The following is a 144,179-nucleotide window of genomic DNA, read 5'->3' as shown; positions in this document are numbered from 1 at the left end:
GGGTGTTTGGGGTTGGAGGTTCACTCAATAAAATCACCCCCAGATTGTGGAGGGGGGTAGGGGTTAAGGGGGTGGAAGGGGAGAGGCGTAGCAGATCAGATTACAGTGACAGGAGTGAAATTTGGGGGTCACCCTTGCACCCCTGCTACTGGCGTCAATCACCCCCCAGAGTGAAGAAGACATGGGGATAGTTATTTTGGGGGTCCCCGTGTTGCTTCAATTCACCCGATCCCCCTTTTACCTATTTTGTCCTCATGTTGTCCTCTATGCTTATCCTACAGAATCCTTCACAACTGATCCACTAGGCCTATGTTTTCATAATTTAGGTCCTAAACATCCTAACATAACAACATAGAGAACACCCTAAGGAACCTCTTAACAAAGGAAAGGCAATATTAAATGTCCCAAATGTTGCCAAAATTGCATCCCATTTGTCTTGTCACCATGGGCCCTCCTATTCCTGACTAGTCAATGATAATCTGCTGTGCCATAAAACCTCCATAAAGCTTCATAATGGGACAATAGAGGAGGATCATTCATTACTTTGATTGAAGGGTAATGGAGAGCAGAAACACAGACAAAACACTGGACACATTAATGTTCTTTAGCATGGCAAGCAACCCAGCTGCACACACACACACACACACACACACACACACACACACATACATACACACAATGCATGTAAATTACTGTGGGGTTTCTTTCCATTCTCACAAACAAGCTGTGATAGAAATAATGCCTAATGATCGCATGGCACACAGACAGTTAATGACCCCTCAGATAGTTCAATAAGACAAAGTGATCCCTCAGTGAAGGTCGGGAGAGATTTATTTTTATATTTAGACCCCCCCCCCGGCTGCAGTGTTAGCTAGTGAACTTTTAGCAAAAACGCCAAGGTACTTGGGCATAATTTTGTATATGTATTTACATCATATCACCACAAGATGGCAGTATAATACCTGTGTGCTACTAGCCGATACCTAGAGTGTAATGTACATTTTTCTGCAACGTATCAAATCATCCAGAAATGGACATCATTTCAAGTATAATGAGCATTGTTTGGTCAGTCAGTTACTCTAATGTCTCAGACTGACCTATAGTGCCAACCTAGTCTGATGGGTCTACTGGTGCTTTTAGCTGTAAGAGGTCTAGGAGAATGGCCTGTGTGGTCCAGTGGTTACAGACGCTTGGTCCAGTGGTTACAGGTCTTCTAAACAGCTTCTACCCCCAAGCCATAAGACTCCTAATCAAAGGGCTACCCAGACTACTTGCATTGCCCCCCCCCCCCCCCCTTTTACACTGCTGCTGCTCTCTGTTATAGTCTATGCATAAGTCACTTTAATAATAAAGGATATTTTGAAGATCAGTATGCTTAACTACAAAAACATTCCCAGTAGCAGTTACAGAAACGTTATACTTGCTATGACTTTGATACGTGTTTTTTTAATCAAACTTAGACACTGACTAAGTCGTTCTGGACAAGAGCGTCTGCTAAATTACCAAAACGTAAATGTTAACCGGCCATAGCCGGGAGTCTCATAGGACAGCTCACAATTGGCCTAGTGTCGTCCGGGTAAGGGGAGGATTTGGCAGGCGAGGCTTTACTTGGCTCATCGTGCTCTAGCAACTCCTTGCGGCAGACCGGGTGCCTGCAGGCTGACCCCGGTCGCCGGTTGAACTGTGTTTCCTCAGACACATTGCTGCGGCTGGCTTCCAGGTTAAGGAAAGCGGTTAGGCGGGTCATGTTTCGGAGGACACATTACGTTCCATCACCCGAGCCCATTGCAGCGACGAAACAACATCGAAAACTGGGGAGAAAAAGGGGGGTAAAATTCAATTACCATTTTTTTCTCTATATTTTGTTAAATTACAGCTTTAATCTAAAATGGATTAAATTTTTTTTTTTTTCAATCATCAATCTATACACAATACCCCATAATAATAATAAAGCAAAACCAGGTTTTTATGTGTTTGATAATTTATTAAACATGCAAAACTGAAATATCACAGTTACATTAGTATTCAGACACTTTAGTACTCAGTACTTTGTTGAAGCACCTTTTGCAGCGATTACAGCAACGAGTCTTCTTGGGTATGACATTACAAGCTTGGCACGCCTGTATTTGGGGAGTTGCTCCCATTCTTCTCTGCAGAACCTCTCAAGCTCTGTCAGGTTGGACAGGGAGCGTTGCTGCATAGCTATTTAAGGTCTCTCCAGAGATATTCGATTGGGTTCAAGTCCGGGCTCTGGCCAGGCCACTCAAGGACATTCAGAGACCCGTCCCAAAGCCACTCCTGCATTGTCTTGGCTGTGTGCTTAGGGTCAATGTCCTGTGGGAAGGTGAACCTTTTCCCCGGTCTGAAGTCCTGAGCACTCTGGAGCAGGTTTTCATAATCTCTGTACTTTGCTCCATTCATCTTTGCCTCGAATCTGACTAGTCTCCCAGTCCTTGCCACTGAAAAACATCCCCACAGCATGATGCTGAAACCACTGTGCTTCACTGTAGGGATGGTACCAGGTTTCCTCCAGACGTGACGATTGGCATTCAGGCCAAAGAGTTCCATCTTGGTTTCATCAGAACAGAGAATCTTGTTTCTCATGGTTTGAGAGTCTTTAGGTGCCATTTGACAACTCCAAGTGGGCTGTCATGTGTCTTTTACTGAGGAGTGGCTTCCATCTGGCCACTCTACCATAAAGGCCTGATTGGTGGAGTGCTGCAAAGATGGTTGTCCTTCTAGAAGGTTCTCCCATCTCCACAGAAGAACTCTGGAGCTCTGTCAGAGTGACCATCGGGTTCTTGGCCAGCTCTAAGAGTCTCGGTGGTTCTTAACTTCTTCCATTTAAGAATGATGGAGGCCACTGTGTTCTTGGTGACCTTCAACGCTGCAGAAATTTTTTGGTACCCTTCTCCAGATCTGTGCCTCGACACAATCATGTCTCGGTGCTCTACGGACAATTAATTCAACCTCATGGCTTGGTTTTTGCTCTGACATGCACTGTCAACTGTGGGACCTTATATACACAGGTGTGTGCCTTTCCAAATCATGTCCAATCAATTGAATTCACCACAGGTGGACTCCAATTAAGTTGTAGAAACATTTCAAGGATGATCAATGGAAACAGAATGCACCTGAGCTCAATTTCGAGTCTCCTATACAAAATATGTATTTCTGTTTTTTATTCTTTATAAATTTGCTAAAATTTCTAGAAACCTGTTTTCGCATTGTCATTATGGTGTCTTGTGTGTAGACTGATGAGGAACTTTTTTTATTTAATCCATTTTAGAGTAAGGCTGTAAAGTAACAAAATGTTGAAAAAGTCAAGGAGTCTGAATACTTTCCGAATGCACTGTATATAAAATTATCCTATTTGGCATACCTCTTATGATGCGGTTTACAGCAGCACTGACAGGCGTGTTGAATTGACAACTGCGTTGGAGTTTTGAACAACCCTTACTCCCATATTTGTTCCATGTTGGCTGAAGACCTAGCAAGCCAGTAACTAGCTAACACCAGACAAAATGAAAGGGGAAACATAAGTATCTTTGCCATAGATTAATAGGGTAAACTTTTAATTATATTTCCGGACACCCTACAGTCAAATTTTGGCACCAGTAGAGTAGCTGTCTGTAATGAACACGATGGGAGACGGAGAGCTGGTTTCAAGCGCAGGGCGCAGCAGGTGTTTATGGGTAAAGGACCAACAGCACTTCAAATAGAAGTGTGTCACAAAACAAACAATAGCTCACAATGATGGGGTGCAAAAAACTGAACTAAATAGTGTGTGATAATGACATAGTATGTGATAATGGTGAATGAACAGGTGATCAGAATTCAGGTGATTGGGATCTGGAGAGTGAGCTGCCTTCAGGGGATCTATGTGTTTGAGAGTGTGAGCTGGAAGCAGACGTTACACTATCTAGCTATATAAACCACCCCCCTCTGTAAACACGCCTTCTCCATTGTTGTTTACAAGGCAGTACTTATTTAGTTACCATTGGTTTATTTAAATGAGTGTTAAGGAGACGTCACCTTGTTCCCTTAATAATGAATCCAAGTGTTTGATATGGGGGACCAGTAATATTAAACTATTTGTATTTTTTTAACACATTTGGTCTTGTTTGGGAGCCATTAGAATAATACCCAGCAGTGTGCTTTGCAAGTGTTCATTTTTACATTTACGTTTTGGTCATTTAGCAGATGCTCTTATCCAGAGCGACATATGTCAGTGTATTAAACTAAGGTAAACAAGAATATACCACAGTCATAGCAAGTAAAACAATTATGTTACCGTTACCGAGAATGTTGTAGTTAAGCAAGCTACTTGCAAGTATGTACGTATCAGAAAATACAAAATACATGTATTCTAATTAAACTATTACAAAATAGGCTACATGAATTGTAGTTAAGGCCAGTGAAATACTAATGACAAAATAGGTATTGAAATACCTATATCAAATACATGTAACAGAAATATTGCCTGTCAGCGGAGTCAATCACCACCTTCCGGAGACACCTGAAACCCCACCTCTTTAAGGAATACCTGGGATAGGATAAAGTAATCCTTCTAACCCCCCCTTAAAAGATTTAGATGCACTATTGTAAAGTGGTTGTTCCACTGGATATTATAAGGTGAATGCACCAATTTGTAAGTCGCTCTGGATAAGAGCGTCTGCTAAATGACTTAAATGTAAATGACTTAAATGATTGGCACTAGCTACTTGCACTGTAAATCTGACCACTGTGCTTCCAGTAATGCACTGTACATTCCTACAGTATGTTACTGTAGTCAGGTGTTCCAGTAATATGCTGTAGATTTGTGTTACAGTAAAGGTCCTGTAAATCTACAGTAATTTACTGGCTTCTGTGCTGACGGTAATTTACAGTACATTTACAGTAACCTACTGGCTACTGTGCTGCCAGTAATCTATTGTACAGGAAATGTTTTACGGTGTGTTGTTAGAAACCAAGTTGTTAATCAACACAACAGAGATACCGTGTGGACAGAATATGACATGGTTGTTTTGAGGAAAGCAGCGAGCACTGAGCCCCTGGCATGTCCAAGCATCCGGTACAACACTCTTAACATTACAAATCCTGTCAGTTGCCATGGAGAAGCAGACACACCATTGCCTTCATTTGACCTCCCTGGCTTTCCTGCTGTCAGTGGATGGGTTCAGTCCGGGTGCAAGGCACCCTCTCCTCACCCCACCCCCCTAAAGGATTTGGCCCCAGCAGGGTTGAGGGGGTTAGCTTCCTTCCCTGTTTAGGGAGCAATGGCAGGATGGAAGGAGGGAGGGAGGGAAAGGGTACATGGCTGTTTCTAGGAGCTATCGCAGTCTGGGGAGGGTGGTGGTGGTGGTGTTGTAGTAGGGACCACACATTTTTTTACAGAAAACAAAGGCGTGTCCACTGGCTCGGACCTGGCCTGCACATTCCGTCCTTCTGAGAGGAGAGGTGGGGTGGAGAACACAGAGCAAGAGGAGGAAATGGACAGATACCTTGCCACTCCATCATCTGCTCCTCCCTTTCCTCTAGTGTGTGTGTGTGTGTGTGTGTGTGTGTGTGTGTGTGTGTGTGTGTGTGTGTGTGTGTGTGTGTGTGTGTGTGTGTGTGTGTAACTTTCTTAAGTAAGGGCCATGGCTTTGGCTGAGGCTTCAGGCCACAAAGACTGGGGACCTTTAGTTCTCTCCCCAGGCCAGCAGAGGCAGTTAGATCCCATTCAATCAATCAGTCTAGCCTGCTCTATAGTCCACATCCCATTTTACCAATACTGGAAAATTATACCATAAGACAGACAGGCATACACACACGGACACCCACACAAGCACAAACACACACACACCCCGATGCCTTAGCCTTCCTGGTTAATCGAGCACGTGTGGCCTGCCTCCAACTTTCCAGAATGCAGCCTGGGCTTCGGGTCCTCATCTCTCCGCATACAGAGTTTCCACGAGATGCAGCGTTCTAGAGGGGCTGTAGTGTTAGCTCCAACAGTCATTCCATCTAAGGGGTGGATTGTCATCAAGTGTGGTTGACAAGGTTTCATTTCATGTGTTTTTTTTCTTCTCCCCACCAATTCGATATGCGTTAACTTTTTCAGTATGTCTGCGTTGGAGAAGTGATTGTGTCAGCTTTACTTCAATATGAGGAGTACAGAGTACAACACCACATAGTGAATCAATCAATCTATCAAATGTATTTATAAAGCCCTTTTTACATCAGCTGATGTCACAAAGTGCTGTACAGAAACCCAGCCTAAAACCCGAACAGCAAGCAATGCAGGTGTAGAAGTACGGTGGCTAGGAAAACCTCCCTAGAAAGGCCAAAACCTAGGAAGAAACCTAGAGAGGAACCAGGCTATGAGGGGTGGCCAGTCCTCTTCTGATTGTGCTGGGTGGAGATTATAACAGAACATGGCCAAGATGTTCAAATGTTCATAGATGACCAGCAGGGTGGTTGTTGAGGGCTAGTTGAGAACAAGTTCTCATTTGCAAGATAAAGCCAAGATAAAGCAAAGCAGTTCGACACATAGAACAACACAGAGTTACACATGGAATAAACAAACATACAATCAATAATACAGTAGGAAAATCTATATACAGCATGTGCAAATGAGGTAGGATAAGAGAGGTAAGTCAATAAATAGGCCATGGTGGCAAAGTAATTACAATATAGCAATTAAACACTGGAATGGTAGGATGTGCAGAGGATGAATGTGCAAGTTGAGATACTGGGGTGCAAAGGAGCAAGATAAATAAATAAATACAGCATGGGGATGAGGTAGATTGGATGGGCTATTTACAGATGAGCTATGTACATGTGCAGTGATCTGTGAGCTGCTCTGACAGCTGGTGCTTAAAGCTAGTGAGGGAGGTAAGAGTCTTCAGCTTCAGAGATTTTTGCAGTTCGTTCCAGTCATTGGCAGCAGAGAACTGGAAGGAGAGGCGGCCAAAAGAAGAATTGGCTTTGGGGGTGACCATTGAGATATACCTGCTGGAGCGCGTGCTACGGGTGGGTGCTGCTATGGTGACCAGTGAGCTGAGATAAGGTGGGGCTTTACCTAGCAGAGACTTGTAGATGACCTGGAGCCAGTGGGTTTGGCGATGAGTATGAAGCGAGGGCCAGCCAACGAGAGCATACAGTTCGCAATGGTGGGTAGTATATGGGGCTTTGGTGACAAAACGGATGGCACTGTGATGACTGCATCCAATTTGCTGAGTAGAGTGTTGGAGGCTATTTTGTAAATGACATCGCCGAAGTCGAGGATTGGTAGGATGGTCAGTTTTACGAGGTTATGTTTGGCAGCATGAGTGAAGGACGCTTTGTTGTGAAATAGGAAGCCGATTCTAGATTTAATTTTGGATTGGAGATGTTTAATGTGAGTCTGGAAGGAGAGTTTACAGTCTAACCGGACACCTAGGTATTTGTAGTTGTCCACATATTCTAAGTCAGAACCGTCCAGAGTAATGATGCTGGACGGGTGGGCAGGTGCAGGCAGCGATCGGTTGAAGAGCATGCATTTAGTTTTACTTGCATTTAAGAGCAGTTGGAGGCCACGGAAGGAGAGTTGTATGGCATTGAAGCTCATCTGGAGGTTAGTTAACACAGTGTCCAATGAAGGGCCAGAGGTATACAGAATGGTGTCGTCTGCGTAGAGGTGGATCAAAGAATCACTAGCAGCGAGAGCGACATCATTGATGTATACAGAGAAGAGAGTCGGCCCGAGAATTGAACCCTGTGGCACCCCAATAGAGACTGCCAGAGGTCCGGGCAACAGGCCCTCTGATTTGACATACTGAAGTAGTTGGTGAACCAAGCGAGGCAATCATTTGAGAAACCAAAGCTGTTGAGTCTGCCAATAAGAATGTTGTGATTGACAGAGTCGAAAGCCTTAGCCAGGTCGATGAATTTGGCTGCACAGTAATGTCTCTTATCGATGGCGGTTATGATATCGTTTAGGACCTTGAGCGTGGCTGAGGTGCACCCAGGACCAGCTCTGAAACCAGATTGCATAGTGGAGAAGGTACGGTGAGAATCAGAATGGTCGGTAATCTGTTTGTTAACTTGGCTTTCAAAGACCTTAGAAAGGCAGGGTAGAATAGATATAGGTCTGTAGCAGTTTGGGTCTAGAGTGTCTCCCCCTTTGAAAAGGGGGATGACCGCAGCAGCTATCCAATCTATGGGAATCTCAGACGATACAAAAGAGAAGTTGAACAGGCTAGTAATAGGGGTTGCAACAATTTTGGCAGATAATTTTAGAAAGAGAGGGTCCAGATTGTCTAGCCCGGCTGATTTGTAGGGGTCCAGATTTTGCAGCTCTTTCAGAATATCAGCTATCTGGATTTGGGTGAAGGAGAAGTGGGGGAGGTTTGGGCGAGTTGCTGTGGTGAGCGCAGAGCTGTTGACCGGGGTAGGGGTAGCCAGGTGGAAAGCATGGCCAGCCGTAGAAAAATGCTTATTGAAATTCTCAATTATTGTTGATTTATCGGTAGTGACAGTGTTTCCTAGCCTCAGTGCAGTGGGCAGCTGGGAGGAGTTGCTCTTATTCTCCATGGACTTTACAGTGTCCCAGAACTTTTTTGAGTTTGTACTACAGGATGAAAATTTCTGTTAGGGAAGCTAAGGCTAGCTTTTTCAAACTGCCTGTGTATATTGGTTCCTAACTTCCCTGAAAAGTTGCATATCACGGGGGCTATTCGATGCTAATGCAGAACGCCACAGGATGTTTTTGTGCTGGTCAAGGGCAGACAGGTCTGGAGTGAACCAAGGGCTATCTCTATTCCTGGTTCAAAATTTTTTGAATGGAGCATGCTTGACGGGATGAGGTCAATGTCATTCCAGGATACCCCGGCCAGGTTGATTAGAAAGGCCTGTTTGCGGAAGTGTTTTAGGGAGCGTTTGACAGAGATGAGGGGTGGTCGTTTGACCGCAGACCCATTACGGATGCAGGCAATGAGGCAGTGATTGCTGAGATCTTGGTTGAAAACAGCAGAGGTGTATTTGGAGTGATATGGAGGATTTGGAGGATATAAAACAGAAGGATGTGTTCTAGACAAGTATGCCCATACAATATATTGGCTGATTTGGCAATCTGGAGTGCAGGTCATTAAAACCATTATGAAATGTGATAGTGTGTTATCCCTACCTCCAGTGACGAGAATGATGTAGCTATGACGCATTCCTTCATGATTTCCTAATTTTCACAGACAAACCACTTAGAAGTTAAATCATGGGGAAATGTTTTATTTTACCCACTGACAGAACATGATTGTTTTTCTGGCACTGGATTATCTCTTTAAGTAATGAACAATTTGAAGTGGGTAAGTGGGATTTGTAAGTGGGATTTAAGTATATTATCTCATTATTATGTATTTCTAAAGACAGAGGGGAAGAGGAAGTAGCCTATTCTGTAAAACAAACCGTTTCCCTGATCCAATCAGTCCCTACAGAGCAAATTACCCAGTGTTTAATTAACGCTGAAAGTGTGGAACTGTATATATACAGTATTTATATATATATTTTTTTATTTAATCTTTATTTAACTAGGCAGGTCAGTTGTAAATTCTTATTTACAATGACGGCCTACCCCGGCCAAACCCGGACGACGCTGGGCCAATTGTGCACCGCCCTATGGGACTCCCAATCCTGGCCGGTTGTGATACAACCTGGATACAGTATAGACACTGAACAGTGTTGAATTAACAAACTACTTATTTGCATATTTCCCCGAATGCCTTACCTTTCGACTGAATTGTAGAGTTACCACTAATTACTGAATTTGTTAGTAAACAGCGACATAAGTATTGCGTATATTCATTTTTAGTCCTATAAACTTCACCGAGTGAGATCCTAAGTGAATATGTTATTGTTGAAATTATATTATTTAAAGGTTATGATCAGCCAAAATCATGTTTTTCCTGACATTTTTGGATATTTGAACCAGATTAAAGTATGATGACCAAAGTATGAAAAATGAATGTTGCTTTTACATTGATAAAGTTTGATCATAAAATACCTGGTCCACTCCCCCATGTCAAACAATTGGATTCATTACTAAGGGGACAAGGCGACGTCACCTTAACTATCATTTTAATACACCAATGGTAACACGATATTCTCTCATCTAATTTAAATAAGTATTGCCTTGTAAACAACATCAGAGAAAGCGTGTTGGCAGAGGAGTGGTTTATATATCAAGATAGCAGTGGAGGCTGCTGAGGGGAGGAAGGCTCATAGTAAATGGCTGGAACTTAGTGAATGGAATGGCAACAAAACCATGTGTTTGATGTATTTGATACCATTCGACTTATTCCGCTCCAGCCATTACCACAACACTTCTTCCCCAATGAAGGTGCCACCAACCTCCTGTGCTAAATAGCTACTCTACTGGTGCCAAAATGTGACTGTAAGGTGTCAGTAAATATACATAATTAAAAGGTTACCCTATTCATCTTTGGCAAAGATACTTGCTAGGTCTTCAGCCAGTAGCTATCTAGCTATATAAACCACGCCCCTCTGCAAACACGCTTTCTCCAATGTTGTTTACAAGGTAAGAGAATATCATGTTACCATTGTCCCCTTACAAACCTATTAAGGAACCACCCCTTTTTTTCAATTTTCACCTAAAATGACATACCCAAATCTAACTGCCTGTAGCTCAAAACCTGAAGCAAGGATATGCATATTCTTGGTACCATTTGAAAGAAAACACTTTGAAGTTTGTGAAAATGTGAAATGTATGTAGGAGAATATAACACATTAGATCTGGTAAAAGATAATACAAAGAAAAAACATGTGGTTTTTTTTTGTACCATCTTTGAAATGCAAGAGAAAGGCCATAATGTATTATTCCAGCCAAGGCGTAATTTAGACTTTGGCCACTAGATGGCAGCAGTGTATGTGCAAAGCTTTAGACTAATCCAATGAACCATTGTATTTCTGTTCAAAATGTTGTATCAAGACTGCCCAAATGTGTCTAATTGGTTTATTTTCAAGTTCATAACTGTGCACTCTCCTCAAACAATAGCATGGTATTATTTCACTGTAATAGCTAATGTAAGTTGGACAGTGCAGTTAGATTAACAAGATTTTAAGCTTTCTGCCAATATCAGATATGTCTATGACCTGGGATTTTTTTTTTGTTTCTTGCAACCTCAGGCTAATGTCATTAGCATATGTTTGCATCAACCTTCCCGTGGGAAAACACCGATCCTGTTGAGATTAATAATGAATCCATGTGTTTGACATGGGGTAGCAACAGTCTTCACACTCTCAGTGTTAATTTAGTACTCTCAGTGTTGATTTAACTTTCTGTGTAGTAAGTTACAGTATGTTTACCTGCAAGAAAACCAGGTCAAAGTATGATGACCAAAGTATGAAAAATGACAGCGTTGGTTCATTAGCTTTTGTAACCATTTGTTGGTTTAATCCTTAACCACTAACATTTACTCTGCCAAGCAGCAGGCCCCAGGCGACTGACAGCGGTCACAGCCACTGGGGGATTAATGAGCCGTTTAGCCAGCCATTCACAAACACTGGAACACAAGGCTGACCAAAGTGGTGCTGAGACGAGGTGGGACTATTTGTTTGGTACAATCACCATGGTAACAGAGAATTGAACAGGGGAGCTTAATGAAATCGAAGGCTTGCGCTTGGCTAGAAGTTTGACCCGGAGAAGAGACATTGGCAGGACATGGATGTCTGTCTGTATGGAGAGAAGAATTTGAATTAATAAACTTTATTGACATTTCATGTGAAGGGTATGAAGCCTTTCCTGAAGGAGCTGCTGGACCCAACAAAACGCCATGTCTTTGACAGTCTAACCAGATCAGAGGCGGAGCTAACCCAGACCCATACACACTGTCTCAGGAAAGGTGAGGGCTTAACTGTTGCCTCAGTTTGGGTCTGTGAGAGATACATTCCTAGAAAAATCTGTTGCATGTTCCATTGACAAACCTTTGTAATATTTATGTTATTGTTGCTGTTATGAAGGTATTGGTAGCACAGGAGATTGGTGGCATCTTAATTTGCGAGGACGGGCTCTTGGTATTGGCTGGAGCGTAATTATTATGAGACGTCCTCCCCTCAGCAGCCTCTACTGATTGGTAGCAACATTACTCCAGGCTATCCCTTGCTGACAATCTTGTAACAGTGCAGTAATCTCTCTCTCTCTCTCAAAATTCAATTCAAGGGCTTTATTGGCATGGGAAACATATGTTAACATTGCCAAAGCAAGTGAAGTATTTAATAAACAATACACATTTACAGTAAACATTACACTCACAGAAGTTCCAAAAGAATAAAGACATTTCACATGTCATATTATATCTCTAGAATGAGAGAGAGAGAGACATTTAGAGAGGGAGAGAGGAGTGTTGCAGGACGACCACACACAGACCAACCTCACACCTCCACTTTATGATGAGGGGTTTATTTATGCAGCTGGGAAATTTTGGTATTATACCCTTCAATACGACACGGAATGTTTCTGAAAACCATTATTTTAATGTTCCAGTTGATGGCTCTAGTTTCAAGAGTCATGTTTTCATAGTTGTTACAAAGTTGGAATGTTTCTAATTATGCGTTAATACTTCTACTACTTCAAGAGCTGCATTGCTAGAGGAAAGTGAAAAACAAACCCTTAATGATGAAACTGCAGCAAGGGCCAAATGAAGGTCCTTTACTAAGGGGACTGACAGCTGTTGACTCTCAAAACCGTTGGAAAATATTTCCCAAAATATTTCCCCTTGCTTCTAACTAACAAGGACAGACTTCATTCCAGAGCTGTCAGGCATGAGGAGGGTGAAGACCGCAGAGAAAAACCTGAGTCTGCCCATTCTTCACCCTGTCTGCACCTCACTTCACCCGTTCAATCACAAGAGTGCACGAAAGCACACATAAACATACACGAACGCATCCACACACACGCACGCACACACACAAACACTCCCACTCTTTACATGAAGCCGCCATCACACCTAAGGAAACATCACTTGAGAAATGTGATTAAAATGTTATAGCCTAGCCTGGAATATGAAACTGATCTTTTTCCATTAAACACATGTAAAAAATATATATAATAATAATAGTTTCCTGATGTTTCTTATATCCTCTCAGTTAAAAGGAAAGACACTTCAGAACAAACTTTGTATTTTTTATTATCTGTTGTTCCATGTAGTGAATCTGTTAATCAGTTAATCAATGTGTTTGTATGGGATAATATTAGTATTATTTTTTTAATATAGTATTTTTAAGGGGTCTTAAAACCTGTTGGGGCTAGGGGGCAGTATTGAGAATTTTGAAAAAAATATGTGCCCATTTTTAACTGCCTCCTACACCAACTCAGAAGCTAGGATATGCATATTATTACCAGATTTGGATAGAAAACACTCTGAATTTTCTAAAACTATTTGAATGGTATCTGTAAGTATAACAGAACTCATATGGCAGTCAAAACCCTGAGACAATTTCTAACAGGAAGTGTGTATCTGATGTGTTGAATTACTTTTAAGCCTATGCCATTGAAACACACAGGGACGTATTAATCATTGAGCACTTCCTACGCCATCCACTAGATGACAACAGTCTTTACAAAGTGGTTTGAGTCTTCTACTGTGAAAACTGACCGAACAAGAGACTTGGAACGTTGGTCATAAGCGGATGGCCAATACTACTCTGGCGCGTGAGTGCATGTTTGGGTACTCTCGTTCCAATACGTTTTAAAAGAGAATGCAATCGTCCGCCTTGAATATTATTGAAGTTCTGATTGAAAAAGGCCCTAATGATTTATGCTATACAACGTTTGACATGTTTGAACGAACGTAAATATTTTTTTCCCCCTCTTTGATGAAGACAAGTCCGGCGGGCATCGTTCATGTTTTTGAGTAGCCTACAGGACGCGCTAACAACATGGAGCTTTTTGGACATAAATTATGAGCTTTTTCAAACAAAACTACATTTGTTATGGACCTGGGATTCCTGGAAGTGCCTTCTGATGAAGATAATCAAAGGTAAGGGATTATTTACATAGTATTTTTGATTTTAGATGACTCCAAGATGGCGCCTAGTCTGTATCGCAAAGCCTATTTTTCTGGGCGCAGTACTCAGATTATTGCAAAGTGTGATTTCCCAGTAAAGTTATTTTTAAATCTGGCAATGCGGTTGCGTTCACGAGATGTTAATCTATAATTCTTTGAATGACAATATAATATTTTACCAATGTTTTCGAATAGTAATTATTTAATTTCTTGTGCTGATTGACTGGCGGTATTGGAGGGAAAATATTTCCTCAACATCAACGCCATAGTAAAACGCTGTTTTTGGATATAAATATGAACTTGATAGAACAAAAAATGCATGAATTGTCTAACATAATGTCCTAGGAGTGTCATCTGATGAAGATTGTCAAAGGTTAGTGCATAATTTTTGCTGGTTTTCTGCTTTTGGTGACGCCTGTCTTTGCATTGACAAAACATTACACACAGCTATTTTCAATGTACTGTCCTAACATAATCTAACTTTATGCTTTCGCCGTAAAGCATTTTTGAAATCGGACAACGTGGTTAGATTAAGGAGATGTTTATCTTTCAAAGGGTGTAAGATAGTTGTATGTTTGAGAAATTTGAATTATGACATTTAATTGTTTTCAAATTTGGCGCCCTTGATATTTCACCTGCTGTTGATAGGGTGTACCAGGGGTGGGACGCTTGCGTCCCACTAGCCCATAGAGGTTAATTAAAATTCAAAATGAAATAGCTATATGACCCTAAATGACCCCCCGCTGATGGAACTACAGTATTGTACAGTATTGTGTGTAGTAGTAGTGTGTTTTGGTAGTCGTGTGTGTGGTAGTAGTGTGTTTGGTTAGTAGTGTGTATGGTGGGTAGTAGTAGTGTATTTGGGTAGTCGTGTGTGTGAGTTTGGCAAACGGACTCATACTCTGCCACCCATGTACAGTACCAGTTAAAAGTTTGGACACACTTACTCGTTCAAGGGTTTTTCTTTATTTTTACTATTTTCTACATTGTAGAATAATAGTGAAGACATCAAAACTATGAAATAACATATATGGAATCATGTAGTAACCAGAAAATTGTTAAACATCCAAATAAATGTTATATTTGAGATTCTTCAAAGTAGCCACCCTTTGCCTTGATGACAGCTTTGCACACTCTTGGCATTTTCTCAACCAGCTTCATGAGGTAGTCACCTGGAATGTATTTAAAATAACAGGTGTGCCTTGTTAAAAGTTAATTTGTGGAATTTCTTTCCTTCTTAATGCGTTTGAACCAATCAGTTGTGATGTGACAAGGTAGGGGTGGTTTGCAGAAGATAGCCCTATTTGGTAAAAGACCATGTCCATATTATGGCAAGAACAGCTCAAATAAGCACAGAGAAACAATAGCCCATCATTACTTTAAGACATGAAGGTCAGTCAATCCGGAACATTTCAAGAGCTTTTAAAGTTTCCTCAAGTGCAGTCGTAAAAACCATCAAGCGCTATGATGAAACTGGCTCTCATGAGGACCACCACAGGAAAGGAAGACCCAGAGTTACCTCTGCCGCAGAGGATAAGTTCATTAGAGATTCCAGCCTCAGAAATTGACGTGCAAATAAATGCTTCACAGAGTTCAAGTAGCAGACACATTTCAACATCAACTGTTCAGAGGAGACTGCATGAATCAGGCCTTCATGGTCAAATTGCTGCAAAGAAACCCCTACTAAAGGACACCAATAATAAAAAGAGACGCGCTTGGGCCAAGAAACACAAGCAATGGATGTTAGACTGGTGGAAATCTGTCCTTTGGTCTGTTGAGTCCAAACCAAGAAGTAGAGTGATGGATTGCTACATCAGATGACCTGGCCTCCACAATTACCTGACCTCAACCCAATTGAGATGGTTTGGGATGAGTTGGACCGCAGAGTGAATGAAAAGCAGCCAACAAGTTCTCAGCATATGTGTGAAATCCTTCATGACTGTTGAAAAAGCATACCAGGTGAAGCTGGTTGAGAGAATGCCAAGAGTGTGCAAAGTTGTCATCAAGGCAAAGTGTGGATACTTTGAAGAATCTCAAATATAAAATACATTTTGATTTGTTTAACAATTTTTTGGTTACTATGTGATTCTATATGTGTTTTTTGATGTCTTCACAATTATTCTACAATGTAGAAAATAGTCAAAATAAAGAAAAACCCTTGAATAAGTAGGTGTGTCCTAACTTTTGACTGGTACTGTACATGATACTGACATGTTCTACTCTACACTGCGGTTTGAATGTTCATCCTAATCTTTGTCTGGGATGGAGGGGTTGTGTAAAACACCAGGCCTGTTAGAAGGGGGTGTCCCATGACCACCTGCAGAGCTCAGAATTGGTCCCCCATTATACCAATGACCTTGGCACTGAAATGGGTTGCAGCTGCGGCTCCCAGGTCCCATGTATCTGCTGCTAATGCACTCCCCCCTACCAGCTCCACCCTGCCTGCTGGCCTGCCTGCAACCCTCTATCCCCCCAACTCTCATTTCACCCAACCTCAAATTCCTTACAGATGTCTACCTGGGAGTAATCTGCTGTCACAGTCAGACAAAGGGATGTCCCATGCCTGGCTCAAAGTACAAGAAAATGTTATGCAGATCTTTCAATACACAGACTTGACAAAAATAAAGTCTATGAACTGTGTAAGACGTATATGAAAAGGACGACAGCTCCTGCTTTGACTGCCATGATTGAGTTCTGCTTACTAAGTTGTGTGTATCACATACATATAAGATGGAGGGAGATGAAGAGATGTGTCTACTTGTGTTGTGAAACATATTAGCCTCTCATGTCAGTTTAAGCTGTATGACGTCCATGCTAGGGGTAGCGTTCCTCACTGGCCATAAATACACATGCATGGAGCGCCACAGATCACGATGGCACATACTCTAGTTGTGACCCGTCAGATATTTTACACAGATATCTTGTTGACTGCTTACACACATACAGATGTAGCATCTAAATTTGAGCCAGTTTGCTACAGCAGGGGAAAAAATCCTGCAGCAACAGGAAATGTGAATTATTATGTGGATTATAATTAATGGATAGTTGTGCATGGGTTGATACATTTTTCATAAGGGAAAATCAGGTCTGAAATTTCAAACTGGAAATTACAATATTCAGATGCCTTTTTAAACCTCAAATAAACTACACGTTTAATATGTCCTGCATTGCCCACGTACCCTCTTGGCACGGGGTGATCAAATGAAAATCCTACATCTGTACACACACACGCCTAGTACCACTTATTACTCTGCGCTCGTTAAAACAAGCCTCAGTGAATTTCTCTCATGTCTAGAGGGGTGTATTTATAAGTGGCTAGTCTGCCTAGCCTAGCATGCCACAGATTACTGGGCTGTTACCAGATCTGCCACCAAAGGCCAAACTACATTCCTGAAACCCTCTATTAGATGCATGGTTATAACATAACATAGAGAAGCACGGTTAGCTCCTCTCCCATCCACATCGCTATACATTAGTCCTCATCTTGTTGATGTCCATGTGGTATATCTTCATCTGAAATAACAAGTCGTAGTGATATTCCTTCCAAAAAGATGCCACGGCTATGTTAATAAGGTTTATTTTGGAGGCTGGGTTCCTAGCATGCAAAGTGATGGGTGTGTCTGCTATGGTATTTTCATTTAACCTTTTATTTAACTAGGCAAGTCAGTTAAGAACAAATGCTTATTTTAGAATAACGGCCTACCCCAGCCAAACCCTCCCCTAACCCGGATGACACTGTGCCAATTGTGCGCCACCCTATGGGACTCCCAGTCACCGCCGGATGTGATGCAGCCTGGATTGAACCATGAACTGCAGTGACACCTCTTGCACTGAGATGCAGTGCCTTGGACTGCTGCGCCACTCAGGAGCCCCCCCCACCCCCCATCTTTAGGCGGGCAACAGTAAGGGACTGGACTCAACTCCTTCTCAAAATACATGGTTAAAACCTGCATCTTCTCTCCCTTTCCCACTCTGTCTCGCTCTTACTGAAGGATATTAAACCTATTTGGATGCAGCCCGCCTCATGTTCAGTTTCCATTCCACCATTCCTCCATCCTCTGTTTAAAATAAAACCAACAATCCAGCCTGCTTATTTTTAGCCTCAGAATCTGCACTATAATATCAGTCTAATGGCATGGTTCTGGAGATACTGAAACGAGTTCTCAAACTGTAAAAGGCAAAAAAGTGTGATGAATTGGGATTTGACCCAAGGTTTCCTGCAGGCCACAAGACTGTGTTAGCCCGTTGAGCTAAAGACTAGTCATAAACACAAGTCTCCAGGTGTCTGGCAAGGCTCCTAGTCATGCGAGGGTGGTTAAGAAGCAAGTTCAAACCAGGACCATCATGTTCTCCTGCTCTTCAGTGAACCACATTTCCTGGCCAGACAGTCCAAATCATGCCAGTACTGAAGAGACCAGGAATACCACCACGTTCCTAGTCTCTGAATCCCAGCTCCCAGCCTTTCCTGCTTGTCAGTAGAGGAATGAGAAGCAAATCTTTGGCAGGGGCTTGGATGGGGATGGTGTAGTGGGGAAGTGGGAGTTGGGTTGCCAACTAAGGGATGCACATGCTGCGATTAATGGCCAATTTGAAGGCTACCAGATGCCTGCTTTTAATGGACCTGGTCCCTCATAAAGATACTATAGGCTTACAGCTGAACTGAGGGGAATAATGACCAAAAGATGAAATGCTGGTTTAAAAATCAACCCAATTTTGATTATTTGGTAAATATTGGACAGAACACACCCTGGGTTATTTGGATGTTTACATACTGCAAATTAAATTTAGCCTTAAAATGTTTAACATTTTGCACATTCTGCTAGACCAGGGTTTCCCAAACACGGTCCTGCCCCCCTACATAGCTTGATGATAAGTTGGTTATTTGAATCAGCTGTGTAGTGCTAGGGCAAAAACCAAATGGGGGCAGGAACGAGCTTGGGAAACCCTGTTCTAGACAAATAAGATTGTTATTGCATATTATAATAAGGTGGTATCCATCCCAACATTGGGATTAGCATAGTCTCTTAGCAAAATCATACACTTCTGTAAGCCTCATTGAAGCCACAAGAAATGTCAATATTCAACCTGTACGCACAATAACTATACAACAGAATAGATGAACAGGAATGATATTTACTCTCACGGGTGGCTAAAAAGAACAATCTGAAAGCCATGCCCCAACAAACTATGCCTCTAGTCTTCTGATCAATAACCCAGCACCAATAACACACAGCATCAACAACCCAAACTTGCTCTTTTAAAGAAAACAACCCAACTACGTGACCCAACACCTTCAACCCGGCATTTGCGTCAACCACACAACCCAGCATTTTTTTGAGTGTAGGTGATTGTTTCAGGGGTCTATGGGGTCTGTGTAGGAGTGGACTGAATGCTAGAGAAAGAGATGCTAAACAAAAACAAGCCCTGGCTGTTTCCAATTAGTTTGGTAAAAAAAAACACCCTGCCAAAGCAACCTCTACCAAATCAAAAGACGACACCTGTACTCTTTTCTTTGTAATTTTGATGCAGCAAGTAAGAATAGATGATTGACAGATACAGAGGGGTTAAAATCCCCTCCTCAGGCTCTGTCCCTTTGCAGATGCAGTGGCCTCCAGTCTCATTCACTGGAGCACATCCCTACAGCCAGCAGATCTTTTACAAGTGGACTGTGTGACCAGGCAAGAAGTAATTCCAGATAAAAGGCCCAGGGGACATCCACCATGCCAAGAGAGAGAAACAGAAGAACAGTCCTCCCCTCCCCTTCCTGTTCTCATCTAAAGCAGACCACAGAGACTCATAACAAGAGACAGTACTGTAGAGGACGAGAGAGAAAGTGCAGGACAGAGAAGGGACATCATGGATAGAAACAAGGGGCAGGAAGTCAACATAATGAATAACACATTAATAGTGTAGGCCTATTTGTCGCTTTGCCATAACTCTGACTTAGATTTTCCGTTGGCTCTGCTACCAGCCTAACAAGGCAGACGGGTGTGTGTGTTAATGCAGGCCAGGGGTGTGAGAGAGAGTCCTACTTCTGGGCCAGTTGTCAAGCTCACACTGTGGGCACTGGACAGCAGCAGGACTTCCCCCAATAAACAAGGTGTTGTCCTCAAACTCAGGGAAGGCAGAGTGAAAACACGCTGGAACCAGCCTGGTGTTCAATAGGCAACAAATTGTAGAAAAACCCTCAGAAATGGAGTAAACCGGATACTATCTGAATTTGTTTTCGTTTTATGTTGCACAACATTTTGCTACAGTGTGTCCTAATGAACATGACCTTGGAATCTCAGTTTCACCAACCAAATGGGGAGGAAATAGTTCCTAAGGGTTGAAGTGCTGTTTATGATCAAAACGTTCCTTGGCCGAAAGCCTGAGTATCCATGTGTGGAGATGTATGTTTTGGGGTATTTTTTAAGTGGTATAGGTTTTGTGTGTGTGTGTGTGTGTGTGTGTAGTTCAGGATGTCCATTGACTTCCTCTATCTGACAGAATGCTTTATGAGCACAGTTGAAGAATTTGTTGGAATGGGCCTTGGAGTCAGGAAATGAGAAAACACAAAAAAATAAAAGTGGCCCTTTAGGCCCATTAGAACTCTTTTGGTTGATACAGGAAGAAAGGAGCCTCTTGTGAAAACCAAAATACAAGCAACTTTACAGTACTCTGCTGCATAGCTAGAGTACTAAAAATCAAGGATAAGGAATGTACAGTAACTATGTCATACAATCTGAGATATGTGATAAGCACTTATTTGATTGCCTTGCTCTACCTGCTGTAGTACACTGATCAACAGCATTCAGTCTCAGCACCTTTACTGTACAGTACACGTCATACTGATCTGATTATATGTGCTACTCCACACTTACATACTGCATACAGTTCAATGTGTTTTTAAAATGTAAACAGTGAAAAACGAACACTAAATCCCAAAGCAACTCTTCCCTCTTTCTGTAACTGCAGTCCAGGAGCAGGATGGCCAGGCTTGTAATAGGGTTAATAATGACCATGAGGTTGTGTTTAAAATGTAAAGGTCACCTCCAGACAGTCCCTGATTAGTCAGCAATTGTGAACAGCCAACCACGTCCCTGGAACCCTCTCCTTTAACCAGAATTGAAAGACACTAACGAGCAGAACACATTCAGCTCTTAACTCTTGCCCTCCACTCATGGTAAAACATGATGAATAAAAGCTGTTGTTAAAAAAAAAATCCTAGCTCTGATTACTGACTACTGCTGAGTTTATTGCCAGACCCAGATTACTCACATACACTAATACCACTCAGTGCACTGCAAGTGCCAACAGGTTGATAAGCATTATGCACAAATGTTACATACTCTGATAGAAAATGAAATTCATATGTTGCATAGCATACACACAGTATTTATAGATGACTTTAGAGAGAGTTGCTGGATTATCTGTGAGGTGAAAACCACCACTTATTACATCTTCCATGTGGTGACTCTGACCCTGCTCTGTCTCCCAGGGTCTTGCAGCACCGGTCTAGGTCTGCACCCTGGCTGTCTGCCTGTTCTCCAGAGCTGGCCTGCCTACATCACCTACGTGTCTGACATAGTCCGAGACCTGCAGGAGAGTGAGAAGAGGAGGGGAGAGAACTCTACCTGTGTCACTCAGACCGCATGGGCGTCACCCCACCGCCAACAAGTCACAGGAGTGGCAGATCAAGGCACCCTGACAACCCATAGGTTGTTTCCATGGCAACTAGACCAACAGGTCATCTCCAGTCTCAGTGGATGAATAACTCATCCTCTCCAGCGTCCTGCACAAAGTTTGACATATACAGCAACACACAATCCCTTTCTTCTCCTCCTTCCAGTCTGCTGTCCATCCCTCTCTCTCTTAGTTCCTGGTCCCCTCCCCTGACCTCTCCTTCTTCTGCCCCTCCGCCTCCTCTTTCTGATAGTTCAGCCCCTTAGCGCCCTTCTTCTCCTCCAGCCTCCCTTCTTCCTTCTCTGTTTGGTAGGACAACCCCTTCCCTCCCTTCTCTAGCCTCCTCTCCTCTCTTTTCCCTTCCTTCTTCTCCTCCAGCCTCTCATCCATTCTCTTTCAGCACAGCCCTTTCTTTCCCTCCTTGTCTTTCTTCCCCTCCTCTCTTAGCAACCTCTCTCCTACCTTCTCAGTCCACCCAGGCTGTCCATGGCCATTCCTTTAGGATGCTGTTCTGCAGGCAGGGGACAGAGAGAAGAGGGGAGAGCAAAGTATGAGTTCATGTTGTAGGTACAACCTTTAGTTAACTAAGCAAGTCAGTTAAGAACAAATTCTTATTTACAATGACGGCCTACCTCAACCAGGACGACGCTGGGCCAATTGTGCGCCACCCTATGGGACTCACAATGATGGCCGGATGTGATACAGGCTGGTTTCGAACAAGGGACTTTAGTGACGCTTCTTGTACTGAGATACAGTGCCTTATACCGCTGCGCCACTCGGGAGCCCCTAAAAATAAATAAATACATAATATATTGTCTAATCAAAAACACATCTTTTGATCAATGGGTAAAATAATTGTTTATATATTGTTTGTGTGTGAATACTCCTCTAAGAAAACCAACAGTCCAAACCTCATGTCTCTTATCACAATCCGTTCAAAAGTTATTGCCATTCTTACCCTTGTAGGATGGCCAAAATTAGGGTGACTAAATCAATGGAGGCCAGAGAAAGAAAGTAGTCAAAAATCTGGAAAATAGCATTGCAACAGCGAGAATTAACTAACTGACAGGCTCACCGTTGAATCATCTTTCTTCTGGAATCCGGAGGACATAGAACAATATAAAAGGTAAGATAGATATCAATTTTGAGACATGACGTGGTATTTTCATATTTTAGTATATGCTTTTCATAATAAAGTTCCTTTCCTTTTTTCAGATTTTTCTCAAAAACAAGCGTATCTCTGTGAAATGTCAACGGGGCACTGAGCATACCGCAAGCTTTTAATTTGCAAAGCCTTTTACATTTAATTCAGTTCGTGTCATATTAATTTGGATTTTTGCAACCCACGGAAACAACTTTGCGGACAACCACCACAAAAGTATTTATGAAAAAACTCTCAACAGAGCTTGGGGCTTATTGCCAGATGTTTATTGTTACAAAATTTGACTTTTTGGAAATAATGTTAATACGTTTGAGAAAGACCCCACCGAATAATTCAGAACATGAAGAATCATATTTGACTTGGTAAAATGTATTTTATAACATAAGGAAGTGAAATTTCATCACCAAAGTTCGTTTTCACTCAGTCTGGGCAGAGTAGAGTGGATGGACACCCGACAAAATAGCTTTGCGGTGGACCTGTCCCACAGTCTTTTTTGTGTCTCTCTCTCACACACACACACACACACACACACACACACACACACACACACACACACACACACACACACACACACACACACACACACACCTTACTGACAACTGTGGGACACTGGTATGATGTCAATGCTGGAGGTGGGAGGACGGCGGGCAGGATAATAATACAGCACAAACAAAGAGATGGGGGCGTTGAAGAGACTGTTGATTTGTGTGTGTCACAGAGCAGCTCTTTTTCCATCTCTACAGACAGGGGGCATTGGTCTCCCATCCTCACTCCTCCTCTGCCCTGCCCCAGACACACAGCCAAGGATTGGAGGAGAGAAAAGGGCTGTGCGGCTTTTCGAGAAAACACCCAGAAGATATGCGTGAGAAACTCCCTGAGTGACACTTAATATGCCATCGTACAGTAATCATGTAGATTCTATGCATGAGGTGGAGTTCTCACACTAATCTTCTGCATTCGTCCTCGTCTGGAGCTAAGTAGCTGATAGCGTGCGAGTGAGCGATAGAGAGAAGGTTTGAGCATGGTAATCTCAGCAATGTGCCATACAGGCTAACAACCCTCTTCTCTGACATACAGGAACATCTGTTTCTTCAATGTCCAATCAGAGTGGCCCAGGCAGCAACATTTCTCTATGACCTCACCCATGGGACATGCAGAGAACACCATATATGGAGAATGGTTCGTAAAGAACCTTTCTAAATCTCAAAGGTTCTTTGTAGAACCATACAAGGTTTTTTATATTCTGGTTCAAAAGCCATATTACATTGTTAAAATTCCATAGGTTTTATTATTGTGTTTATTAAAGGTCAGGAACAATGAAAATGATATTTTTCTTGAAATGTGATGATATTTGGATGAAACCAGATCAAAGTATGAAAAATGACTGTTGCTTCTACATTGATGAAGTTTGATCATAAAGTTACTGGTCCCCTCCCCATGTCAAACACTTGGATTCAGGAGGCAGAATTATTTAAGGGGATAAGGTGACATCACCTTAACTCTCATTTTAATACACCAATGGTAACATAATATTTTATTACCTAATTTAAATAAGTACCGCCTTGTAACCAACATCGGAGAAGGCATGTTTGCGGAGGGGCGCAGTCTATAAGTAAGGGATAAAACTGACAATCTGTACATTACTTTGTCAATTAGCCTATCAGAAGCTTCTAAAGCCATGACATTATTTTCTGGAATTTTCCAAGCTGTTTAAAGGCACAGTCAACTTAGTGTATGTAAACTTCTGACCCACTGGAATTGTGATACAGTGAATTATAAGTGAAATAATCTGTCTGTAAACAATTGTTGGAACAATTACTTGTGTCATGCACAAAGTAGATGTCCTAACCGACTTGCAAAACTATAGTTTGTCACAGTTTTTTCCAATTGCTAAGACACTAAAATGACATGCACAGCACAATTATTTAAACTGACACACAGAGAGCAAAACCTCTTCTCAAGTCTCCAAAAGTCTAAACACATGTTCTGCTTTACACACATTTTGCAATTCAAAATTACACTTTTTAATGCACTGCACACGGTTATCTGCATAAGACACAACAATCTGACATAAAGTCACATGTTTGCCATTTCAAAACACTGCCATTCAAAATGACACTACATGAGCTAATTGGCCAATACATGTGCCACCTGGCCAAACACCTCAATGGTTAATTGTTACCACTTCAATCAGGAAGTAAGCACTATGAAAAGACCACAGGTGAGCACCTTTTGTTTTACAACAACAATGGAAGCCGTTGCAGAGAGAGGAAGAGGAAGAGGGAGGGTGAGAATGAGAGGGGGAGGAAGAGTGAGAGGTAGGGGTAGAGCTGGTAGAGGAGTTCATGGCCAAAGAAGACAACAACTTTCAAATGAAATCAGAGCAACCTTAGTTGATCATGTCATCAACCATCGGCTGACAATGCGAGAGGCTGGACAGAGAGTGCAGCCCAACTTGAGCCGTTTTACTGTCGCCTGTGTCATCCGGACATTTAGACTGGAGTACAGGTATGTATCCAAAATTTATTTCACACTATGTAGTACACCCCATGTCATAGTGTATCAGCTGGGTGACACCTGTTTACTTCATGAATAGCTGATGTCATACACTAACTGCACAGATTTCCTGTAGAATTTACTGTACTGTGGGGGAAATATCTTTAGGCTGCATTGTCCAAGCCCTATATTTTTGTTTTTTTGTTTTACTAAAGGACTGAGAGACGCAACCATGGTGGAGGAAGGGGCCAAATGTTCACCGCGGTACAGGAAGCTGCCATTGTAAACTTGGTTTTGGAAATTAATGAAATCAGATAACGAGAAATTCAAAGCCACATCATCCAAGACAACACCATATTCAACAACATTCAATGAGTCAGTCTGTCCACGTTGGCTCGCATTCTCAAGCGAAACCAAATCAGAATGAAACAACTTTATAAGGTGCCGTTTGAGAGAAACTCTCAAAGAAACAGAGGTCAGACGAGCATATGTGGATGTAAGTACAATATTGACTGCAGTACACTACACGCAACATTGTTTCCCAGTGTACTGAATAACGCCATATTAACTGCTTTTGTTCTTTGTTTTCAGGGAGTACTGGAAATGGATGCTCATGCAATCCCACATGAGTTCATCTTTATAGATGAGGCTGGGTTCAACCTAGAAAAGACCAGAAGAAGGGGGAGAAACGTCATTGGCCACAGAGCCATTATAGATGTTCCTGGCCAACGTGGTGGGAACATCACAATGTGCGCTGCCATCTCCAATACGCATGGTGTCCTCCACCGTCATGCCAACCTTGGACCATACATACAGCCCATATTCTCACATTTCTGGACAGACTCCACAACATTCTCATACCACCAGAGCGTATGAATGATGCAGACCATCAAAGAACCCGGTACGTTGTAGTATGGGCCAACGTGAGCTTTCATCGTGCAGCCCCAGTCCAAAACTGGTTTGCTGACCACCCACCATTTCTCGTGCAATATCTCCCACCATACTCACCGTTTCTGAACCCCATAGAAGAGTTATTTTCGGCATGGCGGTGGAAGGTATACGAGCCTTTTATGCGCATGCCTCTTGTGCAGGCTATGGAAGAGGCATGTGATGAGATTGATGTGGGTGCGATTCAGGGATGGATAAGGCACTCAAGGCGCTTCTTCCCTCGATGTCTGGCAAGGGAAGATATTGCCTGTGATGTGGACGAGGCGTTGTGGCCAGACCCAGCTGTGCGACAAGATGCTGCCTAATTATTTTTCTTGCTTCGATTTATTTTCTATATTTTTTTTCTGCACATTTTTTCTGCAATTTTCTTTTTCAGTTTACTGTTTTTTTGTGAGCATATTTTTGTTCAGTCCAATGTAAATATATCTGCTGTGCATATGTTGCACTGACTTGTTTGGTAAAAAATAACATGTTTCAACAGCATGTGTGTGTGTATCTGCAAATGTTTCTGTGCATCTGAAGAATGTTCTACAATTTGAACTACTTTAGTATAATGGCAATGCTTATGCTTTTCATTATGCCCAACAGTGTGTAGTTGGTTAGACAAAAATCTGGTAAGATGAATGAAGTGTGTGCCATTTCGTGCAAACGTTTGATTTTGATAATGCTATATGTCGTTTTGGTTGCAGTGATTCATTTTGCAGCATATATGAGGTATTTTGCAGTTTGGGTGTGTGGTTTTATGAATTGTGTTAACTATTTTGATAAAACCAGCCTAGTTTGCAAAATTGTGTTTTAGCAATTGGGAAAAACTGTAACAATAACTTTGTGGAGTGGTTGAAAAACGAGTTTTAGTGACTCCAACCTAAGTGTATGTAAACTTCTGACTTCAACTTTACATCTATTGGTTACACATACATGTCAATACATACACACAACAAGTAGGACACGTGGGGGAGAGGCGTTGTGTCGTGAGGTGTTGCTTTTTTTGTTTGCTTACTCTCATGGGAGGCCAACAATAACTCCTTGAAGCGTCACCCCTACTAAGCCAAGCCTCCAGTCTTCTGATCTGACCTGTTGGATCATAAATCAATAACCCAGCATCAACAAACCAACCTTGCAATTTTTTTAAACAATCCAATTAAGTGACCTAATACCTGCAACCCAGCAGTTGGGTCACTCAAACAACCCAGTATTCTTTGGAGCGTAATCCCTCAAAATAAGGCTTTATGAAATACATATTTTATTGTTAAATAATCAAGTTTGAACAAGAACATTTTCACTTAGGATCTCACTTGGTGAAGTCCTTAGGAATGAAAATGAATGTTTGCAAAAAGCATGTATCTAACCAATACAGTCATGGGTGGTAACTCTACAATTTACTCGTAAAACAAAGCATTCTGGGAAATATGCAAATAAAGCTTTACACTAAGCAGTGTGTGAATTCATCACCGGTTGTCTTTACGGGTCCACACTTTCAGTGTTAATTTAACACTGGTGAATTTGCTGTGCATGCCAGTGGAATATCATGTGTTCGGCAAATTTCAAACACACCATTCATAACTTTGTGAGCAATTTTGCAGAGAACGTCCAAAATAAGCAAAGGGAGATTTTTACTGTGATAAAGTTAAGGCGAATAATCATAAATCAAGTGTATGTCATCTTGCATCTGTTCAGATAATAGAGAAATGGGAGAAAATGAGGCGTGCTTTTTGCATTGCCAACTATTACAAAGGCCATGTGGCCTTGGTTCAGCAGCTCTAACCCTGTATGAGTTACTGTACAGTAGCAACATCACTCTTCTACTCATAAATGTCACTTTCTATGAACAGATGTCTGTATATGGTGAAATGCCACAGTAGACCAATATAAGCAGAAATTGAACTGATTTCATTGGTGTTCTTGCAGTCAGAAATCTACCATGCATGTTGTGAGGGAAAAGGTGCTAACTGGCAGATGTTTCATATTATTATAGATGTGGATGGACATGGATCTGACAGTAAATCTTGCAGCGCACCACTGTCTAAGACCAAACTCACCATGCCCATGTCATACTTAACCATACAGAAAGCACCCAGCACAGCAGCATCTTAACCCAACAATGGAGTGGAACGCCTTACATTGATATCCCTAGGCTATAGGAAGAGGGTGCTGCAGCTGTCCTGTGTAGGCTGGGATATGAGAGGTAAACGGTTGGTTCTTTAGTTCCAAAGTCATGAGTCAGAAAAGTGAAACCCAGTCTGAGGTGCAGCTGCACCCTGCTCTCCCTGGCAGCTGTGGCACGCTGTACTGTGGGCACACGTAATGCCCGGGGTGCTGCCTGCACTGGGAGAGAGGTGGGAAGGGAAGGGCCTCCTCAGGTTCCCATGTGTTGCCTGTACTCAGAGAGCGAGTGAGAGAGAGGGAGAGAGGCAGAGAGAAAAAGGTTAGAAAAGGCCAGCTCTCTGGTTCCCGCTCTGTCTGCTAGGAAGCAGCCATGCTGTGGGGTGTGGTGCGGTGGAAGGCCCTGGGTGGTCGGTTGGTCCTGCCCTGCCCTATCCGAGCACTGCACGGAAAAAGCTACATTCAACAACTGGAGGCTCTGCAGTGAAGCCAGAGAAAGAAAGTCAGCAGCATACACCCACACATACACAGAGAGAGAGGAGACATAAATAGTGAAGGGTGTTTAGTGAAAGAGGGGGACTATACATTGCAGTATGCTTGCTCACTTATTATGAACAATATGCAGTGAATTCCTTCCACAAAACAGAACCAAAGAACAAAATGAACAGCTTTTTTGTATTTTGCCGTTTTGGGATCTTTGCTCCCAGTTTTTACATTATAGTGACTGGCTACCCTCACAATAACCCACATCATGCTTCTGTGAAAAATGTGTCTACCCCTGGTAGTGCCACCACCCCTGGGCAGCGTGATCAACACGTTGGCCTCCCTGTATGGCTGTCTGTCTCCTAAGTAGTGACCTTGCCTCCTCCTATGGAGGTCAGTCAGTTTTAGGGTGCATTCCCAGCTGCTGCAGCCCATCTTGTCCACACACAACGGGGCCTTGCCATGGGGCCACCAGGGGACCCCAGGGGCCATTAACTAACACACAAAGGTATGTCATTACTACTCACGTGGCCCAGGCACTTGACATACAGTGGATTTAAAAAGTCTACACACCCCTGTTAAAATGCCAGGTTTTTGTGATGTAAAATAATGAGACAAAGAAATAATGTCCGAACTTTTTCCACCTTTAATGTGACCTATAACGTGAACAATTCAATTGAAAAACAACCTGAAATCTTTGAGGGGGAAAATAAACTCACAATAACCTGGTTGCATAAGTGTGCACACCCTTAAACTAATACTTTGTTGAAGCACCTTTAGATTTTATTACAGCACTCAGTCTTTTTGGGTCGGAGTCTATAAGCATGGCACATCTTGATGTGGCTATATTTGCTCATTCTTCTTTGCAAAAGCGCTCCAAATCTGTCAGATTGCGAGGACATCTCCTGTGCACAGCTCTCTTCAGATCACCCCAGAGATGTTCAATTGGATTCAGGTCTGGGCTCTGGCTGGGCCATTCCAAAACGTTAATCTTCTTCTGGTGAAGCCATGCTTTCGTGGATTTGGATGTGTGCTTTGGGTCGTTGTCGTGCTAAAAAGTGAACTTCCTCTTCAGCTTTCTAGCAGACACCTGAAGGTTTTGTGCCGAAATTGCCTGGTATTTGGAACTGTTCATAATTCCCTCCACCCTGACTAAGGCCCCGGTTCCAGCTGAAGAAAAACAGCCCAAAAGCATGATGCTGCCACCACCATGCTTCACTGTGGGTATGGTGTTCTTTGGGTGATGTGCAGTGTTGTTTTTGCGCCAAACATACATTTTGGAATTATGGCCAAAAAGTTCAACCTTGGTTTCATCAGACCATAGCACATTTTCCCACGTACTTTTGGGGGACTTGATGTTTGTTTTTGCAAACTTCAGCCGGGCTTGGATGTTTTTCATTGTAAGAAAAGGCTTCCGTCTTGTCACATGTAGCGCACAGCCAGTACTTGCCAGAAATTCCTGCAGTTCCTTTAATGTTGTTGTAGGCCTCTTGGAAGCCTCCCTGACCAGTTTTCTTCTTGTCTTTTCATACATTTTGGAGGGACATGAGTTCTTGGTAATGTCTCTGGGGTGCCATATTTTCTCCACTTGATGATGACTGTCTTCACTGTGTTCCATGGTATATGTAATGCTTTGGAAATTATTTTGTACCCTTCTCCTGACTGATATCTTTCAACAATGAGATCCTCTCTGATGCTTTGGAAGCTCTCTGCGGACCATGGCTTTTGCTCTGAGATGCAACTAAGAAAATGTCAGGAAAATCCTACTAGAACAGCTGAACTTTATTTGTGATTAATCAGAGTCACTTTAAATGATGGCAGGTGTGTAATGACTTCTATTTAACATGAGTTTGAATGTGATTGGTTAATTCTGAACACAGCCACATCCCCAGTTATAAGAGGGTGTGCACACTTATGCAACCAGGTTATTGTAAGGTTTTTATTTTTCATTTTTCCCCCTCAAAGATTTCAGTTGGTTTTTCAATTGAATTGTTCACATTATAGGTCACATTAACAGTAGAAAAAGTTCTGACATGATTTATCTTTGTCTCATTCTTTTACATCACAAAAAACAGGCATTTTAACAGGGGTGTGTAGACTTTTTATATCCACTGTATGTATATACACAGCACAGGAGGGAGAGAGAGGCAGAGAGTGGCACCTTAATTGGGGAGAAAGGGCTCTTGGTAATGGCTGGAGCGGAATAAGTAGAATGGTATCAAATACCTCAAACACATGGTTTCCATATGTTTGATGCCATTACATTTGCTTCGTTCCAGCCATTATTATGAGCCATCCTCCCCTCAGCAGCCTCCACTGATATACACACCATCACTTTGATCAGCAATACTATCTTAGGGAGGGAGGGAAAAATAAAGTTGGTATTATGGCTTATCACTTGGGATTCCAACTATCCGCTCAATGTCCAAATAAGGGGCCACATACCTCCGCCCTTACATCCTGGCACCTCTGATCGGCATACCAATGATACCAACGATCAGCTCAACCTACAATGTCAGTTAGCATCCAAAAGAAGGAGGGACGGTCATTCAAATGATGGCATTCGCAAAATGGCTGACCATCCTACTCTATGTCACTCTGTTGGGTGTGAGGCTGTGCAGTTGACAACTTTTCAGTGCCACTATGGCCTTCCTTCATTATAGGGAAGAATTGCCCTATTCTACTTCAGTCAAATTTGGGTGAGTTGCGGAGAACAATTTAAAAGCTTGTGAGGAGCTTTCCCCAACCAGACACCATCGGCATTTGGGACAGAGATAGAGGGGGCAGGGGTCGGAAAATGTCAGCAAACAAAAAAGGAATGCTTTTGCATTCCTCTTTTTCCGCCTCATTGTTTATAACTGGATATTGGGTTGGCATTTGGTTTGGGTACAGAGTGAGCTATGAGAGAGGGATGCAGAGAGGAAAAGTCCCAAATGTTATACGCTTCACACAGAACAGACTTTTTACAGACAATTACACACTGTATACTGATACTTGAAAAGTACAATGTTAAATTGAACTATACCCCCTATTGACGCAATGAGGTGTCAATCTAAGTAACACAATAAAGAAATGCCAATCAAGATCCCTCAGTTTAAGCTAAAGATGTCTGTTTTTTTTTACATGGGATGCATCTCAATACACAGTATATGCCGATTTCGCACTTCCGCATCGATGGTGAAAGGTGGCAGAGCTAGAGCAGTGTTTGTCAGAGAATGAGACGTCCTGAAAATCGGTCTTTGCACGAAAAGTCTGTAGCATCCGGCCTACAAACTATGATGATCATTCTATGCAAAGGGGAGACTCTTACAAACACGATCGTCATCTCCGTTTTGCTCTACAACAAGTGTCACAGGACTCGTCTGAAGGTAACCGGTACCCATTTAAAAGAAATGATGGAAACATAAAAGTTTGCTGAACAAAAATATAAACGCAACATGCAACAATTTCTAAGATTTTACTGAGTTACAGTTCATATAAGGAAATCAGTCAATAGAAATGAATTCATTAGGCTCTAATCTATGGATTTCACATGACTGGGAATATAGATATGCATCTGTTTGTCACAGATACCTTAAAAAAAGGTAGGGGCGTGGATTAGAAAACCAGTCAGTGTGTGACCATCATTTGCCTCATGCAATGCGACACATCTCCTTCGCATAGAGTTGATAAGGCTGTTGGTTGTGGCCTGTGGAATGTTGTCCCACACCTCTTCAATGGCTGTGCGAAGTTGCTGGATATTGGCGGGACCTGGAACACGCTGTTGTACACGTCGATCCAGAGCATCCCAAACATGCTCAATGGGTGATATGTCTGGTGAGTATGCAGGCATTGGAAGAACTGGGACATTTTCAGCTTATTGGAATTGTGTACAGATCCCTGCAACATGAGGCCGTGAATGATCATGCTGAAACATGAGGTGATGGCGGTGAATGAATGGCACGACAATTGGCCTCGGGAACTCGTCAAGGTATCTCTGTGCATTCAAAGTGCCATCAATAAAATGCAATTGTGTTCGTTGTCCATAACTTATGCCTGCCCATACCATAACCACACTGCCACCATGTGGCACTTGGTTCACAACTTTGACATCAGCAAAGCGCTCGCCCACACGACGGCATACTTGTGGTCTACGGTTTTGAGGCCGGTTGGACGTACTGCCAAATTCTCTAAAACAACGTTGGAGGCGGCTTATGGTAGAGAAATTAACATAGAATTATCTGGCAACGGCTCTGGTGAACATTACTGCAGTCAGCATGCCAATTTTACACTAACTCAAAACTTGAGACATCTGTGGCATTGTGTTGTGTGACAAAACTTCACATTTTAGAGAGGCCTTTTAATTGTCCTCAGCACAAGGTACACCTGTGTAATGATCATGCTGTTCAATCAGCTTCTTGAAATGCTACACCTGTCAGGTGGATGGATTATCTTGGCAAAGCCACTTTGGGTCCTTGAAAAGCACTATATGAGTCCCATGTATCGTTATTATTATTAAAGGAGAAATACTCACTAACAGGGATGTTAACATGTTTGAGAGACATTTTATGGGATCTTTTATTTTCTGGGATCTTTACATATTGCGTTTATATTTTTGTTCAGTGTAGATTTGTGCCTACCCAAAAAAGGGATTAAATATGTGTAATACATACACTACTGTCAGAACTACTCATTCAAGGGTTTGTCTTTATATGTATTATTTTCTACGTTGTAGAATAATAGTGAAGACATCGAAACTATGAAATAACACATTCGGAATCATGTAGTAACCAAAAAAGTGTTCAACAAATCAAAATATTTTAAATTGTTGATTCTTCAAAGTAGCCACCCTTTGCCTTGATGACAGCTTTGCACACTCTTGGCATTTTCTCAACCAGCTTCACCTGGAATGCTTTTACAGCAGTCTTGAAGGAGTTCCCAAATATGCTGAGCACTTGTTGGCTGCTTTTCCTTCACTCTGCGGTCCAAGTCATCCCAAACCATCTCAATTGGGTTTAGGGAGGGGGATTGTAAAGGCCAGGTCGTCTGATGCAGATCATTGTCCTGTTGAAAAACCAATGATAGGTGTCCTTAAGTAGTGGTTTCTTTGCAGCAATTCGACCATGAAGGCCTGATTCACGCAGTCTCCTCTGAACAGTTGATGTTGAGATGTGTCTGTTACTTGAACTCTGTGAAGCATTTATTTATACTGCAATTCCTGATGCTGGAAACGCTAATGAATTTATCCTCTGCAGCAGAGGTAACTCTGAGTCTTCCTTTCCTGTGGCGGTACTCATGAGAACTAGTTTCATCATAGCGCTTGATGGTTTTTGCGACTGCACCTTCATGTCTTAAAGTAATGATGGACTGTCATTTCTCTTTGCTAATTTGAGCTGTTCTTGCCATAATATGGACTTGGTCTTTTACCATATAGGGTTATCTTCTGTATACCACCCCTACCTTGTCACAACACAACTGATTGGCTCAAAAGCATTAAGGAAAGAAATTCCACAAATTACCTTTTAACAAGGCACACCTGTTAAGTGAAATGCATTCCAGGTGACTACCTCGTGAAGCTGGTTGAGAGATAATATTTTATTTATTTATTTACAATATTTTATCAAATCATTTTGTTAATATAGACTTTTTTTTATACCTAAAGGGGTCCTAAAATTCAAAATCAAATAGCTGAATTATCCATAGTATGACCATATTAAAATAATTTCATATGTCAGCTTAGACACAACCTCACAACCTCAAACTACACAGATGAAAGATATCAAGTCACAGAAATATAAAACAGCTCTCATTTAATGGGTGTTCTCACTCTAGCCCATTTCTCCCCCTAGTATTTTTTTCAGCAGCGGTGGCAAAGGTAGCGGGAGGAAGGTGGAGGGTCTGAATGAAAATACAATTATGTAGACACCATCCGAAATGAAATGTTCACTTTAAAACAGTGGTATTCAAACTTTTCCAGCAGGGACACAATGTTTTTCGCCAGAATTTCTCTAACCTTTAATTCAAGTGTGCAGGCCAATTAAAACTATTGTTTGATAAGCAGTGTTTCTGTAGCACATGAGATGGAGTTTGCAAAAGACATGGCCTCTGGATTGACGCAAATAATCATAATATTCTGACAGGTAGACATAGGCTACTTTGTAGCTAGTTAACATTTAATAGAGAAGGTTTTTGACAAAAACCTTCTCCCAGAAGACAGTTAGGCCTATCATTATCATTTTTTTATTTTACTGTTTCTTAATTGTTTGAAACCTGGATGTTTGACTTCATATTATGAGGCATGTCTCACCTTGCTTCAAAGTAGCCTATAGCCAAAATCCCAGCATAAAAAACATGGAGGTAATTATTTTTATAAAGACTTACTCATTATGTTTTCCTGTTTTTTCCCCAACTTTATTTCATTGTCTAGCAGCCAAAGACATTATCCTATTCATATTAGCAACCCATGATAGTTGTTGCATCTTTGAATCACCCCTCTTTCTAACGGATATTTTAATCTCTGTCCATGAAACTGCTTGCATGTGTGGAGCACATATTAGAACTGCGTTTTCCCCACAAATTGCATTTTCAAACATTCACGCATAGGCCTACTGCCGTGTGTACATTGCTGCACCTAAAATGTGAAATAATAGTTTATCATAATTTGAAGCTAAACATTCCAATCTGTTCCATCATCCCTATTAATTGATACGGTGTATACCTCCACTACACTACTTTGATACGTATCAGTGGGGATTAAGAAGTTAGTATACACAATGCCCAGTAACATACATGTATTTGTATTGAGTTTTTGTATTTATAACTTGAGCCTGATGATTACCTGATAATACTTGTGGAATATAAAAATACTTGATATATATTTCTTCCAGTTTCTTGAAATACTATCGGTCCCCTAACACCAGTAAAGGCCCAGTGCACTACTCTTTATTAATATATTATTTTAATTCGGATTTTTCAGCCCCTACTTCCCACGGCTATGTGCGTATGCCTTCCACTACACCACTGATCCACAGCCATGGGCAAGGAAACACACTGAGTGTAGTGATGTGGCACCACACTTCATAAAGCCAGGCAAAGAGCAGGGTGATGAAGGTGACACAATGCCATAGTGCTAACCCACAGTGCTAATGCCACAGTGCCCTCAAGGCACCTGCTTCACTACTCACACTCCTCATTGGCTATGTCACCGTGGAACATTGTTGAATATATCGCTAGGGCCAGGGGTTGTTCTTGGTCAGGTCACATGGTCCAGAAAAGCATATGTCCCTAATTATATCTAATGAATGAGTCAATCAATAATTCAATCAACCAATCAACAATCAATCAAGCAATCAATCAATGTATTTGTAAAGCCATGTTACAGTAGTCACAAAGCTTACAGAAACCTAACAAGGCAGACAGACATACAGTACAAGCCAAGGAGGAGAACAGAGGAACTATTTTCCATTGAGGTCTATGGCAGCAAGCCCTGTCCTCTTGAGTGTTGACTGAAGACCGTGTGGCAATGTGTGCAGAGTGAAGGAGTCTTGTTAAATACTGACTGCCACTCTAACTGAGTCCATCTGGACAGAGAGATCCAGCAGCAGCCCATGTTTCAGTCCAGTCCAGCCCAGCCCCAGTTAAACATTGTGAGGACACTGTCTGTCACTCTGGCTGAGTCCCTCAGGCGTCGACACAGAGCCTCAGCCCCAGTAGCCATAAAGCCCCAGCCTCAGCCCAACCCCGACAGCAGCAGCCTCAGCCCAGCTGTGCAGTCTTCTATTAACTTCTAACAGACACCTCGTTGTGTCGACGGACATGGGCTGACTCTCTCTGACTTAACAAGCGATTGAAAAGCGGGAGAGGAAGGAGAGCGAGATAGAGACACACACACAGAGAGAGAGAGAGGAGAGAGAGCAACAAAGTGAGAGAAAGAGAGAGAGAAAGCAAAAGTGAGGTGGAAGAGACAACGACAGAGGGAGAAAGAGATAGACACAGACTTTCTTCATTACTTCCTCTCTTTATTTGTCTTTTTGTGCAGAGACTGTGCCTGCGGTCCACACATCAGACCAACACGTTAAACCGGCCCCTCGCCCTTCCAGTGAGAAAAAAAAGTGTGTAAGATGGAAACTGTGTAGTCGTTCCTCGTGACGAAGTCTCGTGACGAAGTCTAAAGATATTCTTCTGACTGACAATGACTTCGTTATTATGAGTCACAAAATAAACAAACCAGATCAGGGGATTCTCTAGCCCTGACTCATTGTTTATTCCCTATTTAGTGCACTACTTTTGACCAGGGCCCATAGTTTTCTCAGTACCTTAAGACCTCAAAAAAGGGAGTGGGGTGGGGGGGTTCAAAGGGAAGGTTTCTGAATGGGGTAAGACCAATGTGTGGGTTTCCATGTGGCTCCTACTTTTTGTTTCATATCCATGGGCATTTTAACACTAACAAAAAGTTATTCATGATTATTATTAATAATACGTTGTTTTTGTACAATGGCAAAGCTAGCTATTCTCTCTTGGAATTTGAAAGGCCTAAACTGTCCTATTAAACGTTCCAGCTGTCTTGATGTCCTAGCAAGAAACCATGTTGATATAGCAATGCTTCCAAAGGACTCCAATAGAATAGAGAACCATTTGTACAAACTGGCTGCTTATTTCCTAAGCCCCAAACAAAATTAAAGCCACGTGGTCCCGTGTGGCTCAGTTGGTAGAGCATGGTGTTTGCAACGCCAGGGTTGTGCGTTCGATTCCCACGGGGGACCAGTACGGGAAAAAGTTTTATGAAATGTATGCATTCACTACTGTAAGTCGCTCTGGATAAGAGCGTCTGCTAAATGACTACAATTAAAAAATGTAAAGGTATAATCATAATGATGCATAAGAAACTCAAAATTACCATCTTGGGGTAAAGGTGAAGACCAAGAAGGCGGAATCACTTTCCTTAAATGTATCCATATTGGAAAGAAAATTGCCTTTATTAATGTATATGCTCTAAAAACTATATAAAATCCCCCCAAAAATATTCTCTGAATAGCATATTGTTAGAATTAACTGAATTCCATCTGGTTATTGGGACAGACATGAATGCTATTTTGAACATGCGGGACAAATCTAATAAGACCAACTACAATCCCCACGTAATCAAGGCTCTCCAGCATATACTCTCTGATTGCAACCTCATTGATACCTGGCGAGCACATAATCCTTAAGTAAAAGAGTACACTTTCTACTCAAACAGGCATAAATCATTCTCACAAATCGATTTCGTACTATTATCTACACCTCTATTTACTTTAAGAAAATAGAAATTCGACATATTAGCTTGTCTGACCACCACGCTTACTACTGCCAACTTTATTTTTTTTAAATAAAGCAACCGCATTTGCATCTTGGTTGTATAAATCACAATTAAAGAAGATATAAGATTTGGAAATGTTGTTAACTGTGTTAGAGTATTCTCAACAAACACTCTTCAGAGCAGGCAGCTATTCCTCTTTCCAAAGTCAAAACAGAATTACATTTTTTGATAAGACAGAGCAGAATTTGCCATCCATTGAGTAAGACTCAACCATGACTCAACCACTACTTCCATTTTAATCATCCTAGTTAGTTACTGGCCAACAAGCTATGCAGTAATGATCAATTACCTGATAGCAACTATTGAATCTGAAACAGGGGAATTACTATCAGAACCCAAATTATTTAATTAAAGATTTTTCAGCTTCTACAGTACCAGTCAAAAGTTTGGACAGACCTACTCATTCAAGGGTTTTTCTTTATTTTTACTAGTTTCTACAATGTAGAATAATAGTGAAGACATCAATACTATGAAATAACAAATACGGAATCACGTAGTAACCAAAAAGTGTTTAACAAATCAAAATATATTTCATATTTGAGATTCTTCAAAGTAGCTACCCTTTGCCTTTGTCAGCTTTGCACACTCTTGGCATTCTCTCAACCAGCTTCATGAGCTAAGCACCTGGAATTCCTTTCCATTAACAGGTGTGCCTTGTTGAAAGGCAATTTTTGTAGTTTCTTTCCTTCTTAATGTGTTTGAGCCAATCAGTTGTGTTGTGACAAGGTAGGGGTGGTATACAGAAAATAGCCCTTTTTGGTAAAAGACCATGTCCATACAGCTCAAAAAGCAAAGAGAAACGACAGTCCATCATTACTTTAAGACATGAAGGTCAGTCAATTCAGACAATTTCAAGAACTTTCTTCAAGTGCAGCTGCAAAAACCATCAATCACTATGATGAAACTGGCTCTGATGAGGACCGCCACAGGAAAGGAAGACCCAGAGTTACCTCTGCTGCAAAGGACAAGTTCATTAGAGATTCCAGCCTCAGAAATTGCAGAACACTGCGCCACTCGGGAGGCCTGATTTTAGTGTTCTGGTAAGGCTCTGGAAATGGTTTTTATCTAAGGAAGGAACTATATCTACTCCCAAATATTTAAAATGGGGAAAGAATTGGATTCCGTAAATTGGCACTTCATTACTCCACGCCGTATCCCACCACACCACACATAATTCAGCAGCACCACGATGTACTACCACAGACTGTCTTATGGGGGCACTGTCCTATACTGAATCACATTCACTGTGAGCTCTTCAGATCCAAGGAGGTAAGCAGGGTTTAGGTTTCTCCCCTGGCTTGCTGTAAATACCAACAGTAATGCATTAGGACATTTAACTCCAATATAGCTGAAACTGAGTGTGGCTAAAACTTTGCCAAAGTGCAAAATATACTGCTGGTTTGAGTGAAATCTTTCATAACCAAGAGATGTTTCCAAACCAGACATTGTCAGCTATGACATTGCTATCCTGTCGCTCCTGTATGTGTATTGGGGACAGTGGTATCCTACGTGGCTTTCCCCCTATCCCTGGTGCTACATTGTGGCTCTGTGCTCAGCTGGCTAGCCAGTCCTCCATCAGCCCTCTCTTCTCCCCCGCTCTGCTGTGCTCTGAGTCCACACACACAGTGGCTCCAGTGGAATGTGATGACTATGTGCTGGACAAAGCCCTGCATTCATGTCCTCGCGTCCCACTCCACTTTGGGAGCCTGGTTACTGCCGGGCAGACAGCTAGGCAAGGGGGACACAGTCACAGTCCACCATGTGCCTGGTCCTTGACCCTGCTGGTTTGCATATATCCTACACACCCGTGCACCAGATCCAGGTCCAGGCACTCTGCTTCCCTACCTCCCCTCTCATAGAGCCCCACAGTGGAGGTGTCATAATACCCATAAAACCAGGAACAAGGAAATGGTTCCTATAATTTTTTTCACTATCATTTTTTTCATAGAGGATTTTAGAAACATTTCAAATAAGGGCTGTGTTTCATGTAGGCTTACCCTGGTGTGACGTTTTGATAAGCATGTAAATCTCTCTAGGACAAGGTGACTTGTATCAATATATTCGGCTCTATTTACTCTCAGATTCGAAAATGCTAATTAGCATAAAAGTAGACATCATGCAAAACTAAAAATCCCTGCAAGCTCCTGCATGTCATATCTGGTTGACACTTTGCTAACAAGTATTGGGTCAGTTTAAAACTTGCACAAGACAGTTCACAGAATTGTCCATTTAAAGAAATGTAGGTAATTTATTAATTACTACATTTAGCTAACATTAAATAGTTAATCCAGAGATTCTTACCTTACCAGATCCTGTGTGGCTCAGTTGGTAGAGCATCGTGTTTGCAACGCCAGGGTTGTGGGTTTGATTCCCATGGGGGACCAGTATGGAGAAAAAAATGTATGCATTCACTACTGTTAGTTGCTCTGGATAAGAGTGTCTGCTAAATGACGTAAATGTAAAAATGTTTGTCTTGATTCAGCAGTCTTGTCCAGATCCTCATTGCACTTGAAGTTCTTTATCCTCTACAGGATTGGTTATCCCCCGTGGGACAGTTGAGCTAAAGTAGGCTAATGTGATTAGCATGAGGTTGTAAGTAACAAGAACATTTCCCAGGACACAGACATATCTGATATGGGCAGAAAGCTTTAATTCTTGTTCATCTAACTGCACTGTCCAATTTATAGTAGCTATTACAGTGAAAGAATACCATGCTATTGTTTGGGGAGAGTGCACAGTTACGAACTTGAAAATGTATTAATAAACCAATAAGGCACATTTGGGCAGTCTTGATACAACATTTTGTAAAGAAATGCAATGGTTCATTGCATCAGTCTGAAACGGTGCACATAAACTGCTACCATCTAGTGGCCCAAATCTAAATTGCGCCTAGATTCCTAAGTCATATATTGGCCTTTCTCTTGCATTTCAAAGATGACGGGAGAAAAAAATGTATATATGCACGTTTTTTTATGAATTATCTTTTACCAGATCTAATGTGTAGGGGGAGGGAAGGGGAGGAATAGAGTACCACAGTGTGACTCATAATACCCATAAAACCTAGCTGATCCAATCATTTTTCCACCATTCATTTTTCCCATTGGGGATTTTAGAAACACTTAAAGTAAGGGCTGTTTTGTTTAGGCTAACCCTGGCATGAAGTTTTGATAACTGTCTAAATCTCTCTAGGACCATGTGACTTTAACCAATATATTCACATGCATTTACCCTCAAAAATGAAATTCTAATTAGCTGCTAATGTGGCTATCTTAAAAAAGTTGAGGTGCAATGATATAACATTGTGCCCCTTATTTTAATTTGCTCCATAGCTCAGGCGGCCAAATGGACACAAATCTGTTTGGCTCATGAAACGTAGGCTGAAAAGAAATTGTATGTAATATAGGAAAAGACACCACATTCACACAGATTTGCACGAAGTGGGAGTTCGGGTTTGTCACTCAAGCCAAAATAAACTCAGCAAAAAAAGACACGTTCTCTCACTGTCAACTGCGTTTATTTTCAGCAAACTTAACGTGTAAATATTTGTATGAACATAACAAGATTCAACAACTGAAACTAAACTGAACAAGTTCCATAGACATGTGACTAACAGAAATGGAATCATGTGTCTCTGAACAAAGGGGGGGGGGGTCAAAATCAAAAGTAACAGTCAGTATCTGGTGTGGCCACCAGCTGCATTAAGTACTGCACTGCATCTCCTCCTCATGGATTGCACCAGATTTGCCAGTTCTTGCTGTGAGATGTTACCCCACTCTTCCACCAAGGCACCTGCAAGTTCCCGGACATTTCTGGGGGGAATGGCCCTAGCCCTCATCCTCCGATCCAACAGGTCCCAGAGTTGCTCAATGGAATTGAGATCCGGGCTCATCGCTGGCCATGGCAGAACACTGACATTCCTGCTGGAGGGTCATGTCAGGATGAGCCTGCAGGAAGGGTACCACATGAGGGAGGAGGATGTCTTCCCTGTAATGCACAGCGTTGAGATTGCCTGCAATGACAACAAGCTCAGTCCGATGATGCTGTGACACAACGCCCCAGACCATGACGGACCCTCCACCTCCAAATCGATCCCGCTCCAGAGTACAAGCCTCGGTGTAATGCTCATTCCTTCGATGATAAACGCGCGAATCCGACCATCACCCCTGGTGAGACAAAACTGCGACTCGTCAGTGAAGAGCACTTTTTTCCAGTCCTGTCTTGTCCAGCGATGGTGGGTTTGTGCCCATAGGCAACGTTGTTGCCAATGATGTCTGGTGAGGACTTGCCTTACAACAGGCCTACAAGCCCTCAGTCCAGCCTCTTTCAGCCTATTGCGGAGAGTCTGAGCACTGATGGAGGGATTGTGCATTCCTGGTGTAACTCAGACAGTTGTTGTTGCCATCCTGTACCTGTCCCGCAGGTGTGATGTTTGGATGTACCGATCCTGTGCAGGCGTTGTTACACGTGGTCTGCCACTGCGAGGATGACCAGCTGTCCGTCCTGTCTCTCTGTAGCACTGTCTCACAGTACGGACATTGCATTTTATTGCCCTGGCCACATGTGCAGTCCTCATGCCTCCTTGCAGCATGCTTAAGGCACGTTCACGCAGATGAGCAGGGACCCTGGGCATCTTTTGGTGTTTTTCAGAGTCAGTAGAAAGGCCTCTTTAGTGTCCTAAGTTTTCCTAACTGTGACCTTAATTGCCTACAGTCTGTAAGCTGTCAGTGTCTTAACGATCATTCCACAGGTGCATGTTCATTAATTGTTTATGGTTCATTGAACAAGCATGGGAAACAGTGTTTAATCCCTTTACAATGAAGATCTGTGAAGTTATTTGGAATTTACTAATTATCTTTGAAAGACAGGGTGCTGAAAAAGGGATGTTTCTTAAAATCATACTTTCTTTATATCATACTTTGACTTAAACGATGACTTATTGACTTAAATTGTTGTGCCACATCATGGGTAAGCTCTGGCCATCGTCAGATATTTGTCAACAGTACTACTCCTAGAAGGAGTGGGAACTATGGACGGGATTCTTCAATTAAGTGTTTGTCATTTAATGAGAGGCGACTAGTTTTCATGCAAATTTTCACTTGAGAAACACTGCACCAAACATCTTTTAGATGTAAACATTTCGATTGTAAGACCTCCTCTGCAAAAATTTCTAAATTACAGATTCCTTGATTCATCTTATACTAACTCTGATTATTTTGAGGAAGTTCATACTGCCTGTTGTTGCTATGGCATCGCAATAGGGACTAACAGTAAAATTGCCTTTTTTTACAGAAAATTATATTTTATTCATCACTTATTTGAGCTAGTCTGTATAAAAAAAATATCTGACCATTTTATAAAATGGTATAATTGCGTGACATATCATTTTGCAAACCTGCTCCCCCCGTCACCCCAAGATGAATGGTTTTAAACACTAAAGTTTTGCTTCACTACACACTCCACTGTTTTGATTGGTGTTAAAGTTAGCTAGAAAGAAAATTAAATGGCAACCCTGAAAGAAAATTCAAGGTACTATATATATATACACATGTCATTCAGGCCCGTAACTAAGGTTTGAGTTTTAGTGAGGATAATTGATTTTCTTTGTGTACAAAATAAAAAAAATCGAATTAGAAAACATTTACGAGGGCCAGACCTTGTCCTCATACGTAGTTAACGGCCTTGACATTTGCGGCGTAAATGATCATGAGCAAAATAATTGTAGCCCATCATTTCATTTCCCCTGTGAAACTCATGAGCTGGGCTGACATGGCTTTGCTGTCCTGCAGCTGAAGCCAGCCAGGAGCCTACCTACCAAAGGTTGCACCATGTCCATTGCAATGTAGAAAAGCTCGTGTCTCGTTTCAGAAAACTAGGCGTATGGCGCACGTCACCACTTCACAGGAGAGGCATTTGAACATGAACAATTTTTTTTATCAAAATGCATTTTTGGACAGAAATTCCTTCTGGAACATGTGAATTTAAGTGCCTTAATAACAAACTTGTATTCCATCCATAAATACGCTTAAAATTGTTACCCATTTTATTAGCGGCCATCACTGTTTTCTCCTGCAATTCTATAGCCTATGGACATGTTGCACAACATGAGCTCATGAAGTGTTTGATTTAATTTTCAAATACATTTGCATTGATAAGTGATTAGAGGGACAATGGAGTGCTGAGTACCAGGCAGTTAGCAAGTATGGTATGCTACTAATGACCAGCAGCATCAGAGCTTGGAGAAGCTTAATTACCATGACTAAACGGTCATGTGGAATTGTGGTGGTAATATGGGTACCACAACAGCCCTATGCGTGCATCACCAGATCTCAATCCAATGGAACATTTATAGGAGATTCTGGAGAAAGCGTTGTCCACCACCAACAAAACACCAAATGATGGAATTTCTCATGGAAGAATGGTGTCGCATCTTTCCAATAGAGTTAGACACTTTTAGAATCTGTGCCAAGGTGCATTGAAGCTGTTCTTGTGGATCATGGTGGCCCAACACCCTTAAGACACTTTGTTGGTTGTTACGCACACCTCTCGGAAGAGGGAACGCTACAACTCAACTCTCCGTGGTGTGAAAGAGGTATGGACTGCAGGTGTGATTAAGGATGACAAAGAAGACCATTTACAGGGAATTTATTCCGACACAAGGTAAGTTTCTGGAAAAGGGGCTGGACGGAACCAAAGCAAAGAAAGTCAATCTCAAAGCCCCCTCCTACCTTACCTGCCTACCCACTACTTACCTAACTAGCACCACCTGGTGCACTAACCAAAATACAGGGGATGGTCCGCCCAGGTCTTTCCTAGTGTGCATAGACAACAAACTACTACGGGTAATGTATGCCCGCGGGCCTCTTGCCTAACCTGTTAAGGCTAGGGGGCAGTATTGACACGGCTGGATAAAAAAACATACCCGATTTAATCTGGTTACCACTCCTACCCAGTAACTAGAATATGCATATACTTATTACATATGGATAGAAAACACCCTAAATTTTCTAAAACTGTTTGAATGGTGTCTGTGAGTATAACAGAACTCAAATGGCAGGTCAAAACCTGAGAGATTCCTTTACAGGAAGTGGCCTGTCTGACCATTTCTTGAACTTCTTTTCCATCTCTATCATTTACTAAGGATCTCTGCTCTAACGTGACACTTCCCACGTCGTCCATAGGCGCTCAGAGCCCGGGAAAAAACAGAATGTCGTCATTCCAGCCCCAGGCTGAAACACATTATCGCCTTTCTCAAGTGGCCGATCAAGGGACACAGGCTTATGCGCGTGACCCCGACCGCCCCCGCCTTTGGGATTTTTTCCTCTGTTTGCCGAAAAGGAGATTCCCTGTCGGAATATTATCGCTTTTCTACGAGAAAAGTGTCGTAAAAATTGATTTTAAACAGCGGTTGACATGCTTCGAAGTACGGTAATGGAATATTTAGAATTTTATTGTCACGAATTGCGCGTGACACTTCTTTACTATTTCGGATAGTGTCTGGAACGCACGAACAAAACGCCGCTATTCGGATATAACGATGGATTATTTTGGACCAAACCAACATTTGTTATTGAAGTAGCAGTTCTGGGTGTGCATTCTGACGAAGACAACAAAAGGTAATCAAACTTTTATAATAGTAAATATGATTATGGTGAGTGCTAAACTTGCCGGGTGTCTAAATAGCGAGCCCGTGATGGCTGGGCTATGTACTTAGAATATTGCAAAATGTGCTTTCACCAAAAAGCTATTTTAAAATCGGACATATCGAGTGCATAGAGGAGGTCTGTATCTATAATTCTTAAAATAATTGTTATGCTTTTTGTGAACGTTTATCGTGAGTAATTTAGTAAAATGTTAGCGAATTCCCCGGAAGTTTGCGGGGGGTATGCTAGTTCTGAACGTCACATGCTAATGTAAAAAGCTGGTTTTTGATATAAATATGAACTTGATTGAACAAAACATGCATGTATTGTATAACATAATGTCCTAGGGTTGTCATCTGATGAAGATCATCAAAGGTGAGTGCTGCATTTAGCTGTCTTCTGGGTTTTGGTGACATTATATGCTGGCTTGAAAAATGGGTGTCTGATTATTTCTTGCTTGGTACTCTGCTGACATAATCTAATGTTTTGCTTTCGTTGTAAAGCCTTTTTGAAATCGGACAGTGTGGTTAGCTTAACGAGAGTCTTGTCTTTAAATGGCTGTAAAATAGTCATATGTTTGAGAAATTGAAGTAATAGGATTTTTAAGGTTTTGAAAATCGCGCCACAGGCTGGCAGTGGCTGACGCAAGCGTCCCACCTAGCCCATAGAGGATAAGCACTCCCTAGGTGCCTTCCCCTTCGGTAACAAATGAAACTGAATAACAAATTTAAGTAAGCAATTCCAATAATCAAAACCACAGTTCTATTGGCGCACACACACATACCTCAAATCAGCAGCTACACAATACTTAAGAAAACTCTGAACACAGCATTAGCCATTAGCCATCAGCCTTCTCTCTCAGCAATCATCTCTCTTCTGAGGAACAGAACACTGGCTTATAAAGCTTCAGAAGGAGTTGTTAATGGGAGACAGCTGCGTCCTGACGAGGGGGCAGGGTCAGCTCTCCAATCAGCAATGGGGCCGACCAATCAGCTGCTTGGGGAATTTCAGGAAGCCATTTCCTGAAATACATACATGAAAATACACAAACCACAACACAGAAAATAGGGGAATGTAACATTGGTGCATCCTTTATTTTGGCAGTTACCTGTATCTCAGTGTCTGGTTGTCTGACTCCAGGGATGGATCTGGGAAAGTTAGGGTGTGAGTGATGTCATCTTCCTGAGAAGGAAGGAAGTAGGAGGATAATGATTTGCACACCCGAGAGACCAGGCAGGTAACAAGACCTGTAGTTGATTAACTTAGATTTTCCTCAGGCCGGGCCACCACCAACTAACACTTACCATTACTGTCATATTAAAGAGGTAATGAAAGATTTAACAGTGGTTAGGGAGAGGTCTACTAAGGCCAGCACCAAACACACAATACATGGAAGTAAGGACATCTTTAAAGTAGTTATAGAATCAAATGTATCACTTCAGTCTAACATCTTAAGTCATAATACTATTACTCTCTCTAGTAAGACGTGAACAATGGTGTGACTGATATGAAGCTGGAGTGCTGACTCGGGACCTTACAGTATAAACAAAGCACTAGAGAATGTCTTTCTGCTCTGCTCTGTACTTCCTCTGATCTGATGTAGAACTGAGCGCCCATTTGGTTCCGCTCTTTATATAATAGAACCACATACTTTGAGCCTCCAAGGCTTTTTCCCTCAGACAACAACCTCACAGGGAGACAGACACACTAACATAACATGCAACCACACATTAAACACCATAAAGTCACGCAGACACACACCTACCATAGTGTCTCACACAATACTCATGTCTCTATTTTGTGTTAAAAAAATGTTTTAATCAAAGTGTATTAGTCTAGTACACAGATTTGCAGATGATAGATAGATACACATACATACATACATACATACATACATACATACATACATACATACATACATACATACATATACACTACCGTTCAAAAGTTTGGGGTCCCTTAGAAATGTCCTTGTTTTTAAAGAAAAGCAAATATTTTTTGCCCATTAAAATAACATAAAATTGATCAGAAATACAGTGTAGACATTGTTAATAATATAAATGACTATTGTAGCTGTAAACGGCACATTTTTTATGGATAATCTACATAGGCGTACAGAGGCCCACTATCAGCAACCATCGCTCCTGTGTTCCAATGGCACGTTGTGTTAGCTAATCCAATTTTATCATTTCATAAGGCTAATTGATCATTAGAAAACCATTTTGCAATTACTGTATGTTAGCACAGCTGAAAACTGTTGTTCTGATTAAAGAAGCAATAAAACTGGCCTTCTTTAGACTAGTTGAGTATCTGGAGCATCAGCATTTGTGGGTTCGATTACAGGCTCAGCTACAATAGTCAGCTACAAGACATCAAAATGATGAAATAACACGTAAGGAAACATGTAGTAACCAAAAAAGTGTTAAATAAATCAAAAGATGTCATCAAGGCAAAGGGTGGCTACTTTGAAGAATCTCAAATATAAAATATATTTTGATTTATTAAACACTATTTTGGTTAATACATGATTCCATGTGTTATTTCATCATTTTGATGACTTCGCTATTATTCAACAATGTAGAAAATAATAAAAATAAAGAAAAACCTTGGAATGAGTAAGTGTGTCCAAACTTTTGACTCGAACTGTAGGTATTCCTCTTGTCCAGGTGGGATAGGGAGGTGTACAGTGCAGTGGTTATTGCATCATCTGTGGATCTGTTGGGGCTGTATGCAAATTGTAGTTGCTCGAGGGAGTCTGGTAAGGTGGAGCTGATATGGTCCTTGATTAGCCTCTCAAAGCACTTCATTGTAACAGAAGTGAATGCTATCGGGCGATAGTCATTTAGCTCACTTACCTTCGCTTGCTTGGGTTCTGGAACAATGGTGGATATCTTGAAGCAAGTGGAGACAACAGACTGGTTTAATGATAGATTAAATATGTCCAATAACACTTCCAGGCAGCTGGTCTGTGCATGCTCTGAGGACATGGCTTGGAATGTCGTCTGGGGCACCATCCTTCCGAGGGTTGACTCGCATGAAAGTCTTACTCACATCGGCCATGGAGATTGAGAACCCACAGTCCTCGTGAGAAGTGGGGGATGCGTCAGTGGCTCGGTGTCATTCTCCTCAAAGTGGGCAAAGAAGGTGTTCAGCTTAGCTGAGCATGACATGGCTGGTTTTCCCTTCATAATCTATGATTGACTGAAGTCCCTGCCACATTGCGTCCCGTGTTGAAGTGTGACTCCACTTTATCCCTGTACTGTTGTTTAGCCTCTTTGAATGCCTTACAGAAGTCATAGCTGGTCTGTTTAGCATCATGAAGAAACATAGGACTTATGGATACTGTACTTATATGTAACCGACCTGACTTAGGAGACCACTTAACAATAACTTAACTGTTAGGGACAGACGTTCCGCTAGCGGAACGCCTCACCAATATCCAATGGTATAGAGTGGCGCGAATTACAAATACCTCAAAAATGCAAAAACTTCAATTTTTTAAACATATGACTATTTTACACCATTTTAAAGACAAGACTCTCCTTTATCTAACCACATTGTCCGATTTCAAAAAGGCTTTACAACGAAAGCAAAACATTAGATTATGTCAGGAGAGTACCATCCCAAAAATAATCACACAGCCATTTTCAAAGCAAGCATATGTCACAAAAACCAAAACCACAGCTAAATGCAGCACGAACCTTTGATGATCTTCATCAGATGACACTCCTAGGACATTATGTTATACAATACATGCATGTTTTGTTCAATCAAGTTCATATTTATATCAAAAAACAGCTTTTTACATTAGCACGTGATGTTCAGAACTAGCATACCCACCGCAAACTTCTGGTGAATTTACTAAATTACTCACGATAAACGTTCACAAAAAACATAAAAATTATTTTAAGAATTATAGATACAGAACTCCTTTATGCAATCGCGGTGTCAGATTTTAAAATAGCTTTTCGGTGAAAGCACATTTTGCAATATTCTGAGTACATAGCCCGGCCATCACGGCTAGCTATTTAGACACCCACCAAGTTTGGCCCTCACCAAACTCAGATTTACTATAAGAAAAATTGGATTACCTTTGCTGTTCTTCGTCAGAATGCACTCCCAGGACTTCTACTTCAACAACAAATGTTGTTTTGGTTCGAAATAATCCATAGTTATATCCAAATAGCTCCGTTTTGTTCGTGCGTTCAAGTCACTATCCGAAGGGTGACGCGCCGGTGCATTTCGTGACAAAAAAATTCAAAATATTCCATTACCGTACTTCGAAGCATGTCAAACGCTGTTTAAAATAAATGTTTATGCTATTTTTATCGTAAAATAGCGATAATATTCCAACCGGGCGACGTTGAGTTCATTCAAACACTGAAAGAAAAAAATGGAGTCGTCTCATGCACGCGCGCCTCAGTGTCATTGTTCTCAGAAGGACCACTCACAAAAACCCCTGCTGTTTTTTTCCCAGAGACTGGAGAGCTCTCATTCCACTTTCTGGCGCCTTCCTAGAGCCAAAGGAAGCCTTAGAAAATGTCACGTTACAGCAGAGATGCTGTATTTTTGATAGAGATGCCCTAGTAGGAGATCAAATTGTCAGACAGGGCACATCCTGTATAGAATCTTCTCAGGTTTTGGCCTGCCATATGAGTTCTGTTATACTCACAGACACCATTCAAACAGTTTAGAAACTTTAGAGTGTGTTCTATCCAAATCTACTAATTATATGCATATTCTAGTTTCTGGGCAGGAGTAGTAACCAGATTAAATCGGGTACGTTTTTTATCCGGCCGTGAAAATACTGCCCCCTATCCCAAACAGGTTAACAATTGGGACCACAGAAATCCGGGGACAAGATTTAGAACATTCCTCATATGTCTCTCAATAAGGGTTCTCACAAAACCTTGCAGTAGAACAGCAGATAAAAACACCACACAACTGTGCCAGAGGAGTGTGGTCATCAAATAACATCACCCACTTATCCAATCAAAGTCATTTCACAATGTAGCCGAGCTGTTGCTAACGGGCAGACCAACCACTGATAGTTACAGCTTAATGAGAAAACAAACCACAGGGAAATGTTGGTCTCTATGTTTACAGAACAAAGTCAAGCTCTTATAGTATCTTACTTCATATGAGTGAGTTGTTTCTGATGCCAATATGTAAGTGCTGTTACATGGATAATACTGATGCAAGACACAACCTGTCAAGTTTAATGTAAAACAATTCGCTTATCAAGGCAAATACTGTATATAAAAATGTGTAAACTGTCTCTCAGTGTAGACTACTAAACATAATCCTAAATGACCACCTACCGGGTCAAAATTAGTGCACTACATAGGGAATAGGGTGCCATTTGGGATGCACCCTATGACATCAGAAGAGCCTGGAGCGATCCTCTGATTTCCCCTGCAGGGCCACGCCATCTGCTCGGCAGGGGAGCTCTGATAGTGTCATCAGTTTTACCAGCTCACTTCCTCTCCTGTTCTCCCTCCAGGTGTGACAGCCCTCCTCAATGGCAGACCCATGCACAATTCATGAGAGTAGATCGAGTTCCTTACAATGGGTGTGTGTGTGTGTGTGTGTGTGTGTGTGTGTGTGTGCGTGTGTGTGTGTGTAGTAGGCAAGCAAGCGGGGGGGGTAGTTTGATAGTCAGTCTGTCATATAGCCAAGCAGGAAACACTCGTCTGAAGCTACAGCACGGAGATAGAGGAATAAAAACATAGCAGCCGGAGAGGCAACAGACATGAGTGTGTTTTCACTGGAGCTTAACAGTGTTTAGAGAACAAATCGGACATCTTGGTTCTGCCCCTGTCTATTCTTACCTGAGAAGCATGTGACATGTTTTGGGGTGGAGGGGTGAAGGGTTTGGCAAGGCTTAGTCAAAGGCGGTGTGTATTTGTGTGTATGCATGTGTGTGCATGTGTGCGTGCATGTGAGACTGTCCAACTCCTTTCCCCAATGTGTGTGTGTAGTCCCAGTCACCCCAGGTTGCTGTCACACTGTCACACACACTGACTGACGAATGGAACGCTGAAATCCAAGCCCCTGCGTGCCGTGACTGCCGTCACCCGAGAGCACTGGTTTTAGGTTCTGTGCCGGCGTCCATCTCTCCTCTCTCTCTCCAAATGTCACGCGGTATCAGGTCTCAGGTTTCAGACCCACCCAGGTACTGGCAGGCCCCAATCAAACAAATCCAGTAAGGCCTCAAATGCCTCCCTGGTTCTCTCCACAGCACCCTGCTCAGGGCTGGCAACACTGACTCAATATCAGACCACATGACACAGCTTACAGGTTAGACGATGCTTTGATACCTGCCCCGCCCTGTCCTGCACGGCTCACTTTTCATCAGGGATGTCAACTGGGTTGGGCAGCATCTCTCTAAACTGAGTGATGTCACTGTTTCAAGATACCCTCAGATATAAATGCATTTGGATGGAATTTCACGGTAACATACTGTAGTTCTGGTTGTGTTATGATTAAATGTCGGGATTCATCTGAATACCAAATCATTTACATGTCTAGTTTAATTCTTATAATCCCAGTACTGCATAAACCGGCTGTCAATCAAAGAGAGAGAGACTATTTCTAATATGGTCCCCATGTGATTACAGTGTGTTGATGTTGAGCACAACAATGTGAATTCATTTTTAATTTGGACTAATGGACTTGTCCTGTATGACCTCATCTGTTCCCACTGGAAGACCAGTAAAAAAAATGTAATCCTCTAAGTGATTGGGATAGTGAGTCTGTTTGCTCCCTCAGACATATACAGTGCCTTGCGAAAGTATTCGGCCCCCTTGAACTTTTCAACCTTTTGCCACATTTCAGGCTTCAAACATAAAGATATAAAACCGTATTTTTTTGTGAAGAATCAACAACAAGTGGGACATAATTATGAAGTGAAATGAAATTTATTGGATATTTCAAACTTTTTTAAGAAATAAAAAACGGAAAAATTGGCTGTGCAAAATTATTCAGCCCCCTTAAGTTAATACTTTGTAGCGCCACCTTTTGCTGCGATTACAGCTGTAAGTCGCTTGGGGTATGTCTCTATCAGTTTTGCACATCGAGAGACTGAAATTTTTGCCCATTCCTCCTTGCAAAACAGCTCGAGCTCAGTGAGGTTGGATGGAGAGCGTTTGTGAACAGCAGTTTTCAGTTCTTTCCACAGATTCTCGATTGGAATCAGGTCTGGACTTTGACTTGGCCATTCTAACACCTGGATATGTTTATTTGTGAACCATTCCATTGTAGATTTTGCTTTATGTTTTGGATCATTGTCTTGTTGGAAGACAAATCTCCGTCCCAGTCTCAGGTCTTTTGCAGACTCCATCAGGTTTTCTTCCAGAATGGTCCTGTATTTGGCTCCATCCATCTTCCCATCAATTTTAACCATCTTCCCTGCCCCTGCTGAAGAAAAGCAGGCCCAAACCATGATGCTGCCACCACCATGTTTGACAGTGGGGATGATGTGTTCAGGGTGATGAGCTGTGTTGCTTTTACGCCAAACATAACGTTTTGCATTGTTGCCAAAAAGTTTGATTTTGGTTTCATCTGACCAGAGCACCTTCTTCCACATGTTTGGTGTGTCTCCCAGGTGGCTAGTGGCAAACTTTAAACGACACTTTTTATGGATATCTTTAAGAAATGGCTTTCTTCTTGCCACTCTTCCATAAAGGCCAGATTTGTGCAGTATACGACTGATTGCTGTCCTATGGACAGAGTCTCCCACCTCAGCTGTAGATCTCTGCAGTTCATCCAGAGTGATCATGGGCCTCTTGGCTGCATCTCTGATCAGTCTTCTCCTTGTATGAGCTGAAAGTTTAGAGGGACGGCCGGGTCTTCGTAGATTTGCAGTGGTCTGATACTCCTTCCATTTCAATATTATCGCTTGCACAGTGCTCCTTGGGATGTTTAAAGCTTGGGAAATCTTTTTGTATCCAAATCCGGCTTTAAACTTCTCCACAACAGTATCTCGGACCTGCCTGGTGTGTTCCTTGTTCTTCATGATGCTCTCTGCGCTTTAAACGGACCTCTGAGACTATCACAGAGCAGGTGCATTTATACGGAGACTTGATTACACACAGGTGGATTCTATTTATCATCATTAGTCATTTAGGTCAACATTGGATCATTCAGAGATCCTCACTGAACTTCTGGAGAGAGTTTGCGGCACTGAAAGTAAAGGGGCTGAATAATTTTGCACTGCCAATTTTTCAGTTTTTTATTTGTTAAAAAAGTTTGAAATATCCAATAAATTTCGTTCCACTTCATGATTGTGTCCCACTTGTTGTTGATTCTTCACAAAAAATTACAGTTTTATATCTTTATGTTTGAAGCCTGAAATGTGGCAAAAGGTCGAAAAGTTCAAGGGGGCCGAATACTTTCGCAAGGCACTGTAGTATGTAGTGGTTCATAACAGACCCTTGTGATGTGGTGCACAGGGCTGGAGTATAAATAGAGGCCCCTATAACGTTCCACTCACGTTCTAGGCTGAGGCCTAAAGGGAGTGCTCAGAGGGGCGGCAAGGTAGCACTTTTCCAAAGGACGTTTAGAACAGAACTATTCTCGGGAGGACTTTCATATGGGGGGCTGATTGGCTGAAACCTGTTCGTGTTTTTCTGGGTTTGTATATATAGAGTGTGAGATCAGGGCGTCAGCGCAGGAGGCTGAACCATACGGATGGCCTTTTTAAACATAGCTGCATGTTAAGTGATGCTGTTGAGGAAAGCAACAAGCTCTCACAGTCTCACTGCAGAATTAGACGTTTATCCACTTTTTCCCAACGTCAAATATCAAAGTTGTTCCAAATGTTCAATTTAAAGTGGTTTTGACACCCTGGGTTGACTCCTGGCTCAGTATTGTTCTGTTTCTCCAAACGTCAACTGTATAAGGTAAAGGCTTGAGGTTTTGGATAGGGTTAAAACATCAAGTTTAGGCACTCATTCCAAATAGTTAAGGCAAGGGTTAAGGTTTGGGATAGGGTTTAAAAAAATAAATAAAAAAAGCAGCTGTCCACCACTGGGCTCAAACATGGAACCTTCAGATCCAGAGTCATGGGATTATACTCATCTGCCATCCCAGTCCAGAAAGCGCTTGCAAAACCCAAGCTTACTTGATGGGAATAGCACTTACTATTGCCCTTAGTGGCCGGTTTTGAAGGCATTTCCCGACATCCTCAGGATAGACATCCATTTTTAAAGACCCTCTTGAGCGATCTGCCTGGAAGGGAGGCCACCAATGGGTCAGTGGTGGGGGTGGAGCAATGATATGACATTCATTCCATTCTAAATCTGAACCTCGCTGGGATAATAGTAACCCTAGCTTGGTTGCACCAAATTGAATGCATCGCTCACCAGTATGATGAGGCCGGGCAGCATTCAGTCCCAGTATACCCAGGGCTGTGTTCAGTATTTTTTTACATTCTGGAATGTTCAATTGAACAGAAACGGTGCTGAAATGAACATGGACCGTGTGGACCATAAGGCCCCGCCTCCCTAGAACCACTGGAGTTAAACTACAGTAGATAGTGAGAAACATAAGCCTGCAGCCCGTTGGACATTAAGTGTAGCCAAGAGCAGGTCAGGAAAGAGTATAAGAGACGCACAGTAGCAGACTACCTTGATCCTAGAAACGTATGGTATAATCTCTATGATGCACACTCTGGACCCGATATGTCTATGAGGTTAGCGTGTCTATTGCAAATGTCTAATGCAAATGCCTAGTATCTCTGATGCAAATTGTGAGATTCACAGGTAGGGCAGCATGATTTAGCTGGTAATTCCAGTCACAACAGACCTGTGAAACACTGCCTCTTTTATAACGAACACCCACACTTTCTTACTTACTATACAGTTCAAGTCTCCCAATGAATGCTGTGCCAAACAATGGTATAGGAACACACCTTCGTGGAAATACACTGCCAAAATCTCTGGCTTTAAAAGCCCCATTAGTTCAGCATTACTGGGGAGTGTGACTCAGTGGGAATAGCTTTTAACTTTCTGTTTGAGAGCAGCAGACCTGGGTTCAAATACTATTTGAAATCATAAAAAAATGTTTAGTTTGCCTGTTGCAATATAACCAATAGACAGTGCCACAAGTGCAAACCCTACCCACCTGACACTCCAGGTGGGCTAAAGAAAATGCTCAAAGTATTTGAATGATTTCAAATAGTGTTTGAATCCAGGTCTGGAGGGAGTCAGTCAGTCCAGTCATCCTGTTAAATCAGGCTGGTGGAAAAACAAAGCAGTAATGCAGTGTTATTGTAGTGAAAGCACAGAACCCCAGGGGAGACAATCACAGTAGAGTAATACTGACAGGCTCATGCCATGGAAAACAAAACAATGAGGAGTCCTATCACTAAGACAACAGTCCAGCATGAGGCACTGTCTATATTAGGCAGAGGAGGGGAGCTGTATTGGGCTGACTGTTGGGTGAGAATATTTACATCACTGTTAGGCTACAATAGCTCAACTACGTGAGTGTATCTACTACGGAAGGACCTAAATCATTCACAACCACCGCCTTTCATTGTGTAACTACATTCAAAAGGAAAAGAAATAGGAAGTGATCCTCAGTCATTTGCTGTCAGGATCATATTCATGTGATCAAGCAGAGACAGTAGCACTTATATAGTTCCTGCTGTTGTGTACATGTTCCTCCTTGTGACACCCATTCCACAAACAATCCAAAAAACTCTACTGGGTAACTGCAGCTATGAGATGACATTGATGACAACCAGGGATGACGATACATCACAAGTTACTCTTACAAAATACCCTGAAGATAAATGTATCGCAATACAATATAAGATACTATTGCAAAGAATTGTAATTAATTAAAATACATATATTTTGTATTTAAAACACCAAAATAAATGTGCAAGTAGGTGGCCAAACAGCAACAACATTCTCAGTAAAGGTTACAGAAACCTCTTCCTTGCGATAACTGTGATATGTTGTTGTTTATCTACATTAGTTGAAATCACTGTCACTCTGAATTAGAGCGTCTGCTAAATTACCAAGATATAAATGTTTTTGTGAAAATGAACAACTGCAAGGCATTGTCATCGGTCTTGTTTCGGAACGGTGCCTATCAGAGCAATACTCAGCATGCTATGTAATTGTTCATTTTTAAAAGACCGTGCCTATAGAAAGTCTACATCCCCTTAAACTTTTTTTCAAATTTTTCTGCCTTAAAATTACATTTTAAATTACAGATCTAAACAGATCTGCAGATCTTAACAACTTACTCCATTTCAAAGCGAAAGAAAGTCACTCAAATTTTTCCAAATGAATGGTGCAATATGCAGAAATCGCTCCACAATTTCCTGGTTGCTGAAGTCTAATAGTTTGCCTAAGTTCAGTTTATGTGACAAGACAGCATCATGTTATGGGTGTTTGTCACCGGCAGGACTGGGGAGTTTGTTAGGATCAAAATAAATATGAAAGGAGCAAAGACCAGCTAAAACGTTAGAGGAAAACTCACCCCAGTCTTCTGAAAACCTAACCCTGGGATAGAGTTTAATTTTTCAGTGGGACAGTTACACACATTTTTATGCAAAACACACAAAATTGGCTATTCAAGAGGTGTTGGGTGTTCCTGAGTGGTCTAGTCTCAGTCCTGACTTAAATCTGTTAAAAAGAAATCTGAGACAATGCTTGAATATTGCTGTCCATCAATGATTCCCAACCAAATTTAATGAGCTTATGCAATTTTGACAAAAAATGTGGATGCCTTCAGAAAGTATTATTTTCCACATTGTTTTGTGTTACAGCCTGAATTGAAAATGAATTAAATTGAGATTTGTTTTTTCACTGGCCTACACGAAATACCCCATAATGTCAAAGTAGAATTATGTTTTTAGAAATTCTTACAAATTAATAAAAAAAGAAAATCTGAAATGTCTTGAGTCAATAGGTATTCAACTCCTTTGTTATGGCAAGCCTAAATAAATTCAGGAGGAAAAATGTGCTTAACATGTCATATAATCAGTTGCATGGACTCACTCTGTGTACAATAATAGTGTTGAACATACTTTTTTTATGACTACCTCATCTCTGTAACCCCCACATACATATGCAAGGTCCCTCAGTCGAGTAGTGAACTTCAAACACAGATTTAACCACAAAGACTAGGGAGGTTTTTCTAATGCTTCGCATTTTTCGTTGTAATTTCTTCAAATGTAACCTTTATTTAATTAGGCAAGTCAGTTAAGAACAAATTCTTATTTGAAATGACAACCTACCCCGGCGACACTGGGCCAATTGTGCGCCACCGTATGGGACTCCTAATCACAGCCAGATGTGATACAGCCTGGATTCGAACCAGGTACTGTAGTGATGCAGTGCCTTAGACCGCTGTGCCACTCTGGAGCCCTAAAGAAGCAAAGAAGGGCACATACTGGTGGTAAAGTAACACAAAAAAAGCAGATATTCAATATCCCATTCAGCATGATGATTTTATTAATTACACTTTGGATGGTGTATCAATACTCCCAGTCACTACAAAGATACAGGCATCCTTCCTAACTCGGGCTCATGACCAATTGTGCAATTTTTGTGCAGTGTTTCACTTTTTTTGTACATAATGTTTCTGCCATCGTTTCCTATGACTGAATAGAGCTTCTGGACATCAGAACAGCAATTACTCACATCGAACCGGACAAGGATTTTTTTCTTTAATGAGTCGGACGCGAAGGATATACTGCACTTCCCGGACCAGGCCCAAAACCCCGTCATTGGTAAGAAGAGGAGAGGCCACTACAGAGGACGATGAGCCGGATGCCTGGAGAGACTGCGTTGGGGAGTGTATAATCCGCCTTCCCCTCCGTTCTACTGGAGAACATGCAAGGACATGGATGATAGACAGTTACAGTGACTTCGGAAAGTATTCACACCCCTTGACTTTTTCCACATTTTGTTACGTTACAGCCTTATTCTAAAATGTATTAAATAAAATAAAAACCTCATCAATCTACACACAATACCCCATAAACAGGTTTCTAGAAATGTTTGCAAATTTATAAAAAAAAACGAAAACAGAAAAACCTAATTTACGTAACTATTCAGACCCTTTGCTATGAGACTCTAAATTGAGCTCAGGTGCATCCTGTTTACATTGATCATCCTTGAGATGTTTCTACAACTTGATTGGAGTCCACCTCTGGTCAATTCAATTGATTATTTGGAAAGGCACCTGTCTATATAAGGTCCCACAGTTGACAGCGCATGTCAGAGCAAAAACCAAGGCATGAGGTCGAAAGAATTGTCCTTAGAGCTCCAAGACAGGATTGTCAAAGCACAGAGCTGGGGAAGGGTTCCAAAAATGTCTGCAACATTAAAAGACCCCAAGAACACAGTGGCCTCTATCATTCTTAAATGGAAGAAGTTTTGAACCACCAAGACTCTTCCTACAGATGGCCAGCCCGGCCAAACAGAGCAATCAGGGGAGAAGGGCCTTGGTCTGGGAGGTGACTTGAACCCGATGGTCGCTCTGACAGAGCTCCAGAGTTCTTCGCTGGAGATGGGAGGACCTTCCAGAAGGACAACTGTCTCTGCAGCACTCCACCAATAAGGCCTTTATGGTAGAGTGGCCAGACGGAAGCCACTCATCAGTAAAAGACACATGACAGCCCGCTTGGAGTTTGCCAAAAGGCACTTAAAGACTCTCAGATTATGAGGAACAAGATTCTCTGGTCTGATGAAACCAAGATGGAACTCTTTGGCTTGAATGCCAAGCGTCATGTCTGAAGGAAACCTGGCACCATCCCTACGGTGAAGCATGGTGTTGGCAGCATCATGCTGTGGGAATATTTGTCAGCGGCAGGGACTGGGAGACTAGTCAGGGTCGAGGGAAAGATGAATGGAGCAAAGTACAGAGACATCAGGACCTCAGACTGGGGCGAAGGTTCACCTTCCAACGGGATAACAACCCTAAGCACACAGCCAAGACAACGCAGGAGTGGCTTCAGGACAAGTCTCTGAATGTCCTTTAATAGCCCAGCCAGAGCTCGGACTTGAACCCAACCGAACATCTCTGGAGAGACCTGAAAATAGCTGTGCAGTAACACTCTCCATCCAACCTGACAGCTTGAAAGGATCTACAGAGAAGAATGGGAGGAACTCCCCAAATACAGGTGTGTGTCACGACTTCTACCGAAGTTGATGCCCCTCCTTGTTCGGCGATCGACGTCACCGGCCTTCTAGCCACCATTGATCAGTTTTTCATTTTCCATTGGTTTTGTCTGGTCTCTTTACACACCTGTTTCATATCCCAGTAATTATATGTTGTGTATTTAACCCTCTGCTTTCCCTCATTTCTCTGTGGATGATTGTTTGTTTGTTATGTTCGTGTTGTTTCTGTATCGGTGTGCGACAGGTTATTGTTTTACCCGGATAATTTTTCTACGTTGGTTTTGGAAATAAATACTCCATTTTTAACCACTCTGTTTTCTCCTGCGCCTGACTTCCCTGCCACCTACATACACGGACTATGACAGTGTGCCAAGCTTATAGCGTCATAGCCAACAAGACTTGAGGCTGTAATCGCTGCCAAAAGTGCTTCAGCAAAGGAATGTATAGGGTCTGAATGGTTATGTAAATTTGATACTTCAGTTTTTTATTTGTAATACATTTGCAGAAATGTCTAAAAACCTGTTTTTGCTTTGTCATTATGGGGTATTGTGTGTAGATTGATGAGGGGAAAAAATGATTTAAATTAATTTTATAATAAGGCTGTAACAACAAGTCAAGGGGTCTGAATACTTTCCGAATGTACTGAAGCTGGGTTTTCATGCATCGGCAATAAATAGGCCCTAGAGGCGAAATAATACCAATTTAGCATTAATACTGGAGTGATAGATGTGCAGATGATGATGCAAGCAGAGATACTAGGGTGCAAAAGAGCAAGAGGGTAAGTAATAATATGGAGATGAGGTAGTCGGGTGTGCTACAGCTGAAGTCGGAAGTTTACATACACCTTAGACAAATACATTTAAACTCAGTTTTTCACAATTCCTGACGTTTAATTCAAGTAAAAATGTCTTAGCTCTGTTAGGATCACCACTTTATTTTAAGAATGTGAAATGTCAGAATAATAGTAGAGAGAATGATTTATTTCAACTTTTATTTCTTTGATCACATTCCCTGTGGGTCAGAAGTTTACATACACTCAATTAGTATTCGGTAGCATTGCCTTTAAATTGTTTAACTTGGGTCAAACATTTTGTGTAGCCTTCCACAAGCTTCCTACAATAAGTTGGGTGAATTTTAGCCCATTCCTCCTGACAGAGCTGGTGTAACTGAGTCAGGTTTGTAGGCCTCCTTGCTCGCACACGCTTTTTCAGTTCTGACCACACATTTTCTATCGGATTGAGGTCAGGGCCTATTTATTGCCTACCTCCCTACTCTTCTACATTTGCACACACTGTACATAGATTTTTCTATTTGTCTTTTCTTTGTGTTATTGACTGTACATTTGTTTATGTGTAACTCTGTGTTGTTGTTTTTGTCGCACTGCTTTGCTTTATCTTAGCCAGTTTGCAGTTGTAAATGAAAATTTGTTCTCAACTGGCCTACCTGGTTAACCTGCCTAAATGATTACCGCCCCGTAGCACTCACATCTGTAGCCATGAAATGCTTTGAAAGTGTCATGTCTACTTCCGCTTCTCCCCGACGGAGTTTGACGTTGCCGGTATGCTAACTACCAGTCCTGGGATCCATCATTACGCACACCTGGCATCAATGATTACGCGCACTTACACATCATCATGAGGCATACCTGGACTCCATTACCACAAACATTACCTCCCCTATATCTGGCACTCCCTTAGGTTCCTTCCCCAGTCAGTATTGATCCTGTGTTAGGCTAAGATGCTACAGTTATGTTGTCTTGTTCCATGTTTGTTGTTTTATTAAACGTTTCACCTGCACCTGCTTCTCGACTCACAGCTTCTTCACTACAGAAAGGCTGGTAATGGCTCACATTAACACCATCATCCCAGAAACTCTGGATCCACTCCAATTCGCAAACCTCCCCAACAGATCAACAGATGACGCAATCTCTATTGCACTCCACACTGCCCTTTCCCCACCTGGACAAAAGGAACACCTATGTGAGAATGCTGTTAATTGACTACAGCTCAGCGTTCAACACCATAGTGCCCTCCAAGCTCATCACTAAGCTAAGGATACTGGGACTGAACACGTCCATCTGCAACTGGATCCTGGACTTCCTGATGGGCTGCCCCAAGGTGGTGAGGGTAGGCAACAACACATCCACCACTCTGACCCTCAACACTGGGGCCTCTCAGGGCCACGACTGCATGTCCTCGCATGACTCCAATACCATCATTAAGTTAGCCGATGACACGTTGTGGTAGGCCTGATCACTAATGGCGATGAGACAGCCTATAGGGAGGAGGTCGGAGACCAGGCAGTGTGATGCCAAGACAACAATCTCTCCCTCAACGTGAGGAAGACAAAGGAGCTGATTATGGACTACAGGAAAATGAGTGCCGAGCACGCCCCCATTCACATTGACAGGGCTGTAATGGAGCGGGTTGAGAGCTTCAAGTTCCTTTGTGTCCACATCACTAAGAAACGATCATGGTCCAATCACACCAGCACAGTCGTGAAGAGGGCATGACAACGCTTATTCCCCCTAAGAAAGCTGAAAAGATTTGGCATGGTTCCTCAGATCCTCAAAAAGTTATACAGCTGCACCATTGAGAGTATCCTGACTGGTTGCATCACTGCTTGGTATGGCAACTGCTCGGCATCCAACCGCAAGGTGCTACAGAAGGAAGTGCGCTACAGAGGATAGTGCGTACGGCCCAGTACATCACTGGAGCCAAGCTTCCTGCCATCCAGGACCTCTATACCAGGCGGTGTCAGAGGAAGACCCTAAAAATTGGCAAAGACTCCTGCCACCCAAGTTATTGACTGTTCTATCACACGGCAAGCGATACCGGAGTGCCAAGTCTGGGACCAAAAGGCTCCTTAACAGCTTCTACCCCCACACAATAAGACTGCTGAACAGTTAATCAAATATATGCATTGACCTCTTATTGTATTCTTTATTTTTTCTTATTTCTTGCACTGACTCTCTTACATAGGCTTGATGTACACTCACTGGAGTCTAACCACACACTCACACATACTACACTGACACTCCAACACAAACACTTACACACATGCAAATTGACACACACACACACACACACACACACACACACACACACACACACACACACACACACACACACACACACACACACACACACACACACACACACTCTTCACATGCGCTGCTGCTACTCTCTGTTTATTATCTATGCATATTCACTTTACCCCTGCTTACATGTACATTACCTTGACAACCCCGTACCCCTGCACATTGACTCGATACTGCTACCCTTTGTATATAGCCTCATTATTGTTATTTTATTGTGTTAGTATTTTTCCTTCTTACTTACTTTTTTTTCTCTGCCTTGTTGGTTAAGGGTTCGTAAATAAGAATTTCAAGGTAAGGTCTACACCTGTTGTATTCGGCACATGACAAATACAATTTGATTTTAAATCCCTCAGGGATTTCACCATGAGGCCAATGGTGACTATAAAACAGTTAGAGTTTAAGGGCGTGGATGAGGATGAGGCTGGATCAACAACATTGTAGATACTATGCAATACTACCTATTTGACAGTGTGAAAAGAAGGAAGCCTGTACAGAATACAAATATTCCAAAACCTGCATCCTATTTGCAACAAGGCTAAAATAAGTCTGTAAATAATTTGGCAAAGCAATTACCTTTTTGTCCTCGATACAAAGTGTTATGTTTGGGGAAAATCCAGTACAACACAGTACCACTCTCCAAAATTTCAAGCATAGTGGTGGCTGCATCATGTTATGGGTATGCTTGTAATCATTAAGGACTGGGGAGTTTTTCAGGATAAAAAAGAAAAAGAATGGAGCTAAGCACAGGCAAACATTTTGAGGAAAACTTGATTCAGTCTGCTTTCCACCAGTCACCTTGCAGCAGGACAATAACCTAAAACACAAAGCCAAATCTACACTGGAAATGCTTACCAAGAATGTGAATGTTCCTGAGTGGCCGATTTACTAATTCAAAATCTATGGCAAGACCTGAAAATGGTTGTCTAGCAATTATCAAAAACCAATTTGACAGAGTTTGAAGAATTTTAGAGACGTACCCAGAAAGACTCACAGCTGTAATCGATGCCAAAGGCACTTCTACAAAGTATTAATTTAGGGGTGTGAATACTTATGTAAATTAGATACTTTTGTAAATATAGTGTATGTGGACACCCTTTCAAATTAGTGGATTTGGCTATTTCAGCCACACCTGTTGCTGACAGGTGTATAAAATCGAGCACACAGTCATGTAATCTCCATAAACAAACATTGGCAGTAGAAAGGCCTTTCTGAAGAGCTCAGTGACTTTTAACGTGGCACCGTCATACAGTAGGATGCCTCCTATCCAACAAGTCAGTTCGTCAAATATCTGCCCTGCTAGAGATTCCCCAGTCAACTGTATGTGTTATTATTTTGAAGTGGAAACGTCTAGGAGCAACAATGGCTCAGCTGCGAAGTGGTAGGCTACACAAGCTCACAGAACGGGACTGCCGAGTGCTGAAGCGCGTAGAGCATAAAAATGTTCGTCCTCAGTTTGAACAGTTCCAAAAGCAACATCAGCACAAGCACTGCTCATCGGGAGCTTCAAGAAATGGGTTTCCATGGCCGAGCAGCCGCACACAAGCCATAAATCACCATGCGCAACGTGTCAGCTGGAGTAATGTAAAGCTCGTCACCATTGGACTCTGGAGCAGTGGAAACACATTCTCTGGAGTGATGAATCAAGCTTCACCATCTGGCAGTCCGACGGAAGAATCTGGGTTTGGTGGATGCCAGGAGAACGCTACCTGCCCCAATGCCTGGCCTGCACAGAGCCCAGACCTCAACTCCATCAAACACCTTTGGGATGAATTGGAAATGCCGACTGCGATGCAGGCGTAATAGCCCAACATCAGTGCCCGACCTCACTAATGCTCTTATGGCTGAATGGAAGCAAGTCCCTGCGGCAATGTTCGAACATCTAATGGAAACTCTTCCCAGAAGAGTGGAGGTTGTTATAGCATTAAAGGGGGGACCAACTCCATATTAATGCCCATAATTTTGGAATGAGATGTTCGGCGAGCAGGTGACCACATACTCTTGTTTATGTAGTGTATTTTCGTATTTCATTATCAATACATTTGCTAAGAATTCTAAAAACATGTTTTCACTTTGTGATTATGGGGTATGGGTGAGAATTGTTTTTGATTTAATCAATTTTGAATCAGGCTGTAACACAACAAAATGTGGAATAAGTCAAGGGGTATGAATATTTTCTGAAAGCACTGTATGTTGCCCAAAGATGTTATGCAAAGTTGGTAGAATCTTTTTCCAAATGATTCACAGCTGTAATGGCTGCCAAACTGGCTTCCACCAAGTATTAACTCAGGGGGTGGAGACTTATCCAATGTTCTATAACTTTCTTTCACTTTGAACATTTGGAGTATGTGTGAAAAATTTGAAAAAAATGTAAAGGGGGTATAGACCTTCTATAGGCACTCTATACATATACATTTAGCAGACACTCTTATCACACCATAGTGCCATCAGACTTTTGATACCAATGTAGGGTAAAAGAGGGCCAACATTTTTTTAACCGTTATAAAGGAATGGTATAGAAAATGATTTTGTATTTTGAAAATACAAATTACAGCTTTCCAAAGTGTCTTATTACAAATACATTGGAGTGCAGTTCAGCTCAGAAGTAATTAAAATCCATATTTCAAATACATGCAACAGAAATAAAGCCCATCTCTGATGACAACCAATGCCAATAGTTGCCGGCCACCATCACTCTGCCATACAAAATGTTTTGCTTTTGTATCTGTGCCCAATTTGCATATAATACAGTACATCTCATCACCTGTCTCACACTGACAATAACTGGAGACAAGCCCTGGGAGTGGAGGGCTACTGTCATTGTCAGTCCAAACCCAAAATCCTGATTACCCAGATTAGTGTAAAAGATTCTGGTAACATGACACACATATTGTTATTGTGTGCTACATTAGCTTACTGTGTGGACTCTTCCTGTGCTATGAATTATTAACCAGGAGACTGTAACCTATAGGCCCCAGGGTAGTTACCTCAGAGTGGGGTTAGGTTGTATGTTGTTGTGTCCAAAATGGCACCGTATTCCCCATGCGGTGCGTTACTTATTGGGCTCTGGTCAAAAGCAGTGCACTATGAAGTGAATAGGGTGCCATTTGGGACACAGCTCTGATGCTGCTGGAAGTGAAGACTGACTGAACTCATCTGCTTCAAACACTACCCATACAGAAATACAGAAAAAAATACATTTAAAATATACTTTTACATACATTTTTTAGGATACATTTGAAAAACGTCAAATTGGAGAAATAACCCCCCTCCGTTTGTTTTGTACACTGTTGCTACTCACTGTTTACTATCTGTGCATACTTCACCCCCACCTACATGTACAAATTACCTCGAGTAACCTGTACCCCCGCATACTGACACGGTACCCCCTGTATATAGCCTCATTATTGTTATTTTATTGTGTTACTTTTTATTAATATTTTTTTTTTTACTTTAGTTTATTTGGTAAATATTTTCTTAACTCTTCTTGAACTGCACTGTTGGTTAAGGGCTTGTAAGTAAGCATTTCACGGTAAGGTCTACACTTGTTGTATTCGGTGCATGTGACAAATAAAGTTTGATTTGATGTACTTTGTAACAAAATACTTTTGAGAGCTGAAATTAGTATTTTCAAAACACAAAATACTGTTCTATACTTTTTCTTTTTTTGTGATTCACAATTTTATGGCCCCCCTTTCACCCTGCAGTGGTATTAGAAGACTGATAGCACTTTGGTGTGATAGAACTAAATATCCTTTGCCTTAAGAAAGTTTTCATACCCCTTGACTTTTTCCACATTTTGTCATGTTCATCAACATAAAACACTCCATAATGACTAAGTGAAACATGTTTTTAGAAACACATTTATTGAACATGAAATACAGAAACAAACCATTTACATAAGTATTCACACCCCTGAGTAAACACATGTTAGCATCACCTTTGGAAGTGAGTACCGCTGTGAGTCTTTCTAGGTCCCTAAGGGGCTTTGTACACCTGGATTGTACTATATTTGCACATTATTCTTTTTAAATTATTTAAGCCCTGTCAAGCTGGTTGTTGATCATTGCTTGACAATCAGTTTCAAGTCTTGCCATATATTTTCAAGCCAATTTAAGTCAAAACTGTAACTAGGTCACTCAAAAACATTCAACGTCGTCTTGGTAAGCAACTCCAGTGTATATTTGACCTTGTGTTTTAGGTTATTGCCCTGCTGAAAGGTGAATTTGTCTCCCAGGGTCTGTTGGAAAGAAGAATGAACCTGGTCTTTGTGGCTGAATGTGTTTGAAATTCACTGCTCGACTGAGGAACTTTAAAGATTGGATTGGATGTGTAGGGTACAGATAAACACTGTTATTACACACAGATTGAGTCGATGCATTTTATTCAGTGCATTTCTACACTGAATTTATTTAGGCTTACCATAACAAAGGGGTTGAATACTTATTGACTCAAGACATTTCAGCTTTTCATTTTTAATTAATTTGTAAAGATGTCTAGAAACAGAATTCCACTTTGACATTGTAGGGTATTGTGTGTAGGCTAGTGACACACAATTTCAATTTAATCCATTTTTAATTCAGGCTGTAACACAACAACATTTGGAAAAAGTCAAGGGGAGTGAATACTTTCTGAAGGCACTGTATGTACAGTACATGCATCTCTAGCCATATAGAAATCGGTGGTGGTAGTTAAAGTTGTTTTTAAGTGTGATGCAGTTGAATAGTGACAATGTCATGAACATGTATTGCAGTTGACATCCATTCAAGCATTATACTCCAATTTGTACCCCAATGTGTGAAATATATACAGAACCTGTCAAAAGTTTGGACACACCTACTCATTCAAGGGTTTTTCTTAATTTTTTAAAACTATTTTATACATTGTAGAGTAATAGCGAAGACATCAAAACTATGAAATAACACATATGGAATCATGTAGTAACCAAAAAAGTGTTAAACAAATCAAAATATATTTTATATTTGAGATTCTTCAAAGTAGCCACCCTTTGCCTTGATGACAGCTTTGCACACTCTTGGCATTCTCTCAACCAGCTTCATGAGGTAGTCACCTGAAATGCATTTAAATTAACAGGTGTGCCTTGTTAAAAGTCGATTTGTGGAATTTCTGTCTTTCTTAATGCGTTTGAGTCAATCAGTTGTGTTGTGACAAGGTAGGGGTGGAATACAGAAGATAGCCCTATTTGGTAAAATACCAAGTATTATGGCAAAAACAGCTCATATAAGCGAAGAGAAACGACAACCCATCATTACTTTAAGACATGAAGGTCAGTCAATCGGTCAGTCAAATTTAAAGAACTTTGTGCTATGATGAAACTGGTTGCCACAGGAAAGGAAGACCCAGAGTTACCTCTGCTTCAGAGGATAAGTTCATTAGAGTTAACCAGCCTCAGAAATTGCAGCCTAAATGCTACAGAGTTCAAGTAACAGACACATCTCAACATAAATTGTTCAGAGGAGACTGCGTGAATCAGGCCTTCATGGTCAAATTGCTGCATAGAAACCACTAAAGGACAACAATTATAAGAAGAGACTTGCTTGGTCCAAGAAACACGGGCAATGGACATTAGACCGTTGGAAATCTGATGAGTCCAAATTTGAGATTTTTGGTTCCAACCGCCGTGTCTTTGTGAGATGCAGAGTAGATGAACGGATGATCTCCGCATGAGTAGTTCCCACCGTGAAGCATGGAGGGGGAGGTGTGATGGTGTGGGGGTGCCTTGCTGGTGACACTGTCAGTGATTTATTTTTTAATTCAAGGCACACTTAACCAGCATGGCTACCATAGCATTTTGTAGCGATACGCCATCCCATCTGGTTTGCGCTTAGTGGGACTATCATTTGTCCTAGAAAACGCAAAATAGTACAAATAAACAAAAGCCCTTAAATGAGTAGGTGTGTCCAAACTTTTGACTGGTACTGTATATAAACAATAACCTAAAAGTAGGCTAATTTTGATTAGTGTCAATGAGGAGATTCTGAATCTTTCCCCCACAGAGGGATGCGTGAATGGCATTTCCATTGCATTTCCATCATCTTGGTTGAATACCGTTTATATTGTAACGAGTGCGATGAGATTCGGGAAGCAAGTTCAGGGAGTGAGTGTTTTAATGAATGAATGAATGAATACGAACAATGAACATAAACCACAAACAACGCACCGACTTGAAAACAGAGTCAATAACACCTGAGGAAAGAACCAAGGGGAGTGACAGATATAGGGAAGATAATCAAGGAGGTGATGGAGTCCAGGTGAGTGTCATGAGGCGCTGGTACGCGAGACGATGGTGACAGGTGTGCGGGATAATCAGCAGCCTGGTGACCTAGAGGCCGGAGAGGGAGTATACCTGACAGATATTTTTATCACATCTATAAGTCAGGGGGGAGCAGAAAAGTTGCCATGTAACTCCTGAAATGCAAAGAAGCAGTAAATAATCATAAGGATAGTTAATAATAGAAATACAATTTTACGGTGAAAAAAATATAGCAGCCTACCACTTCTGATGTGATATTGCACCCCAAAATGAGGAGATCCTACCAGAAATTCCAAAGTGACAGCAAATTTACGTTGCTATTTTCCATCCATCAACCATTTTCAGGTTGTTATAATGCAAACACTTATCCATATGACTCACAGATGTCCACTCTAAAGTAATGTTTCCCCTATCACATTCCTTCATGGCTATGCAGAAGGTTTTCAGCTCTGATGGTGTTTGAGTTCCTCCTATTCTGATTTGACTAAAAGGTATCCTGGGAGGGTGGTGGTGGAGAAGTCCAGTTGTGTGTTCTAATGTGAGTTATTATACACAGCTGTAGTGCGAGGGAGGCCCATACTCCCTCTCCTGCCAAGATTTACAACCACTGTCCAAATGCACCCGCCAGATGTGTCTGCCACTCCTAGGCCTAACCAACAGGAGCCAATGTCCAAAATCACACCATGGAGATATTATCTCTCTCACACACACACACCCCCACACACACACATGGTCCATTTCATCTGCACATGGATCTAGGCCTAGATCCAACAGAGCCATAGATGATTTAGCTGAGGGGCTTAACGCCCAGACAGACTGCACATATTACAGACACGTTTACTGTCCAGATGTTCAACATTCACATTTCATCGGGTCATAACCAGGCAGGAAGCCTGATTTTAAAAACCATAAAGTTGATATTCACATTTAGAGGCCTTGAAATGCGACCTTCAAGGCATTTAGCATTAATTTAATATTTTCATCAGCAAAGGATCTCCTCATTTTGGGGTGCAATATCACATCAGAAGTGGTAGGCTGCTGTATTTTCTTCACCATAAAATTGTATTTCTATTATTAACTATCCTTATGAGTATTTACTGCTTCTTTGCGTTTCATGGTGCAGCAGGTAGCCTAGTGGTTAGAGCATTGGACTAGTAACTGAAAGGTTGCAAGATCAAATCCCTAATCTGACAAGGTCAAAATCTGTTGTTCTGCCCCTGAACAAGGCAGTTAGCCCACTGTTCCTAGGCTGCCATTGAAAATAAGAATTTGTTCTTTACTTACTTGCCTAGTTAAATATATATTAGCATTTCAGGAGTTACATGGCAACCTTGCTGCTCCCCCCTGGCTTATAGATGTGATAAAATATGCTTGAGGCTCAAACAGGTGAGCATGTGTTGAACCTTTTGAAATGTATTGCTTGGCAAATTAATTCAGAATGTCTCCAACTGTTACAGCTACTGCAATGGCTGTGGATGGCTGCTGTTCAAATGGAATAGGCTATACTGTGACTATGTCCAAGGAGAATAGTAGATTTGGGGGTTAACTCTAAACTCCAACTGTCCTCTAAGTCACAGCAAATCCCATAATCAAAATGAATAATTATTTTGCTGTCAAGAGACACAATGCATGCAGTTGTGTGGGGACTCTCTCTGTACCCATTGATGTTGAAAGTATAACATCTGCAGTATGTCCATCAAGCACATTTTTTGATGGATTCAATCTATAAGGAATAGCCCTGAGCAGTATGCAGAAGGAAAAGGTTCTGTGTAACCGCATACTCGTATGCAGTGGCCTAGCCTACCTTGAAATATTAACCCCCCCCAAAATGCTTCTCACTGCTTCTCATAGCAACCCATAGCAACTACCTCTGTGGCAACCGAAATGTAGGACAACTCACCTCCCAACTGAAGCAACCAGCCTTTCGGATGGTCCAAGATGCCATTGGCTTGTTTGAGCCCACAGCAGGAGTGGCCTGCGAACTTGTCCATCAATAATGTATCTTGGATTACCTTTCTAAATTCTTCAGCTCATTCTTAGGTGAGGACCAGTCGAGGTGAGCCTGTGTGCCGTTAGCGCTGGATGTCGGGGAACCCTTTGTCTATTCACGTGTAAGTGTATTTTATTTCAATTCAGCCTACTGTTATTTACAAAAGATGCTCACATACCTGTGACTAAATGGCTATTTTTGCAGGCAATTGGCCACGTGATATTTCTTTCAATTTACGTTTTTTCCGGTGGACATTTAATTTTCTCATATTATTTGCAATTACTCTATATATCAATGATATGTTAATGATGCCAAAAATGTGCGACATTCATGCAAATGTGGAATATTTAAATATTCAAAAATATTTAAAAAATCTTAAAATGTATTATAGGTGCGTGCACAAGTCAACATCTGGCAGCAGAAAGTAGCCTAACTAGAATTTTCCAAATCGCATCCCAGAAACTGAAATGGGAGTAGCTGCAGCCCAATATGGCGACTGGAGTATGGGTGAGTGGGTGTGTGGAAGGGAGTGGGTAAGTGGAACTGAAAGTAGTGGACATGTGGAAGGGAGTGGGTGAGTGGAAAGGAAAGTAGTGGGCGTGTGGAAGGGATTGGGTGAGTGGAAAGGAAAGTAGTGGGCATGTGGAAGGGAGTGGGTGAGTGGAAAGAAAAGTAGTGGGCGTGTGGAAGGGAGTGGGTGAGTGGAAAGGAAAGTAGTGGGCGTGTGGAAGGGAGTGGGTGAGTGGAAAGGAAAGTAGTGGGCGTGTGGAAGGGAGTGGGTGAGTGGAAAGGAAAGTAATGGGCGTGTGTGTGGAAGGGAGTGGGTGAGTGGAAAGGAAAGTAATGGGCGTGTGTGTGGAAGGGAGTGGGTGAGTGGAAAGGAAAGTAGTGGGCGTGTGGAAGGGAGTGGGTGAGTGGAAAGGAAAGTAATGGGCGTGTGGAAGGGAGTGGGTGAGTGGAAAGGAAAGTAGTGGGCGTGTGGAAGGGAGTGGGTGAGTGGAAAGGAAACTGATGGGCGTGTGGAAGGGAGTGGGTGAGTGGAAAGGAAAGTAGTGGGCGTGTGGAAGGGAGTGGGTGAGTGGAAAGGAAAGTAGTGGGCGTGTGGGAGGGAGTGGGTGAGTGGAAAGGAAAGTAGTGGGCGTGTGGAAGGGAGTGGGTGAGTGGAAAGGAAAGTGATGGGCGTGTGGAAGGGAGTGGGTGAGTGGAAAGGAAAGTAGTGGGCGTGTGGAAGGGAGTGGGTGAGTGGAAAGGAAAGTAGTGGGCGTGTGGGAGTGGGTGAGTGGAAAGGAAAATAGTGGGCGTGTGGAAGGGAGTGGGTGAGTGGAAAGGAAAGTGATGGGCGTGTGGAAGGGAGTGGGTGAGTGGAAAGGAAAGTAGTGGGCATGTGGAAGGGAGTGGGTGAGTGGAAAGGAAAGTAGTGGGCGTGTGGGAGTGGGTGAGTGGAAAGGAAAGTAGTGGGCGTGTGGAAGGGAGTGGGTGAGCGGAAAGGAAAGTAGTGGGCATGTGGAAGGGAGTGGGTGAGTGGAAAGGAAAGTAGTGGGCGTGTGGAAGGGAGTGGGTGAGTGGAAAGCTCTCTGCTATATGTTAGAAGGTTTTGATTGAGCAGTGTTTTATTTCAAGATTGAGTGGTAAGAAATTGAGCTACGATTTGTGTTTTGAAGCCAGAGGATTTATTTATTTTATTTAACCTGGAAGGGCTCATTGAGATTTGAAATCTGTTTTTCAAGAGCGTCTTAACCAAGATAGGCAGCACCAAGTCATTACACAATTACAGGCAGACAACATGAAAAACTACAGGTAGTCTAGTAAAAAAATAGAATTCACAAGAGTATAAAAAATCATAAAACAGCAAATTAAAAACATTGACAGGTCAGGGAATCAGCCTCAAAATCCTTCATCAATGATTTAAAAACACCAATCGGGACAAGTTCTTCCAGTTTAAAAGTATTTTGTAAGGCGTTCCAAGCCGATGGCGCAGAGTACATAAAAGCCCTTTTACCAAATTCAGTTCGGACCTTTGGAACAGTTAGCAGGATTAAGTGCTGCGAACGAAGAGTATACCAACCACGTTTCTGAACAATAAAAATGTCTAAATAAAATGGTTTTAAACCCAAAAGGGCTTTGTAAATAAAAGTATACCAGTGACTGAGCCTACGATTGACTAGAGAAGGCTAGCAAACACTTGTATATAATGTTCAATGGTGCGTAAGGGTTTTGCTGTTTAAAATAAATCTGAGTCGTAATTTCACTGTTAGTTTTACACAAAGAATTGTACATTGTCGGTTATTAAACTGGCAATTGTTTATTTTTTATTAAAAGTACTGACGATTGGTGTACTGTTTCCTTATGTGTTGTACAGTATGTGTGTGCTTACTGTGACTGTCAGCCTGACTACTCCAGTAGGTAGCTACTTCCCATGCTGTTGCCGGTCAGTGGTGCTTGTTAAGCGGGAGCGAAGGGCACTGTGTCCCAGTGTTGTTACCATTCTTGCCCTCCCCATTGAGTAGTAGACTGTATGTATCTATCAAGATGACATCTAGATGATTATCAACCTTAGTTATTTATTGTGTTGGCTGCTATCCTATTTGAAATAAAATCATAGGAGGGAAAGAAATTGGCCACTTCAGCAACAGATAGCGACACAATGGTGATACCAAAGCTATTTATAAGTAACCCAAGATTGTTCATCTGTGTCGTTATCAATGGGAGCAAATTAAGCATAGTGGACAGAACAAGCAAGGAGGTGGTCAGAGCCAAGCATGAGCTAGCGAGATCCTATTGGCGGGTTATAGGATGTTTTTGCATATTTCCATTGGGGAACACCTTCTCTGTAAAGTGAGTGAAAACAATAACTCAGTTCACCCTTGCACTCCTTGTAAACAACGCAAAGGGTCACGTCTACAAAACTTAATGCACTCTTTTCGTAACAGATTGTAGTTTTGGCAACAGAAAACTGTATTGAGATCAGGCTTTTATTTGATGAGAAAATCAGCAGAATGTTGACCAGTTCCATATCGCTGCATACTCTCTCACTGATGGCCACTGGGCTTCCTCTCCTCACCGTATTGGTGGGGAGTGGAAATTCCAACCAGATGCTTCAGAATTATACATCCAGTGAAACATCTGGCCCGTTGTTCTATCTGTGGTGATAACCAGTAGGAAGCAGGGACGTCAATACAACACCGGTGATCTGGTCGCCGGCTTATCGGCTCCTTGTGTAGCCGAATCAGTCACGCAAAACGGTCTTGTGCCAACAAATCTGCCCAATTTCCTGATTCGCTTTCCATACACCCACTCCTTTCGACATACCCACTTGCCTATACTCCCATTGCCAAATTGGGCTGCTTCTACCCGTACTTGTGGAAACTGCCGAGCAAGTATAGCATCATCACTTCAGATTTTTGTATCTTACTGCCTTCAAAGATTGTCAATTAAATCAGTAGTCATGACATGTTCAGTGAAACATTTGTTGACTGTAAACGGCGGTAGAATGACTCAACTGTTTGACAGATAATCATCAATTTATTGACAAAATGGCTAAATCACGACTCTTTTTCAATCCTAGAAGACATTAGAATGTGTTGGGCTTGTGAAAATATAAGAGACAGATACCAATCTTTCTCAGTCTTATAAAGACTTATTGATAACATGTGATATGCAAATACACTAATACACAGATCCAATATTGCATGTTTTCAGGAGAAAAGAAGAGCCCTGAGAAGAAGAGCGACAGATGGAGCTAATGGGATCCACCCTGACGGCGGAGTACACCCGACCCAAAACCAACCAATTCTTCCCAGCCATCTCCAACATGGTGTCCTCCTACCGGAGCAACCAGCCTGTGCTGGCCATGAACCCCAGTGCCAACCAACCCTGGAGGACTAACGCCTATTACCGCACAGGCAGCGCTACCACCATCCCCTCCCTCTCCTCCATCCAGAGGGAGAACCTAGGCTTCGACCTGGTCCGGGCCAAGACCATGTTCTACCCGTCAAACCGGTCAGCCATGATCACCCGCTACACCCCAGATGACTGGTACAAGTCCAACCAGAGCAACTACCGTGAGTCGGAGTCATCCAGGAACAGTGCGGAGCGGCTGAGGAGGGATACCATCAGGTTGATGCAGGATAAAGAGCAGCTGACCAGGAGGACCCAGGAGACCACCAGTAAAAACATCGGGGAACGCCTCAACGACATCAGCTTCTGGAGGTCAGAGTTGAACCATGAGATAGACAACATGGTGAGCGAGATCATGGCCCTCACTGAGGTGAAGAGAAGGCTGGAGAGAGCCCTGCAGGAGACCGAGGGGCCTCTGCAGGTAATGGTGTGTGTGTGCGTGCGTGCGTGCATGCGCGCTTGCACGTGTGCATGCTAAGCTCTACGTAAGAGTGTCCTGTAACTCCAACAGTACACAATGCATTCACACAGAAATGCAAATTGTACAGTATAAAGCACAACAAACTCCATCTCCAGTGCACCTATTTAATCATCCATGCATGTCACTTACTCAACACAGGGTCTTACTGTGTCTGATGGTGGTGGATAAAGTGACAGTAGAGTTATTGGTTCTTCACACCACTTCAAGGCAGATGGGTTGAGCATTCACAATACTCTAAATTAGGTCACATGTGTCCTGTTAAGGTTGCTGGGCAACCAGACAACCTTCCACAGAACAGCACCAGTGGTGGTCATTTGTCCTAACCCAAAGTGCTTTGGGGTGTATAGTAGCGTCAACTTGATCTGGCTGGAGATCTGGTGACATGAAGGACCCACACAGGGTAGTGGAGATCAGGTAGCAACAGATAGTTTTCCGAGAGGACCTCTAATAAGTAATTGGAACCTATGAATAGAATGTATACTCACTGTATAGAGAGACATACAAATCAAATCATTTTTGTATATACAGTACCAGTCAAAAGTTTGGACACACCTACTCAAATCAAGTGGAGAAGATGCAGGTCTCCCTCTACAGTATTCACCCAAGGAATGCTCTTTGTTTCAAAATACTTTTTCCCGTCAAAACTAACACGTTCAGAAGTGAATACTAGAGCAATATTTCTAACATAGAATGTTGGGAATGGTCAGAGGCGATCTATAGAACACTAATGTAAATTGTATTTGTTATTTTGTGATGTCATTAAAAATGTTATAAAGGAAATACTGTAACTTGGAAAGTATACCCACTACATGTGCGAAGTTTCCATGCTATGCATTGTGCATGTAATTTGAAAAATGATTAAAGTGTTTTTGTTAACAGGGATGTGATCAAATAAAATCAAACTTTTTGTCACATGCGCCGAATACAACAAGTATAGACCTTTCCGTGAAATGCTTACTTACAAGCCCTTAACCAACAGTGCAGTTCAAGAAGAGTTTTAAGAAAATATTTACCAAATAAACTAAAGTAAAAAATAATAAAAAGTAACACAATAAAATAACAATAATGAGGCTATATACAGGGGGTACCGGTACCGAGTCAGTGTGCGGAGGTACAGATTAGATGAGGTAAATTGTACATGTAGGTAGGGGTGAAGTGACTATGCATAGATAATAAACAGCAAGTAGCTGTCAATGTAAATAGTCCAGTGGCCATTTGATTAATTGTTCAGCAGTCCTATAGATTCGGAGTAGAAGCTATTAAGGAGCCTATTGGTCCTAGACTTGGCACTCCGGTACCACTTGCCGTGATTTGAGAAACTATAAGAGATAATTGTTTTACATTACTTTGTACAAGTGACAAGTCACGCCCACGAGTGAGGTCAGAGAGCGTGTCAGCCTGACGGAACCGTCCCTTTTGAACAAACTGTGTAAATCACTGGTACGACTGATTAGCTGTCCTAAGTAAAGTATCTTCGAAAGCGAATTTAAGTAGGACCATCCTATTACTCTGCTCAAACCATCGTATTACGCTACTCTCATCACTGGGAACCATCGACCTGGCTGGCTAGCCTATCTTCATGTTCGAATGGAAGGAAAATAAACTCTGTTGTTCTGTTCAGGATTACACAACAAGTCACGGGATACCGGACAACTACAGAAGAGAACAACCCTTTTGGACAATCAGAGCCTTACAAGCATGCCAGGAAAAGGCCCAACCCCCTTTCCAAGGAGGCCTGGTTCAGAGAGAGATACACGGCGAACCCAGACATTTCACATATAAACATTCATGAATACTGGCTCAAAGAGGGCGGCGGTTTGTGCGTAAAGTATATGATTACTGTAAGTTAAAGTAACAAGCAGCCATGTTGTGTCATTCCACTAGGGACCTGTTTTTAACATGTTAACTGTGTATGTTTATCCTGTGTTACCATTTAATTAGCTAGTAAATAAATAATTAAACTTATATGTGTAATACTGAATCATAAGTAAGGCTCGGGTTTTTGCAGATGCAAGGAGGTTACAACTGTTCAGAAGGATGATATGATACAAGTTTATGATTTAGAAGTTGACTGTTTATAGATGTGATAGGTAAAGACCTTTTAGAGTTGAATTCGGGAGATGGTAACTCTTAAAAGAACCGCTCTCAAGGTGCCCCAGATCCTAATGAGTTAATTGTTGCATGATTAATTTAAAATCGGGTAACAATTAAACATAGTTAGTTGATAAGATAAATAACAGTCCTCAAATGAACGTTAAAGTCAAGTCACACATAAGTATTCAGACCCTTTGCTATGAGGCTCGGTATTGAGCTCAGGTGCATCCTGTTTTCATTGATCATCCTTGAGATGTTTCTACAACTTGGAGTCCACCTATGGTAAATTCAAATTATCGGATATGATTTGGTAGGTTTACAGCCTTATTCTAAAATTAATGGAATAGTTTTTTTCCTAATCAATCTACACACAATACCCCATAATGACGAAGCAAAACTGTTTTTTCGATTTTTTTGCTAATTTATTAAAGATGAAAATATCACATTTACATAAGTATTCAGACCCTTTACTCAGTACTTTGTTGAAGCACCTTTGGCAGCGATTACAGCCTCGAGTCTTTTTGGGTATGACACTACAAGCTTGGCACACCTGTACTTGGGGAGTTTCTCCCATTCTTCTTTGCAGATCCTCTCAAGCTCTGTCAGGTTGGATGGGGAGTGTCGCTGCACAGCTATTATCAGATCTCTCCAGAGATGTTTGATCGGGTTCAAGTCCAGGCTCTGGCTGGGCCACTCAAGAACATTCAGAGACTTGTCCCGAAGCCACTCTTGTGTTGTCTTGGCTGTGTGCTTAGGGTCATTGTTCTGTTGGAAGGTGAACCATTGTCCCTGTCTGAGGTCCTGAGCACTTTGGAGCAAGTTTTCATCAAGGATCTCTCTGTACTTTGCTCCATTTTTCTTTCCCTCAAGCCTGACTAGTCTCCCAGTCCCTGCCGCTAACAAACATCCCCACAGCATGATGCTGCAACCACAATTTTTCACCGTAGGAATGGTGCCAGGTTTCCTCCAGACATGACGCTTGGCATTCAAAGAATCTTGTTTCTCATGGTCTGAGAGTTTTTTAGATGCCTTTTGGCAAATTCCAAGCAGGCTGTCATGCCTTTTACTGAAGTGTGGCTTCCGTCTGGCCACTCTACCATTAAGGCCTGTTTGGTAGAGTGCTGCAGAGATGGTTGTCCTTCTGGAAAGTTCTCCCATCTCCAGAGAAGAACTCTGGAGCTCTGTCAGAGTGACCATCAAGTTCATGGTCACCTCCCTGACCAATGCCTTTCTCCCCCAATTGCTCAGTTTGGCCGGGCAGCCAGCTCTAGGAAGAGTCTTGGTGGTTCCAAACGTCTTCCATTTAAGAATGATGGAGGCCACTGTGTTCTTGGGGACCTTCAATGCTGCAGACATTCTTTTGTCTCGGAGCTCTAAGGACAATTCCTTCGACCTCATGGCTTGGTTTTTGCTCTGACATGCACTGTGAACTGTGGGACCTTATATAGACAGGCGTATGCCTTTCCAAATCATGTCCAATCAATTGAATTTACCACAGATGGACTCCAATCAAGTTGTAGAAACATCAAGGATGACCAATGGAAACAGGATGCATCTGAGCTCAATTTTGAGACTCATAACAAAGGGTCTGAATACTTATGTAAATAAGGTACTTCGGGTTTTTTATTTTTATAAATTCGCAAAAAAATCGAAACAGTTTTTCGCTTTTTCATTATGGGGTATTGTGTGTAGATTGATGAGGAAAAATATTTATTTAATCAATTTTAGAATAAGGCTATAACATAACAAAATGTGGAAAAAGTCCAGGGGGCCTGTAAGGGCTGTCGTCGGAAGAAGACCAAGGTGCAGCGGAGTTAGTGTTCATCATTGAATATTTAATCACAGAAAGAACACTATACAAACAAAACAAGAAAACTGACAGCCAAACAGTCCTGTCAGGTGCAAACACTAACAGAAACAATTACCCACAAAACCCAAAGGAAAAACATGCTCCTTATGTGTGACTCCCAATCAGCAACAACGAGCTTCAGCTGTGCCTGATTGGGAGCCACACACACGGCCCAAAACAAAGAAATACAAAAACATAGAAAAAGGAACATAGAACGCCCACCCAATGTAACACCCTGGCCTAACCAAAATAAAGAACAAAAACCCCTCCCCTCTCCGAATACTTTCCGAATGCACTGTAAATCAGGAATGCAGACAGGCTAGCTCATTATATCTATATGAGTGACTGTGTCCAACACAATACCCCCTGTTGTTATGTTGGACACATAATGACAAAAAAAAGGATGTTATTTTTCTCAATGACATGTAAAAAATAAAGGTTTAAGGAAATACATTACTACACATCAAAACTGCTAACTAAATCAAGCCTGATGGTCTTGTAAGTATAAAAGCAAAGCTTGCTTTCATGTAATAAAAAAAACTGAAAAGATAGTGGAATGGGATGATGTCTTCGTGTGTGAAGTGTGTGTGTGAAGAATCAAATACTTGCCTTGTATGCAGTTCAATCACATTATTGTGGGAGCACCTCCTGTAAGAGTATAAATTAGGCTGTTTGAGAAGGTTTAAATTCGAAGAAACCTGCCTACACATTGTTTGAAGTACAACAGACCAACATAGCTACTTTAGTAGGTCAGAGCTGTGTGCTGGAAAATCTGGGTAGAGAACAGGTGAAGTAGGCATTGTGGTGCGCATGTGAATTTACATTATTTTTCAGCTTCAGACCAATGCCTAATTTTCAGCTAAAACATTGTTTTTTGTTTTTAATATTAGATCATGTAGAGTAATTTGGTAATTAGATTGGAAGATGATCCTTCTACCAGACCAGACTCTGTCTGTGCTTTACACTACTGCACAAATATATTTCCTATATAGTGCCTACTTTGGGCCAGAGCCCATAGGGCTCTAATCAAAAGTAGTGCACGATGGGCTCTGGTCAAAAGTAGTTCACCATGTAGGGGAATAGGGTGCCATTCGGGACACTGAATTAATATTGTGTGACCATCAACAGGTGTCCCAAGAATGCCTGTATCACAGAGAGAAGCGAATGTCCATTGATCTGGTTCACGACAACGTGGAGAAAGATCTCATAAGGGTACAAACAAAGACATGTCAATACAATCATGGCATGACTTATGACTATTTATCCTAATGATCAGAAACGTATTAACTGAACTGATACCTGTTTTGCTCATTATGTAACCAGGAAGTGGAGACCATTAAGTCATGCCAGGAGAGGATGAGGAGACATCTAGACAAAGCCATCGATCAACTAGCGTGAGTCTACACTCCTAGAGTATGACACAAGCCTACAGTAAAATAGGCCTTCACTGTTTGATAACTACATATCAAATTCTCCAATGTAAAAAAAATATAAATTAACACAGAATGAAGGTGAATAAAAACTATTGGAATCTGAACTCTGGCTAGTTTCCAGTAGGAATCACCCAAAACTTTGTAGGACAGCACTATGTGACCTGCGGGTAGGGTTGCAAAAAAAACTGGCAGCTTCATTAAATAGTACCTGCAAAACACCAGTCTCAACATCTACGGTGAAGAGGCAACTCTGGGATGCTGGCCTTCTAGGAAGAGTTCCTCTCTTCAGTGTCTGTGTTCTTTTGCCCATCTAAAATCTTTTCTTTTATGGGCCAGTCTGAGATATGGCTTTTTCTTTGCAACTCTGCCTAGAAGGCCAGCATCCCGGAGTCGCCTCTTCACTATTGACATTGAGATTGGTGTTTTGCGGGTACTATTAATGAAGCTGCCAGTTGAGGACTTGTGAGGCGTCTGTTTCTCAAACTAGACACTCTAATGTACGTGTCTTCTTGCTCAGTTGTGCACCGGGGCCTCCCACTCCTCCTTCTATTCTGGTTAGAGACAGTTTGCACTGTTCTGTGAAGGGAGTAGTATGCAGCGTTGTACGAGATCTTCAGTTTCTTGGTAATTTCTTGCATGGAATAGCTTTCATTTCTCAGAACAAGAATAGACTGACACGTTTCAGAAGAAAGGTCTTTGTTTCTGGTCATTTTGAGCCTGTAATCGAACCCACAAACGCTGATGCTTCAGATACTCAACTAGTCTAAGGAAGGCCAGTTTTATTGCTTCTTTAATCAGCACAACAGTTTTCAGTTGTGCTAACATAATTGCAAAAGGGTTTTCTAATGATCAATTAGCCTTTTAAAGTGATAAACATGGATTAGCTAACACAACATGCCATTGGAACACAGGAGTGATGGTTGCTGATAATGGGCCTCTGTACGCCTATGTAGATATTCCATAAAAAACCTGCCGTTTCCAGCTACAATAGTCGTTTACAACATTAACTATGTCTACACTGTATTTCTGATCAATTTGATGTTATTTTAATGGACATATTTTTTTTTTTAACTCTTGTCCTTCCTCTACCCTCAACCTCTCCCATATATTATTTTTCTATTTGCCATATCTTTCAAACTGTGCTCTTTCAAAAAAGTTCTTAACCTATATACGTTTTACGGGCACAGTATGTTTTACATAAGTTATCTTGTTGTTATTAGTCCCAACCTTCAGCTCCATTCAACCCCTCCCATCTATCTCTTAACACCATCCTAATTGGATTTCTATTTGCCATATATTTTTCAACTGAGCTGGGATGTTTAACAAAAGTTCTGAACCTTTCTATTCTCATTGTTTCTACAGATTGTAAATTGAAAATAAAATGTTTTGCTAAAAGTATTATTATATTATTGATTAATTGACTATAACTTTTCAGATTGCCCAGTAGTGCTATCTGCAAGGTTAGCTCCAGGTAAATATTGCAATTCTTCAGCCATTCCTGGACTTGTGACCAAACACATAAGATTAATTAATGAATCAATCAATCAATGTACATCCACAAACATACATTGCATTCGGAAAGTATTCAGACCCTTTGACTTTTTCCACATTTTGTTACGTTACAGCCTTATTCTAAAATTGATGAAATGTCAGGTCCCGAATGCACTGTAGATATTGAAACAAACAATTCCAAAAAACAACCTGTAATAGAGCATGCTTGGAAATATGATAATGATGGGCATATTTTTGGTTCAAAGTGTATGTGTATTAGTTTCAGGCCCCTGTATTAGGGTAGAACTAGCCCCTTAATAAAATAAGGCCTTATGAAATATGTATGCTAGGCAGCGTTTATACTGGTAGCTCAATTCGTTTTTCCACTTATTGGTCTTTTGTCCAATCACATTAGATCTTTTCACATCAGCTATTTTTCAGTGCTGATATGATTGGTCAAAAACCAATTTGTGAAAAAAATATCAGAATTGGGCTGCCTGTCTAAAACAGGCCATATTTTGTTAAATAATATATTTAAATAATATATTTATTTAATGATAACATTTTCGCTTAGGATCTCACTTGGTGAAGTACATTGGACTGAAAATTGATAAAGCAACATTGATGTCTCTGTCACTAACAAACCACAGTCATGGGTGGTAACTGTACAATTTACTCGAAAGGCAAGGCACTCTGGGATATTTTTGAATAATGCTTTACACTAAGCAGTGTGTTAATGTAACACTGTTCCAGCATCTATATGGGTCCACAGAGTGTTGATTTAACACATAAAACATTACACCTGTCGGCGCAACGTCAAGTGTTAAAGTGTTACTATGCCTCTGTGTGTGTTACTTCCATCAGGTCAAACCGAGCAGCTCAGCATGAGCTGGAGAGAGACCTCAGTGACAAGGTGACAGCCCAGAGAATAGATAATAGGTGTCACCATCTCAGGAATGCGTCAGACGGGATCAACTACTACAGAGGGATCGAGAGACTGGACCCATCGTAAGTCATACCTACCCACTACTTTAGATGTGGATGCTATACAGCTTTGTGATTGAAATGGGAGATACTGTATATGCTGTGAAAGGGACTGCCCCCTCAGCCATGAACTTTGTAAAAAAAAATCATGATCTTCAAGCGCGAAAACTTTCAAAAATGAAAACAATAAAAAATCTGGTAGAAGTAAATGAATCCACAAACACAAATACAATTGTAGATACAGTCGAAGTCGGAGGTTTACACTTAGGTTGGAGTCATTAAAACTCATTTTAGAACAACTCCATAAATTTCTTGTTAACAAATTATGGAATGGCAAGTTGGTTAGGACATCTACTTTGTTCATGACACAAGTCATTTTTACGACAATCGTTTACAGACAGATTATTTAACTTATAATTCACTGTGTCACAATTCCAGTGGGTCAGAAGTTTACATACACTAAGTTGACTGTGCCTTTAAACAGCTTGGAAAATTCCAGAAAATTATGTCATGGCTTTAGAAGCTTCTGATAGGCTAATTGACATAATTTGAGTCAATTGGAGGTGTACCTGTGGATGTATTTCAAGGCCTACCTTCAAACTCAGTGCCTCTTTGCTTGACATCATGGGAAAATCTAAAGAAATCAGCCAAGACCTCCACAAGTCTGGTTCATCCTTGAAGTCGGAAGTTTACATACACCGTAGCCAAATACATTTAAACTAAGTTTTTCACAATTCCTGACATTTAATCCTAGTAAAAATTCCCTGTCTTAGGTCTGTTAGGATCACCACTTTATTTTAAAAATGTGAAATGTCAAAATACTTGTAGAGAGAAGGATTTATTTCAGCTTGTATTTCTTTCATCACATTCCCAGTGGGGCAGAAGTTTACATACACTCAATTAGTATTTGGTGGCATGTTTTTACCACCCCCGTGTTTCACGGTTGGGATGGTGTTCTTCGACTTGCAAGCCTCCCCCTTTTTCCTCCGAACACAACAATGGTCATTATGGCCAAGCAGTTCTATTTTTGTTTCATCAGACCAGAGGACATTTCTCCAAAAAGTACTATCCTTGTCCCCATGTGCAGTTGCAAACCATAGTCTGGCTTTGTTATGGCGGTTTTGGAGGAGTGGCTTCTTCCTTGCTGAGCGGCCTTTCAGGTTATGTCGATATAGGACTCGTTTCACGGAGGATATAAATACTTTTGAACCTGTTTTCTCCAGCATCTTCACAAGGTCCTTTGCTGTTGTTCTGGGGTTGATTTGCACTTTTCGCACCAAAGTACGTTGATCTCCAGGAGACAGAACGCATCTCCTTCCTGAGTGGTATGACGGCTGCGTGGTCCAATGGTGTTTATACTTGCGTACTATTGTTTGTACAGATGAACTTGGTAACTTCAGGCATTTGGAAATTGCTCCCAAGGATGAACCAGTTTTATTTATTTTTTCTGAGGTCTTGGCTGATTTCTTTTGATTTTCCCATGATGTCAAGCAAAGAGGCACTGGGTTTGAAGGTAGGCCTTGAAATACATCCACTGGTACACCTCCAATTGACTCAAATTATGTCAATTAGCCTATCAGAAGCTTCTAAAGCCATTACATATTTTTCTGGAAATTCCCAAACTGTTTAAAGGCACAGTCAACTTAATGTATGTAAACTGGAATTGTGTTACAGTGAATTATAAGTGAAATAATCTGTCTGTAAACAATTGTTGGAAAAATTACTTGTGTTTGTTAACAAGAAATTTGTGGAGTGGTTGAAAAACAAGTTTTAATTACTCCAACCTAAGTGTATGTAAACTTCTGACTTCAACTGTATAATCTGTAGATTTATTGTATAGCAGATGTAACAGATATACCAGCCACCCCTATCTTTATCAAAGCTGTGAGGACGTGATGTGACAAATAAACAGACGCCCTTGCTGTAACTTTAACGAAACTGTGGGAAAGCTCGGCAGGCGGAGGCAAAAGACACGGTTTACCGGTGTCCTAGCTAGCTAACTACTGGTGTCGTCCCCACCTGTGTACTGGAATCTAGTGATGGAGAAACAAAGCTTCCTGAAGTATTGTGGTTTTCCAGCCAATCGTGTCAAAAATAGGTTCATTACGAGGCTTTGATCAACACAGTGTACAATAGTGGCACCTGCTGGTCAAAATAATTTAGAGCAGCCAAATTATTATAGATGACATCCCACACTCCGTAGCGCATGCGGAGCATAGCCTTTTTGTCTTCTACCAAACCAATACCAAACCAATCAGGTGGTTGTTCGATGAAACTAAGCTTTGGACATCACTGATCATGTGTGTCTGATAAAGTAATACAGGCATCGGCACACTGCTTCAAAGTACACTGCTTAGTAATTTCAACACATGCCTCAGAGCTTCTGTATCAAACATAACATCACTACCGGAGGCCCAACTAACTAGCAAGTACCCAGTGGCCTTCGCCCCCGCCTGCCGAGCACCTGCCCTTGCCGTAACATTAACAGACCTGCCTTGAAAGCAGTGCTTGGTAGACGGGGCCGAAGGATACTGTCTACTGGTGTCGTAGAGTGCTAGCTACCTACATCTGCCCTGCCTCCCGCCTGTGTAACGTCCTAGCTTAAAAATGGACCGGTAGAAGTATAAAGAGGGGTTCCTACAGATGCAGGAATGCCCACATGCAGGAACGCCCCGAGTTGCGGGCGGCAATCACACCCTTCTCTGCACATGTGCAGAAACTGTGTGTGACTATGGGAGAGCGAAGTCTTGCATCTCGCTCATCTCAAAATCTGCGGTGCTGCTCATGGCAACCTCATTTTGCTACCTTTAGTCTACCTTTAAATGACTGCATTTCCACAAATTGGATGATATTATCTTTAATCCCATTCAAACTAGTACGGGACTGGATATGGAAGTAAAGCAGAAGGGGACATCACATTCAGATTGTATTGACACAGGTGCTTCACATTTTCTCTGAATATAAAGCACCAATCCCAAATTCAACTCTAGCTACATCCACCCCAGTGTATCTCCTGCATGCCTTCCAAAGGCATCCCAATCCATTGACCATTGTGTCCATTGTCATTTCTCACCCACTTGACCAGGCTCTCCCTGCCCGACTCGTGGTCTAAGTTCACGGATGACAACATCCTTCACTCCCAGAGCGAGCGGGCGGCTTCCCACAAGCTGCGTGATGTTATTGAGATCCTGCTGAATGCTACGTCCAACGAGATGTGGAAACATTTCAACACGGTCAACGTGGCCTTCACCAACCGCATGTCAGAGACCGCCGACGCCAAGAACAGCCTGCAGACACACCTGGCTAAGGTGACTGACCATTACCTGACCAATGACCATGAAGCTCGTCTTTCATGTTTAATTCCTTTTTTGTTTAGTTCCATTCAACTCAGTGAAATGCAGTTTGGTTGTATCTTGTTAAACATCATTGTACTTCAACATCAGGTCCAGGGGACAGTAAGGAAGGCGTTGTAAACTGCCTGCATACCATAGTTGATGATTGCTGAAATTTTACTGCTGTCTTTAATTGCTTTTCCTGCTGAAAAAGCAGCATAGACCAGCATAAATTTCAAGCTGGTCCATGCTAGTTCTTGCTGGACTATGCTGGTCAGCGCTGGTCAGATGCATGGCAGGGTTGTAGTACTCGAGACCCATCAAATTATTGTATTTTTTTGGGAGTGTGATTTTGAGAGTGAAAATTGGAAAAGTCTAGGAAAACTCATTTAAAAAAAATAGGATTTTGTATTCAGACAGGGTGCCTTTCCATCACTGGGCGGGCTATTTGAGAACTTTAAGCAAAATTAGAGTATACCCACTTCTCAAGGCACCACTCACGACACCACTGCATAGGGCCAATGGAAAGCAGTCACACACAGCATGATGTTAAAGGATAAGCGATCCATAAACTCGGCCATAATAGGCCAGTAGGTTCCAATCATAAGAATACAAAAACACAACCATTAAGCATTTACCAATCGAAATGTACAACTATTACTTCCCATTGCAAAAAAACATTTAAAATTAAGCACACAAAGTAACTGGTGATCTAAAGTTTGAAGTGGAAATGACAGCGTTTTAACAACTTTGCAGATATGAACAAACAGACAATTAGAATATCAGTCAAAAATATCAAATTCCCAGTTTATGCTACAAAACCAACTTTATAAGAGGTTTAAAAAATAGGCTATATTTAACTCAACATTCCATGATGTACACTAAGACATTGTTGGCAGAATAGATGGATGCAGTTCAATGCATGATTAATATAATTCACCAAAATATAATCCCCAAAATATTGCTATCAGGTTGTAAATCATAGCTGGCCTAGTACATTGTTTACTGCCTCCATTTGGGATGCAATGTTTCAGTTTCAATGACTCAATATTCTGGACAAAAACTGACAAATGTAACTAAGGCTGGGAATGTCAATACAATCAAACTAGCAAGGGCAATGATCACAAGTCAGTCATAACGTGGCTAATATGCTAGAGTATTTATGTAGCAAGCTAAAAACACGGAGCCTAACATTAGCTTGATAGCTAGCTGCTAGGAGAAGGTCATGTCATGCCATTCGAGGAGTGGGTGAATGATTGATTTTTTTTACCCTCATATTGTTTTCCGGTGGCTACACACAGCTAGAGATGCAGGTGTCATTTGGTTAGCTTGCAAGAACTTGAAAGACTGCTATACAGATAGCATATTTGCATTGCATATTCACTTTGGCTATCTACTCCGATTACAGAGTACTCTTGTTTGAGTGTGCCAGAGCACAGAACAAATTATGAATTTACAAACATGCAACACCTGCTGAATATGACCGGTGTCAGTAAATGTAGGGGGGAAAGTGAATTTGCAATGCAAATATGCTATCTGTATAACAGTCTTTCAAGTTCTTGCTAGCTAACCAAATAACAAGCCACAAAATAGACCTGAATGGATATCAGCAAATATGTAAACACCACAGGAGTCTGATCAAACAGTCCTATTGATCAAACAACCATGAAAAGTTAGGCTCTCCCTCCCTCAGTTATGCACATCAATAACAACAAGATCAACAACTATTGTTAGTCAAGAACCATACCATGTAAACAACCTAATCAGCTTTGCATCAGAGAGTAAAATGGCAGAGTGAGGTGTTCTCTCATTTGTGTCTGGAAGTAGCTAGCTAACAAGCTTGCCAACTTTAGCCAGTCAGCTTTGGTGCTTGGTTGGGACAAGTATGCATTGGCAGGCAAGCTGTAGAAGGATGAGGAGGCTACAGTTCCCCATCGTTTATCAGTACAATTTTGATAGGCAACTAGCTGAAAAAGTTTGAGAGGGTTTATCTAATGTTCCCTCGTTAGATTTTTGCTCATCTTGCTCTGGCTAGCAATAGTTGTTGATCTTGTTGTTATTGATGTGCATAACTGAGGGAGGGAGAGCCTACCTTTTCATGGTTGTTTGATCAATAGGACTGTTTGATCAGACTCCTGTGGTGTTTACATATTTGCTGATATCCATTCAGGTCTATTTTGTGGCTTTGGCGAATGTGTTCGCCAAAAGAAAGTTGTACGAATTTTTTTTTTTTTTAAGTGTCATATTCTTCCTGGGGGTGTATATGAACAAATTTTAATAAGATTTCATGTTGCTAAAGTGCTGTCGCTTCCACTTTAAACGCAACAATGTTTCACACACACGTTATTTTCAAAGAGATGACTAACAACAGCAACAGCTTCTGATGGCCTTGCCCATTGCTGACTTAGCTAGCTAGATTTATCTCCCCAGAGACCAGCAAGGAAAAATCCTAATTGAATATTTTTTTCTCTTCTGTGTTAACCCTTTCCTTTCCAACAAAACTGAAGGGATTAAATCAGGAAATCATTGAAAATAATAATGTAATTATCATTATTATAATCAATATTTTATAAATCCTTAGCCCTTCTCTGAAGGTGTAGAAGGCTCATTGTGCTCCACTGTGTTTGGGTTAGTAATAATTTGTATAGTGGCTCTATGTTCCCTCAGCGTGCATTTATTCACTGTTCTGAATGTCTAAAGAATCCATATGCTGTTCTGAAATATGAACACAGAAATACTGGACATTTTGAACTCTTGTTATGGTGGGGATTTGACAAAATTACAATCATGGTCTTTAATTGGACTCGGTCTCGATACAGTCTCGGACCTCTTGTCCCCCTCCCAGTCTCGGTTATGACTCGGTCTCGCCCCCAACCGGCCTTGGTCTTGACACAGATTCGATTTGCTCCGATCTTGGCCTTGAATCGGTCTCGCTTTAGGTGGTCTCGAACACAATACTGCACCATGGTCTAGCTTGTCTGACCAGCATGGTCTAGCTGGTTCTGCTGGCCGACCAGCATGGTCTAGCTGATCAAGCTGGCAGACCAGCCTTCGGTGTGTTTTCACTGGTAACTAGCCTTCGTTGTGGTTTTGCTGGTGACCAGCCTTCATTGTGTTTTCACTGATGACCATCATTCACTGTGTTTTGGACACTGGTGACCAGCATAAGCTAAAGTAAAACCAGCATGAAGTCACATTATGCTGGCTTGCAAAGTAATGCTTTTAAAGGTCATGAACAGTAAAAATCATGTTTTTCAAGAAATTGGATGATATTTGAAGGAAACCAGATCAAAGTATGATGACGAAAGTATAAAAAATGACTGTTGCTTCAACATTGATACAGTTTAAACATAAAGTTACTCGTCCCCTCCCCATGTGAAACACTTGGATTCATTATTAAGGGAACAATGAGAAATCGCCTGAACTCTTATTTTAATACAACGATAGTAACATGATATTCTCTTACCTAATTTAAATAAGTACTGTCTCGTAAACAACATCGGAACAGGCGTTTTTGCAGAGGATTGTGGTTTATATAGATTAGATACAGTGCCTTCAGAAAGTATTCATACCCCTTGACTTATTCCACATTTTGTGGTGTTACAGCCTAAATTCAAAATGGAATCAATATAGATTTTTTTACATATCTACACACAATACCCCATTATCACAAAGTGAAAACATGTTTTTAGACATTCTTGCTATTTTATTGAAAATCAAATTCAGAAATATCTAATTTACATACAGTACCATTCAAAAGTTTGGACAAACCTACTCATTCAAGGGTTTTTCTTTATTTTTACTATTTTCTGCATTGTAGAATAATAGTGAAGACATCAAAACTATGAAATAACACATTTGGAATCATGTAGTAACCAAAAAAGTGTTAAATAAATCAAAATTGTCACGAATCCCACCGAAGGTGGCTCCCCTGCCTGCTCGGGCGGCGCTCGGCGGTCGTCGTCACCGACCTACTAGCCGCCGCTGATCCTTTTTTCCTTTTCGTTTGGTTTGTCTTATTGGTTGCACCTGTTCCTCATTTGTCTTTTGATTTTGGTTATTTAAGCCTGGTTAGCCCGCCCAGTGTTGTGCGGGATTATTTAGCGTCAGGTTGTGTTTTGTATTTGGATGTGCTGGCGATCTACTACTGTTCTATTTTCATGCATGCTGTGCACCTGTTGTTTGGGCACTTTGCATTTTTCACGCCCGTTGTGTTGGCGTCGATCGTGATGTGTTTTTATTGAATAAACACACAGTTCCTTACCTCTGCTCTCTGCGCCTGACTCCTACCACCACTCCTAGCAACGACTGACAGAATCCCGCACCAGCTATGGAGTCAGCAGGAGCAGCCTCCCCTCCTCTCCCATCGATGGAGGAACGGGTCCTTCACCATACCACCATCCTCCACCGAATCGGCTCAGCGATGGAGCAGATGATGGAGAGGATGGACCGATGGGAGAGGAGTGGCCTCCCTACCGCATCCCCAGCACCAACTCCTCCTCCACCATCTACCCCTCCACCGACGTCCGGACCCGGAGCCCTACGCCTGGCTCTCCCCAGGGAGTACGATGGAGCGGCGGCGGGGTGCCAGGGGTTCCTGCTACAGTTGGATTTGTACCTGGCTACCGTTCATCCAGCTCCCTCCGGAGAGGAGAGCGTAAGCGTCCTCGTCTCCTGCTTAACGGGACGTGCCCTGGAGTGGGCCAACGCAGTGTGGTACGGCCCAGACTCGGCAAGGGATCACTACCCTGAGTTCACCCGCCGGTTCCGGGCCGTGTTCGACCACCCAGCAGAAGGCCGGGCGGCGGGTGAACGGCTGTTCCACCTGCGTCAGGAGACGAGGAGCGCACAGGACTTTGCTCTGGAGTTCCGGACCTTGGCTGCTGGAGCGGGGTGGAACGACAGGGCCCTGATGGACCACTATCGGTGTAGCCTCCGGGAGGACGTCCGCCGTGAGCTAGCCTGTCGGGACACTACCCTGTCGCTAGACGAACTAATCGACATGTCCATTCGTCTTGACAATCTGCTGGCTGCGCGGGCGTCCAGACGGGGCCCTGTTGGTTCCACCTCCAGGTCCTCCAGCTCCCATTCCTATGGAGCTAGGGGGGGCCGCGTCCAGGGGAACCGGAGGAGGAGGCTCCCCTTGTATCCAGTGTGGTCGGAGAGGACACACTACCGACAGGTGCTGGGGGAGCTCCTCTGGGAATCGGGATGGCAGGCGGAGCACTCCTCGTCCATCTCAGGTGAGTAAGCACCAACCTCACCCAGAGCTCCCTGTTGGTCACATGTTCGTTTTAGTAACTTTCCCCTTGTTTTCTCCCTCTTTCCAGCATAAGGCGCTAGTCGATTCAGGCGCAGCTGGAAACTTTATGGATCGTGGGCTCGCATTAAGGCTAGGGATTCCCCTGGTGTCATTGGACCAACCTTTCCCCGTGCACTCCTTAGATAGCAGACCATTAGGATCAGGACTGGTCAGGGAGGCCACGGTGCCACTGGACATGGTAACGCAGGGGGATCATGGGGAACGGATTAGTCTCTTCCTCATTGATTCTCCTGCGTTTCCGGTGGTGCTGGGGATTCCCTGGCTGGCCAATCACAATCCCAATATTTCGTGGAGACAGGGGGCTCTCAGAGGGTGGTCAGAGGAGTGCTCAGGCAGGTGTAAGGGAGTTTCCATCGGTGCGACGACGGTGGAGAGTCCAGACCAGGTTTCCACTGTGCGCATTCCCTCAGAATATGCCGATTTGGCTATCGCCTTCTGTAAAAAGAGGGCGACCCGATTACCACCTCATCGACGAGGGGATTGCGTGATAAATCTCCAGGTAAACGCTGCACTTCCCAGGAGTCACGTGTACCCATTGTCACAGGAGGAGACGTTGGCTATGGAAACATATGTCACGGAATCTCTGAGACAGGGGTATATTCGGCCCTCCATGTCACCCGTCTCCTCGAGTTTCTTTTTGTGAAGAAAAAGGATGGAGGGTTGCGTCCGTGCATTGATTATCGAGGTCTAAATTCCATCACAGTAGGGTTCAGTTACCCACTACCTCTCATCGCTACGGCGGTGGAATCATTTCACGGCGCGCGTTTTTCACGAAACTGGACCTCAGGAGCGCGTACAATCTGGTGCGTATCCGGGGAGGAGACGAGTGGAAAACAGCATTTAGTACCACATCGGGCCACTATGAGTACCTCGTCATGCCGTACGGGTTAAAGAATGCTCCAGCCGTCTTTCAATCCTTTGTTGACGAGATTCTCAGGGACCTGCACGGACAGGGGGTGGTGGTGTATATTGACGACATCTTGATTTATTCCGCCACCCGCGCCGCGCATGTCTCCCTGGTGCGCAAGGTGCTTGAGCGACTGCTGGAGAATGACCTGTACGTCAAGGCTGAGAAATGTGAGTTTTTCAAACGAGCCGTTTCCTTCCTGGGGTATCGCATTTCCACCTCGGGGGTGGTGATGGAGGATGACCGCGTTAAAGCCGTGCGTAATTGGCCGACTCCGACCACGGTAAAGGAGGTGCAGCGGTTTTTAGGGTTTGCCAATTACTACCGGAGGTTTATCCGGGGCTTTGGTCAAGTTGCTGCTCCCATTACCTCACTGCTGAAGGGGGGTCCGGCGCGCTTGCGCTGGTCAGCAGAGGCGAACAGAGCGTTCAGTCGCCGGAAGGAGCTGTTTACCGTCGCTCCAGTGCTGGCTCATCCGGATCCCTCTTTGGCATTCATAGTGGAGGTGGACGCGTCCGAGACTGGGGTGGGGGCCGTGCTATCACAGCGCTCGGGCACGCCACCCAAACTCCGCCCGTGCGCTTTCTTCTCTAGGAAGCTAGGGCCGGCGGAGCAGAACTATGATGTGGGGGACAGGGAGTTGTTAGCTGTGGTCAAGGCTCTGAAGGTGTGGAGACATTGGCTTGAGGGGCAAAGCACCCTTTCCTCATCTGGACTGACCACCGTAACCTCGAGTACATCCGGGCAGCTAGGAGACTGAATCCGCGTCAGGCCAGGTGGGCCATGTTCTTTACCCGTTTCCGGTTCACCATCTCTTATCGGCCAGGTTCACTGAACACGAAGGCCGACGCACTGTCCCGCCTATATGACACCGAGGAGAGGGCCATCGATCCGGCTCCCATTCTTCCGACTTCGTGTTTGGTAGCTCCGGTGGTATGGGAGTTGGACGCGGAGATCGAGCGGGCGTTAAGGTCGGAACCTGCACCATCGCAGTGTCCGACAGGTGTTCAGTACGTACCGCTTGGTCTCCGTGATCGATTGATTCGATGGGCCCATAATCTCGCCTCTTCGGGTCACCCTGGGATCGAGAGGACAGTGCGGAACCTGAGGGGGAAGTACTGGTGGCCCACCTTGGGTAAGGACGTGCGGTTTTATGTTTCCTCCTGCTCGGTGTGTGCTCAGAGCAAGGCTCCTCGACACCTGCCTAGAGGGAAATTACACCCCCTTCCCGTTCCACAGCGGCCGTGGTCACACTTATCAGTGGACTTCCTCACTGACCTTCCCGTATCACAGGGGAACACCACTATCCTGGTCGTTGTGGATCGGTTCTCGAAGTCCTGTCGTCTCATCCCGTTGCCCGGTCTCCCTACGGCTCTACAGACTACGGAGGCCCTGTTTACCCATGTCTTCCGGCACTATGGGGTGCCCGAGGACATCGTTTCTGATCGGGGTCCCCAGTTCACATCCAGAGTTTGGAGGGCGTTCATGGAACGTTTGGGGGTCTCGGTCAGCCTGACCTCGGGTTTCCACCCCGAGAGTAATGGGCAGGTGGAGAGGGTGAACCAAGAAGTGGGTAGGTTTCTAAGGACGTATTGCCAGGACCCGGCCCAGAGAATGGGCGAGATACGTGCCATGGGCAGAAATAGCCCAGAATTCTCTACGGCACTCATCAACCAACATGTCACCGTTCCAGTGCGTGTTGGGCTACCAGCCGGTCCTGGCTCCATGGCACCAGAGCCAGACCGAGGCTCCTGCGGTGGAGGATTGGGTGCAGCGCTCGAAGGACACCTGGAGAGCCGTCAAAGACGCACTTACAAAGGCGAGTGGACGGCAGAAGAAGAGCGCTGACCAGCACCGCAGTGAGACCCCTGTGTTTGCACCAGGGGATCGAGTCTGGCTCTCGGCTAGAAACCTGCCCCTCCGCTTGCCCTGCCGGAAGCTGGGCCCGCAGTGTGTAGGGCCGTTTAAAGTCCTGAGGAGGATAAACGAGGTGTGTTACCGGTCACAACTTCCATCTTACTACCGTATTAACCCCTCGTTTCATGTGTCTCTCCTCAGGCCGGTGGTGGCTGGTCCCATGCAGGAAGGTGAGGTGCCGGAGGTTCCTCCCCCCGCTGGACATTGGGGGTCCCCGGCGTATAAAATACGCGCCATTCTGGACTCCAGACTTCGGGGGCGGGGCCTACAGTACCTCGTCGACTGGGAGTGGTACGGCGCGGAGGAGAGGTGCTGGGTACCCAGGAGGGACATTTTGGACCCTCCACTACTGAGGGAGTTCCACCGCCTTCATGGGGATCGCCCTGCGCCTCGTCCTCCGGGTCGCCCTCGAGGTCGGTGGCGGCGCGCTGCGGGAGCCACGCGTCAGGAGGGGGGTACTTTCATGAATCCCACCGAAGGTAGCTCCCCTGCCTGCTCGGGCGGCGCTCGGCGGTCGTCGTCACCGACCTACTAGCCGCCGCTGATCCTTTTTTCCTTTTCGTTTGGTTTGTCTTATTGGTTGCACCTGTTCCTCATTTGTCTTTTGATTTTGGTTATTTAAGCCTGGTTAGCCCGCCCAGTGTTGTGCGGGATTATTTAGCGTCAGGTTGTGTTTTGTATTTGGATGTGCTGGCGATCTACTACTGTTCTATTTTCATGCATGCTGTGAACCTGTTGTTTGGGCACTTTGCATTTTTCACGCCCGTTGTGTTGGCGTCGATCGTGTTGTGTTTTTATTGAATAAACACACAGTTCCTTACCTCTGCTCTCTGCGCCTGACTCCTACCACCACTCCTAGCAACGACTGACAAAAATATATTTGAGATTCTTCAAAGTAGCCACCCTTTGCCTTGATGACAGCTTTGCACACTCTTGGCAATCTCATAACCAGCTTCAACTGGAATGCTTTTACAACAGTCTTGAAGGAGTTCCCACATATGCTGAGAACTTGTTGGATGCTTTTCCTTCACTCTGCGGTCCAACTCATCCCAAACCAGTTCAAATGGGTTGAGGTTGGGTGATTGTGGAGGCCAGGTCATCTGATGCACCACTCCATCACTCTCCTTCTTGGTCAAATAGCCCTTACACAGCATGGAGGTGTGTTGGGTCATTATCCTGTTGAAAAACAAATTATATTGTTGCAGAATGCTGTGGTAGCCATGCTGGTTAAGTGTTCCTTGAATTCTAAATAAATCACTTACAGTGTCACCAGCAAAGCACCCCCACACCATCACAACTCCTCCTCCATGCTTCACGGTGGGAACCACACATACGGAGAGCATCCGTTCACCTACTCTGCGTCACACAAAGACACAGTGGTTGGAACCAAAAATCTCAAATTTGGACTCATCAAATCAGACCAAAGGACAGATTTCCACCGGTCTAATGTCCATTGCTCGTGTTTCTTGGACCAAGCAAGTCTCTTCTTATTATTGGTGTCCTTTAGTAGTGGTTTCTTTGCAGCATTTCGAACATGAAGGCCTGATTTACTCAGTCTCCTCAGAACAGTTGATATTGAAATTTGTCTGTTACTTGAACTCCATGAAGAATTTATTTGGTCTGCAATTTCTGAGGCTGGAATCTCTAATGAACTTATTCTCTGCAGCAGAGGTAACTCTGGGTCTTCCTATCCTGTGGCGGTCCTCATGAGAGCCAGTTTCATCATAGCGCTTGATGGTTTTTGCGACTGCACTTGAAGAAACTTTAAAAGTTCTTGAAATTTTCCGGATTGACTGACCTTCATGTCTTAAAGTAATGATGGACTGTCGTTTCTCTGTGCTTATTTGAGCTGTTCTTGACATAATATGGACTTGGTGTTTTATCAAATAGGGCTATCTTCTGTATACCACCCCTACCTTGTCACAACACAACTGATTGCTCAAATATATTAAAAAGGAACGACATTTCTCAAATTAACTTTTAACAAGGCACACCTGTTAATTGAAAAGCATTCCAGGTGACTACCTACTGAAGCTGGGTTAGAGAATGCCAAGAGTGTGCAAAACTCTCATCAAGGCAAAGTGTGGCTACTTTCAAGGATCTCAAATATAAAATATAAATATTTTAATTTGTTTTACACTTTTTTGGTTACTACATGATTCCATATGTGTTATTTCATAGTTTTATGGCTTTTCAACCTCTGCCATATTGTGGATTCCTAGCTTTCTATCTAATCGAACTCAGTTTTTTTATGGAAGCTTCTCTCATGTCAAACATGTAGGGTATGGTGTACCACTGGGCAGCTCTCTAGGTCCTCTACTATTCTATTTTTACCAATGACCTGCCACTTGCATTAAACAAAGCGTGTGTGTCCTTGTATGCTGATGATTCAACCATATACATGTCAGCAACCACAGCTAATGAAGTCATTAAATCCCTTTACAAGCGGTTACAGTCAGTTTTGGAATGGGTGGCCAGTAATAAACTCTAAAACTAAGACCATTATATTTGGTGCAAATCATTCCCTAAGCTCTAGACCTCAGCTGATCTTGATAATGTTGAACAAGTTATGGAGACTAAATTATTTGGTTTTACCTTGGATTGTAAACTGTCATGGTAAAAACATATACTGTAGATTCAATGGTTGTAAAGATGGGGAAGAGGTCTGTCCATAATAAAGAGATGCTCTGGTTTTTTGAGTCATACTGTCCTCTAGTTTTGTCTTATCTTGACTATTGTCCAGTCATGTAGTCAAGTGCTGCAAAGAAAGACCTAGTAAAGCTGCAGCTGGCCCAGAACAGAGCAACACGTCTTACATTGTAATCAAAGGGCTAATATAAATACTATGCATGCCAGTCTCTCTTGGCTAAGAGTTGAGGAGAGACTGACTGCATCACTTCTTTTTATAAGACATGTGAATGTGTTTCAAATTCCAAATTGTTTGCATAGCCAACTTACACACAGCTCTGACACACACATATACCCCACCAGACAGTCCCCAAATCCAGAACAAATTCAAGAAAGCGTACAGTATTATATAGAGCCATTATCGCGTAAAACTCCCATACATCTCATATTGCTCAAATGAACAGCAAACCTGGTTTAAAAAATATATATAAAGCAACACCTCACGGCACAATGCCTCTCCCCTAATTTACCTATATATTTTGTGTGTATGTGAGACTTTTTAAAATGTATGTAGTTCTGTCCTTGAGCTGTTCTTGTCTCTTAATATTTCATGTTTTGTGTGGACCCCAGAAAAAGTAGCTGCTGCTTTCGCAACAGCTAATGGGGATCCTAATAAAATACAAAAAACCTGATGTAAAACTGTGCAAATGTGAAGGTGCATTATAACTCTGCCAGAATTGTCACCTTTTATGGTGACAATAACACCCTTATTTGCTGTCTACCTTGTAAGTATTGGAATTAGGCCAAGACAGTATATCTAAGGGAAATACAAATGGTAAACTTGATCAAATGTCTTTAGCGGTGTTAACAGAATGTTTTTTTCAATGACATTTGCTGTATCTGACCGTTTCTGAAACACAAAAACAATAACAAATTGCTATGGACCTGTAAACAGATCATTTGAATTCAATAATGTTTTGCAATTACTTTCTCCCGAACATAAATATGCTTGCACTGCCCATGAATTGATGTCACTTGTTAAATCCACTTCAATCAGCGTAGATCAGGTATTCCCCTCAGGGGTACACGCAATGCCGTTGGAGTACGCCAAATAAAAAGGTGATTCACATTTAAAAAAATAAAACGTATTTTGTATCACATTTTCAAACAGTCCATTTATATTTTCCAAAGGGGCTATACATTTGGGGGAGTTTTTTTCTCACTTAAGTAGCCTCGTTTCACTGCCAAAAATACAATTAAACCATCTAGTGTTCAGTGAAATAACAACACAATGTCAAATACAGGTAGCCTAGTCAAATAATTAACATCCAATCACATTAACCATTACCATCTCGCGGGAATTCCACTAATGGTCAGTATGTAGCCAAACATAGCTGCTGCTCATTCCATTTGCGCGAAAATTGATAAATGGTTAAAATAAAGTAAGGCCCACGTCCATAGAGACACATACCAGCAGTACTACACCTGCACCTGGACGTTGGACCATCGAAGAGGCGCAAATATGATGAGAACTACATTGATTTGGGGTTCACTTATATTGGGAGTAGTGCCTTTCCTCAGCCACAGTGAGTTATATTTGCAAAAGTACTATCTCACAACTCGATGAAACCTTCACTCTTGCAGAGACATTTAGAAACAAAACATGCCAATTTGAAAAATAAGAGAATTCAGACGACTTTTGAGTAGTAAGTCATGTATAAAAGCAACAGATACCATTAATAAGAAGGAGCTAGAAGCGTCTTATATGGTGAGCTACTGAGTGACTAGGACAGGCAATCCCCATACTATTGAGGAGGACTTAATTCTTCAATTATTTTTAAAGTACTGGACAGCTTTGTGACATCAAATGGATTTGATGGGAATGCCATCAATGGGAATGCCAAGGGAATGCCTTGATGGGAATGCCAAGGGAATGCCTGACAGCTTGAAAGACGTTTTGGACACTACAGTGAAAATGGTTAACTTTGTTAATAAAGCAAGGCCCCTGAACTCTCGTGTATATTCTGCACTATGCAATGATATGGGCAGCGACCATGTAATGCCTTTACAACATACAGAAGTGCATTGGTTGTCAAGGGGCAAAGTATTGACATGTTTTTTTTAATAGAGAGACAAGCTTAAAGTTTTCTTTTACTGACCATAATTTTCACTTGTCTGACCGCTTGCATGATGACGAGTTTCTCACACGACTGGCCTATCTGGGGGATGTTTTTTCTCGCCTGAATGATCTGAATCTAGGATTACAGGGACTCTCCACAACTGTATTCAATGTGCGGGACAAAACTGACGCTATGATTAAGAAATTGAAGTTCTTCTCTGTCTGCATTAACAAGGACAACACACAGGTCTTTCCATCATTGTATTTTTGTGTGCAAATGAACTCAATCTTACAGGCAATGTCAAATGTGATGTAGTGAAGCACCTGAGTGAGTTGGGTGCGCAATTATGCAGGTACTTTCCCGAAACGGATGACTCAAACAAATGGATTCATTATCCATTTCATGTCCTGCATCCAGTTCACTTACCGATATCTGAACAAGAGAGCCTCATCGAAATTGCTGCAAGCATTCTGTGAAAATTGAATTTAATCAGAAGCCACTGCCATATTTCTGGATTGGGCTGCGCTCAGAGTATCCTGCCTTGGCAAATCGCGCTGTTAAGACACTGATGCCCTTTGCAACTACGTACCTATGTGAGAGTGGATTCTCGGCCCTCACTAGCATGAAAACTAAATACAGGCACAGACTGTGTGTGGAAAATTATTTAAGACTGAGACTCTCTCCAATACAACCCAACATTGCAGAGTTATGTGCATCCTTTCAAGCACACCCTTCTCATTAACCTGTGGTGAGTTATTCACAATAGTCGATGAACAAATAAGGTTTTCTATGTAAGATAGCTAAATAAAGAGCAAAATGATTGATTATTATATTATTATTTGTGCCCTGGTCCTATAAGAGCTCTTTGTCACTTCCCACGAGCCGGGTTGTGACAAAATTTCACACACATTCTTATGTTTAATAAATGTATTGTATAGTGTGTGTGTGGCAGGCTTACAATGATGGCAAAAAACTAAATTTCAGAGTGCAGTGACCCTGGTGCTAGAGGGGGTACGCAGCTGGAGGTTGAATGTTTGAAGGGGTACGGAACTATAAAAAGTTTGGGATTTTGTACAGAAAGTTTCATCCGACTGGTACAGTAGCTTAGCAGGTCGACAATGGATTACTCAGAAGAATGAGTGTATGATGTCGAATCCTGTTGAAGGCACACTATTTTGAAAATTGTTTTATGTGAAACCACACTGTTAAAATCATTTGTTTTATTTAGTATAGTATACGCTTCTGTGTTAAGCATCCTAAATATTGCCATAAACTCTGTTTTTGAAAAATAGTAAAGTTCAAGGCAAAAAAGTTAAGCATGATGTATGCAAACCTGGTATTCCAACTGATTATAGGTTACGAAAGTCAACAACTTACCGCTGCGCCACGGAATTTTGATGAAAACAGTGGAGAAAAAAAAATGTCTATCTGATAATCACAGGCTGCTATTTATTGTTGAATGGCAAATGTCACTCATGTGCATTGTGAACAGATAATGAAGCTCTGAGTAATGAACTGTTTTTCGGAACAATTTGGTGAAAGCCTCGATGTCTTCAGACAGCCTCGGTTTCCCATCACTAGCAAAAACACAACGAAGGCTGGTCACCAGTCTATGCTTGTCTATGCAATTTTTTTTCTCCAGGGTTGTCTCAAACTATTCAAGGGTCTGTTGCATTTTCACGTGACATCTTTCATGATAATGGAAAACAAAGGTTTATTCCTATCACATTGCTTTTACTGTTTAATGAGGAGAAAAATACAACTCCTTTCAGCCCCTTTTACTTGTGTGTCACAAGATCAGTGTTTAATGGGCAAAGACGTGAGTATTGTGGAGTGATCACCCTCTTCACTGGTCTAGGCCTTATTTTTACTGTAATCGTGTTATGGAACCCAGGCATGCAAACTAATTCACCAAACTCTGTTACTGCTAGGCTAAATAGTCTTGTCAAAAGAAGGACACCAAAAATAGATTTATCTTGCATTGCCTGTGTTCAACATTTTCCACTGATACATATCCTTGGTAGTGGAGTAGTAGACACTGGAGCCCATTGTTGTCGAAGGGTTAATTGGATGTTGCAGGGCTCTATCCACCTCGGCTGTTCTCTGGGCTTATCCATTGACAGCAGCTATGATGTGAGGCACACAGTCTTTAATAACGCCAGTCAGCCAGCCAGTCAGTCAGCCAGGGATGGTTCTGAGGAGTTGTTGAGTGATTCAGGGGAATGAGATTACATGATAATGTGATGGTGGGATGAGAAGGAGGAAAGTACTGTACAGTACAGTGTTAATCTGATTTGATCTACAGTTACATTTGGTGTTAGTTTTGCTTTTACAGACACCTGCATCTGTACTATACATTTCACATCACCTAACTGTGTGGTGTAAATAAACAAGTTCTTTGAGTTTCCTAGAACTCTTTACCTCAAACCCTTACACAGTAGGCAAAACTGGTTGCAATGACGTCCATAGCATTATAGCCATTTCCGGTTGTAAACTGGTTGTAACAGCGCCATTTCAACCACTAGAACTGCTCCATTCCTGACCACTTAAATTAATCTGTTTCCTTACTCCCTGGATCGTCTCACCATCCCTCTCGCCTGTTTCTACTGACAGACCCTCCAGGAAATCTTCCAGACAGAGATGCTGATAGAGAGCCTAAAGAAGGCTCTGAGGGACAAGGAATGCCCCCTGAAGGTGGCCCAGACCAGGCTGGATGAGAGGACACGCAGGCCCAATGTGGAGCTCTGCAGGGACAACCCACACCACAGGTAGGGCTCGAACGTGTGGTGGGTATTTTATAGCCTGTAAAATGAGGACGTTCAACACGTACATTCCCTTCCTCACTCCTCCATTTACTTGTCCCTATCCTTATCGCTATTTCCAGACTGGTGGGAGAAGTGAGGGAGATAGAGGACACCATCCACAAGCTGCGTGAGAGACTGATGGAGGCAGAGAACACCCTGCAGAAGCTGGTGAAGACCAAGGCTGCCCTGGAGCATGACCTGTCTATCAAGGCTAACTCCTTGTTCCTGGATCAGGAGAAGTGCATGGGCATAAGGAAGAGCTTCCCCAGCACCCCACGCCTGGTGGGATATACCTAAAGCCATCACATACAGTGCATTCGGCTTTTACAGCCTTATTCTAAAATTGATTAAATGGTTTTTCACTCATCAATCTACACACAATATCCCATAATGACAAAGCAGATTTGTAGTTTTTTTTCTTCTAATTTATCAAAAATAAAAACTGAAATATCACATTTACAAAACTATTCAGGCCCTTTACTTAGTACTTTGTTGAAGTGCCTATGACGCTACAAGCTTGGCACAGCTGTATTTGGGGAGTTTCTCACATTCTTCTCTGAAGATCATCTCAAGCTCTGTCAGATTGGATGGGGAGCATCGCTGCACAGCTATTTTCAGGTCTCTCCAGAGATGTTAGATCAGGCTCAAGTCCCTGCTCTTGCTGGGTCACTCAAGAACATTCAGAGACTTGTCCTGAAGCCACTACTGCATTGTCTTGGCTGTGTGCGTAGGGTTGTTGTCCTGTTGGAAGGTGAATCTTCGCCCCATTCTGAGGTCCTTAGGACTGGAGCAGGTTTTCATCAATGCTCTCTCTGTACTTTTCTCAGTTCATCTTTCCCTCTATCTTTACTAGTCTCCCAGTCCCTGCCACTGAAAAAACATCCCCACTGCATGATGCTGCCACCACCATGTTTCACCGTAGGGACGGCGGCAGGTTTACTTCAGATGTGACTCTTGGCATTCAGGTCAAAGAGTTCAATCTTGGTTTCATCAGACTAGAGAATCTTGTTTCTCATAGTCTGAGAGTACTTTAGGTGCCTTTTGGCAAATTCCAAGCGGGGTGTCGTGCCTTTTAATGAGTAGTGGCTTCCCGTCTGGCCACTCTACCATAAAGTCCTGATGGTTGCTGCAGAGATGGTTGTCCTTCTGAAAGGTTCTCCCATCCCCACAGAGGAACTCTGGAGCTCTGTTAGAGTGACCATCGAGTTCTTGGTCACCTCCCTGACAAAGGCCCTTCTCCCCCAATTGCTCAGTTTGGCCAGGCAGCCAGCTTTAGGAAGAGTCCTGGTGGTTCCAAACTTCTTCCATTTAAGAATGATGGAGGCCAGTGTGTTCTTGGGGACCTTCAATGCTGCAGAAATGTTTTGGTACCCTTCCCTAGATCTGTGCCTCGACACAATCCTGTCTCGGAGCTCCATGGACATTTCCTTCGACCTTATGGCTTGGTTTTTGCTCTGACATGCACTGTCAACTGTGGGACCTCATATAGACAGGTGTGTGCCTTTGCAAATCATGTCCAATCAATTGAATTTACCACAGGTGGACTCCAATCAAGTTGTAGAAACATCTCAAGGATAATCAATGTAAACAGGATGCACCTGAGCTCAATGTCGAGTCTCTTAGCAAATAGTCTGAATATTTATGTAAATAAGGAATTTCTGAAAACCTGTTTTCACTTTGTCATTATGGGGTATTGTGTGTAGATTGATGAGGAAAACATTTAATACATTTTAGAATAAGGCTGTAACGTAACAATGTGGAAAAAGGGAAGGGGTCTGAATACCTCCTGAATGCACTATAGTACTGTACATGTATACCACAGGAGGTTGGTGGTACCTTAATTGGGGAGGACAGGCTTGTGGTAATGGCTGGAGCGGAATGAGTGGAATGGTATCAAATACACCAAACACATGGTTTCCATGTGCTACACTTGGGCGATGACAAAGTACTGTATACACTAACTAAGGCCCAGAATTTTTCCTGGTCAAGAGCTTTGCACAAGGGAAAACTCCTGGATCCTATAGCAATGAGCACCACATAGGGATAGGGAAATGCATATCCTTTCCATGCTATTGTACCGACCTGACCTGTACTGTTCTGGCTCCGCTTTTCACATTTTCCTTTCTAGCATGGTTCCAGCCAAGCCCATCTGAGGTACACTGCTCTGGCCTGGTTCTTCCTACGCTGAGGAACCAGGCCAGAGCAGTAATACTCAGATGGGCTTGGCTTGGCCATATAGAACGATAGACGACTCTAGTGCACAAAAGCTTGTTTTAGCATGAGCACCGCCATTGAGGGCTTTTACCATTTTGGAGTAGTCAGCTGGGTGTGACTTCCTTTAGGTTAAGGAATGATTAAATAATTTCGTCCAGGTCATCAGGAGGGATCAGCCAATTAATTTTACTTGTGAGTAAACATTCCATAACTGCAGGTGGCAGTAAATCGCTAACTTTGGCTTTATACCTTTTCAAACAACACACTACAGGTGGCAGTATATACCATTTCAGTTTGTTTGCCAACTCATATAAGTAGTAGAAGAAAACAATTGACTACTTCCAAAATGTAGATAGCCTCAATGGCACTGTCCATGCTCTAACATATGCCATAATGGGACAGATACAATGATGTGATTTCTATCTAAGTCTATGGTGGAACATTATCACGACAATATATTATACAGGTTTGGGACTCAGGTTAGGTGACAGACCTATTGGTCTGACAGTCCATGGAAACCAAACAGTGGTTCTGGGCGAGCAGCAGATGTGGCAGTAATCTCCAAACAAACATACAGGATTAGCTCCTGTAGCAGAGAGGCTAGAACAAATATATAGGCCTCTGGAGGGTTACTTAGTCAACCTCTGATCTGTCAGAGTCAATAACTAGCCTGGATGATACCTTTGTGAGCCATTGACACTCACTGGTGGTGGTTTTACTACTGATTGAAGGAAAGCTCAGGCCCTGGAAAGACACTAAAAGTTCAAGGGAAACTGACACAGGTGGCCATCTTTTTATTACTTCCAGGCTGCTTAGTATACCATTATTTTTAAACCATTCAGTGAGTGAGATTCATTGTATTGTCAACTTCATTTAGTATTTGATTGCCTTTACTGGTGGTATATAAATAATATGACACAATGGTGGAGCTGTGTATATAGTACAACCTCCACCCATCTTCTTCTTCTCCCTGTATAGATTATAACTATCACCCTCTTCTCCCCCTTTCCTTCTCCTCCTCTTCCTAATGTCTTTATAGTCCAGCATTGGGCGGTGATGGTGATGGATTGTTGTAATATTTTTCCAGACACATACGATAATACACAGAGAAAGGCATCACCCTGTAGCACTCACTTCTGTCATCATGAAGGCTAGTTAAGGATCATATCACCTCTACTCTACCTGACATCCTAGACCCACTTCAATTTGCTTACCGCCCCAATAGATCCACAGACGATGCAATCGCCATCGCACTGCACACTGCCCTATCCCTTCTGGACAATAGGAATACCTATGTAAGAATGCTGTTCATTGACTATAGCTCAGCATTCAACACCATAGTACCATCCAAGCTCATCACTAAGCTCGGAGCCCTTGGTCTGAACCCCGCCCTGTGTAATTGGGTCCTGGACTTCCTGATGGACCGCCCCCTGGTGGTGAAGGGTGTGTACTCCCTGTTCACCCATGACTGCGTGGCCACGCACGCCTCTAACTCAATCATCACGTTTGGAGACAACACAACAGTAGTAGGCCTGATTCCCAACAATGACAAGACAGCCTACAGAGAGAAGGTGAGGTCCCTGGGAGTGTGGTGGCAGAAAAATAACCTCTCACTCAATGTCGATAAAACAAAGGAGCTGATCGTGGACTTCAGGAAACAGCAGAGGGAGCATGACCCTATCCACATCGACAGGACCACAGTGGAGCAGGTGGAAAGCTTCAAGTTCCTCGGCGTACACATCACTGACAATCTGAAATGGTCCACCCACACAGATAGTGTGGTGAAGAAGGCGCAACCTCAGGAGACTGAAGAAATTTAGCTTGGCACATAAAACCCTCACAAACTTTTACAGATGCACAATTGAGAGCATCCTGTTAGGCTGTATCACTGCTTGATATGGCAACTGCACCGCCCGCAACCACAGGGCTCTCCAGAGGGTGGTGCGGTCTGCCCAATGCATCACCGGGGGCAAACTACCTGCCCTCCAGGACACCTACAATGTCACAGGAAGGCCAAAAGATCATCAAGGACAACAACCACCAGAGCCACTGCCTGTTCACCCCGCTATCATCCAGAAGGCAAGGTTGGTACAGGAGCATCAAAGCTAGGACCGAGAGACTGAAAACCCGCTTCTATCTCAAGGCCATCAGACTGTTAAACAGCCATCACTAGGCGGCTTCCGGTTTACGTAACCCTGCACCTAAGAGGCTGCTGCCCCATATACATAGACTTGAAATCCCTGTCCACTTTAATAATAGAACACTAGTCACTTTAATAATGTTTACATATTTTTGCTTTACTCATCTCATATGAACAGTGGTTCTTCCTTTAAATGTTTTGAGCTTATGCAGCGACCGTTTGTGGAAGAGTGTGGCAGACTGTGGGAAATTGCATAATTCTGGCAACAATGGCTGACACTTAAATAACGTGCCATAGAATTCTGTGGTACCCTACAAGCTGTGCTGCAGTACACCTCAACTTTTAATGAAAGAACCACTGTACATGCTGTATTCTATTCTACTGTATTTAGTCTATGCCACTCCGATATTTCTCATCCTAATATTTACGTATATATTCCTTAATTCCATTCTTTTACTTTTAGGTTGTGTGTATTGTTGTGAAGTGTTAGATATGACTGCACTGTTGGAGCTAGAATCAAAAGCATTTCGCTACACACGCAATAACATCCGCTAAACATGTGTATGTGACAAATAAAATTAGATTTGATGAACAATATTGATTTCCATTTAACTCCTTTGAGCACCTGTACTAACCATTAACCTGATATGGATATGGGGCAGTATTTTCACGGCCGGATGAAAAAACGTACCCGATTTAAACTGGTTACAACTCTTGCCCAGAAACGAGAATATGCATATTATTAGTAGATTTCGATAGAAAACACTCTGAAGTTTCTGAAACTGTTTGAATGGTGTCTGTGAGTATAACAGAACTCATATGGCAGGCAAAAACCTGAGAAAAAGTCAACCAGGAAGTGTAGGATCTGAGAAATGTAGTTCTTCTTTCTAGTCCCTTTCGAAACTACAGTATCTGTGCTGTTACGTTGCACTTTCTAAGGCTTCCATTGGCTGTCTAAAGCCTTCAGAAAGTGGATTGAGCCTTCTCCTGTCTCTGGGCAGAGTATAGGAGCTCAGTTACTGAGTGGTCTGACAGAGGACAAAGGGATTGGAGATGCGCGTTCCCGCGAGCACGCTGTTTTTTATTTTTCTCCTTGAATGAATACACTATGGTCCGGTTGGAATATTATCGCAATTTTATGTTAAAAATACCATAAAAAATTGATTTTAAACAGCGTTTGACATGCTTCTAAGTACGGTAATGGAACATTTTGACTTTTTGTGTCTCGAATTGCGCTCGCGTGTTACCCTTTGGATAGTGACCTGAACGCACGAACAAAACGGAGGTATTTGGACATAACTATGGATTATTTTGAATAAAAACAACATTTCTTGTGGAAGTAGCAGTCCTGGGAGTGCATTCTGATGAAGATCAGCAAAGGTAATACAATATTTCTAATACTAATTCTGAGTTTAGGTTGCCCCGAACTTGGCGGGTGTCTGAACTCGCCGTGATGGCGAATTGTGGGAGGTTGTTCTTTGCATAGCTGTGTGTTGCCTGCATATTCTAGTTTCTGGGCCAGAGTAGTAACCTGGGTACGTTTTTCATCCGGCCGTGAAAATACTGCCCCCTAGCCCAGACAGGTTAAATTGCAAATATACCAACTCTGGTCTTGGCACATGCCTTCTAGCCAACAGCTTGCAGATACAGTGCCGGTAGGCTGGTTTACATGATGAGATTATTATTGATAAGAGCATTCAAGCATCATGTCACCAGAATAAGACCCTCAATATGTATTGGAAAGGAGCATCAAGCTCATAGTGTGCACTTTCAACACCCTGTGAAGTTCATTGTAATTTATTTAATCTGTAGCCTAATAATCTGAATGGTTTCCCAAGTCATAGTGGGAGGACCACACACCATATCTATCAGGAATCAAGGTAAGACCCAGATGCAGACTGTCGAAGTAACAATGTTTATTATAGCAACAGGGGCAGGCAACAACAAGTCAAGGCAGGCAGGGGTCAATAATCCAGAGTATAGGGGCAAAGGTACAGGATGGCAGGTGGGTTCAGGGTCAGGACAGGCAGAGTAGTTGGGCAGGCGGGCTCAGAGACAGAACCAGCAAGGGTCAAACCAGGGGGGGGGGGGGTGAGAAAAAGAGAGACTGGGGAAAAAGCAGGAGCTGAGAAAAATGCTGGTTGACTCGACAAACAAGACAAACTGGCAACGGACAAACAGAGAACACAGGTATAAATACACAGGGGATAATGGGTAGATGGGCGACACCTGGAGGGGGGTGGAGACAATAACAAGGACAGGTGTAACAGATCAGGGTGTGACAATATCATCTGTGTCTCCAGGTTTGCTTTGATATGATGCTTATTAGATCAGTATTTGTGCATAAAGCTGTTTCCACCGCCATTTCTCGCATAATTCCTTTTCCGAACACAAAAAGATCCCACCATGTCGAATTCACACATTATTTGTCTGCATTTATAAAATTCTACCGATAATTTCTGTTTCCATCACAGCTGTCATCATTTTTTTAAATAAATGGTATGACTGCAAAAAAAACTGATTGGCCCTCTGATTGGATCAATTAACACAGGTTGGGTGAGCTAGCGCAGTGAGAAGGTTTTTAGGGTTGCCAGTCTGAAACTGAATGGGGAAAATATATATATTCATACATATTTTAATAGGCTACATATAGCCTACCATTTGTATTTTATATGTATCTTTGCTTATTTGATCTGGTCACTAACATAGGCCTACAGCATTGCACCAAAATCTTGTTTCAAAAACAAGAACCAAAAAATTGCGCTTCTTGACTGTTGACCAATGACCAGTCATCAGCATTGGGGCACAAAGGCAGGCGCACATGTCCAGATTAGTGACCAGAAAACATTGTTCAATTTTCTCTGGTTTTGCATAACTCTGCCTACCTACATTAATATTATCCAAAAAATACTATTTAGCGATCTGCTTTAGATATCTTTGCCACAACAATAGGCTACCTGGTGATGATTGAATTTATCATTTTCATATTTGTGCACGGGGTTCGCAAGCTTTGAACCACTTCTTATTGGTGGTCATGGGTCAAAGCATCTGATTTGCTGTACAGCTATAGGATTGGGTGCAGCGCAAACATCAAAACATCAAAATATCATATCAAAATATCATATCATAAATGAATATGCATCTGCAGCTCCAAAAATTGTTTGGTGATCAAGAATATGAACCGTTTGCTTTGCATGCTCACCAGCAATGGGGCATCAAGCAACAATTACTAGCATTGGCATAATGGTCTTTTGGTGTGTCAAAATTGCTTGAAATTGATCATTTGCTTATCAAACAAGTCATTGCCTATAAGGCCAGAGGGGAAGCCATCCTTATCAGAAAAGGCACCCCGTTTGTCTCCTTCAAAGTAATTTCAGATACTAATGGCAGTGATGGAGAAATTGTTTAGCACAAAGGTTGTTCTGGCTAATCTCTATGGTCCTAATTGGGATGATGCTACATTTTTCTCTGACCTCATTGCAACACTTCCTGACCTTAAACCAAGTCTAGACATATCCAGACTGATGCCCAACAATGTAATTTCAAAATCAGGCTCGGTAATCAACTCATTTTTAGAATCCTATAATTTGTCTGTTCCATGGAGGAGGAGCAATCCCACTGCTAAACAGTACTCCTTTTTTTCTCCAGTCCACCAATCATACTCTAGAATTGACTTTTTCCTGCCGGACAATAGAATTCTTCCTTTTGTAACTAATAGCCAATATCACAGCATCTTTATCTCAGACCATAGCCCTGTCCGGCTAGATATCCGTTTTCCGGACAGTACTGTGTCACAACACCGGTGGCAACTTGACCCCCTACTACTATCCTGTAGTGCCTTTAAAAAATACATATCAACTTACATTGATGTCTTTTTACAGATCAACTGCACACCTGACGTGTCTCATTCTACTGTGTGGGAGTCGTTAACAGCATATCTAAGGGACAAATGATTTAATACACAGCGTATGACAACAAACAGTGCACTAAACGCTTATCGGCGCTATCTCAACTCATTCTAGATATGTATGTGTGTGTGTGTGTGTGTGTGTGTGTGTGTGTGTGTGTGTGTGTGTGTGTGTGTGTGTGTGTGTGTGTGTGTGTGTGTGTGTGTGTGTGTGTGTGTGTGTGTGTGGCAGACAGGGAGGCCTTGGACCACCCCATGTAAGACGTGTATGTACTTGTTTTGAGTACCAGCAAGCTTGTTTTTGTGTTAGAGGTTAAACTTGCACTTTTATTCAGGGGTGCCATGTTTTATGACTGCACTGTATGTTATCTATTGTTTGCACAGAGCTTCCCATTTGACACACACACACACACACACACACACACACACACACACACACACACACACACACACACACACACACACACACACACACACACACACACACACACACACACACACACATCACTGCCCTCCCCCCTGCTGTACAAACAGTATTGCGCTTGACTGTGACCTACAGCAGTAAGTACATTGTGGATCCACAGTGCTCTCTAGCATTCCCACCCTCCAGTGTTTGTTTGCAGGCCCCCCCACCTCTCCTTTACATCACAAGACTTGCGCCTCTCATCGCTCAGTGATTAGACTTACTGACGGACAGAGAACAGAGCTGAGGCTGTCCCTCCTCATCTCCCTCTCTTTGTCTCTCAGTTTCTAAGTGTGTTTCTCTTTCTGTCTTTTTCTCTCCCCCTCTCTGTATCTCCCTCTCTCCCTCTCTCTCTTTTTATAGTCCCCCTTTTGACCTCCTCTCCCTCCTCAATTCCAGGGAATGTCCTCTGGAATTGTCCCCACAGTCCAAGCATCTTGGCAGTTTATAACTTTGGTTATAGATGACCCTCAGTTCATAAACTCAGCACAAAAAGAAACGTCCTTTTTTCAGGACCCTGTCTTTCAAAGATAATTTGTAAAAATCGAAATAACTTCACAGATCTTCATTGTAAAAGGATTAAACACTGTTTCCCATGCTTGTTCAATGAACCATAAACAATTAATGAACATGCACCTGTGGAACAGTCGTTAAGACACTGACAGCTTACAGACGGTAGGCAATTAAGGTCACAGTTATGAAAACTTAGGACACTAAAGAGGCCTTTCTACTGACTCGGAAATACACCAAAAGAAAGATGCCCAGGGTCCCTGCTCATCTGTGTGAACGTGACTTAGGCATGCTGCAAGGAAGCATGAGGACTGCAGATGTGGCCAGGGCAATAAATTGCAATGTCCGTACTGTGAGACGCCTAAGACAGCACTACAGGGAGACAGGATGGACAGCTGATCGTCCTCACAGTGGCAGACCACGTGTAACAACACCTGCACAGGATCGGTACATACGAACATCACACCTGCGGGACAGGTACAGGATGGCAACAACAACTGCCTGAGTTACACCAGAAACGTACAATCCCTCCATCAGTGCTCAGACTGTCCGCTATAGGCTGAGAGAGGCTGGACTGAGGGCTTGTAGGCCTGTTGTAAGGCAGGTCCTCACCAGACATCACCGGCAACAATGTCGCCTATGGGCACAAACCCACCGTCGCTGGACCAGATAGGACTGGAAAAAAGTGCTCTTCACTGACGGGTCGCAATTTTTTCTCACAAGGGGTGATGATTGGATTCGCATTTATCGTCGAAGGAATGAGCGTTACACCGAGGCCTGTACTCTGGAGCGGGATCGATTTGGAGGTGGAGGGTCCGTCATGGTCTGGGACGGTGTGTCACAGCATCATCGGACTGAGCTTGTTGTCATTGCAGGCAATCTCAACGCTGTGCGTTATAGGGAAGACATCCTCCTCCCTCATGTGGTGCCCTTCCTGCAGGCTCATCCTGACATGACCCTCCAGCATGACAATGCCACCAGCCATACTTCTCGTTCTGTGCGTGATTTCCTGCAAGACAGGAATGTCAGTGTTCTGCCATGGCAAGCGAAGAGCCTGGATCTCAATCCCATTGAGCACGTCTGGGACTTGTTGGATCGGAGGGTGAGGACTAGGGCCATTCCCCGCAGTAATGTCCGGACTTGCAGGTGCCTTGTTGGAAGAGTGTGGTAACATCTCACAGCAAGAACTGGCAAATCTGGTGCAGTCCATGATGGCCACAGCAGATACTGACTGTTACTTTTGATTTTGCCCCCCCCCCTTTGTTCAGGGACACATTATTCCATTTCTGTTACTCACATGTCTGTGGAACTTGTTCAGTTTATGTCTCAGTTATTGAATCTTGTTATGTTCATACAAATATTTACACATGTTAAGTTTGCTGAAATTAAACAGTGAGAGGACGTTTGTTTTTTTGCTTAGTTTATATTTTATGTACTATGTTTATGTTTAGACTAGAGAGCTGATGATGTTTAGTGGGGAGCCACAGTTCTATACTATATCATTGAGAGGTTTGCGGTCTCAACTGCACATACATTTTTGATAGCCATATGGGTCGTTCCACCAATTTTGAGAAGTTTTAATTTCACCTCATTTTAACATTCTGTCAAAAAGACCACATGGTCATCTTCATAAAAAACACATTTTCCCATCTCAAGAGGTTAAATAATGAAAGGTCTGTAGTAAGTGCTTATTAAAGACATGGTCCGGTGACTAATAAAGTATTTTAAAAACCTCCCAATTTGGGCTGGATGTGTCACTGCGTAGTTCATACATGCATAATCTATGAGCAGCGACTGTTTTCTTAAAGCTGTGCCGCTCCATTTTCCGATTTTAGTCATTTAGCAGACACTCTTATCCAGTGCAACTAGGGTTAAGTGCCTTGCTCAATGGCACATCAACACGTTTTTTTACCTAATCGGCTCGTGGATTCAAACCAGCAACCTTTTCATTTACTGGTCCAAAGCGCTTAACCGCTAGGCTACCTGCCACCCATTCCCTACAATTCCCTCCACGTGGGTCAGCCCCCTAACAATTACAGTTCTAGCCAATGAGCTTCAGCTTCTCGCATTTGAGTGACAGCTAGTACCAATGGGTCAGTGGACACAGCAGAGAGAGACAGAGAGAGAGAGAGCAATATCTGCACACGTCGGACGTAGTACGCAATTTTGAGCAATGACATCGTGCACATACCTGCACATGTGTGACGTAGTATGCAATTTTCGGGACCACTTTTGGCTTGTGAGTGCTATGCAAAAGTATACAAAAGTACCGGAGAATTTGATTAAGTATCAAATAAAGTAACAGGGTTGACTGTAACAGGGTTGATGATTTCTTAAATCAGCCATAAATCCCCTTGTGACAGGGGAAATGGAAGCTTACTGTGTGTAACAGAGAGTGGCAATTGAATGCAAGAAAATATTTAATTGTATAAAAATTGGGTAGCAGGGTTGAAGTGTTGTGCTTGACCTGCTCGGTTTTTCCACCACAAAACATCAGAAAATGGCCAAAATGAGTAGAACCAGCTCACATGCTTTTACTCTATGATTTTACTATCAAATGTTAAATCTTAAAAAAATTTAAAAAAAGAGAGTTCAGTTCACTTAACAGGATTTTCCTTAAAATGAGGGACAGACGTAAATGATTCACTAATGACATAAAATAAACAATAATCTTCAGAAATGAGTTTGTCAAAGCAACAAAATAACTAGGGCTTTGCAATGATGGTGTAACTTGGAGACATTTGGTGATTAAGTGGGTTAAAATCTTCCTAGAAGTGACACAGGGCTGACAGAGGGACATAACTATATTAAAGGGCACTTCATTTATTATAACAGGCTTTTAAAATTCAATATTGGTGAACAAGTTCTACTTAAAATATCAAAGCGACGCAAAAGGATCTCATTTCGTGGAAGACCCACATAAAATATCATATTTTTTTATGAAAATTATATTTTCCAGGTGTGAGTCTTGGAGACACATTGGAGAGAGAGTGATGTGAAACTAAACATTCTACTTATCCCACTCTAGAAATTGATATTGAATTACTATACATTTCTCACTTTCATTTACACTCCTCATTTTGGCCATTCAATTCATTTTCCTTAGGAATCAAGGCCAATTTAATCTAATCCTATAGTATAATTTATGTGGCTCTACTACCTGTGTGCATAGATTAGTCCGTTGAAAAACGATATTACACTTGTATACTAGAAAATGCAATGATATTATATAACATCAAAAGGCAATACCTCAATGCATCCAAGTCTGATACTGGTTATGACAATGTTGCCTGTTATTTTCACAAAACATCAAAGGTGTGATTCTCTATCTGGGAGGAGTGTCATATTACAACATTATGGCAGTGATATGGATTATTCAACAAGTGGAACATTAGCTCAGCTAATCTCTCATGGACAGACTAATTACTCAATATTTTAGTTCTGGACAGAACCCGGGTTAACCGGGATTAGCTCATCTCTGATCCCATAGTACCACCAGGGTCCCCATACAACCAAATCCTCCACAGCTGGTACAAAGGCCTGCAGGAATATGACAGCACGAACTAACTGTGTCTAACGTGACTTCTCCTATTGAGTTTCCAGTTTCCACATCATGCTAACAGTCAACCCTAACATCCATGGGAACAATTGTCTTCTTAGGGGACATGGCCAAACTCTTCTTCTCAGCATTCTTAGATACTCGTCTCACCACTAATATTAGGCTAGTGTAGATTATGACTATGAGAAACGGAAGGGCTGTGATGGTGAGAGAAAAATAGTAGTAGAAGGGCGTGATGGTGAGAGGTCACGCCCTAGTACACATGATTTCATCTACGGCTAAGCAGGCATTCAGCGTGACTTGTTTCATGGGAACCTATGCGTAATAATAGGAAATGTTGATACCAAATGTGTCTCTATCCTGGGGATGATGAAATACATTTATTTTTGGTCATTTTGTAATAATCCTAGACCTCATGGAGATACAGTCAGTATATGATGTCAGCTCTCTCTCTGTGGTCATGAGAAGAAAAAAACGGCCCAACATCAGTCACTGTAGTCGTGCAATCCCGACCGGTAGAGTGAAGAGAGAGGAAGCCTGAGGCAGCCAAGATAAAGTTTTTCTCTGTATGGTTTCCTGTCATAGCTGACATTGGCCATGTCACAGTGTTGCTTGAGTAGTGGTGGTTATGCCTTAAGCGTTAGTTTCCCTTTCATTCTCAGTATTGCCACAGTTCTAACCTGTCATTCAATCGCTCATATCACTCACCAGCATACTCCACATAACTCAGTTTCACCATACAAAGTGATATGATAAGAATCAACTGCAACCTGAAGATCAGGGATCATAAGCAATGTATTGAATCACATTGGGTTTAAAGAGAGATGGCCAACTCATGGAGCCAAGAGTCTGAAGATTACACAGTGAAATTGTTTGGAATGCCTAGACAATCTATTTAATAGATCTGTTGTTCTCTCCTTCTGTTCATTCTGCAGGCAGATATTATGTTATACTGAATGAGAGAGAGAGAGAGAGAGAGAGAGAGAGAGGGAGAAGGATAGCAAGATGGGTGGGTGGGGTGAAGGAGTGAGGAGAGGGGGGTGATGTTAGCCGACTGTGCTGAATCAGAGTGTGGGATGATTCTAGAATTTATTTTCATTCAGTGTTGTTTATTTATTTGTCTGTCTCTAAGGAGACAACAGGAAATGGGGTAGTTATAGAAAGATAAGGGAAAGAGGCCGTCAGGCAGCCAAAGCAGAGCACTTCCTCACACCACAGCAAACTGATTCTGATCATAGATGATCACATTATCTTTATAAGCAGCACAAACACCTCGCAAATGAGCATATTTTAGCAGTGGCACTCTGGTTTTGTTCCGAATGGTACTCTATTCCCTATGTAGCAGACTACTCTAGTCAAAAGTAGTGCACTAGGTAGGAAAAAGGGTGCCATTTCAGACACAGCCTCCATTGTCAACATCTCGTGCTTTGTTTGTCTGAGAATGTAATGTAAACCTGATGACAAGACTACCATACTAGAGCATGAGGTTAAACTAATAGATACACAAACACACTTCATCGTGTATCCCTCTCTCTCTTTCTCTCTCCAACCATCCCCCTCTCTGCCTGTTCCCAGCACATTCTGTTTCTCTGACTACACACGCAACATTCTCCTAACCTCCTCACACACACATGCTCAGAAAATGTGCTGACTCATGTCATGCCACTGTTTCCTATGCATGCCATTTTACCCTAAGAAACACCATGTGCCTTCACTAATCCCCTCTATGTAAACCTGCTTTATCTTTGCATCTCCAATAGGTGTGCTTTCACGCACATGCATATATACGTGCATGTGTGTACGTTTGAGAGAGACCACATCTCAATGTCTTTAAATAGCAGGACTTAGCGATCCATTGTGACACATCTGGGCTGTGTCAGACAGATGGAGGGAGAGGGGCAGAGCGGGGCCGGGGAGGGGGGGGGGGGGTGAGGACGTGTGGGATGCTGTTGAACTAACTCTAAGGGCCAACAGAGATGAGCACTTCACACTGATGCCAGCCCAGGACACTGGGAGTAAGCTAACCCCCATCTGACCAACACCCAATAGCAGCTTTCCCAGTGGTTACCCTTTGCCCCTGGGTACTCCTGACCTCCAAGGAAGGAATCCCACCTGGAACCTATTGCTTTGCTGTCCGTCAATAGCCAATCCACTGTAAATCTGATGAGTTCTTTCCCGGGTAACTACGTATCAATCTTTTTTTGCTCTCTGCACCTACAAGTAATTGAATGGACTCTATTTGAACATACATAACACAATGGTAGCATCCCGGAGTCGCTTCTTCATGTTGAGACTGGTGTTTTGCGGGTACTATTTAATGAAGCTGCCAGTTGAACACTTGTGAGGCATCTGTTTCTCAAACTAGACACTCTAATGTACTTGTCCTCTTGCTCGGTTGTGCACCGGGGCCTCCCACTCCTCCTTCTATTCTGGTTAGAGACAGTTTGCACTGTTCTGTGAAGGCAGTAGTACACAGCGTTGTACGAGATCTTCAGTTTCTTGGCAATTTCTAGCATGGAATAGCCTTCATTTCTCAGAACAAGAATAGACTGAAGAGTTTCAAAAGAAAGTTATTTGTTTCTAGGCATTTTGAGCCTGTAATCGAACCCACAAATGCTGATGCTCCAGATACTCAACTAGTCTAAAGAAGGCCAGTTTTATTGCTTCTTTTATCAGTACAACAGTTTTCAGCTGTGCTAACATAATTGCAAAATGGTTTTCTAATGATCAATTAGCCTTTTAAAATGATCAACTTGGATTAGCTAACACAACGTGCCATTGGAACACAGGAGTGATGGTTACTGATAATGGGCCTCTACGCCTATGTAGATATTCCATAAAAAATCTGCCGTTTCCAGCTACAATAGTAATTTACAACTTTAACAATGTCTACACCGTATTTCTGATCAATTTGATGTTATTTTAATGGACAAAAAATGTGCTTTTCTTTCAAAAACAAGGACATATCGAAGTGACCCCAAACTTTTGAACGGTAGCGTATCTTTACTAAATACTTTAACTTGAACCCATTTGCAGTCCACATTGTTCTAAGTAATTGCATGGCTTCAATAGCATTCACAATGATATAGGGGCTAGGCCTACTGTAAATTGCATTATGACTATGCATGGTTATGCCAAACATTGTCAATAAGCAAGATTCAATTCATTATTGATAAGGCCTAAAAAGTGAACGAGTAATTCTAATCAAATTCTAAACAAAATAAAAACTTGTTTTAGATAGACTATGTCACACTTACAGGTACCATCATTTCTCACTGTGGGCAAATAATATTAAAACAATGCAGACTGTGGAGAGTTTTATGCACATCCAAACGTTTCACACTAGCCAGACAAAGATTGCTCCCAAATAGGCCTATGTTTTATGAACATAATAGGAACCATTTTACAGATTAGATAGCATTCCCACATCTCCAAGAAGTTACATTGCAATCACGCCACGGACGTTGTCACCATGAAACCAGGAAGGTTAACATTTCTGTTAGGTCGTAATAAAATGAAACACAACATAAGCATACAAATAATAATATATAAATCAATGTAAAATGTCATGATATCATAATATCGCCAGGATAAAAAAGACACAAATTGCTGTTGAACCACCCTTCGTTATAGTAGGCCTAAGGGAGGGCTTGGGTTTTGAACCTATAAAACAGAAGACAAGCAATTTTACAGGTTACAGATAAACTTCTCAATACAAAAGTTCAATGGTATTCACCGAGGTTCAATGTTATATCTCTCATTGCATGATGAGCATGGGCACGTAGCCTACATCATTTTACGCACGTCCAAAACGGGACTTGCGTGGCTAAAATAAGGTGGACCTGCTTACAATGAATAGATAAAAAGGAAATGCCAGCTCACTGTTTTATTTGATATAAGGCAGGTAAATTGCCGAACCTGGCGTTAGGGGTGGGAAATGTCAGTGCGCAAGGTTTTACATGACGAAATTGTAAACTAATGTGCGTTTGACATTAGCGCCGCCTTAACACCGGGCCGAAAATAGAGCCCAATTTCCTCATACTTTTTTGCTACAATATGGAATGAGTTTTATGTTGTTTGTTTGTCTTGAAGTCGCGATGACATTTGATTACATTTCCTCAAGAATGTTTTAGTAAGACAACACCATATTTCCCATATCAAGGATACACTGATAACAACGTGTTTCTCCTTTCCTTCAGGTCTCAGTGTTTCTGGAAATGTTAAATCCTCATTTTGATTTAGCTTTGACAAAGTCATTTTCCTTAGGCTTTCAAGTGCTTTGATTTTTGACATTAAGAATGAGGTGTTGATTCACTTGGAAAAGGGAAGACAGAGCTCCTACCATATGGTTGTTTGCAGCCACTGATAAGATACAGAAATAGAAAGGCCGTGATAGTCATTCACTTAAACTTTCTCCAAACAGTGCAAATTTTGTGGCTTATTTCTGAACATATATGTCTTCTTTGTAATGCAGAGATAAATCACTGTGTTAGCTAGTTAGTGACGGAGATGCAACGTTAGACACGTCAGATCCTGAGCAGTTGACTGTCTCTTCCAGCTGGGTTGGCTCTGGGCCTCTGCTAAACAGATAGATTTAATCTAACACTCCCGAGCAGTAGGAACGTCCACCCACCAACACACCCACTAACTCTTGTCAGTCTTTTACAAACATTGGCATATATGGGGCTAGGAGGGTGTGCTAGCTTTTCATTTCAAGCAGTACTGAGCTACTCCTCTAGCCTGGTCCCAGATCTGTGTGTGCTGTTTGGCAAGGCATTGACTATATCAGTTGAATATGCTGAATAAACAGGTCTGAGACCAGGCTTGTACTTCTCAGCACCTCTGGGGCAGTATGCTGTCTCTATATCACTGCCAAGAACTGCCATTGTATACCTACTACTACATAAATACATGGAATAAAGTGTAATAGGTGTCAGTGTCATCTTGATACACATCTACTGTCCTACAAAAGTACATTGACTGGTTTACAAGGAGCTATGGGATTGTTTCTAGATGAAGACAAAATGGAGGAGTTTTGAAATACTCACGTGCTGTGAGGTCAATCAATGAACTGAGTTGAAGCTCTGCGTATCAGACGTTTGTTCATTGAAGCACACAGAACGTAATAACATTACATTGTTTGACAATGTTTTACTAAGGGTGGGCAAACATTTCTATTGGGCATCATCCCATGACAATAAGGATACATTAAGATGTGAATGTTTATCTCTCACCAACACTTAACTGATACTTTTTCATTCGGCTGAACTTGCTTTCAGCCAAGATGTCTCCACCATTATCCAGAGAGAGGTTTGAGTGTGTGTGTGTGTGTGTGTGTGTGTGTGTGTGTGTGTGTGTGTGTGTGTGTGTGTGTGTGTGTGTGTGTGTGTGTGTATATGTCTGCTGACATGTGTTATCTAAGTCCTGTGGGCCTGTAGAGCTGCTCTACTAGCCTACTGAGTGTGTGTTAAGGTGTCTGTCTGTCTGTCTGTCTCATGCTGTGAATGTGACATCCACCCAACACACCCTGTATTCATCATCTAGGGCTAAAACACTATGCTGGAGTATTCTTCCTCATAGGCATAATGACTGACCATTGAGTGCAGCAGTGTGTGTATCTAATGAGCCTAATCTGGACCACAAAGACCCTTACACTGTATAATGTATAGAATATGTCTTTCACTATGCAGAATTCAGTCTCTTTCAGTCAGAATGCAGAATTCAGTCTCTCTCACTGAGGGTGAAGCAGCATTGACTGACAGTTTCTATACAGCAGATCTCCGTGCTGTAGTGTGCTACAGGTTGTTTAAGTTAGAGGGAAAGTTCAAGACATGACTTCATACTTACAGAAAGAGTTTGGGACGGTTTCTCCAAAGTTCTCCTGCTGAATGGAGAATCTCCATTGAAAGTACTTTTCAGTCCAGGAAATTGAGTATAATCTGTGTCCAGGAATCAGGGTCCTAAAGTTTTGTTTTGACTCCTCACTGCTCTTCACACTTAAAAGAGGCTGTCTGAATTCCGATCATTGTAATCATTGCAACACCCATGGCTTTACTACCCTGTTATCTGTATCTGCGCCTGTAAAAAGGAGTAGAATCCATCCCTATGGAGGTTGGAACACCCTGACACTCCCACACTCCCAGTTGTATAAGTAAGGTCAAAGAGAAGATAGAGGGTAGCCCCATATCCTGTCTGTGTCCCAAATGGCACCCTAATTCCTACATTGTGCATTACTTTTGACCGGAGGATAGGGGATAGCCCTAGATCCTATCTCTCCTATCCAGCAGGCCTATGTCCCATAGGCGCTGCGCTGTGGCTGGGGCATACCCCCCCCCCCCCCCCCCGTCCACACTTTCACACATGCAGTGTGATGGGGTGAGTCACTCATTGGGCAGACCACACTGTATGCTATGGCTAGTATCCAGCGGGAGGGAGAGGGACTCCCACCCTTGGAACCAACAATGTTTGTGTACCTCATTGCCCAGACAACACTGCAGCAGGATGAATGAATGACTGACTGGAGGGAGACACCTTAGTATTTATTCAGTTTGGAGCACGTCCAACATACCGTATTCTGTACCCGTGTGGTCCCGTGTGGCTCAGTTGGTAGAGCATGGTGTTTGCAATGCCAGCGTTGTGGGTTCAATTCCCATGGGGGCCCAGTATGAAGAAAAAAAAAATGTATGAAATCTATGCATTCACTACTGTTAGTCGCTCTGGATAAGAGCATCTGCTAAATGACATAAATGTAAATACAGTATATTGTACATCCAGTTTCAACATGAGATAAATTATCATGTCTAAGGAATTATATCCAGAGAGATGAATAAATGCATGTGTTGTTCATGGTATTCAGGATGAACAAACAATGCGTCATGAAATCCCTTATTTTAAAGTACACAAAGTGAGTAACTTACAAGCGGCTTTCCTGCTGCGTAAATACGCACCGCGTCTTCTAAGGATATCAGGAATCCTAGGCGTCGGGCACTCCCTGACGTAGCGACGCACCGATGGGCGTTGTTCTTCCATAATGAGATACTTTATAACTGCAGCGCTGCCACTGACGTCAATCTAGCCAGAAGGACTTGTGACCGGTGGACTACAGTTTTTGGGACTCGTTGGGAAACTTGCTTTTTGCGATTTTCGGCTGAAAACCATTTTTGTGAAATTATAGTCACTCCGCAGTCGCGTTAAGTAAGTTGACTTTTCTTCCAATTGTGGTTATGTATTCGCTAGATTAATGCGCATGGAATATGTGGCACGCACGGAACACCAACACCAAGCGGGCTTTCAGGGGAGCGGCTTGGTTTATTTTTCTAGTACCTATAACACTCATAACGTGGTTGACAGATGGTTGTCTTTATTTTACTGATCGACTATGAGTGTGTCGACATACAATAGCCTTTTCCGTTATATTATGTGACATGTTTTATTTTTGCTAGATAGTTGGAGTAGAATTCTGATTGTTTATAATTCATGCGCACTTATTGATAATATGGATGCAACCAATACAAACAAACGGGCATGAGTATCCTACACACATGCTGTTGATAATGGTCGCTGGTTTCTGTTCTTATCTAGACTGCCTTTTTATACATTTTTAGTAAGGACAGGCTACACTAAAAATCGTGTAGGTAGTATGCACATATCTTCAGCTTATTACAAGTTGAATATTAGCAGGACATTAACATTGTCTCTTTTAGAACTCTGCTGATAGACATTCCACGGTGCAGATAAAGTTTTGGAGTAGGCGCTGTTCTGAGTTCAGAACGGGTACTGCAAATCCTGCAGTGACACACCCATGTCCCAGTCCCACAGAACTGGAGAGAGACTGAGACATTCACAAACTAATGGTGTCCCTTCCTTTTATCATTTAGCTTCTTCTGGCAAGATGCTGCACCTTCTACTGGGAATTGTCACCCTGCACGCCGCAGCCCTAGTCCTCCTGTTTGTGTCAACAATTGTCAGCGTAAGTAAACCATATTTATCAATGAATGATCTGATAAAGCAATAATGTATTATTGATATCTCATTTATGATAATCATTCCAAACAGATTTTTTTTTTTATACATTTAAAAATCAGTAGTTTGTTTTAAAGCATTGACATCTCTGCTATCTGTAAAGGTGTTTTCTATCAGGCTGCAATGTTCTCTTGTTAATAGCAATACTGTGTTGTTTATCCTCTAGGCCTGGACAACAGGGTCCACTAGCAGCTCAGACCTCTGGAATAACTGCTCTACAACCAATGGAGGATACCACTGTGACCCAGCCTACACTGGAGGTAAGATGCAGTACAAACTGACTCTGTACATCTGCTGCTGTGGCTTGTTTTTTTTGTTTTTTTTCATTCTGCATGATGCTGATGATGCCTCTTGTCCAATAGTACATTTATTTTGAAAGTATATACTGTAGACATGTATTTCTTGACCCTGTAAATTGAGTAGTCTGTCTGTGCATTTGACATCAAGCTGGTTGTCAATTCTTCTGAGGTGTGTCTTGAGAATAAGTTAAGCACGGTTGGTTGACTGAAAGATCAGTAGACGGTAAGACAAGGGAAGACCTGAATTGTGATTAACTATAACTGGCTTAAGCCCTGAAAGCCCACCCATTCACGCTCTAGTTTAGTTTACCGTGCCCCTGAAGGGCGTGTCAGGTGCCACTGTGACTCTACTGCCATCAAGGGGTGAGGATGTGAACCTACAGCTTAGAGTTTGCCCTGTTCATAGGCTCTCCTCTGTATAAATAGTCATGGTGTGATGTCCATATTCAGGCTGCATGTTTGGGAGGCCATAGTGGTGGGATGAAGGTTTAGGGTGGGACTTTGTAGGAAATTTCAAGTGTTAGATCTGGGGAGGGGTGTGTGTGTGGCAGACGGGGAGGCCTTGGACCACCCCATGTAGGACATAGTGTGCTGACAGCCGTGGTCACGCCCATGTATCAGATTGTGTGTACAGCGAGATCATTAACAAAACGAGAGACCTAGCAGCTGTGTTTGTTTGAGACAGATTTAGACCAAAGCCAACAGTGGTTGGAGGGTAAGACTGAAAAAAGATTGCAACTAGACCATATTAAACGAGAAGTTATGAATGTACATGACATGACCAAAAGTATGTGGACACCAGTTTGTCAAAAATCTCATTCCAAAATCATGGGCATTAATATGCTGCATGGACCTCGCTTTGTGCATTGTCATGAAACAGGAAAGGGCCTTCCCCAAACTGTTGCCACAAAGTTGGAAGCTCAGAATCGACTAGAATGTCATTGTGTGCTGTAGCTTTACAATTTCCCTTCATTGGAACTAAGGGGCCTAGCCCGAACCATGAAAAACAGCCCCAGACCATTATTCCTCCTTCACCAAACTTTACAGTTGGCACAATTCATTCGGGCAGGTTGCGTTCTCCTGGCATCCGCCAAACCCAGATTCGTCCGTCGGACTGTCAGATGGTGAAGTGATTCATCACTCAAACGTGTTTCCACTGCTCCAGAGTCCAATGGTGGTGAGCTTTACACCACTCCAGCTGATTCTTGGCATTGTGCATGGTGATCTTAGGCTTGTTTGGCCATGGAAACCCATTTCATAAAGCTCCCGACGAACAGTTCTTGTGCTGACGTTGCTTCCAGAGGCAGTTTGGAACTCGATAGTAAGTGTTGCAACTGGGACAGAAGATTTTTTTTTACGCGCTACGTGTAATAACAGCACTTACATTTGACCGGGTCAGCTCTAGCAGGGCAGAAATTTTCCTGTGCCACATTGAAAGTCACTGAGCTCTTCAGTAAGGCCATTCTACTGACAATGTTTGTCTATAGAGTTTGCATGGTTGTGTGCTTGATTTTTATACCTGTCAGCAACGGGTGTGGCTGAAATAGCCGAATCCCCTAATTTGAAGAGGTGTCCACATACTTTTGTGTGTATTTGCAATAGAAAAGCTTACAATTTCCAGAAACATGATTCTAGAGGCACTGTAATACTATAGAACTTGTGTTCAATTGCCTTAGAGACCCAGTAACACAGTGCTAACTGCAGTAGCCTCGAGCCCATCAGGCCGTAGCTAGCTGCCTGGTGATGTCATGTGTCTAGAATGTGCGGGTGGGTCTTGGGCCCCGGTGTGTGTTGTCAATGAGACAGGCAGTAGAGCCAACAGCAGGCTGAAGCCAACATGCTCGCTCTGTCTTTCGCTCTCTCTCCCCCTCTGCCAGGTGGATTCATGGAACGGCTTGTTTGATTTGCTTTCATTACACCACTGATTGACGCACTGTTTGTATAAGGAGGCACGTGTGTTTGTGTTCAGTGAGGAGGGAGGGATCGAGGGAAAGATGGTGGAGTCTGTACTCAAGTGCACGGGGCCCGGCCCAGTCAATCAGTAGTGCTCAAAGGCCCCTGGAGTGCTTTACTGAGCAATCAGTACATCTGGCATGCCTGGACTGGGAGAGATAAACATGAGGACAGAGCATACTGAGTAACATGAGGCTCAGTATACTGAGAGAGCGGGATGGTGGTGGAGGCACGACCGACGGTCACACCCACTGGGTGGCGTTTTATTTTTAATTTTGCTATTAGGTGTTAAGTTATGTAGTTGTGCGTAGTTTATATTCCACATGGGGATTGGTTTGTTTTGTCCATGTTGTTCGCTCTTGACCTGCCTTTGCCCCTGAAATGGGAATCCAGTCTTAGTTTGTATCACAAATTAGAGTTAAGCAAAGTCCACACTAGGGATGCCCCTTGCTGTATGTTAGTTATTACATGTCATGGACACACAACAGCTGGTATGTTCTCTACTGTAGCCACAAGTTGGCACATTCATCTTTTATATGAAGCTTCGATAGTCAGGACTCAACAAGCCAAGAACAATTCTTCATTTTCATGTTTTGACTTTTCTGTGAAATCTTTGTCTGTATATTTTATATACATTCTAGAGTATAGACTACAGTATAACATATTGTTGTACGGGTATACCCATGGCGCAATATAATGGCAATACCCGTAGACACAAGCACAACAAGCGTTATTATGGTAGATATTCTGGCCCCAGAGGACCACATCTCACACCAGAAAATCCTCCATGCCACAACGTCACAGCCTTCTGGTACCAGACAGGCAGCCCTGAAGAGAGGAAAGAAGAGAACGTGTCTGTTTATCAACAGTATAGATTAAGATATTTATAGAACCCTAATATAGAGCAGAACAACCAAGGATAATGTAACCTATCATGTTTAGGCCTATACATGGAGTTATTGCATGTCATTACATATACATTCCAGTATTCTTGTTATTATGAGAGCTGTTTGTATTAGTTGTGTATTGCTTTCGTGCATATAAATAGTGTTTGTCATATTGCTGTACAGTGGATGGGTTCGATAATAGTGTTGTTGGCAATTTCCTCTGCCATATCTCCTGTCTAGTGTGCTCTGCTCTGGGGTGAGTGCAGCATGAGGACAGACATAATTGTCTTTCTGGGTAACCTGACACTGATGGCCTCATCGAATCCATTAAACCCTGTCATTTCCCCAAACCTCTCATGAAAAGATGTATTAGTTTCCTGGAAACCTACAGGTGCACCATGGGAGATTTAGAAACAATCTACAAATGGATGTCAACTGAAGAAACTGTTATGAATTAATGTGTTTGCAGACTGAGTACTTTTGCTGGTGATGTTTGTTTGTGTGATCATGCAAGGTCGCCACAAAGCCAACTGTCTCCTTACTTCAACATTATTTACACATCTACTTCTTAGCTACAGTCATTAAGGTTGCTTAACCAATTTAGTGATGCCTCAAAAACCACTGGATTTGTGATTAATTAAATACCTGTAAAAACAAGCATGCACAGTAAGTTTGGTACCTGACAGACTCATACTGAGACAAGGAGGATGCATGGTATATACTGAGACTGGAGCCTTCTCTTCCTACTTGACTAAGGTCCAGTGTCTTTAGTATCCTATGGGAGCATGCAGATCTGTTTGGCTCTGTAGAGGTAAAGCTCAAACAGAACAATTTAAAGGGGGGAGGGGTAGCATTAGCCACCAAAAGGGGACCGTAGCAGACACAGCTAAACATGAGATGAGAGAGATGTGAGGAATGGCTTCAGAGAGAGAGAGGGATAGCTGGCTTAGGAAACCTGAGAGTGGATGCAGGTTGCATGCATGACCCTCAGACAAGAAATAGACCCCCTTGGAAGTCCAGGCATTCCAGACGTAGATAGTGCTGTGGTTGTAGCGCTAACACACACAGATTGGTGGGGGGCTATGTCTCAAAGTCCCTGGCTGTCAATACAGGTTACTAGATTGGGTTAACAGGACTTTCTGTACTGTAGTAAGCTGGCCTTGGAACAGTGGTAGGTAGCCAGAGGATCAATATGTTACACAAAGTGTTAGGGGCCTGTGTGTATTACTGAGTACGCTACAATGCTTTCAGGAACAGAATCTATGTAGGTACCATTATTGTAAATCCATTAAGGATTCCAGGTAACTAAACAAGACTCATTCCCTGTCTGGCCAGACAAATATTTAGCTGATCAACAATTTTGAGTTTCATTCTCATAAGTGGTTGCTTCAGTGTTGCGACCTTGCCATGATTAATTTACCATGTTGTGTATAAAAAGTGAAGTTGATTTCTAGAAGTGAGTCTTATGGGTCCATGTGCTGTATAGCCATGTATCCTGTGTGGTCCTCTGTAGCTCAGTTGGTAGAGCATGTCTCTTGCAACACCAGGATAGTGGGTTTGGGCCCAACCATAATAAAAAAAATGTATGCATACATTACTGTGAGTCCACTTTGGATAATAATATATGCCATTTAGCAGATGATTTTATCTATAATTGACTGACGCGCTCCCTCTCTTCCCTACAGAGTGGATCCAGGCAGTGCAGGCCCTGATGATCCTGTCCATCATCTTCAGCTTCATCTCTCTCTTCCTGTTCTTCTGTCAGCTCTTCACCCTCCAGAAGGGAGGACGCTTCTTTGTCACTGGAGTCTTCCAGATCCTCGCCAGTGAGTAGCCATTTTGTCATCCAGAAAAACAACTGAAGCGGACATATTCAGAAGTTTACACTACACTCTTCGAAGTATATGTGCCTGGAAGAACCTTTTGGGTTGCCACACCGGCGGAACCTTTCCACTTGAAAAATGTTCCTCAAGCAACTCCTCTGAAAAGGTTATTTGAGGAACCCCTATATAAATGTTCAAACCAGAACCTTTATGTGATTGGGGGGGTTCAATTCTTAACCTTTTATTGTAGAGGTGACAGCCTATCAGATTAAGGTGTGGCTTATTGGAGGCATAGCTTTCAGATAATTATTTTTGGTCACACTTTCGCATAAATGTCATTCCTGTTCAAATTTGTACACCAAAAATTAAAATGTTCCTTGAATGCATATTACATTCTAACATGATTATCATTGCTGATTACATATAGTGGTAACTATTCCAACTTAGGGATTTTTATATGCTCTTGAAGAACTCAAACTCCTGTTAGCTTCATTGAAACTACAAAACCATCAGTGTTCAACCTTAGCATGCAATGACAATACAACAGAACAGATGAACTGGAATGACATTTACTCTAACGGGTGACTAAGATATATTTTACAGCCACACCTCTACTTCAGGGTCCCGCCATGAACCAGTTGCTACAATAGGGGTTTATCCCTTGTTTATTGTATTCTGTGCCCTTTGGCTATGGATAGACACTTCTTCTAGTCTATTGTGTCAAAGGGCTGCCAATGTCAAACCTCCCAGGTTGGCACTGTAGACTGTGCCAGTGGGCACAGAGACAATCACACAAGTGGAAATGTCAAGACAGGCAATGTAGGGGGTGAACAACAAAGAGACAATGACATGCCAGTTCTCAGTGGGCAGGGCTGGGGAACTTGGAAGTAGGTCAAGGTTCTAAATGAGGAAGTGACAGAGGCCTGCTTATGGTTAAATAGCCACCATCTCCCCCAATACTGCCCAGCAGGGTTCATAGTAGGACACATGAAATAAAGCACAGATTGTGATGACATGACACACAATAATTTGATCTTCAGGTTCAAATGGAATTCACTCTCTTGCATGTAAACATTTCCTCTCCTCACCTGTATCCTCCTCCCCTCATCCTCTCCAGGTCTGTTTGTGATGAGTGGAGCAGTGATCTACACAGTGATGAGTCCGGACTGGGTGCCAGCATCGGAGGCCTTCGGCTGGGCTTATATCCTGGCCTGGGTGGCCTTCCCTCTGGCCCTGATCAGCGGACTCATCTACGTCATCTTGAGAAAACGGGAATGAGGCCCGTGTCCCCTAACCTCCACCCCACCCTCAGCATTAACAATCACCCCTAGGAGACTAAACTCAAAAGCTTGAGGACCTGTATACCTCACTGGGTCACAAGGCTGCTTCACCTAGGTCTGCACCGCACCCTAGGGGTAACACCAAAAACACAACCACCAAAAATTACATGATGAAACAACCAATACTGTCAAATGTATATACTGTAGTATCTATGGTTTAAAACCTATTTATAACACATTTTACGTGTATGTACATAGTATTGTCGTGTTGCTCCGTTGACAAAAATATTCGTATGAGCTTCATTTTAGCTGATTAAGTGCCTAAATATTTGTTTGTAATTATGACATAATTAGACGCTGTTTGTTTCTCTCTATGTAACCCACCAAAAAATGAAGAATAAAAAAAGTTTTGAACTATTTTAACCAAAGTGCATGTATAAAATATAGAGCTAGAAAGAATATTTAACTGAGCTTGCTTTACAAAAACTAAAAGTGGTAACATCCAAATTATGGTTGTTAAAGGGATTCTCCAGTACTTTTGTATACTTTTTTGCCAGTTTTAAAAGTAGCGCTCACGATCCAAAAGTAGCCCCTGAAAATTGCGTACTATGACACATGTGCACAATGTCACTGCTCTCTCTCTCATGCGCTGCTGTGTGTGCATCATGTGCCTCTTCCTAGTTGTCACAAATATGGTGAGGAGCTGAAGCTCATTGGTTGAACTCAAATTGCTAGGGACTGGCTCAAATGGGAGAAATTCTAGGAAAAATGGCGACGCACAGCTTCAAGAAAAAGTTGCTTTCAAACTAGGGATTTCGTGGCTAATTGAGGTAAGACAATAATTCTGAACTACACATTGACACATCCAGCCCAAAGCGGGAGGTTTAAAAAAAGACTTAGTAGTTGCCAAAGGTCCGGAGCATGTCTTTAACCATTAAAATGTTGGTTTGGTTATTTCTGTTTGTAAAATGTTTCAACATTATTTTTCTATTTTTTATTTTCAACAAAGATGGTGCTATGTATTTACCATTCCTATTACTGATAGCCATTTTGCAATCATTTACAGTCAAATGACTTGACTTATGCCATGAAGTAACTAGGACATCAGGGTGAGAAGTAGACTCCATTGTAATGTCCATGTGCCTAACTGCTTATGTGTCTAGAGAAGGCTATTCCATTTTGATTTGTCTAAATAAAAGCTTTGAAACAATCAGCTTTGATTGTTTGGCTACAATGGAGTGATGTAGCATTAGTTTATTTTGTTGGAATGCCATTTGGAATGTCAGTATTAGAAGATCCTGCCAATGTTCCATTTGCATTACTTAAACTGTTTTAGACAAGTTCAAGGATGGAGAATGTGAGCTAAATGACATTAGCAATGACTAAGATCTGTGTTGTCTTTTCTCTCTTTGTAAGGCCATGCCATGTTGATTTGTTGTGTTTGTGTTTTATAGCATATGTACGACCAGTAAACACACTAGAACCTTCCTCTTGGACGGAGTACTGTAACAACTAGTAGGGCATTGTAGCCAGATCCAAATTGATTTAAGTTTTTATATCTAACATTTTAGAGATATTAAAGGTCAAGCTCTAAGGCAGCCTACTCAAACCTTATCAAGGCAGAATAGAGGACATGACTTTTTAGTATTAGCTTTGTCATGTGGGAGAAAATGGACAGTGAGGTTTGCAGCTATGTTTGCATACAAATGTTCTGTTTCACATACTTGAAGTTTGACAAGCTGCAGTCTCTTGTCACCCTGAAGAACGCAACTTCTTTCTTTTTGGGAAAAACATTGTTAATATCATGTTAATAATATCTATGACTATCTAGTATGCAGACTGATTCAATAAAACCAACCAAATTGAAAACAGCTCCTACCTACGGGATTTCTATATATTTCAGTACTCATACCGTATGTTGTGTATTCTTCCTTATCACAGACTAAAACTAACACTAACCCCATTAGACCTAAATCCAATACACTGCATAATGTTGACCTCTAACTATTTAGCCAAATACAATGTTAATGGCTATGTTTAAGTCTATTGTCTGCCTTGAAGTTATGGTAAACTACTGAAGTGAAAGGTGCAGTACATGAGAGTGTAAAGTGGAATCCCTGCCAATGTTAACTGTATCTGGTTGGTCTTAGATAACTGTGTGCTATTAAAGAGAATGCAAATTCTGAGTTCTCCCTCTCTCTGTGGCCATGATGTAATGATACCTGCACTAGGGGCTCGATTTAATCTGTATTGCGTAAGTCCAGCGCTATAGCGCGCTTTAAATTTAAAGGTACTTTCCTATTGAGCCAACATATGCAGCATTTACTGTGAATGCAGTCTGTGCGGGAACATTGCCGTTAAATGTGCAGTGCATTCTGAAATTATTCAGACCCCTTGACTTTTTCCACATTTTGTTACGTTACATCCTTACTCTAAAATTGATGAGAAAACATATATTTCATCCATCTACACACAATACCCCATAATGACAAAGCAAAAACTGAAATATGACATTTACATAAGTATTCAGACCCTTTACTCAGTACTTTGTTGAAGCACCTTTGCCAATGATTACAGCCACGAGTCTTCTTGGGTATGATGCTACAAGCTTGGCACACCTGTATTTGGGGAGTTTCTCCCATTCTTCTCTGCAGATCCTCTCAAGCTCTGTCAGGTTGGATGGGGAGTGTCGCTGCACAGCTATTTTCAGATCTCTCCAGAGATGTTAGATCGGATTCAAGTCCAGGCTCTGGCTGAGACACTCAAGGACATTCAGAGACTTGTCCTGAAACCACTCCTGCATTGTCTTGTCTGTGTGCTTAGGATCGTTGTCCTGTTGGAAGGTGAACCTTTGCCCCACTCTGAGGTCCTGAGAGCTCTGGAGCAGGTTTTCATGAAGGATCTCTCTGTACTTTGCTCCGTTCATCTTTCCCTCGATTCTGACTAGTCTTCTAGTCCCTGCCGCTGAAAAACATCCCCACATCACGATGCTGCCACCACGCTTCACCGTAGGGATGGTGCTAGGTTTCCTCCAGATGTGATGCTTGGCAGTCAGGCAAAATAGTTCAATCTTGGTTTCATCAGACCAGAAAATCTTGTTTCTCATGGTCTGAGAGTACTTTAGATGCCTTTTGGCAAATTCCAAGCAGGCTGTCATGTGTCTTTTACTGAGGAGTGGCTTCCGTCTGGCCACTCTACCATAAAGGCCTGATTTGTGGAGTGCTGCAGAGAGAGATGGTTGTGCTTCTGGAAGGTTCTCCCATCTTCACAGAGGAACTCTGAAGCTCTGTCAGAGCGACCATCGGATTCTTGGTCACCTCCCTGACCAAGGCCCTTCTCCCCCGATTGCTCAGTTTGGCCAGGCGGCCAGCTCTAGGAAGAGTCTTGGTGGTTCCAAATTTCTTCCATTTAAGAATGATGTTGGCCACTGTGTTCTTGGGGACCTCCAATGCTGCAGAAATGGTTTGGTACCCTTCCCCAGATCTGTGCCTCGACACAATCCTGTCTCTGAGCTTTACGGACAATTCCTTCGACTTCATGGCTTGGTTTTTGCTCTGACATGCACTGTCAACTGTGGGACCTTATAAAGACAGGTGTGTGCCTTTTCAAATCATGTCCAATACATTTAATTTACCACAGGTGGACTCCAATCAAGTTGTAGAAACATCTCAAGGCTGATCAATGGAAACAGGATGCACCTGAGCTCAATTTAGAGTCTCATAGCAAAGGGTCTGAATACATATGTAAATAAGGCATTTCAGTTTTTTGCAAACATTTCTAAAAACCTGTTTCACTTCGTCATAATGGCGTATTTTGTGTAGATTGATGAGTAAAAAATGCAAGGCTGTAACATAACCAAAATGTGGAAAAAGTCAAGGGCCTGAATACTTTCTGAATGCACTGTATATTGCGCTACATACACCAACTCAGACATACATTTTCTGTACATCTCCTTATTTAACATGTGCTTCATACAGTATGTGCTTCATGTCACTGGTTTAAACACACCTGTGCCCATTCCGAGACAGTCTGTCTGTAGCATGTGGGCTATTGTAACTTAAGGTACCTGGTCGTGTGACTGCAGCAGCAGCAGCTATGTGACTAGTGTTTAACACGGTGACAGGCATGATGGGCGACCCGGTGATGCAGTCTTTCTTGGCATGCAGCTAGTGTTTCTCTGTCAGCAACCTGTCAAGAGAACCATCGCGCTCTCCCAGAAGCTTGGCTGATGCGTAAAACCTGCAAATTCAGACAAACAAAAAGGTATACCGGGTTCGCAATCAAAAAGATATCGCATTAAAGCTTACTTCATTATTATTGTTTTAAAAAAAAATATTGCTGGATCAGGGATAGCGTACACAGACGTTTTGGCTTTACACACTGAAGAAGTCTGTAAAGCCGAAATGTCTGTGTACGCTATCCCTGATGCAGTGAAAATCATTTTTAAAAAGTGAATAATGAAGTAAGCATTATGCTACATCCTTTTGAGTGCGAACCCATTACACCTTTTTGTTTGTCTGTCAGCAAACTGCCCAGTACACAACGCTGTCATCAGCACAGTGAGAGAGACATAGAGAGACAAGAGGACTCAGATAAGATACAGTATGATCACTGTTGGCGAGAATTTGTCCATCTTAAACTGTAGGTGAGAATTAGCTATGTAGCTACAATCTTTCATATGGTCCTGCCAAAAACATACAATCTTGTGAGAGAGAAACAAGCTGAGTTGTCAGGAGTAAAATAAAATCTAAACAGATACAGATGTATGATCTTCATTTGTTCACCCTTTAGTTGCAGGAAATTTCTTGCACAGCAGGAAATGCAAATGTGTAGTGTATTCAAGGTTTACAAATGCTTCTAAAGTTTGTAGTTTCGGCTTTAAAATGTCAACCTCTACATTCATTATTCATTATAATCCACACAATAATTCAAATTTCTTGCTGCAATATTATTTTCCTGCTGTGAGAAACTGGTCAATTTAAGATCCTACATCTGTCTGTATTCCGTATAGCTGCCCAAACCACTGTCATTTCATGTGGTCATTAGCTAACTGTTGTACAAGGGTTCAGTTAGAAGATAAGTTTCTCTAATGAGGACTGCACCTTCATGTATCCATGTCTGCCATGTTCTGAGCTAAACTCAAATTACTTTTGATATGACTAATTCTAAACTCATCAATAAAGGATGTTTCTTACCACCACCTCTTTTTGCAGCCTTGTGGACTAAATATTTCTGCATAGAGTAAAAAAATGTCCCTTTTTTTTTTTTTAAACAACATTCTGTTTGAGTATCTAGACTTCCAACTAGGGTTTCAAAATGTCTGGTAACTTTCCACAAATTCCTAGATTTACTCCTTATTCCCTCCTAATTCCAGAAGTCCCCCCAACTTGGATTTCTGGAAAACCTGGGGATATTGGTTAAGTTACCAGAATTTTGCAACCCTACTTAAAACATTCAGTACTGCAATCCCATCTTTAGAACAGAGGCACTTCTCGTTCAAGAATGAAATTGTCAGTTCAGAACCAGCTCACTTTTGTAGATCTATGTCATGTTTGAAAGCGAAGTGATGACGGGTGAGTTTCCAACCATGAAAGAGGACACCTGGAGACATCTTGGATTCCTGCTGGAAGCCTGGGAGGTCACTCTGCCCCACTGCCTCCCCTCATACTTCACATAGCTGTGGGTAAAACAAGGACACTGGGCTGTCTCACTGTGTGTTGGCATCCATCACAAGAAGCTGTTGCCTGTTGCCTGTCGACCCAGATCTCTTTTTATACACACTGGCGAAGAAGAAGATGATGATGCCTGTGCACTTCATGGCAGCTTGAGTACTTTTAAACACTAAACATTATGCAATTAAAGTATGTCTTGCCAGTGAAGTAGAGGAAACAAATTTAGGGGTCTATTCAATCTCAATTTCTGAAGCCTTCAGAAATTATTCCCCTTGACTAATTCCACATTTTGTTGTTACAGCCTGAATTCAAAATAGATTACATAGATTTGTATTTCTTAACCATCTACACATAACGACAAAGTGAAAACATGTTTTTAAACATTTTTGCAGATGTATTGAAAATGAAATAAAGAAATATCTAATTTACATAAGTATTCACACCCCTGAGTCAATACTTGTTAGAATCACCTTTAGCAGTGATTACAGCTGTGAGTCTTTCTGGGTAAGTCTCTACGAGCTTTGCACACCTTGATTTTACAATTATTTGCACATTATTCTTAAAAAAATACTTCAAGCAATGTCAAGTTGGTTGTTGATCATTGCTAGACAGCCAATTTCAAGTCTTGCCATAGATTTTCAAGACGATTTAAGTCAAAACTGTAACTAGCGCACTCAGGAACATTCAATGTCTTCTTGGTAAGCAACTCCAGTGTTGATTTGGCCTTGTGTTTTAGGTTATTGTCCTGCTGAAAGGTGAATTTGTCTCCCAGTGTCTGTTGGAAAGCAGACATGAGTCAGGTTTTCCTCTCAGACTACCTGTGCTTAGCTTTATTCTGTTCCTTTTTAGCCTATAAAAACTCCCTAGTCCTTGAAGAGGAAAATATGAAGAGCGGTACTTTGTATTCAGGACATTTTTGCAGTTTTACTAGTGCCTTATTGCAAACAGGATGCATGCTTTGGAATATTTGTATTCTGTACAGGCTTCCTTTTTTCACTCTGTCATTTAGGTTAGTATTGTTGAGTAACTACAAAGTTGTTGATCCATCCTCAGTTCTCCTATCACAGCCATTAAACTAACTGTTTTAAAGTCTCCATTGGCCTCATGGTAAATCCCTGAGCAGTTTCCTTCCTCTCTGGCAACTGAGTTAGGAAGGACGCCTGTATCTTTGTAGTGACTGGGTGTATTGATACACCATCCAAAGTGTAATTAATAACTTTACCATGCGCAAAGGGATATTCAATGTCTGCTTTTTTACATTTTTACCCATCTACCAATAGGTGCCCTTCTTTGATGTATGTGTGGGGGACAGAGATGAGTTATTCATTCAAAAATCATCTTAAACACTATTATTGCACATATTGTGTCCATTCAACTTATTATATGACTTGTTAAGCTAAATTTTACTCCTGAAATATTTAGTCTTGCCATTACAAAGGGGTTGAAAATCCTAAAAACATAATTCCACTTTGACATTATGGGTTATTGTGTGTAGGCCAGTGACACAAAATCTGTAACACAACAAAATGTGGAAAAAAGTAGTGGGTGTCAATACTTTCTAAAGGTATGTGTGTATGTCTGTGTAGATGTGTGCATGAGTGACTGCATGTGTACTAAGATGCGGAGAATCAGAGCAGGTGGTCAGCAGTCTGATGACTTGTACTGTAGATAGAAACTGTCTCTGAGCCTGTTGGTATGAGATCTCATGCTGCGATACTGTCTGCCCGACAGTAAGGGAGAGAACAGCTCGTGGCTGGGGTGTGTGGGGTCCTTGATGAAGCTGCGTGCCTTCCTCAGACACCATTGTAATGTACTGGGCCGTCTTCACCACCCGCTGGAGGGCCTTGCGGTCGTGGGCGGAGCAAATTCCCTTACCAGGCCGTGATGCAACCGGTCAGGATGCTCTCGATGGTGCAGCAATAGTGTCGGGGCGGTATGCCAAATTTCTTCAGCTGTAACACATTCTAGATGACAGAATATTCAGAGAGAAAAGAATCAGAAGACATTACGTTGTAGTTTTGAAATACAATAAGATGTGGCAGTTTGGCATTTTTGAAAAACCCCTGTAAAGCATGGCCAGTAGTCAAAAAGACTTCAACACAGCCATTATTAGTTGATCCTATATTTATCACATGAGGTCTGCATTAGTTCACTGGCCTTTGTGGACTAATATAGCCTCCTGCCTTTATTACGACTAATGATGAATAGTGGGGGTCAGAGGATTTCACAGCCCTGTTTACATGATAATAGCCCCTGATTGACTCACATTCTAACAAAGAACTAACTGTCTGTTCCTACTCACTTTAATTGGATGAAATCCAATCGATGGCTCTCTCCATACCATGTTTGTTTTGTTGTATTCAGAATTGTCTCTGTTCTCTCACTGCCTCCAATTGTTTAATTTAGGGTAGCCCATCTATTTTGGGTGGAGATGACTGGAAATCTACAGTACTAGCCCTCTAAATGTTTCCTTGTTTTCTTAAACCACATGGTGAGTGCCAAGCTGGGCCAATTGTGTGCCGCCCTATGGGAGTCCCGATCACGGCCGGTTGTGATACAGCCCGGGATTGAACCCGTGTCTCTAGACACACCTCTAGCACTGTGATGCAGTGCCTTAGACTGCAGCGCCACTCAGGAGGACAAACCTTTTCCATTTCTAACACTAGATCAGGTTCTATGGTTTTATGGGGATAATTTCCTAAACCAAACAAATGTAATTTCTAAAACTGACCAATGGCAGGTATCAATGGATATTTCCTGATATCAGGGGACACCTACATCAAGAAATTCCCCAAATTGCAGTCTGCAATTACACCATATTCCATGGCTGATCATACCTGGATGTTGTCTTGTGGTGCTATAGAGTGCCACAGTATGAGTCATAATACCCACAAAACCTAGCGGTCAAACAGGAACATGGTTCCAAAAGTTTTCCCAACACTAATTTTTCCCACAGAGGATTTTAGAAACACAACCAAGCAGCCCCTCCAGACCCCAGGTTTCCTACCCAAAATGTGAGCCTGATCCAAGGGTCCTCCTCTCTCCATATGCCAGGATGTGGGAGGGTTTAAAAAAGGTTCACTAAAAGCAGATCTGGGCATTCAAAACTGTGATATTGAAGAAGGAAAAGGATGGAAGAAAACCCTCCTTAACCCAAGTCAAAGATCAAATCGCCCAGCATGTATGTCAGCGTGAGCTAAAAACAGTAAGCTATTCATTCTCCTGCTGACCACTTATAAGTAGGATTCTACAATTCATAAAACATATTTAAAAGAGAAGGCACCACAGGTTCAAAAGTGGTGTGGAAAAAATGTATGTCTCTTTACTGGGGCCTGGAGTTTTTCCTGATCAGTTAAAACTCTGGGTCCTATTCGTAGGCTATGACAAAATATTCTTATTACAGATAGCTTCCCTTTTTATCCGTGCTATGACTAGGGATAGGGTTTTTCTTGTCATGTGAATTGGAAACACTCCTGGCCTAAGGTGGATCAAACTCTTTCAAACTACCACAATCTTGTTTTATTAATTCTGAATCTGATATCAAAAGAGACAGAGACAACAACTTCAATGGACAACATACTCTGAGGTTTCGTGAACTACTGTAGCACGGCTGAGCGTTATGCAAAGAATGGTTACAATGTCTTCAAGTATTAATTTCATAACCTGACGGGGACTGTGGTGGTCTTCCCCCAGATTTTTGGGGGGCATCTCAAGTTCATTTCCTGAATTTCTACACAACCTAATGACCCATTGCCATTCTAGCCATCTCTACTGTAGTTTCAATCTCTTTGTCCAGTGTTTGCTGCACGGAGAGAATAAAGTGGTGTATCTGCAAAAATTCACCTCAGCTTTGTCAAAGACTGGTTCACCCTGACTTCCTGACCCCGTCCACCATCTGATCCTGCTAAAATGAGGCTTAACAAATAATTCACTCAGTGAATTATACATTATACATTATATATTATATTATATAAAATACATTATATTATCCAAGAATAGAATCAATAGTTCAATAATTGAAATGACCATTATTCCCAGATACCAGACTGTAGCTTTAAGCTAAATTAAATGTAACTATATGTAATAAAAGTCATCATTTATTAGCAGAGGACCATAAACAATAACTAGTAATGCTGCATACCGGGTGTGGGGGGGGGGGATTAGTAATACTTTAAATGATAGGTATGTACAATCCTGTTTCTCTGGTTGTGTAAGATGCTGTTGTCACCTAACTCTAAATCCACAATGGCTGTGCACATCTCGTGTTCTTACCCCCACCCCCTGTAAGTCTGAAACTTGCATGTTCGGAAAGAGGTATCTCTGTTCCGAACAAGTCTCTCCTTATCCTCTTTTCTAAGAACAAACAGTTATTTGTACGAGAACACAGAAGACCATCGGTTGGTTCAACAAATTGAGACAGTTGTGGTGGATTAAGAAAATGGAACATGGTTGGGCAATACAAGGCAAGCCCCAACTCAGAATCATGGGGCACTCTATTCACTTTTGTGTGTGTATTGTGACCAGCCCCCTAATCAATACGTTTTTAATAAAGTTATTATCCTGATTGGTGATTGACCTCGTCTCTCCTCATTACTGGTCATTTAAAATATCCACCACAATGCTAGTGTCAGAATCAAGTGGTGTCAGTATTCACATCCTGCTTCACACAGGCAAAAGAGACATACCCTGAGAATCGGGGTCTACCGCTGAATGTGATGGTGTCCATGGATCAATTTAAAGCAAAAATGTCGGCCGGAACCAGTATCAGAGCCACGCAGGTCCCCAAAACAAGGGACTTTACATCTAAGACGATAATTAAGCTGTTGCCATGTAGCTTCTGTAGGCCTACCCATCAACTCAAGAAGAAACGTTGTATCCATTCACTGATATTGTTAATAATATACTAAATTCACCTGAGCTCCATAGACTGGTCTTCCCTGGCTGTCTGACACTGTTGGGACACCTTCCACCATCTGATCCTGCTTACCCATGATGAGCATAGTGTTGTGTACTAACTGTGCACCACAACAGTGAAGCCTGTAGAGCTGTTTATTACCGTGTCATTGTGAAAAGTAGGCAGTTAGCTCACTGACAGATCAATAACGTTGCACATCTAATAAAATGTCACATTGCACTGAAAAAATTAAGAATATCAGTCTTCAATTGTTTTGCCGCTGGTTTCATTGTTTGATTCAGATCTAGTGTGATGGAGGCAAAAAGAATAGCTAACGTTAGAGAGATAGCTAACTAGCTAAGGTTAACTAACATTTGGCTAGCTCTCCCACAAAAGTTACATCAACTAGCGAAAGCTAGTCAAGTTCATTTACTTCTGTTGAAAAGGGACAAAACAAAGTCGACAAAACATTTCCATACACACAACAGCTTTTAGATAGTGCTATAATAGCCACTTCATATTGCTATCTGACAGAAAGCTAGAGGCTAGAGCTGAACATATTGACATATTGATTATCACGGACTACGCCCAAATCCCCGACACTCAAGAAGAAGGAGGAGAAGGAGGAAAGACGTGGGATACCTGACAAGACTTCGTTGGAGATTGGATAAATTGCCTCTACCCTCCGTTCTATTGGTGAAAGTGCAATCACTGGAAAATAAACTGGATGAGCTCCGTTCGAGACTATCCTATCAATGTGATCTGAAGAACTGTAATATCCTACATTCCTCAGAGACGTGACGGAACAAGGACATGGTAAATATAAATCTAGCCTTTTTTTCTACACATCGGCAGGACAGAGCGGCTGCGTCGGTTAAGCTCAGGGGAGTGGGTGTGTGTCACTTTGTTAACAAAAACTGGTGCACGATCTCTAATATTAAGGAAGTCTCGAGGTTCTGCTCGCCTGAGTTAGAATACCTCATGATAAGCTGTAGACCACACTATTTACCAAGAGAGTTTGAATCTATATTTTCTTCGTAGCTGTCTATTTACCACCAAAAAACGATGTTTGCACTAAGAACACACTCAACGATAAGGGCATTAAACAATCAAGAAAATTATTACCCAGAGGTCGCGCTCGTAGTGCCCAGTGACTTTAATGCAGGAAAACTGAAACCTCTACAACCTCTACAACCTCTACAAACTGAAGCCTCTACAACTAGAGGCGAAAAAAACTCTAGATCACCTTTATTCCACACACAGAGACACATATAAAGCTCTCCCTCGCCCTTCTTTTGGCAAATCTGACCATAACTTTATCCTCCTAATTCCTGTTTACAAGCAAAAACTCAAACAGGAAGTCCCAGTTATGGCCACAATACAGAGGAAGCAGATGCCAAGCTATAGGGCTGTTTTGCTAGCACAGACTGGAATATGTTCCAGGATTCATCGGCTGACATTGAGGAGCTTACTGCATGCATTAATAAGCGTCTCGAAGACGTTGTCCGCACAGTGACCGTGCGTACATATCTCAACCGGAAGCCATAGAGTACAGGCAACACCCGCACTGAGCTAAAGGCCAGAGCTGCCGCTTTCAATCAAATCAAAGTTTATTTGTCACGTGTGCTGAATACAACAGGTGTAGACCTTACAGTGAAATGCTTACTTACAGGCTCTAACCAATAGTGCAAAAAAGGCATTAGGTGAACAATAGGTAAGTAAAGAAATAAAAGAACAGTAAAAAGATAGGCTATATACAGTAGCGAGGCTATAAAAGTAGCGAGGCTACATACAGACACCGGTTAGTCAGGCTGATTGAGGTAGTACGTACATGTAGATATGGTTAAAGTGACTATGCATATATGATGAACAGAGAGTAGCAGTAGCGTAAAAGAGGGGTGGGTGGTGGGTGGCGGGACACAATGCAGATAGCCCGGTTAACCAATGTGCGGGAGCACTGGTTGGTCGGCCCAATTGAGGTAGTATGTACATGAATGTATAGTTAACCTCTCTAGGGTAGGGGGCAGTATTTGCACGGCCGGATAAAAAACGTACCCGATTTAATCTGGTTATTACTACTGCCCAGAAACTAGAATATGCATATAATTGTTTGATTTGGATGGAAAACACCCTAAAGTTTCTAAAACTGTTTGAATGGTGTCTGTGAGTATAACAGAACTCATATGGCAGGCAAAAACCTGAGAAGATTCCAAACAGGAAGTGCCCTCTCTGACCATTTCTTGGCCTTCTACACTCCCTTTATTGAAAACTGAGGATCTCTGCTGTAACGTGACACTTCCTATGGCTCCCATAGGCTCTCAGAGGGCGCCAGAACGTTGAATGATGACTTTGCAGGCCATGGCTGAAAAACAGTAGCGCATTTGGTAAGTGGTCGATCTGAGAACAATGAGACTGGGGTGCGCGTGCATGTGAAGAGTCCATTTTAGATTTTTAGTCTTTGAACGAAAACAGGGTTTCCCGGTCGGAATATTATCGCTTTTTTACGAGAAAAATCGCATAAAAATTGATTTTAAACAGCGGTTGACATGCTTCGAAGTACGGTAATGGAATATTTAGAATTTTTTTGTCACGATATGCGCCGGCGCATCACCCTTCGTTACCCTTCGGATAATGTCTTGAACACACGAACAAAATAGAGGATATTTGAACATAACTATGGATTATTTTGAACCAAACCAACATTTGTTATTGAAGTAGAAGTCCTGGGAGTGCATTCTGACGAAGAACAGCAAAGGTAATCCAATTTTTCTTATAGTAAATCTGAGTTTGGTGAGTGCCAAACTTGGTGGGTGTCAAAATAGCTAGTCCGTGATGGCGAGCTATCTACTCAGAATATTGCAAAATGTGCTATTTTAAAATCGGACATAGCGATTGCATAAAGGAGTTCTGTATCTATTATTCTTAAAATAATTGTTGTGTTTTTTGTGAACGTTTATCGTGAGTAATTTAGTAAATTCACCGGAAGTTTGCTGTGGGTATGCTAGTTCTGAACATCACATGCTAATGTAAAAAGCTGGTTTTTTGATATAAATATGAACTTGATTGAACAAAACATGCATGTATTGTATAACATAATGTCCTAGGAGTGTCATCTGATGAAGATCATCAAAGGTTAGTGCTGCATTTAGCTGTGGTTTGGGTTTATGTGACATTATATGCTAGCTTGAAAAATGGGTGTCTAATTATTTCTGGCTGGGTACTCTGCTGACATAATCTAATGTTTTGCTTTCGTTGTAAAGCCTTTTTGAAATCGAACAGTGTGGTTAGATTAACGAGAGTCTTGTCTTTAAAATGGTGTAAAATAGTCATATGTTTGAGAAATTGAAGTAATAGCATTTCTAAGGTATTTGAATATCGCGCCACGGGATTCCACTGGCAGTTGAGTAGGTGGGACGATTTCGTCCCACATACCCTAGAGAGGTTAAAGTGACTATGCATATATGATAAACAGAGAGTAGCAGCGTAAAAAGAGGAGTTGGGTGGGCACACAATGCAAATAGTCCGGGTAGCAATTTGATTACCTGTTCAAGAGTCTTATGGCTTGGGGGTAAAAACTGTTGAGAAGCCTTTTTGTCCTAGACTTGGCATTCCGGTACCGCTTGCCATACGGTAGTAGAGAGAACAGTCTATGACTGGGGTGGCTGGGGTCTTTGACAATTTTCAGGGCCTTCCTCTGACACCGCCTGGTGTAGAGGTCGTGGATGGCAGGCAGCTTAGCCCCAGTGATGTACCGGGTCGTACGCACTACCCTCTGTAGTGCCTTGCGGTCAGAGGACGAGCAGTTGCCGTACCAGGCAGTGATTGCAACCAGTCAAGATGCTCTCGATGTTGCAGCTGTAGAACCTTTTGAGGATCTCAGGACCCATGCCAAATCTTTTTAGTTTCCTGAAGGGG

At 42.3% G+C, this 144,179-nt stretch overlaps 2 protein-coding genes across 2 annotated transcripts; both read left to right on the top strand.

Moving 5' to 3' along the window:
• The first annotated feature begins 71,414 nt into the window (after nt 1–71,414).
• On the top strand, nt 71,415–103,007 carry tekt3 (tektin 3). The gene is made up of 8 exons (XM_014179834.2): nt 71,415–71,502; nt 75,081–75,699; nt 80,831–80,914; nt 81,026–81,096; nt 83,491–83,634; nt 86,696–86,918; nt 102,451–102,605; nt 102,722–103,007. Exons 2-8 carry the CDS (start codon nt 75,115–75,117, stop codon nt 102,936–102,938), a joined length of 1,479 nt encoding a protein of 492 aa, XP_014035309.1. The 5' UTR covers nt 71,415–71,502; nt 75,081–75,114; the 3' UTR covers nt 102,939–103,007.
• Nucleotides 103,008–122,465: 19,458 nt separating this feature from the next.
• Nucleotides 122,466–131,881, top strand: pmp22b (peripheral myelin protein 22b). The gene is made up of 5 exons (XM_014179833.2): nt 122,466–122,628; nt 123,312–123,403; nt 123,623–123,716; nt 128,281–128,421; nt 129,536–131,881. Exons 2-5 carry the CDS (start codon nt 123,326–123,328, stop codon nt 129,694–129,696), a joined length of 474 nt encoding a protein of 157 aa, XP_014035308.1. The 5' UTR covers nt 122,466–122,628; nt 123,312–123,325; the 3' UTR covers nt 129,697–131,881.
• Nucleotides 131,882–144,179: the final 12,298 nt, after the last annotated feature.

This window comes from Salmo salar, chromosome ssa28 (assembly GCF_905237065.1).
Source record: "Salmo salar chromosome ssa28, Ssal_v3.1, whole genome shotgun sequence".
NCBI lineage: Eukaryota > Metazoa > Chordata > Actinopteri > Salmoniformes > Salmonidae > Salmo > Salmo salar.
This window is presented reverse-complemented; position numbering and strand designations above follow the sequence as displayed.

Bases quoted from the DNA above. Each gene is read 5' to 3' on its own strand.
- pmp22b (XM_014179833.2), top strand. From the start codon at position 123,326: ATGCTGCACCTTCTACTGGGAATTGTCACCCTGCACGCCGCAGCCCTA. The intron at 123,404-123,622 runs GTAAGTAAACCA...TTTATCCTCTAG, and splicing joins TTGTGTCAACAATTGTCAGC to GCCTGGACAACAGGGTCCAC. The intron at 128,422-129,535 runs GTGAGTAGCCAT...CATCCTCTCCAG, and splicing joins AGTCTTCCAGATCCTCGCCA to GTCTGTTTGTGATGAGTGGA.
- tekt3 (XM_014179834.2), top strand. From the start codon at position 75,115: ATGGAGCTAATGGGATCCACCCTGACGGCGGAGTACACCCGACCCAAA. The intron at 81,097-83,490 runs GTGAGTCTACAC...TACTTCCATCAG, and splicing joins AAAGCCATCGATCAACTAGC to GTCAAACCGAGCAGCTCAGC. The intron at 102,606-102,721 runs GTAGGGCTCGAA...CGCTATTTCCAG, and splicing joins AGGGACAACCCACACCACAG to ACTGGTGGGAGAAGTGAGGG.